This window comes from Tripterygium wilfordii, chromosome 8 (assembly GCF_013401445.1).
Source record: "Tripterygium wilfordii isolate XIE 37 chromosome 8, ASM1340144v1, whole genome shotgun sequence".
NCBI classification, from domain to species: Eukaryota; Viridiplantae; Streptophyta; class Magnoliopsida; order Celastrales; family Celastraceae; genus Tripterygium; species Tripterygium wilfordii.
This window is the reverse complement of record NC_052239.1, coordinates 12,248,257-12,369,047: the sequence shown is the minus strand read 5'-3', so window position 1 is coordinate 12,369,047 and position 120,791 is coordinate 12,248,257. Positions and strand designations below refer to the sequence as shown.

General features: G+C 36.8%; 10 protein-coding genes and 1 pseudogene across 14 annotated transcripts; 7 read left to right on the top strand and 4 right to left on the bottom strand.

Moving 5' to 3' along the window:
* The first annotated feature begins 2,110 nt into the window (after positions 1 to 2,110).
* LOC120003710 lies at positions 2,111 to 3,588 on the top strand. The gene is made up of 2 exons (XM_038852759.1): positions 2,111 to 2,224; positions 2,379 to 3,588. The coding sequence occupies exon 2, from the start codon at positions 2,408 to 2,410 to the stop codon at positions 3,299 to 3,301; it is 894 nt and encodes a 297-aa protein (XP_038708687.1). The 5' UTR covers positions 2,111 to 2,224; positions 2,379 to 2,407; the 3' UTR covers positions 3,302 to 3,588.
* Positions 3,589 to 21,912: 18,324 nt separating this feature from the next.
* On the bottom strand, positions 21,913 to 23,610 carry LOC120003668 (F-box protein SKIP23-like). The gene is made up of 3 exons (XM_038852682.1): positions 22,285 to 23,610; positions 22,170 to 22,209; positions 21,913 to 22,046 (listed from the first exon to the last, which is right to left on the bottom strand). Exons 1-3 carry the CDS (start codon positions 23,608 to 23,610, stop codon positions 21,913 to 21,915), a joined length of 1,500 nt encoding a protein of 499 aa, XP_038708610.1.
* A 9,309-nt stretch (positions 23,611 to 32,919) lies between these two features.
* LOC120003244 (protein REVEILLE 6-like) lies at positions 32,920 to 38,396 on the top strand. Of its 2 annotated transcripts, none has more exons than XM_038852135.1 (8): positions 32,920 to 33,265; positions 33,951 to 34,008; positions 34,723 to 34,846; positions 34,942 to 35,118; positions 35,211 to 35,336; positions 35,558 to 35,667; positions 36,374 to 36,433; positions 37,782 to 38,396. In XM_038852135.1, the coding sequence occupies exons 1-8, from the start codon at positions 33,021 to 33,023 to the stop codon at positions 37,884 to 37,886; spliced, it is 1,005 nt and encodes a 334-aa protein (XP_038708063.1). In that variant the 5' UTR covers positions 32,920 to 33,020; the 3' UTR covers positions 37,887 to 38,396. The 2 variants fall into 2 exon arrangements, with proteins under 2 accessions (XP_038708063.1, XP_038708062.1); XM_038852134.1 differs by having other exon boundaries at positions 34,939 to 35,118.
* Positions 38,397 to 39,240: 844 nt separating this feature from the next.
* On the bottom strand, positions 39,241 to 50,240 carry LOC120003722. 3 transcript variants are annotated; one of them, XM_038852775.1, is made up of 10 exons: positions 49,322 to 50,239; positions 49,121 to 49,219; positions 48,828 to 49,030; positions 45,995 to 46,188; positions 45,628 to 45,736; positions 45,169 to 45,482; positions 44,379 to 44,762; positions 42,560 to 42,641; positions 40,508 to 42,109; positions 39,241 to 39,559 (listed from the first exon to the last, which is right to left on the bottom strand). In XM_038852775.1, exons 1-10 carry the CDS (start codon positions 49,390 to 49,392, stop codon positions 39,399 to 39,401), a joined length of 3,219 nt encoding a protein of 1,072 aa, XP_038708703.1. In that variant the 5' UTR covers positions 49,393 to 50,239; the 3' UTR covers positions 39,241 to 39,398. The 3 variants fall into 3 exon arrangements, with proteins under 3 accessions (XP_038708703.1, XP_038708704.1, XP_038708705.1); XM_038852776.1 differs by lacking the exon at positions 42,560 to 42,641 and having other exon boundaries at positions 44,402 to 44,762; positions 49,322 to 50,240; XM_038852777.1 differs by lacking the exon at positions 44,379 to 44,762 and having other exon boundaries at positions 49,322 to 50,240.
* An 8,652-nt stretch (positions 50,241 to 58,892) lies between these two features.
* Positions 58,893 to 61,851, top strand: LOC120004378 (protein BPS1, chloroplastic-like). 2 transcript variants are annotated; one of them, XM_038853719.1, is made up of 3 exons: positions 58,893 to 59,050; positions 59,176 to 59,235; positions 60,580 to 61,851. In XM_038853719.1, exon 3 carries the CDS (start codon positions 60,593 to 60,595, stop codon positions 61,649 to 61,651), a length of 1,059 nt encoding a protein of 352 aa, XP_038709647.1. In that variant the 5' UTR covers positions 58,893 to 59,050; positions 59,176 to 59,235; positions 60,580 to 60,592; the 3' UTR covers positions 61,652 to 61,851. The 2 variants fall into 2 exon arrangements, with proteins under 2 accessions (XP_038709647.1, XP_038709646.1); XM_038853718.1 differs by lacking the exon at positions 59,176 to 59,235.
* A 2,386-nt stretch (positions 61,852 to 64,237) lies between these two features.
* LOC120004377 (mitogen-activated protein kinase homolog MMK2-like) lies at positions 64,238 to 69,957 on the top strand. The gene is made up of 7 exons (XM_038853717.1): positions 64,238 to 64,495; positions 65,644 to 65,773; positions 66,722 to 66,859; positions 67,557 to 67,889; positions 68,735 to 68,918; positions 69,245 to 69,427; positions 69,510 to 69,957. The coding sequence occupies exons 1-6, from the start codon at positions 64,329 to 64,331 to the stop codon at positions 69,409 to 69,411; spliced, it is 1,119 nt and encodes a 372-aa protein (XP_038709645.1). The 5' UTR covers positions 64,238 to 64,328; the 3' UTR covers positions 69,412 to 69,427; positions 69,510 to 69,957.
* A 45-nt stretch (positions 69,958 to 70,002) lies between these two features.
* LOC120004376 (probable polygalacturonase) lies at positions 70,003 to 73,697 on the bottom strand. Its single transcript, XM_038853715.1, has 5 exons — positions 73,511 to 73,697; positions 73,012 to 73,338; positions 71,810 to 71,930; positions 71,314 to 71,559; positions 70,003 to 70,906 (listed from the first exon to the last, which is right to left on the bottom strand). The coding sequence occupies exons 1-5, from the start codon at positions 73,523 to 73,525 to the stop codon at positions 70,197 to 70,199; spliced, it is 1,419 nt and encodes a 472-aa protein (XP_038709643.1). The 5' UTR covers positions 73,526 to 73,697; the 3' UTR covers positions 70,003 to 70,196.
* A 4,805-nt stretch (positions 73,698 to 78,502) lies between these two features.
* LOC120003667 lies at positions 78,503 to 83,067 on the top strand (annotated as a pseudogene).
* Positions 83,068 to 83,237: 170 nt separating this feature from the next.
* On the bottom strand, positions 83,238 to 86,279 carry LOC120003666 (receptor-like protein 6). Its single transcript, XM_038852681.1, has one exon. It carries the CDS (start codon positions 86,277 to 86,279, stop codon positions 83,238 to 83,240), a length of 3,042 nt encoding a protein of 1,013 aa, XP_038708609.1.
* Positions 86,280 to 90,523: 4,244 nt separating this feature from the next.
* Positions 90,524 to 91,980, top strand: LOC120004461. The gene is made up of 3 exons (XM_038853818.1): positions 90,524 to 90,835; positions 91,045 to 91,109; positions 91,289 to 91,980. Exons 1-3 carry the CDS (start codon positions 90,680 to 90,682, stop codon positions 91,836 to 91,838), a joined length of 771 nt encoding a protein of 256 aa, XP_038709746.1. The 5' UTR covers positions 90,524 to 90,679; the 3' UTR covers positions 91,839 to 91,980.
* A 15,313-nt stretch (positions 91,981 to 107,293) lies between these two features.
* Positions 107,294 to 116,015, top strand: LOC120003999. The gene is made up of 14 exons (XM_038853191.1): positions 107,294 to 107,616; positions 108,383 to 108,441; positions 108,793 to 108,901; positions 109,483 to 109,583; positions 109,845 to 109,913; positions 110,504 to 111,073; positions 111,533 to 112,068; positions 112,320 to 112,384; positions 113,213 to 113,292; positions 113,697 to 113,801; positions 114,244 to 114,383; positions 114,473 to 114,601; positions 115,341 to 115,493; positions 115,571 to 116,015. Exons 1-14 carry the CDS (start codon positions 107,433 to 107,435, stop codon positions 115,707 to 115,709), a joined length of 2,439 nt encoding a protein of 812 aa, XP_038709119.1. The 5' UTR covers positions 107,294 to 107,432; the 3' UTR covers positions 115,710 to 116,015.
* The last annotated feature ends 4,776 nt before the right edge of the window (positions 116,016 to 120,791 follow it).

Sequence of the window (120,791 nt, the reverse complement as noted above, 5' to 3'; positions counted from 1 at the left end):
GGTCCCACATGTTTAAAATCAATGGCATAAACATATATCCTTATTTTACATCCTTACATTAGATCCTTATGTGAGAATTTCTATATATATATATTGTATACTCGGTATTGAATTACATATGAATGAAAGCTACAATTGAAAACCCTACTATATGTGTTAACATGGTATCAGAGATAGGTTACATCTCCTAGGCGATTGCTTCGCACCTAATCGAAATCAACGACGGATTTTGAGAAGATGGTGGTCGTTGGCAAAAGTAGTGAACAGTCTACGACTGCCATTTTTGATGATTTGACAACCCGAATTACTCAAGTTTTGCCCAGAATCAGAAAAAGAATCTGACTCCAACCCCGACGTCTCATGATACGGTATCTACGCAACTTGGTATTAAGCTTGATGGTACTGACTATGCTTTGTGGTCTCAAATTGTTGAGATGTACATCGTCGGCAGAGATAAATTGGGTTATATTAATGGAGATCTTCCTCCACCCGCCTCAACTAATCTGACCTTTCACCGATGGCGTATTGAGAACGTTGTGGTCAAAGGATGGCTTATCAACTCTATGGATCAATCTTTGATTGGTAATTTCATACGGTTCCAAACGACTGGACAGGTATGGGATGCTATTGCTAATTGCCATGTGTAAATTAGCAAAAAAAAAAAAAATTCATGTCATCATAACAAGTGTCCACATCAACTGAAAATAGACGGTAGAGGCTTCTTTGGGTAAAAATGTAATGTATGAATGCTTCTTTTTGGGAAAAAGTTGCACAATGGCTTATTTGGCCCTTTGTGTATAGTACAAGGGCTTAAAAATAGTTTTCACTATTATTAATTTTAAAAAGTCTAAAAGTGATAATTATATAATAATCATAATAATAATTTTTTCTGTTCCGCAAGCCTGATAACATGTATTCATTTTTAAGAATACCATTCTTTGCCATCTGCGTTGGGTGTCCCAAACTTTGCGAACTGGGTTTGGTGTTATTTTTAGAGATGCGTATGGGACTGTTATGACATGTAGTACACTTGAAAGACAATCTTTATTGGACTCTACTCTGGCGGAGGCTTTTGCTGCTCTACATGCTATTAAACTAGTATGTGATTTGGGTTTTACTCATTTTATCTTGGAAGGTGATTCTTCAATTATTGTAGCGGCAATTGGTGGCGAAGAGATGTATTTTTCTGCTTGGCGCTCTGTGATTTTGGAGATTCGGAGGTTGTTTACATACTTTCATAGTTGGTCGGTTTATCATGTTGGTCGCAATACGAACTCTGCAGCACATGCCTTGGCCAAGTTCTCTTTCCATGTTCTTGGTCTACGGGTGTGGATAGAGGAAGTCCCAGGCTCTGTCTTGCATATTGTTCAAGAAGATAAACGTAAATGGGAACTCATCCAAAGGAAACCGAGAGTACCAAGTTTGACACTTTAGATAGACATTTAAGTTTTTTATCTTTGTTTTTCACTGTCACTTTCATTTGAGTTGTTCTGTAGCTTCATAGCCATGCACTATATGTTAGTCTACTTTTGCTTATAGTGTAGCTAGACAATTCCACCAAATTGGTGGCCCGAGTGCCTTTATTGACCTCCAGTTCTTTTATCCTTTGGTTTGGGGCTCTTGAATATATTCCTGGTCCATGACCTTTTCAAAAAAAAAAACATGTATTCATTTTTATAACATATAATATAATTACAAGTTTTGTAATATAATATATTATATCATATCAATTTTGAAAAGACCACTCGTGCTTTTGGGTTTTTTTTTTTTTTCGCCTTTGCTACAATTGATGCCGTGTGTCGGTGTGTGTATGTGCTGACTTGTAAACCCTAGACTGGCTTTTTTGGGAATCCAGTGCTATGTGCTTGATCATGATTATATCATAATTGGATTAAAGTTAGTTAACAGGCTGTGAAAGGAAGTTGTTAAAAGAGTTCATTTGTGTTTCTGGTTATAATAGTTGAAACGCACCGTTTTATTAAACATTAGAGTCAGCTTTGGTCAAAACGCGAGATACAATTGTTGTTTTAGTTGAGTCGGTTTAATTGATTTCAGGCGCCATTAATGGATGGTTAGGATCTGATTAGTTAAAACAATTAGTAACCAACGGTTAAGATCATTTTTGGTGTTAGATACACACAGTTCTTCCAGAGATTAGAGGGCATCGAAGATCTGTTAAGCTTTTCCTTATATTTTCTATTGCTTGTTCTTCAAGAATCCTCTGGTAATTCTTCTCTGTAATTTCCTTCCTGGTTTGCATCTGAAGTATTGATCGTTCCATCAATAAGAATCTTTTGTTTGAATTCATCTCTCCTATATTCTTCTACAATTCTAGTTACTGTTCTAGCCCTAATTGTGAGTGAGATCATAACATCCAGGTCGATCAAATTACGAAATCCAAACGAAAATGGCGAGCAGGTCTGCTTCTAAATTCAAGCGCTTCAAAGATTTGTATATTAAGATAAACATACTTAAAATCAGTGGATATTATGATAAATCATTGGAAGAAGTGACGAAGATGCTCAAGGCGTATCCCCAGGCTTCTACTCCCTATTTGCTCAAGGCTTACGTTCTGTTAGAAAAGGCAAAAGATCCTGCTGCTCTTAAGCCAGTCGCCAAAGACTCACCGCCTTCTGAGGATCTTGCTGCTCGTAAGCCGGCCGCCAAAGACGTACCGCCGTCTGAGGATCTTGCTTCTCTTAAGCTGGCCGCCAACGACATACCGCCGTCTGAGGATCTTGCTTCTCTTAAGTCGGCCACCAACGAAGGACCGCCGTCTCAGGATCTTGCTAAAGCACGGCCATCATTGCATGCCACGCCTCCGCTCTTGAAGAGAGATTTGTTTCTGGTACAGGCTGAGCAAGCCATTGAGGTGGCTATCCAATTATCGCCCTCATGCCTCGAATATGCTTTTTGCCGAGCAAGCATAAAAATGGCAAGCAACGCCTACTCAGATGTCATCCAAGAATGTGAACGGGCTCTCTCGATTATTCATCCCGTGGATGAACATGGTAAAATTGTCGATGAACTGGACGAGGCTGGTAATTTTGTCGAGAAAGAGCACTCTCTTGCTAGGCTTAACAATCTTAAAAAGGCATTGAAAGAACTCAGGAGAAAGGCTAAGGAACTTTTGGCAGGTAGGGCTGTGAGAGCTGCAGGGAGGACAGAGAGGAATGAAAGAGGTGAGAGGGGCTATGATAGCCAATTTGAGGTGGTGGGAACATCCATTGAGAATGATACAGAGCATGTCAGGGAGGGGGTGACAGGTCTTGATGATGTTGCCGGGACTTCAGGGGGCTGATGACTTTTGTGGTAAATTTCATTTGGTAAATCTCAGGCAGTCTTTTGATAGTTGCTCAGCAAAATGTATCTGGTTTTCCTAAGTTCAAATTTCTGTTGTGTTCGTGGGTATAGTTGTTTCTTTCTTTTATCAAATGTTACTTAAACTGTCATAGTTCTTTTTGAATACTGTTGAGAGGGACTTGCTTCATGCCCAAATTAAGAACTGAGTCATAGTTCCCCTATTGTCAAATGTTCTTTGTTTGTTTTGTGTTCTGGTTCTTGTTGAATACATTTTTTGTTGCGAGAGTAACAGGTTCATTACTATTGTTTCCCGTGTTTATTATGTTAGAATAACATTCAATTTCAATTGACTTCCAGTTAAAAATTTAAATTAATCCTCCAGTCAATTAGCACATTTTTCTTTTTAATTTTCAATTTCTGGATGAAAATTCAGTTATTATTAAGATTTTTGTTCAAATCATTTCAAGCACTCTGTGTCTCCATCCAGATTGCTCAACAACTGGTTGTAACTTGAAGAATAAGTTAAAGAAGCTTTTTGCTTAACTAGACATGGATTTTACTTTTGTCTATCCTGCCACTTGTAGAAGCAAATTGACAAATAACATGCGCAAATTTCAAATATCGTTTATGAAGTACACCTAGGAGCTATAGTCTACTTTCCATCTGTTCAATCCTGGTGAGCCCTTAGATCAGAGTGCCAGCATACTAATTCTTCATATTGTGTTTCAAAAAGTACTCCAAAAATTGAGTTAGCAAGAACCTTTAAAGCGACACCCGGCCCCTTCCCCCCACCATCCATCATTGACCAATGCATCAAGAATTTCATTGACACTGAAGCCATAACTTGGTGCAATTTTGTTGGAACGGATCTTATTTGATGCTTGTCAAATAATCTGTGTCAGCACCTATTCTCGGGGTTTGATATTTGACCAGGAACTTGTGAAGTCCTGCCGCATCAATAATTGTTGTAGCATGCCAAGGACCTTAAAAGCCAACCCCCACGTCAACTTGTTGCACTGCCATGACACGGGTTGTTCCATCAGTAGGTCTCCTTTACTCCTTCGAATTGTCACTATTGTTTCCCGTGTTTACTACATTAGAATGACATTCAATTTCATGTTGTGACGTCATTTTAGTATTGCATTATTCATCTGTTTCTATTTTTCCTTTTGAAAAGATGAACGTAACTTTAGCAGCAGGCCTGGGGGTTTGACTTTGAAGGCCCTCGAATCATCTGTGCTTGAGAAGTTCAAGTTCATTAAATGTCTATCAGTTTGGAAGGGAGAAAGATACGAAAACTTAAGAGGAGCAGATGAACTTTAAGTTTATAGAGTATGCCCTGTTGGCCTGACACAGTTTATGTACCGTTATACTCAACAGAGATGCTGATTTCGAAAATTACTTTGAAGACATCGCCTGTGCAAAGTTTGATGTGGTATTTGTTTTAACATGCATCTCTATTAAGATTTCTTTAAACTGATGGAGTTTTCTGCTGTCTATTTGTAGTTTCTTTTGCCTTCACCAGAGGACAAATAAATGGAGGTGTTGGTTCAATGGAGTTGCTGGAATTGGTTGTGATGGTTCTTTCAACTATCCTGTTACTTGCTAAGCAGATAATCTTCTCTCATATGATTGATGCAACGTAATGCCCTGATTTTTTTGGAATTTTCTTCTGTCGATCATATGTTGCTTATATTCGCTTCATAAGTTGATACTCACTTATAAGGTATCTGCTTTTGAATCAGATATATCATCAGGTTTAATGTTAGCCGTAACTTTCATCTTCCTTTTGCGGTGAACTTGATATTTATAGCTTCTTATCATTGGTTTTATGATCTTCATTTGATTGGTGGAGCCAGCTTTCCTGAGCAGCAAATGAGATTGATTCATTTGCTTAAAAAAATTAGATTTCAGCAGAAAGGATAGGAGGAGATGAAAAAATTATAGGGTCGGTGAGATCATTGATTTGAGTGCATATTCTTTCTCTTGTTAAGTCCTGAAGGTTTAGTCATTCTCGGGCAGACTTTTGATATTTGCTCAGCAAAATGTATCTGGTTTTCCTAAGTTCAATTTATGTTGTATTCGTGGTATGTTTGTTTCTTTCATTTATCAAATGTTACTTAAAATCGTCATAGGTCTTTTTGAATATCGTTGAGAGGGACTTGCCTCATACCCAAATTAAGAAGTGTGTGATAGTTCCCATATTGTCAGATGTTCTTTGTTTGTTTTGTGTTCTGGTTCTTTTTGAATTCAGACCATGGGCATTTTTCGTTGCGAGAATAACAGGTTCATCACCATCAATTGTTATCAGGTTGTCCTTCTGAAGATTTCTATCAGTTGAAATGCATCTGATTCTGTATGCTCACTTGGCAAATGATATCCTTGCCGTTGCTGTATCTTTGTGTGTTGTGATTATTAATGGAAGCATTTCAAATTATACTGTTACTTGGGTTCTAATTCTATGCTTGACTGAAGTTTATTTGGTTAATGATACTTGTCAGATCATATTCCTAATGTCGTAGATTGGCAGAATCTTTATTATCTCAATGTTTCAAGTGGAAGGAGCTATAGAAATTGTGAGTTTCAAGAGTATTAGAGAAGGTTGCTGTCTTCTCCACCATAAGAGCACGGTTTTAGCCCATCGGCGCAAGGCAGTTTCCGGTATTTGAATACCCCTCCCTTCACCTCCCTTGGACCTTTGTTTTTTGAGGATTCTATTACGGAAGATGCTAGAGGCAGCGGCATATGGATAACATTTTAATGAGTCTTAAGCAGTTGTGAAGCACCACTGCAAATATTGATACTCTAGTACTTATCAAAGTAAAAGAAAAAGAATAAGAGGAGTGCATTTTCTTTTCGCTTAATTTCTGTGTTTATTTTGTAATTCCATAAAATGTGATCTAGAAAAATATGCCTGCTGTCTGCAGCCTTATTCAATTGGGGTTGTGTGTCTGCTATGTTTGAGTTGAGTTCGCTCAAATCCAAATGAGTCACAACATGCCAACTTGGTGGTTACTTCAAAGATATCTGGCTAGTGTGGAGAGGAAAAGAAAAATAGATAACTTATAATGGTAGACCCTAGTTAAGTATAATATTTATCAATCAGCTGTGTTTCCTGCTCAAATCTAACATTCATTTTACCGCATCTATTGTTAGGGTCGAGACATTCATGGTCGAATATATCTAAATGAACAAGGGATCAACACTCAGGTATTGTCTTCTTTCTCTTAGTGCATATGTTCAATTACCATTTTAGTGCTGAGTAGTCATTTGTTCAGCATCCATAGCTTGATAATTACTTCTGATCCCGCTGCATCCTTCTGCAGTACAGTGAGTCGTCAAAAGATGCTCCTGCGTATGTTGAATGGTTAAGAGAAGATGACAGGTTTTCTGACATACTGTTCAGATATCTCCAGCGTTAAATGGACATGCCTTTCCAAAATTGAAGCTTCGTTATAAGCCTTCACTGGTGCAGGCAAGCTACGTTCATACCCTGTTTTAGTGTGTTACAAACTAGTCAATTTTTCCAGCTTTAGCACCCCAGTATTTTTGGCCATTACTTTGTCTGCGTAGTGTTCTTTTCTGCACTTACCTTTCTTACTCAAATTTCTTCCTTTTTTGTTTTCTGAAAGATTTCAGCTGGAATGGCTTGTTTCCTCCTTATGTTTCTTAAATGCAACTTTTCATCTGGTATTCTCCAATGGCGTAGAACAGAAACTAAAATTTACTCTATTTGATATCTTGCATTAAAACAAGTTTCTCTGTCTTAGATCATGTTTCAGTTTATGGAACTGACGCTTTTACTTATCCGTCTACTGTTTTGAAGGTTTCTGAGGTTTGTGTGTGTTAACTAATGACCTAATTTTAATGTTCCCCTCTAGTTGAAAGGAGGCATTTCACATCTTCCTTTGATTGATCCATCAATGCAAGCAACACCTCTAGCACCATCGGAATGGAGAAAAATATTGGAAGCAGTACATGAACTTGATGATACATCAAATTCAACATTCAACAAAATCTACGTCTTATTGGATGTGAGATATGGTATGTGCTTCTTTCTTATTATAAGTTGCTGCTCCCTTGTGTTTTCTCAGATTAAATCTCATGTATTATCTGCCTTTCAGTATATGTGATATTTGATTTAATGTGGCCGAAGTTGTCATTCACAAGTTCTTTTTGGTCAGAGACTGATAAGTATTGCAGTAATATTACTATATCTGCTTATTTTTCTGAGCATTTCTTAGAATGAACTCTACTTTATTCAAGGAAACTTCTATTCCTATTGTAGTTGATAGGTAAAACTTCTATTCCTATTTCAGAGACTGATTACTTTTCTTGCATTGATTTCCTGAAAAAACCTGTGCACTAGGATTTGAGAATTTCAAATGTGTGAAGATTGTAAAAAGAAACATTATACATCTTTCCACCTCAAAACTTGGTATATATTATGGGTACTATTTTGTTTTTCTGGATTTTACAACTCCATATAAATTTGTAATTAAATATTAAGGTATCCTCTGGCCCAAGAGTATTTGGTCTCGTCAACAACACTACAATCTCTGAATCTTGAGATGCTGCAATTTTAACTCTTTTTTTTTATGGCTATGAAATCTAAGATTTTCCAATTTATATGGTGTGAGTAATCTTGTATGACAAGCAACGGGGCTTTCAAAATTTATACACTTAAAAGAGAGGGGTTTCTCATTATCTTGAGAAAGAAGTGAAAGAATCTAGGTAACACAAGAGGGGGGTGAATTGTTTTACCCTTAAAAATATGTCAAATTTTAGTTTAAACTTTGCTGATTTCAGATTACTTTAAATCTTATAGAAACTTGATATTAGTGAATATAAGCTTGAGGTCTAGGTTAGTTCAAGTAGGAATCAAGTACTAGAATTAAATACAACAAGCACACACACAAATAAACAAGTAAAGAGTAGGGTAAGAGAGTGCAAACAGATTTATAGTGGTTCGGCTACGTATAGTCCTACATCCACTCCTCAAGGCTCCTCTTTGAGAGTTTGAATCCACTATGATTTGCTTGTTGAAGAGCCAAGCCTCTCTCTTTACACCAGCTGTTGTTTAAAGTGTCAACTTCACTTTACAATGGCTGTTTTGGCTTACCAAGTGACGGATCGAGTTTAACACAAGAGGGGAGGTGAATTGTGTCCCCAAATTCCAATTGGAATCCCTTTTTAAATTTAAACAAATTAATGACAATTAACACATAGCACACAAATTTGGACTCTAATGATTATCCTAATCAATATTCAATCCAATGCAAGATGTGATACAATATAGTGAATGACCAAATATCAAATAATCAAGATTTGTACAAAACAGATTTTCAATCAACAAACTGCGCACAGATTTTTCAACTCAGGTTTTACCTATCAAATGATGTCGAAATGCAACAAAATTTTATGTGCAATGTGACAACACCTTAATAAACACTATATCAAAATTTCAGATCAAAATTCAAAGTTTAAGTAAGTCTGCTAATCTCGGACAGATTAGGGTTTTGAAAATCCTGCAGTTTGAAACAAGTAGTAAATATAAACAAGTAAACAAAGAAATCAACACAGCGATTTATAGTAGTTCGGAGACCCTTCTCCTACGTCTACTACCTAGATTCACCAACCTAGGATTTTCCCAACTCCACTAAGGTGTGGTTTTAAGAGACCCACAAAACTCCTTACACCAAGGGTTTCTAAGAACTCCCTCAAACTTCAATGTTTACAATTTCCCGAACAAAGGGAATTTCTCAATGGGATTTTCAGCCAAGGTTCTCACAGGTTACCTCAAAGGTATTTGGTGTGGAACTCTCAAGATTACAGCAACACTCTCAAAGATAGGATTTTAACAACAAGAGAGGTTTTAGATTGTAAGTAAACAAAGCCGAAAGGATATAGGAACTTCCCTTTTGCAAAAGCAAGAGTAGTGAGAAGTCCTTGATTGTAGAGGCTTGTATTGGAGAAGATTGTTGTAGCAAATAGCAAGAAAGCTTGATGATTGATGAACTTGATAGCAAGAGGTTTCTCTCAAGGATAATTTTCAATTTGCTTCTCCAAGTTGTATGAAAGGGAAGATCCTCTTTTAAAGGCAATTCTCTCCTATGCTTGCAGCCATTGGATCAAACTTCAAGAGTTGATCTCTACCATCCATTGCAGCTCCTAATCTTGGTCATTGATGATTTGAGCAAACAAATCTCCACCATAGAGCATATAGACGTTGGAAGCTTGAGAGAAGTCAAGTTGTACCTTTCTTCCATAAATGTTGTCACAAGCACAACCCTTTGATCAATGTATGTCTTCAAATCTTGACCATTCAAACTCTCTTTAATTCTCAACCATGGATGTAGATTGTACTATGCCATCTTGTCCCTTCATTTTGAATCAAAGACTTCAAAAGTGATCTCTTAGTCAAGGATCTTGTTTGATTGCACCAACCTAACTTTCTTGGTAGCACATGTCTTGAGTGAAAATGTCAAGGATCTTGTTTGATTGCACCAATCCTAACTTTCTTGGTAGCACATGTCTTGAGTGAAAATGTCAAGGATCTTGTTTGATTGCACCAACCTAACTTTCTTGGTGGCACATGTCTTGAGTGAAAATGTCAAGGATCTTGTTTGATTGCACCAACCTAACTTTCTTGGTGGCACATGTCTTGAGTGAAAATGTCAAGGATCTTGTTTGATTGCACCAATCCTAACTTTCTTGGTAGCACATGTCTTGAGTGAAAATGTCAAGGATCTTGTTTGATTGCACCAACCTAACTTTCTTGGTGGCACATGTCTTGAGTGAAAATGTCAAACAAGAATATATCACTAATGATAGAGAGGACAAGGTTTGTCCCACATGTTTGAAAAGAGTTGTATCTCCATGAAGACCACAACCAATAGCCTCAATGTTGGATTCATTCAACTTGATTAAATGTCTTAGTGGAAAGTTGGCAAATATAGGATTTTTCATAGTTTCCTAGAGCTCCAAGCTCATTCTTAGAAACTGGACTTCGACCACTCTTGAACATACTGAATTCTGAGCCATATGAGACCACAATGATGATTAACCTACAAGGAAATAGGAGGTAGAACTCCCCTATTGCATGTAAGCTCAAAGAGCTTCATATAGAGCGCATAGGTTAATTACATTAGAAAAACAACCCAGAAAATTCATATTACTGCATGATAAATCATTTTATATGTATTAGAATGTCCATGTAAAATTTCATAACAATCGGAAATTGTTTGGTCACTCAACCAAGCAATTAGATTACTAATAGTGAAACCGATAAATTCTAAGTGTAAATTCAAAGTCATTTTGCAAACTCAGTGTAAATGACCTTTTCTAAATCAAATATGTTCATAGTGATGAAACTAAGATGCACACGAAATTTCATTTAAATCGGAGTTCATTTGGTTCACCACGTTCACAAAGAACACATATGCACAAAATTAGGTAAAACCTAGTTTTGGCGGAATTTAAGCATATGACCAAATATGTATGTGATACACTTAATTTCTCATGATTATAGTCCTAGAACATATATTAAACCTTCATGTGCATGTGGTTCAAGTTTCAAGTCATTTGGACCTAAGTTGGTTAAGATATGATAGTTGGAAAATTGATGCTCTAACTTAGTCCATGTATGTTTGTTTTCAAAACTTAATTTCCAGCACTATCTCAAAAATATATAGTCATTTAAATTCAATTCATATAAATCAAATATTGCTTTAATGTTTCATTATCATTTATAAATGATTTAATATCATCAAAATTAGACATATAGGACCATAGGTCCAACACCAAGTGCCAGCCTCACTTTCTTGTGATTTTGTAAGCTAATCACCAGCACTTAGACTCTTAATTGTGTGTACAAAGTGACCCTATAATGATCAAGGAGTGTACAATGAAGCTTGAGTATTTCTGAGTAAGAATGAAGGCTTGAATGCTTGAAAAAACTCTCAGAGAATTGGAATGGAGTTCTGTGTGGTTCTATGGAGTATATAGAAGCATTTATATGCACTAGAATTCCTAAACATGACCGTTGCATGGAGCTAGACCTTTTTGACTTTTAAGGCTTTGTGATCTTGAAAGATTTCAGCTCCCATTTGCAGCTATATTTCACTTCTTGTCTTCTCCATTTATTTCTTCATCTCTTCAATAATTCCAACTTCTTTTACAGCCAACTTTGACTTCTTATCTCTTTCACCTACTTCATTGCTTTTCTTTTCAACAATTGCAGCCATCTTTAACTGTTTGCAGTAACTTGAACATGTGATGTTTGTAGGTGCTAGGAAAGTCTTCATAATTTAATTTTCAGCATGCTTTGCTAGCTGCCATTTCAAATCAGTTGCTAATGTTTCTTTTCTGCACTCATTCATTGAATTTCAGCAAGCTTTGACTTTATAGGATGACAACTTGTGATATGCTAACTTGTGTAAGAGTAGCAAAGGCCAAAACAACAAGACAATTCATAGTGAAATCTGGAACCTGAAACTTAGTGACTTGTAAGCTTGATTAAAAGCTTCATGTGTTGATCTTTGTTAGCCTTGCAAATTAAAGCATTAAAGGATAGAAACAAGTTCAGAATATAATTAAGAATGCATAGCAAACATAGAACACATATTTTGATCAACATATAGAATGCACACTTCATCATTAAAACTCATATCATAACATTCTCCCCCTTTTTGATGATGACAAAATATGTATGACTTAAATCAGATTTAAGTCTTGATGTTTGTCAATGTTTCTCCCCCTTTTTGGAATAATCAAAAAGAATAATATTGAATGCTCCCCCTGAAATGATGCATGGTAGAAACTAAGATGTTTGAGTTAATCCTAGTTCATGTCTTAAGAATTTAAATCTCTCAGAATTCAAGGGCTTTGTAAAAATGTCAGCAAGTTGGTGAGTAGTGTCAATGTATTCTATGCTAACATTACCCTTTATGACATGGTCCCTAATAAAATGGTGCCTAACATCTATGTGTTTGGCTTTGGAATGATGCACAGGGTTGTTTGATAGATTGATTGAACTTGTGTTATCACACATAATTGGGATTTTTGAATATGTGAGTCCAAAATCACTTAGTTGTTGTCTTATCCATAATAGTTGACTACAACAGCCCGCTAAAGCTACATATTCTGCCTCTGTGGTTGATAGAGCCACACTGTATTGCTTTTTAGAATACCAGGAAACTAACATTCTTCCTAGAAATTGACATGTGCCAGAGGTACTTTTCCTATCAATTATGCTGCCTGCATAATCAGCATCAGAGAAACCAAACAAATCAAAGTTTGATTCTCTAGAATACCATAGTCCTAAAGTAGGGGTACCATTTAAGTATCTAAAAATTCTTTTGACAGCTTTTAGATGTGATTCCTTAGGATTTGATTGAAATCTAGCACACAAACATACACTAAACATGATATCTGGTCTACTAGCAGTTAAATATAGCAAAGATCCAATCATGGATCTATAGAGTTTTGAATTTACCTCATTGCCTTCTGAGTCTATGTCAAGTTTAGTTGTAGTTGCCATAGGAGTTGGAGAAGGTTTAGCTTTGTCCATTCCAAATTTGATCTGAAGATCCTTTATGTATTTGGTTTGATTGATGTGTGTTCCCTTAGGCGTTTGTTTCACTTGTAAGCCAAGAAAATAGGTAAGTTCACCCATCATGCTCATCTCAAACTCCCCCTGCATTCTTGCAGCAAATTCCTTGCACATACATTCATTAGTAGCTCCAAAAATCACATCATCAACATATATTTGTACTAGTAGTATATCTTGATCTTTAATCTTAATAAACAAAGTGTTATCAATTTTCCCACGGCTAAAACCACATTGAATTAAGAAGCTGGACAGCTTCTCATACCAGGCTCTAGGAGCTTGTTTTAATCCATAAAGAGCTTTATTTAATTTGAAAACATAATCTGGATGTTTCAAGTCTTCAAACCCTGGTGGTTGTTTAACATACACTTCTTCATTAATTTTTCCATTCAAGAAAGCACTTTTAACATCCATTTGAAATAATTTTATTCATTTGTAACATGCAAATGCAATTAATAGTCTTATGGCTTCCATTCTAGCTACGGGTGCATAAGTTTCACCAAAATCAATGCCTTCTTGTTGATTATAACCTTGTGCAACTAACCTGGCTTTATTCCTTGTAACTACACCACTTTCATCCATTTTATTTCTATAAATCCATCTAGTACCTATGATTGATTTATTTTCTGGTTTTGGAACTAGTTCCCATACATTACATTTTTGAAATTGATCTAATTCTTCCTGCATGGCAATAACCCAATCATTGTCATCTATAGCTTCACTTATATTCCTAGGTTCAATCTTAGAGATGAGTGCAACAAAATTGAAAACATTAAGAGATGATAACCTGGAATTTCTGGTCTGAATTCCTTCATGTACATCACCAATTATTTCTTTTGGTGAATGATATGTTGTGTACCTTGGTTTCTTTGGATCCACTACTATGGTTGGTATTGAAGTTGTGCTTTCATGAGTTTTATACTCATTTTTCTCTTCTTGTTTCTTTGTTCCAAAAATGTCAACTTCCTCTTCAGAGTCATCTTCCTTCTCTGGAGAAATTGTACCAGCTTTTTCCTTGTTTGTTAATTCTGCAATTTCTGTTACTATATCCACATTTTTCTCACAAGAAGGTGTTAGAGTAGATAATTCATCAAATTTAACATGTATTGCTTCTTCAACACATTTAGTTCTTTTATTAAACACCTTATAGGCTTTACTAACCAGTGAGTAGCCTAGAAAGATACCTAAATCAGATTTGGAATCAAATTTGTCTAGATTATCCTTGGTATTTAGAATAAAACATTTACATCCAAAAACTTTAAAATAATCAACTCTAGGAGGTCTTCAATTCCACAACTCATAAGGGGTTTTCTTAAGAATAGGTCTTATTGTTAACCTATTTGAGACATAACAAGCTGTATTTATTGCTTCAGCCCAAAAATACTTAGGTGAATTGTTTTCAAGCATCATAGTTCTTCCAATTTCTTGTAAAGTTCTATTTTTCCTTTCCACCACACCATTTTGCTGTGGTGTTCTAGAAACTGAAAAATTATGTGAAATACCTTGTTCATCACAATATTTTACAAATTCATTGTTCTCAAACTCACCTCCATGGTCACTTCTTATTCTAGATATGCAACAACTCTTTTCATTTTGCAATTTCTTTACTAGTTTTGAAAATTCAGTTAAGGCCTCATTTTTATGTGCTAAAAATAGAACCCATGTAAATCTTGTATAGTCATCAACTAGAACAAAAGCATAAGATTTTCCACCAAGACTTTTTACTCTACTAGGACCAAAAAGGTCCAAATGCAATAGTTGTAATGGCCTTGAAGTAGAAACTACATCTTTAGGTTTAAAAGAGCTTTTCACTTGCTTGCCTCTTGTGCAAGTACAGACACCATTATTGACAAAATTCAGATTTGGAACTCCTTTAACTAGCCCTCTTTTAGTCAATTTAGCTAAGGTGCTCATACCTATATGTCCAAGTCTTCTATGCCAATTTTCAATTACTAATTCAGATGCAACTAAGCATTTTACAGAACTTGCATGTAACATTTCCAAGTCAATTTTATAAACGTTACCTTTTCTGAAACCAGTTAAAGCTGTGACATTTTCAGCACTTGTTATAAGACATTTTTTCTTAGAAAAACACACATTAAGATCTCTATCTGTTAATTGACTAATACTTAATAGATTGTAAGATAAACCATCTACCAAGAGCACATTTTCAATGCAAAAAGAAGAGAGATTACCTATAGACCCTATACCTAGGATCTTACCCTTTGCATTGTCTCCAAAAGTTACATATCCTCCATCTTCTTTCTTTGTGAAGGACGAAAACAATTTTGGATTTCCAGTCATATGTCTAGAACACCCGCTGTCCAGAAACCATTCACAAGCTTTAAGGCTTGATTTTATACAAACCTGCAGAAAATTTGTGTTTATTTAGGTACCCACACTTTGTGGGGTCCTTGGTGGTTAGTATCAACAACATATGTTCCTTTAGGAACCCAAATTTGGACAATTTTTTTATTTGTAGTTCTTGACCTGAATCTGGAATTTTTAATTACTGAGCTGGTTGAGGCATTAAAATCAAATTTGCATCTTTCTAATAATGTTTCCTTCAATTTAGTAGGATTGTATCCTATCCCTGTTTTATCTAGATATGGTTTTTGCATAGATAGGATGTTATCAAGCTTGTCTGAACTAGCATAAAATTTTTTAAAAGACTCTTCTAAGCATTTGTTCTTTTCTTTTAGACATCTAAGTTCTTCTAGCAAATCTGAATTATCAGGCATAGTAATGTCCTTAAAATTTTTCAGCTCCTCTAGTTCTATATTTAAGTTGTTAAGCTTGCTTTGTAATTTACTTATTTCTTCTAGACATGCTTTCTCTTTAGCTTTCAAGCTAGTATTTTCCTTTTTCAAGTTCTTGTTTACAAAGATAAGTTTTTCATTTTGATTGCACATTTCCTGGAAAGATTTAAATAATTCATCAATAGAAATATCATCATAATCAGAGTCCAAATCAGATTCACTAACCTCTGCAGAAGAATGAGCTTCTTCCTTAGCCACTAGGCAAAAGTTTGCCCTGATATCTTCATTATCAGATTGGTCCGACTCTGAAGAATCTAGATCCCAAGTAGATTTAAGTGCTTTCTTATCTTCTTTCTTCTTATCTATGTAGTGTGCTCTTTTCCTCCTTGGACATTCATTTTTAACATGTCCTGCTTTGCCACAATTAAAGCAAACAACTTCATCAATTGTTTTACCTTTTTCATTTCTTTTGCTTCTGTTAGGAAACTTCTTCCTGTACTTCATAAATTTTTTGAAATTTTTAACCAGCAAAGCTGTATCAGCGTCACTATCATCTTCACTATATTCATGGGAACTATGTACAGCAAGTGCAGTAGTTCTTTTCTTGCTGTCCTCTTCTTCCTCTACTTCTCTATCCTTCAATTTTAGCTCATGAGTCATTAGAGAACCAATGAGTTCCTCAAGAGGTAATGTCTTTAAGTTCTTTGATTCTTGAATTGCTGTCACCTTGGCATCCCACTTTTTAGGTAGAGATCTTAGGATCTTTTGAACTTGATCTGCATCTGAAAACACTTTACCAAGAGCAGTTAAATCATTTACTAAACCAGTAAGCCTTCCATACATATCAGATATTGACTGATTGGACCTCTATTTTGAGGTTCTAATGTCCTTTAATTAGGATGTTCTAGCACTTAGTTAATGTATTTGATTGCATTTTAGCTTAATTTTACACTTACAAATGTTTCCCCTTGGTTTTGTAGGAATCGGACCTTGTTCGGGCAAGTTGGAGCACTTTTTGGGCACTTTTTGCTGTGAGGTGTCGGGACACTTCCCAAGGTGTCCGGACACTTACCGTCCGGACACCCACAGTACCCGTCCGGACACTTTCTTCACAAATTGAGACAGAGGCTCACAAAGTTGGAGGCATGAAGCTTCCGGACACCCGTCCGGACACCTACGGCGAATCTGCAATTTTCTGCACCGAAATTTCAAGGGCATTTGGGGTAAATCATGTATGTAACCAATGGGAAACAATTTTATAAGGGTAGTTAGGTATTTTCTATTGTAAAAAGAGAAGAAAACCCTAAGATTTGGTTGGCTTCCACATTATTCATTGACTTCTCCAAGAGGAAGCCACTATAGGAGTAGTGTAGATCTAGTTTCTCTCTCTAAGTTTTCTTTGTTGTTTTTGGTGATTTCTCTTGATTTTGTATAAACTCTGATTTAGATGACAATAGATTGGATGTTTATTGCAACAATCATGAGTGGGTAGTTCTCTTCTCTAGTTTCTAATCCCGAAAGGTGGATGCAAGGTTTCGATTACTTAAGGTATGCTCAAAGAATCGTAGCTTCGATTTCTCTCTTTTAATTTCGTGATAGTTGTGTGATTGGATCTATGGGAATGACATATTTGCTTGTATTCTTGGATTGTCTAGTCTAGGGATTGCATCTAATGTGTTTGATTGAGAATTGTTAAACCCATTGCATGATTTCCTTAATTAATTGAGTTTTCCATTGCATAGCTATTAATTATGTGTATTGATGATGGGGTTTTGGGTTAATTTAGGAATGTGCATGGGAGAGTTATGGTTAATTGATCTTTGAGTGTGAAACTAGGGTGTTAGCCAAGCCAAGCCCCAAGGGGGAACATTAATCCATAATATTAGGTGCTTATCCCTTTGCGTTCATCGTAGATTAAGAGACCCGATGGCCTACATGTATGAATTGAAGTCTTATATCCCAATTCTCTTTGCATATGCATGATTGATAGTATCACACAATGCATTGTGTATGGTTGTGTGTGTTTGCAATGATACCTTGAGTATGAGAACCGAGTAACCACCGGGACGGATTAGAGACTAGGTTTTTAATTAATTGTTTTAAATCCAATTTGTGCTTACTTTGATTACAAAATCGCTCATGCTACCGAGTCATTCGGCCCATTTCTTTTACTTGCTTTTATTTGATATTCATTGTGTTTATTAGTGTTAGCTAGTCATTTGCATATCATTCACTTCAAATTTGCATTGCTTCCTCGTGGATCGATACCGGACTCACCGGTTTATTACTTGACGATACCCTACACTTGGGGTAAGTACACACACACACTTTGGTGTCGGTCATTGACTCATGAGGTTCCATTTTGAACAACTCATACTTATGAACAAGAATATTTATTTTAGAGTCCTTAACTTGACTTGTCCCTTCATGCTTAACTTCTAATTTCTTCCATATATCTCTAGCTGTTACACATGTAGAAATATGATTATATTCTTGTCTACTTAGTCCACAGTGTAATATGTTTTTAGCTTTTGCATTATAGGACACTAACTTCTTGTCATTTTCACTCCATTCACTTCTAGGTTTATCAATCTCTGATTCTTCTTCACCTTTCTTGATTTGTTTTGTTGGTTTATATGGTCCATTTGCTACAATTTCCCATAACTCAATGTCATTTGATTGTAGAAAAATCTCCATTCTATTTTTCCAAAAAGCATAGTCCTTTCCTTTAAAGAATGGTGGTTTATTGATTGACATTCCAAACTCTTCAGCCATCTAATTCTCTAGAATGTTAGTTCTTATGAGAATTTAAAACCTTGCTCCGATACCAATTGAAAGAATCTAGGTAACACAAGAGGGGGGTGAATTGTTTTACCCTTAAAAATATGTCAAATTTTAGTTTAAACTTTGCTGATTTCAGATTACTCTAAATCTTATAGAAACTTGATATTAGTGAATATAAGCTTGAGGTCTAGGTTAGTTCAAGTAGGAATCAAGTACTAGAATTAAATACAACAAGCACACACACAAATAAACAAGTAAAGAGTAGGGTAAGAGAGTGCAAACAGATTTATAGTGGTTCGGCTACGTATAGTCCTACATCCACTCCTCAAGGCTCCTCCTTGAGAGTTTGAATCCACTATGATTTGCTTGTTGAAGAGCCAAGCCTCTCTCTTTACACCAGCTGTTGTTTAAAGTGCCAACTTCACTTTACAATGGCTGTTTTGGCTTACCAAGTGCCAGCCTCACTTTCTTGTGATTTTGTAAGCTAATCACCAGCACTTAGACTCTTAATTGTGTGTACAAAGTGACCCTATAATGATCAAGGAGTGTACAATGAAGCTTGAGTATTTCTGAGTAAGAATAAAGGCTTGAATGCTTGAAAAAACTCTCAGAGAATTGGAATGGAGTTCTGTGTGGTTCTATGGAGTATATAGAAGCATTTATATGCACTAGAATTCCTAAACATGACCGTTGCATGGAGCTAGACCTTTTTGACTTTTAAGGCTTTGTGATCTTGAAAGATTTCAGCTCCCATTTGCAGCTATATTTCACTTCTTGTCTTCTCCATTTATTTCTTCATCTCTTCAATAATTCCAACTTCTTTTACAGCCAACTTTGACTTCTTATCTCTTTCACCTACTTCATTGCTTTTCTTTTCAACAATTGCAGCCATCTTTAACTGTTTGCAGTAACTTGAACATGTGATGTTTGTAGGTGCTAGGAAAGTCTTCATAATTTAATTTTCAGCATGCTTTGCTAGCTGCCATTTCAAATCAGTTGCTAATGTTTCTTTTCTGCACTCATTCATTGAATTTCAGCAAGCTTTGACTTTATAGGATGACAACTTGTGATATGCTAACTTGTGTAAGAGTAGCAAAGGCCAAAACAACAAGACAATTCATAGTGAAATCTGGAACCTGAAACTTAGTGACTTGTAAGCTTGATTAAAAGCTTCATGTGTTGATCTTTGTTAGCCTTGCAAATTAAAGCATTAAAGGATAGAAACAAGTTCAGAATATAATTAAGAATGCATAGCAAACATAGAACACATATTTTGATCAACATATAGAATGCACACTTCATCATTAAAACTCATATCATAACAAGAAGATCCTCAGAAGTGGAATGAGAATTTATTTGCTAGCTGTTACTTATGTGGATCTCCAGTCTCAGAATTAAGGCATCGGAACTGTGTGAATATTGACTGCAACCTAATTTTTCTGTAAGTTCATATCTATCTCCACAGTAATTTTTTTTTATTCTTTTTGTTTTGTGAAATTAGCTTCAACAAGCAAATGCCTCATTGCCTTGGTATATGGATAAAGTTTGTTTATTAAAAAGCCAGTGCCTCAGTATAAAAGCATGTATAGTGCTGTGTCTGTCCCCCTTCCCAGGTGCTGTATTCACTGTGTGAAGGACTTCAGGGGATGTTGTCTTTGAAATGCACAACTGCCCCTCGACTTAGACCTGTTCTGCTCGGGCATCAAAGATACGAAAAATGGCATATATATCAAGATTCAAATTTGCAAACAGAATTGACAGTTTGATGCCATAAGCCATATCATATCATCCAAGATCAAAAGCAGGTATTCCTTGTGAATTCATCAGATAAATTATTTCTTTGACAATGCTAAGGATTTTATGTTAACCAAGATAATGTAATAGTTAAGGATCTTCCTAGTTAACTATGTTAATGTAATAGCTAAGGATTTTCCTTGTTAACCAAGATAATGTAATAGCTAAATGGACTACTGCAAGTAACAAAGTTCATAAATTAACTCTTTAGTTCATGCTCTCTAGAAATGAACAGGAAGTTCTTGTTCTGAATGACTAACCAGGCCAGGTTCCCTTATTGAAAAAGAAGAAATCTTTGGCAGCTTCCTAAGGACACTCCAAGAAATGGGAGAAAAGCAGAAGCTAAGGGGAAGTAATTTTGTATGGCAAAGCGCTTAGTGACTAATTAGTGTGCATCTTATCCTTGCTCCATGTTAGGCTATCATCATCACCTGCCTGGATGGTTATATCCCCACCAGAAACAGGAATACGATTATGGTAAATGCTCATTGTATTTACACTGTGGTTGCTTATGGTGTTGCATTTAGAAGGGCTTGCGGTGGTTTGAACTTTGGAGGGTCCAATTTAGTTTCAATTGTAATAATTTGGAATTCTTAACATTCTCTATAAGCATATGAGGATATCCTATCTTTTTTTTCTTGTTTTCCCTTGAAGTTCTTGGGTTTATTACTAATTTAACATTTTCTAATTAGGGTCTTCTGAGTACTTCAATTTGATCAAACTGTTACATTTTGCGTGCTAAACTCATTAATCTTGGAACAGTATATGTCGTTTTTGTTGCTGAAACTGACCAAATAATCAAATGTCAACTGTCACATTTTGCCATGTTGTTAGAGGTGTTTCATCCATGGAAAACAGAATCCCACTGCCACTGGGATTGAGTGTTACTCTATGTCTGTGTCATGAGAGATCCGTTCCAAAGAGAAAAATGAGGAAATACCTTTTATTTTTCGTTTTGGATGGGGCGTGAGGTTAACCAAGGTTGCTCTCCCGTTAGTGACTCATTCTCCTTTTACAACTGCACAAAAAAAAACGTCGAATTAATTCTTTTATGCAAGTCTCCAGTTCCAAAGTTAGCCGCTATCCATAGGAAGAGATGCACCTAAAGAAGGCGTTGTGGAGCGAGGGGCTGTTGAATGAGGGAAACGACGGCGACATTGAATCGTCAACATCACTTGTTCATCAATGGCAGGAGCTATCTTTATATGCAGGGGAAGAATGTTCCAGAAATTGGGGCTATAGATACAAATTTGTGTGAAAGAGTAGCCGAATAGGCCTCAATAATGATATACAGCATGTAGTCTTGTGCCAAAATTTATACACTAATACCTGAGAGCCCAGAAAAATAAACAAATGACGAATAGCAGTTTGGAATGAAGATAGCAAATGCACCCTTCTTTCCTGTTTTTTTTTGTCCCACAGGAGGGTATATAATTAGCACCAGTGACGATGTAAAAAGCAGGCATATTTGTTCTGATCATTTTAAACTGAATTACTAAGAAGCAAAGAAAATAAGGGAACAATCAAATGCACCCTTCTCTTTTTTCTTTTTAGTTCGATAAGGTACATCTTATTAACCAGAAAACTAGGTACTAGAGTAACATATTTGAAGTGGGTCAAGAACTGCATTACTAGACTCATATCGATATACCGCTGCATCTATCATCTTCTACTATAGAATCCTGAAAACAAAGTCCTATCTGAAACTACATCGTTGAGTGGCACCTTCATCATACTTTTCTCCGTTCTAAGTTGGGAATCCAATAATTTCAAGTGCACTGAGCATAATTGCCAAGCTAAGATAAATAACATTCCAACAAACTCAAATAAAATACAGAGTACCTAATCAATTACAATAACCGAACACTCGCAAAGAAACACAAGTACTGTTTGTCAAAATAAAACCAAAATCTAAGCACCTTGATTCATAAATACTGAAAGTTCTACAGCTTTACTAAGCTAGCAAATAAAAAAGAAAGGACAGAAGCAAAAAAAGACAATGCCTTAAACAAATTACGATGACCGAGGAATCACCCAAATAGCGGGTGGCACTATAAGCCCAGAAGAATTTGATTTGTAAAGTGGCTCCACAATTCCATCCTCCAATTTGAACACGCCCGGCTCAATATTTACAGATCTATGATCTGTATAATATATACAATTTCCTTTGTAGCCAAAGTCAAGCGGATTTGAGAGAGAAAATGATTGATTCCTACCCAAAAACACTGCATCCCCTTCAAAAGTGTCTACTTGTATCCAACTTGGCTTTGATCCACTCCTCGTATCCAGCTTATGTATTTCAAAGTAAAAGGAGCCATATGAAACACCCTGATAAAGGTTATCAAGAGTCTTATGTCCATCTTCTCCCTCAATAACAATGGGTTCTGCTAGGTTGACATGATCTTCCTCCTTACCCTGAGGTTTTGCTGCCTGCAAGATTCTAAATAATTCCCCCCTGCACTCCACTAGATACCAAAGCAGTTGTGTATAAGGGGGGAGAACACTGTTGATGAGGGCATGACTGGTGAGAGACCCATTGCCATAAATCTCAGTCAGTGTAGGTTCAGAAACAGTGAGGTCACACGCAAAAATCTCTCCTCTTGCTGATACAACGTAGAACTGTCCCTTGAAATAAATTGCATCCATATAAAATTTAGGATTTCGGTCTATATCATACCTCAAAGCTCCATCATCAATGTAGCTCCAAGCTTCATCACCCACCTTGCAAAAAGCCAGCTTCTTGTGTCCATAAATAAATAGAACAAAGCAATCCGAGGCTGTAGGAATTGTTGATAAGATTACTTTGCCAATGCACAAGTTAAACCTCGCCAACTTGCCATCTATAATAAAGCCATCTATAATAAAGCCATGTATAATAAAAGACCCAAGATTATTTAGCTCCAACATATCAATCTGAGGAAGGTCGATGCAAGTGTCGGAGAAAGGATTCAATAGGTACATGTCAATGTAATCGTCAATCATCACAACCCACCCTTGATAGGATCCAATACAAATTTCTCTGAGTGGAACACTGATTTGGGGTAAGAAATCTTGTTCTTTAGCAATGTCCTTGCCAACTGCGAAGGCAAGGTGTCTTGATTGGGAAGTAGTACCAGAGACAATTAGACAAGGAGAATCCATAGGGGCATAGCGGCTAAGGTAAGTTACTGCCACACTGGACCACGATCTGCATACACAAGCAAATCGATAATAATCTTTACCAATAATTAGTTTTTGCAGGATTACCTGTAGGGCATCCAGAGGGAGTTCAGCCCAGTCTCTCATGGCTTGATCCGGTTGTGTCCGTGAGGGGAGAAGCATAGGAAAGCTTGTAATAGACCCTGACCGACTTGGCGCCATGGAAGCTCGGTTGAAGCAGTACGAAGAAGATGAGAGGAATGAAAAAGAGGAAGAAGAATAAGTCAGGGTAGAATAGAATTTATTATTTATTTTAACCTAATTACCTAATCTGTTTACAATATCTCAGGACAAAATAAAGGGAAAAAAAAAAAAAAGAGAACATTTTTCTTAATTAAAACATTCATGCCTATTTGGTTTATTTTCTTTTCCTACTCTCCTACACTAGTTGATTTAATTTGCAGCAAAATTAGAAAATATTTGTCTTTCTATTCTAGTCGATCTAGATATATTCATAAATAAAAAGCAGGTAAAATACTAAAAACAGACTTATAATATTTATTTTTGTCTTTTTTCTCACACGTGTGGCAAATATGCTAATATTTTTCTTCTTACAAATGCAAAATTTTTTAATTTTCTATTTTAAAATTTGTGGGTTTTAAAAATATTGTGAAGAACTCTTTGGGTTTGATAGCAATAGAAATCTTGAATAGTCAAATACAAAAGCATCCAAAAGATATATAAAAAAAAAAAAAGAGCTAAAGAATCTGATACGAAAATCACGTCATCAATCATGAGACGGGTATACCTTCATATGTTTTATCGATCTTATGCCTCGCCATCTGTGTCGTGTAAAAGGTATATACGTACCCGCGTGTTGCCGTGGGCACATTTTTTTCCCCCTTTTTTTGAGATAGTTAATGGAGATTAATCTTGATTAAATGAATGACGGAAGCACTATATGTCTCTAATTTTGGTGTCCATAAACGTCCATAATCTAGGTGGCATAAGGAGAAGTGTGGGGGACCATTTAATACAAAGAGGTCCCCTACACTTCTCCTCGTGCCACCTAGATTATGGACACCAAAATTATGAACATATATCATTTTGGAATGACATATTACATTAATGATAGTTTATTTTTACTCAATTATGAAGGTATCACAAAGTATAATTTTCAATTTCTCTCAAAAGGAATTTGAAAAGGCATATTGGAAATGGATTTCATAAGGTCTTCATCTCATGTCTTAAAAAAAATTAAAAACTAACCAAATTTCTTAAAAGAACATTGAGCAGATTAAAACGTCAATAAGATGTAAATTCAGATCAGATAATTACATATTCGTTTAAGGAATCTAAAGAGTAGACTTCAACAAATAAGTTAAATTTATATCTAAATCAGATTTTCAATAAAAAAATTTTTAACTACATTAAATCATGAAGGGGGGAAAAAGTTGAAAGAATTATATGGAGTAGCAAGTTCATATCAGGTTATGCAGTCCGAGAGCAGAATTGACACCTTCAGATCCCGACGACGTTCAGTACGGCGGAGCTCCTACCTTTATTTGAAAATTCAAAGGCAGATAGGAGAGGAGGTATTGCAGTGCCCAAAATCAGAAATCCAAAAAACGAAACGATCTGGCCTAGCTTTGAAAACCCTAACCCAAGAAAAATGAATAGAAGAAGATAAACCTAAATTGGTCTCGAATCATCGTGTTCTTCCCAAGCAAAAAAATTGAATGAATATATGCATGGATCGAAGAAACTAACCTAGACTCTTATGAATCGTCATTCAATTTGCGATTCAATGCCCATAAATGAGGAGAAGAAGCGTTCCAAAGCAGGCGGGGAAGAGTCATGATCAGAAACAGTACTTTTTGTTTTAATTGGATTTGGACAATTTTACCAAGACAAACCTCAAGCGATTGAATTAGAGATGAGAAGTAGTGAGGACACCACATGGGCACCAACTAAAAAGAATAGCAATCCAGGTGTCAAGATTAGAATAACATTTGTTAGAGCCTCTATCTTATATATAGGTATAGATGCATCCAATAAACACGACATTATCTATAAAGAGGTGTTTGTAGAGTACAATTGATTTTTCGTGAATCCCAATAAACAATGATCATTTTATTTGTTAATGTGAAAAACATTACCATTTGAGCAACCATAATAGTACAATGTTATTAGGGGCCGACAACAAAATATATTGGGAGGAGTGTTTTTATTGATATGTCTGGAAATGAGAATGAAATGTTAATGTATTGATATATTTGTGTAAATTTTCTGGCTTATTTTTAGTGTAATAGAGGTGGAGTCAGTATTGATTTTTGGATAATTATAATGTGGTTTAAGTGAGACCCATATTTGGAGCCAACATGGAGGTCAATCATATTCCATACACGCAAGTTTGACTCAACAAATTAGAGACAACAAAATGTTATCATTGAAAGACTTTTTTATCCATGACCATTAAATGAAACAACATATAGCCTTTATTCCTCATTAAAACTATACTTAGACAACCACAATGGAAATTTTTTATTGGGAACAACAAAATTGATTGAGATACGTGTTTTGTTGATGTGACTGAGCAACAAAATGTATTGGAACAATGGTTTAAATTTATTGGCTTTATTTTTAGTATAAAATAGAGTTGTGACACAGTATTGATTTTTGTTTAAATGTGAGTGTGTTAGAGATGTGACCCATGTGGAGAGCAAACATGGGACATGGCAAACAACATTCCCTCATGTTGGTCAAACTTGGGCCAACAAAAGTGCACCATGAGCAATTGTAGTGGCTGAATTTTAAGGGGGCATGAATCCAATTTATTATCCCATTGTTGAGCCATGGATAAAAAATGGTTTCAATGGAGCAATTTTGTTGGCTCCATTTTAATGGGACTAGCATGGGGGAATGGCAAAAGGCCATGCCCCCATGTTTCCTCTCCAAGTAAATCTAATAACAAAACACACTCACATCTACATCAAAATTCAATATTGAGTCTCACCTCTATTATGCACAAAATGAAACCAGTAAATATATATCATTGTATCAATACATTTTGTTGGTCCAACCACATCCCGCAACACAGTCACAACAAAACTTAAATTCTCATACATTACTCATGCCTCATCAAAAAACCATCATTATGATTGTTCTCAAAAAACCATCATTGTGATTGTTCTATGGTGCACTTTGAGCCAACTAAACCAGCGAAAGTGTTCTATGAGCCCATATAAGTGCACCATTGCAAATGCTTTAGCAATAAGAATGGTTCTCTCGTCTGAAAATGGTTCTCCATTTTCTCCGGTGAGGAAGAGTTGTTGAGTTCTTTCTGTTTGAGTACTCATACAGAAAAGATCTAATCTGTAGTTCGGTAGATGGAGGACATTACAGTGAAGTGGGAAAAGTTGTCACTGACAGGGGTTGAAGAAGAAGGCTTAAATCTTTGTCTCGATGATCTTGAATATACATCGGGACAAGGGGTGCTAAGTCTTCTGGGGAGGTTGTATCATGTTCGACATATTTCCAAAGACATTCTATCAAACACGCTGAAGGAGGTATGGAAATTGAAAGTTCATCCAGTCTTCAAAGAGATGGGAGATAATCGATTCGTCATCACTTTTAATAATGATAGAGATAAGAAGAAAATCATGGAGGGTCGCCCTTGGCTGTTTGATCGGCATCTGTTTGCCATTCAAGAGATGCAGATTAATGTGCCATTACGGGAGATCCCGTTTGAATCGGAGATGTTCTGGGTACAGATTCATAATTTACCATTAGCAGCCATGTTAGAGAGGGTCGATAGACTTATTGGAAATTCGATTGGGGAATGTGTGGAGGTTGATACTCAGAAAGATGGAATCTGCTGGGGTCCTTATTTACGAGTTCGGGTATGTTTGCCATTGCTTAAACCTCTGCCCAGAGTTAAAAAGATTGCTTTACCAGATCGTGAGATTACTGTTGGGTTCTCATATGAGTATCTACCAAAATTCTGTTTCAAGTGTGGTTGTATTGTTCACGAGAAAGGTGGATGTGATGATATTTCTTCAAGCCGTCTTCATGTTAGCGATGCTGATATGGAGTATGGGAATTGGCTGAGAGCACCAGTGAACCAGAGACGCCAAACCAGTTTTAATGCTGATTATTCTCGCCGGAAGAGTGGAAGTACGGATGAAAGAAGATATCCAGTGACGGAGGATGGTCTGAGTAACGGTTCTCCACAAAATTGTGCAGCAATTCCTGAAGATAAGGAAACTGAAGAAGATGTCTCCTCATCTCCTAACAACGGAGTCTCAAAAAACGTGAATATCCCGGATTTTCAGGAGGAGATAGAATCTAATTTGAGAATTAATGGTACCCCAATCAACGTGATTAACTATGATTCTCGGCAAGTAATTGTGGGTGTAAAGTCATCGAGTGATATGGTAGTCAAGGAAAGTCATGGGCCATCAGGAATTGCCGTAACGGAGGTTGTGAAGGGGAGTCACGTGCCTTTTAAAATTGCTGAACCGGAGGTCACTAGTGTAGAATTTAAAGAGGGGTCTAAAGCACGCGTGATTGGTCAAGGTGGAGAAGCCAACATGGTCTTATCAAAGCAGAAAGTACCAAGGATTAGTTGGAAAAGAAGGGCTAGGAAATCGCAAACAACCGAGCTTGATATGGGTAGTAATGGTCTTGATTCTTCTGGTAGGAATGACAATGGCAAAAGACTGGCGATGGAAGGTGGAGGTGTGAATAAGAAAGCTAAAAATATTGAGGCGGAGGCTGGAGAACAGCCCCGCCATGCTCAATGAGTCTTATAGCTTGGAATTGTAGAGGGCTTGGGAACCTATCTACAATTCGTGAACTTAGCCTTTTGGTTAAACAAAAGTCTCCCAAGATGTGTTTCTTAATTGAAACAAAATCTCACTCGTCTAGAATTGATTCAATTAGAAATAAGCTTAATTTTAAGCATGGTTTGGCAGTTAATGCAGATGGAAGGAAAGGTGGATTGATGTTGTTATGGAAGGAGGATTTTGAATTATCGGTTGAATCATATTCAGCTCGTCATATTCATGTAGTAGTTGCTGAAAAAAATAATGTCCCGTGGCGGTTAACGTTCTTTTATGGACATCCAGAAGTGAGCCAGAGAAAACATTCTTGGGAGTTGTTACGTTTTCTGAAACATACGTCTCAAACTCCTTGGATGTGTGTGGGTGATTTCAATGCTATTACAAATCAATGTGAAAAATATGGGGGTAATGATAGGTGTGGAACACAGATACAGGAGTTTAATGACGTGTTAAGGGATTGTCAGTTGCATGATATGGGCTACAAGGGGAACATGTTCACGTGGAGTAATCGGAGGAAGGATCCATCATCTTTTATCAAGGAAAGATTGGATAGAGCTGTGGCGAATAAAGAATGGTTGGAGAGGTGGGATCAATACACGGTGCAGCATATTAATTCAGTATCTTCGGATCACAGTAGTGTATTTGTTTGTTGGGACGCTAGCCTACTTCCAAAGTGACGGCATAATAGGAATTTTAAATATGAGCAACAATGGGGTAAAACGGAACAATGTCAGAATATAGTCCAACGTTATTGGGTTAGAGCCTCTATGAGGGGAGTGCCCCAGAATGCTCTTTCCCATCTACGGTGGAATCTTAACAGATGTGGTCCAAAGCTACAACAATGGATAGTGAAGGATAAACAACGGCAGACCATAGAGACGAAGAAGTTACAGGAGACACTTGATGCGTTAGTTGAGGGGGAGAATCATGCTAACCAAGAGGATATTTCCCGGGTTCGACATCAGATAAATTGTATCAGGGAGGAAGAAGAAAGAGTGCTAAAAATTCAAAGTAAACAACATTGGCTCCAAGAAGGTGATCAAAACACCAGTTTCTTTCACAGAAGTATGAAGCAGCGGCGGAGTTTTAATTATGTTGACCAGATTATTGATAGTCAGGGTGTTTTGTGGGAGTCCGAAGGAGGTGTTAGGTTGGCATTTCAGGAGTATTTTTCTCAGTTATTTACATCTGGCATTGAGACTAGTGATTATTCATTTCTGGATCACATTTCACCAGTTGTTGATCGTGAGATGAATGAGATGCTATCCCGTCAAGTGACAAGAAGGGAGGTATGGCAGGCAGTTCAAAGTATTAGCCCGAATAAAGCCCCAGGGCCAGATGGGTTTTCTGCTGGTTTCTTTACACAACATTGGACAACCGTTGGGGAAGATGTGTTTGAGGCTGTTTCGAAGTTTTTTGAGTTCGGACTAATGGATGCAGATATGAACAAAACTTCTATTGTGTTGATTCCGAAAAAGGTTGATGCTGGAACAGTGATGGATTTTCGCCCAATAAGCTTATGTAATGTATCTTATAAGATTATATCTAAAGTCTTGGCTACCAGACTTGGAACTATCTTGCATAAGATCATTCATGGAAATCAATCAGCTTTTATAAAAGGCAGATTAATTACCGATAATGTGATCGTGGCATATGAGGCCCTGCATTCAATGAGTTTATCAGCACGAAGTAGAACAAACTATATGGCGGTGAAGCTGGATATGAGTAAAGCATACGACCGGGTGGAGTGGAGGTTCTTAAAGGAGGTTATGGTACGTATGGGCTTCTCAGATCAATGGTGTAATTGGATTATGCAGTGTATTTCTACAGTCACTTATAGAGTTTTTGTTAATGACATATCTTCTGAGGTGATTACTCCTACCAGGGGTATTCGACAAAGTGACCCTATTTCCCCTCTACTCTTTGTCATTTGTACTGAAGCTTTGAGTAAAAATCTGCATGTTGCTCACGAAAGAAATTTTTTCCGGGGTATTCCTTTCGGCAGAGGACGTATTCGTGTCTCCCACCTATTCTTTGCCGATGATAGCTTGATTTTTTGCCGAGCAAGTGACAGTGATTGGGACTGCATTCATGCAATCCTAGACATATATGGGACATTTTCAGGGCAGGTTATTAATTATAACAAGACCAGCATTTTCTTTAGTCGTTTTACTCCAGTTGACCTACGTGGGGCGCTATTGTCTAGAATTGGTGGAGTTGAGGCGCAAAGATATGATCGATATTTGGGGTTGCCGGCTATGGTAGGGAGATCCAAGCGTAAGGCGTTCAATTACCTAGTGGAGAAAATACAAAGGAAGATTACAAGTTGGTCTCACCAGAATTTATCTCAAGCAGGAAAGGAGGTCTTTGTCAAGGCAGTTCTTCAAGCTATTCCTACATATGCAATGCAACTATTCAGATTCCCGCAGAGTTTGTGTAATGATTTTGATAAGTTAATGAGGCAGGTTTGGTGGGGGAGCAATTCAATGAAAAAGTCTAAGTGTTGGCTGTCTTGGGCAAAATTGTGTACTCCAAAGAGTGAGGGAGGAATGGGGTTTAGAAATTTTGAAGCGTTTAACGAAGCCTTGCTTGCGAAACAAGGTTGGAGGATCCTTAAAAATCCTGATGCTTTGTCTAGTAAGATATTGAGAGCAAAGTATTTTCGAAATTCTGACTTTTTGAGGGTGGAGAAATGTCGGCATGCGTCCTATTTATGGTATAGTCTATTAGATGCCAGGAGCTTAGTGAAAGATGGTCTCAAATGGAGGGTGGGTAATGGTGATACAGTACAAATTTGGCAAAGTCGCTGGTTCCCCCGACCAATTTTCTTCGGATCCAAAGCGATGGAGTTAGGATTCCAACAAAATTCTTGTGTAAATTCGCTGATTGATTGGGATATAGGTTGGTGGAATTTTAATCTCATTAATCAGATATTTGATCAGGAGGAAGCACAGATGATACTGAAGCAGCCCATAGGTTCACGTTTCATTAAGGATACAATGTGCTGGTCAGGAACATCCAATGGTCATTACTCAGTTAAAAGTGGATATTACAAGTCGATGGAAATCCGAAATAGATCGTTGGCTTCTTCTTCCACGGACAGGAATGGGGACTCATTGAACATCTGGAAAGCCATTTGGTCTCTACCAGTACCTCCATCTACAAAAGTGTTTGTTTGGCGTGCGGTTCACAGCATCTTACCAACCTTATATATTCGTGTGAATCGACATATTGGTACTCAAGCTAAGTGTCCAATATGTCTTTGCTCTGATGAAACTATTTTGCATGCTTTGTGGGAGTGCCCTTCTGCTAGAGATGTCTTTTGTGCTAGTATTAAGAAACTTCAGAAATTGGTAGTTGTCCCTACTGATAATTTTAGTCAATTTTGGTGTTCGGTTATGGATGAGTTATCTTCAAGAGAACAAGCGACTCTTGCTATCACCATGAGGTTGATATGGCACCGACGAAACAAGTTCATATATGAGAATATATTCATGCATCCTAGTCAGATTGCTCACCAAGGAGTGCTTTTGGCTGATGAATTTGCTACCGCCCAGTTGCTTCATAGTCAAGGTATCTCTAATCTGCCTAGGAATGATATTAGCAATCAGAGATGGACAACACCTTCAGGAAATTATATTAAAGTTAATTGGGACGCAGCAATTGATAAACATGGGAATTGTACAGTTTGGGAGCTATTTATAGGGATGTATGTGGAGATGTAGTGGCTTGTGTTACTTTAGCAAGACAGACTGTACTTGACCCAACCCTTGCCGAGGCGATGGGGGCACTTTATGCAGTTCAGTTTGCAGGTCAACTTGGATTCCGTCGGATAATCCTTGAAGGGGATTCATCAATAGTGGTAAATGCAATCAGTGAAGGTGAAGACTTGCTATATGTGTGGGGATCAGTTGTGATGGAAACCCGTAGATTATTCTCCTCTTTTGCTCATTGGATGGTATGTCATGTTAAAAGAGAAGCCAACAATGCAGCGCATAGTTTAGCCAAATATGCTTGCTATGAGCATAATCTGAGAGTATGGATTGAAGAAGCCCCCAATGAAGTTCAGACAATAGTGATGGCAGAGAAGTTGAGGTGTGTGCCTGATGTTAATCACTAGCGAAATTCTAGTTACTACAGGTTTTGTTGGTTTGCTTTATTGCAATTAGCTTAACTTTGAATAAGTTATTTAATTTCTGATTTGTAATCCACCTGTTGGTGGCACGAGTGCCTTGTTTAGGCCTCCAGTTTGGTTGCCCAGATTTGGGCTAATGAATTCTTCCAGGTCATCTGACCTTTCAAAAAAAAAAAAAAAAAGAATGGTGTTTTGCCCAATTGGGCCAACCAAAACTTGGGAAATGTGTAAAGAAGGGTTACAATGGTACAATTTTGATGGTCCATAAAGTATATCTTTTGCAGTATTTTTAGTAGAGATAGAATGAGATGGTAGAACGAGAAAGAGATTGATAGAGGTGGTGTAAAGTGGATCCCAAATATGTGTAAAGGGGATCCCAAACATGCCAAGTAAATAGTTGCTCAAGTCCATGGTTTAGGGGGTTTTCTAGGCTGGTAAAAAGTATGCGGTATGCCTAATCGGAACAACAAAATACTGCCACGTGTGTGCGATAACGAAAGCAGGGGACTGCAGTTTCTTCCCCCCACCTCTATATAACACCACCGCCTTGCTTTCCCTCTGACTTACGCAAGCAAAACGGGAAAAACTGAAGCAATCGTAAACACTTACCAAAATTATTGAAAATCAAAAACAGTAACGTCTCGCTAGCGTTTATGGTGTCCGTCAACCCGAACCCGGTACAGGGTTTCTATTTCTTCGATCCAGTGGCCACGGCTCACTCCGGTGTTCATTCAGTGACGCCTCCGGCGACTGTTACGGCACTTGCTGAGACTACCACAACTGCGGCGTCGTATTCGGATGATGTTAATAAGAAGGTTCGGAAGCCGTATACGATTACTAAGTCTAGAGAGAGCTGGACGGAGCAGGAGCATGAGAAGTTTCTCGAAGCTCTGCAACTGTATGTCGTTTATTTTTTTTCCTGTTATGTTTTAGTCCTAAATAATTTCTGTTTGGTTGCCGAGAAAATTTAGAGGATGAAAGCGTGCGAATAAAAAACTCCAGAGTAAATCTGAGCTGTATTAGTCATTTTATTTTTAGTAGAATTAGTAGCGTACAAAACCCCCATAATAATCCGTCTTGTTAATCATCAGTGATAGGCTTGTAGCCATTTTGGTGTTGCTGATCTTTTGCTGGTATTTTAGGTATTATTACTACTTTCTGCAAAACCAAACCATCTCTCTAATACTGTTTGCTGCAATCATTTGGGACCAATTTTCTTATCTTCTGTGAATTCTTTCCACATCAGCATTGCTTAAAATTTCATAAGCTACTGCTGGCAAACTGATGCAGGTTTTCTTCATAGGAAGTTCTAGATGATGGAGGTACTTCTAGAAAAAATGGAAGATTGCTTTATAAAGTTTTTATAGTGTTTTGTTTTGAAGCAGCCATATTAAAATATCAGAGACTATACACATGCACATGCTCTGGGAACTAACACATGGATAGATGTATGTATGTATTTATGTATATTGGCATGTATGAAAATTTGACCTTTTCATTATCATATTCAATATTTTTTTACTCTTTAGTTCCTTCTTAAGTTTTGGATACTGATTAGGCTTTTTTCGTTTTATAATTTTCAGATTTGACCGTGATTGGAAGAAGATTGAGGCATTTGTCAGCTCAAAAAATGTTATTCAGGTAATTATGCTTCATGGTAAAATCTATCTGACAAATATGCTTTCCATTTTAATGCTTAAAGTGTCAGAATATGCTGAAATGAGCCTACACGGATTTTGTAATTTCCTTTTGAATTATTTGAAAAGTTTGTGATGAACGAAGTTTATCGTAACTTCTCATATTTGGTAATATCAACATTTAAGGGAGGGGTGAATTTTATGCATCAGGAATTTGTAGACCTGGAATGAAAAATGCTGTCTTTTGACTCTCTTCGACGTGTAGATTCTATAGAATGATATCAAATTTGTATTTGTTAGATTACATTCTACGTGAGTAGATGTGCATTCGCACACCCAAGTGCATATTGCATCAATGTTTTACATGGTTATTTTGATACAAAATTTTTATTATCTTAAGGATGCAACTCCGTAAGATGAGCAAATGATTCTTTTATTTGAGGCAATTCGCAGTGAAATAGAAGATCTGATATATGATAGGCATGCTTCTTGTATTAGGGCTTTAGTTTCATGATGCATAACTGCGCTGGATTGAGGGGGTCTCAGGTTCAGATTCTCGTTGATCAAATTAGAATTGTCCTTGTTCATAATATGTGAAACCCAGAAGTTTGACTACTATATTCCAGATGTTTTCAGCTTGTGTTCTTGCATGCATTGCAACAACTCAAGGTCGCAGTTTCAAACATTTTCGTACTAAGTCTGTGGGATTTCTTTGTAGATCCGTAGCCATGCACAGAAGTACTTCTTGAAGGTACAGAAGAGTGGGACAAGTGAACATGTTCCACCCCCTCGGCCAAAGAGGAAAGCAGCTCATCCGTATCCACATAAAGCTCCAAAAAATGGTTTGTTGGATTTATCTTCTTTTTTCTTCTTCCCCTTGTGCAGTCCCTGTCACACTTGATTTCAACTTACCTTGCCAATGTGAATGTTCCAGCAGCTATGGTAGTATCCCAACATAGAGGGTCATATCAATCTTCCTCTGCTATGCTTGAACCCGGTTATATGCACAGGCCAGATTCTTCAATAGTTATTGGAGATCCTGTTAAAAGTGCAGCTTTCTCTTCTTGGAGTTCTAACTCATCTTCACCAATGGTCGTCTCTCAAGGGACTAAAGGTAACTGTAAACTTCTCTTTCAACCATTTTTTTCATTTCAATTGGGGTTCTTAAGTGGCTAAAGTTTTAGTGTCATGTGTGATTTTTTCTAGATGATGTGGGATTGGGTGTGTCAACTGTTGCATACAAATGTTGTGATGGAAATAGTAGAAGCACCCCTAGGACTCACCAAAATGGTGAAGCTATTGATCATGAAGATCATGGGAAGCCCGTGAGAGGTAAGCAGTCTTTTCCAACTGTACATCTTAACTACAGGGACATCAGAACTAAATGCTCAATTCTTATAGTTACATAAAAGATAAAACTGCCATCATAGTATTATAAATGTTCTTTTATGCCAAAGCACAAGAGTGGCAGATAACATATTTTGTGATTTGTATTCTTACCATTAGTGCCCTTTCTTCATATTGACCAAGGTCTTCTTTCTTTTCAAATGCAGTTATGCCAGACTTTGCTCAAGTGTATAGCTTCATTGGCAGTGTCTTTGACCCCAATGCAAGTGGTCAATTGCAGAGGCTGAAGCAGATGGATCCAATAAATTTGGAAACAGTATGTGATTTGTGTATCCTTGTTTTTGTTTTCTGGCTAGGCCATAATGGGGATGACTATGATTCCCCAGTCCCTCATTTGTCCTTTACTGTTGAGCAAAAATATTAATGTGTGTAGAGAATCATCTGTTTCCGTTACAATCAATCCAACCTTCTTAATGTTTTTCTCTAGAAATGTGACATAGGTGTAACTATCATTCTCCTTGGAGGTGCATATGGTGGAATACTAAAAAGAGGAGGGTGATCAAAAGGACTTAGATGGAATTGATAAGGAAAACAAGGAATCTGTTGGATAAGTTGAGAATGTAATTTAGATAGGGGCGAATGGTTAAGGAAATTTTATCCTCATATGTTGAGGATTCTAACTAATTTTTTTCTTATGTATTCATAGAGCTGACCCAAAGTCGTTTAGGATAAAAGTTTGACAATGATGATGCCTTTTCAAATGATTCCTATGCCTGTCATGTGGTTGATTTGGGTTGAGAGAAACAGTAGGATTTAAAACTCTTTGGGTTCTTCAGTGTTTTTTTTATGGATTATTGGTATTCTGGTCTTCTCCTTATTTTTAACAAATTCTTGGAGGCAATTAATTAAGCCTCCTAGTCCTTGTACTTTTTGTATTCACCTTCTTGGTGCATGTATATATATATATATATATATATTGTCTTTTCTCCTACTACCCATAAACCAATTTGACTTTTCCTCAGGTGCTGCTGCTGATGAGAAATCTGTCCGTCAATTTGACAAGCTCTGACTTTGAGGATCACGTAAGTACTTTACTAAGTTTTGCAGCATCTTTCATCCATCTCTTTACTCTCTTACCCGTTTGTTTGTCAGTCTGAGGCATAATAAGTAGGGTATACATCTTATTATAATTCTGTCATGTCAAACTATCAGGACCTAATTAGGTGGCTCTAATTGAAATATTTAATCTTTTATGGTCAGAATAGTTTTACACTAACCTTTTTTTTCCTCATCTAATGGATATCCTTAATCCTTCATTCCTGAGTTGATTCATCAAACATTTATTTTTAGATGCATTAGATGTGTCATTTTGCTCAGTTGATATGAACATTGTATTCTCAGCGTGATATTTGTAGGCTCTCTGATTCTGTTAATTAGTAACTGAACATGTTTAATATTTGAAAGTTAAAATATTTATGAAAATTAAGATATTTCTTCAAGCTTTGAGTGGTTGTTTCTTCCTTTGTAATAACACTAAGAATGGGCTGCTCTCTTGGTCCTAATACTAACTATTCCAAGTTGAATGGTTTGCACAAATCACGGTAGCGTCTGTTTGGGTTATAAAAGACAACAATATGATTTTTAAGATTACCAAAACAATATGATTTTTTAAGAAAAAAGCAATGTTTTTTATTTTAGTTTAATGACATGAAGGATTGGGTTGTTTTTTGTATGGTTGTTGTAGGGTAATTTATAATTGAGAGTTGATTTTTTCGTTTCTGATTCCCGATTTCTCTTCTAAAGTAATGTTCTCAGTATATTTCCTTCGGCTTTGCTGTTGGTGATTTATTAGTTTAGCTAGACTTATCTTGGTTTCTCATAGTTATCTACAATCTACATTGACCATGGCACATAATTCAGATATGAAATTTGCAGAATTGGTTTTAGAGTACAACCCACCTGATTTTTCCCAAGTGTTACGGGGATGCCTACCCACCAAGACATTGACGTTTAGTTCTGTGTCGCAGCATGATTTTAAGAACATGTTATTCATTTTGAAATCACGGGCGAGCATGTGGCCCAGTGATAGAGTTGTAGGGGTGCGCCCTAGAGGTCACAGATGTAATTTCTAGAAATAATCTCTTCACATATTATGTGGGGATAAGGACATTCCGTCTGTTCTCGACCCCGTCAACTACATAAGTCTTGTGCACTAGAGTTGTTTATCCTTTTACCGAAGAAGGATTTGAATCTAGATTATGTTTATGCTCTGTGCAGCCTAAATTGTGTCCTGCTTAATGAGATGTGCCTACGTACTGCAATGCATTCTGATCGATTTTGAGTTTATATTTTTGTATTGGATTAAAATGATTTATGAAACTATAATGTGCGCCTCTTTAACATTTACCAACTGTTTCTAAATTGACTCAGAAAAAGCTGCTGGAATCATATGACGCTGAAGCGGAGGCTAAAACTGGTGGCCCTTTCAACAGCATCTGCATTAATAATTCAGAGAGAGCCATTCCAGCTGTCTAAGTGCTGAAGGGTGAAGGAGTTTCACGCTTCCTTTGCTCTCAGTATGTTTGTGTCTGGTCTTTTGGGTTCCCATCACTGACTTAGAACAGTTTATTACGGGATTAAGGAAACAATCTGAGACGGGTTGAGAGAGATGAACTTGGAATGTCTTTTCTGCATGTGTTTATATACATGTTATGTGGTATGCTCGGTCTTTAGTTTGTAGCTCAGCTTGGCACTAGAAATTAGTGGTGTGTGTACATATATATACACGATATGAGAGCAGTTTGTCTTTTTAAGTCTGTATCAGAGGCTATCTTGTACAGAGGTATATGAGTGTGAGTGCTTGCTGTATATAGATGCAAGAGTTCTATTATGACTTTGCATTTGGAAACAGAACGGTTAGGAATAAGGGTAATAACCTATGTATCATAGCAGGGTCTGCCCTATACCAATGTTGGTATGAGAAACTTGTAAGAACCCATTGTGGTGTAATTAGTGCATGTTCTGTTTTCGTTTTTTCTCCATTCATTTTTCACTCTATTCTGCGTTTTTTTTTTTTTTTTTGACATAGAAGTATCTCCTTGACTCTGCATTTATGCACGAGTATTAAGTTCTTTTTTTTTTTCCTTTCTAATGCACATAATCGTGTAGTTACTTCCAACGAAAAGACTCAACTCGTAATGGATCCACGTTAGAACGTGTGAAGAAGCCTCCTATAATGATAAACGGTTTGCCTTTTTATAAAGACTGGTATCTGAACCCTTAACTGGAAATCAACATACTGGCAGACTCTTGCCAATCTAAGTTTGGGTTACATTGAACTATTATGGTATCTATAGTCTATAACCTTTTTCACCCTCGAGGACCTAGTTTCACTGAGACGAAGGTGGGAATAGCACTAACCTCACCGCCTATCAAAAATGTCAACCATGGTTTTCCAAGTGCAGCGGGGAAGAACTATAAAGACTAGAGAAAGAACTCCTTCAAGAAACCTACGGGAAGATGGCAGTAAGTCCTCGATCACTTAATATCGGGAATAGACCAGACAGGCTTAGACCGGTGAATGTAACACAAACCTAATCGGACAAGTTCGTTCTTATAATATTCTAATAAGAGAGAATCCACCACAGCAAAATATTCCCTTCTCTAAGTGCTAGGTGAAGGTTCCATTCCTTGTGCTAGGTTAAGGTTAAAAGAGGGGCTCCACTCCTTTAACCCAAAATAGGGGGTTACTCAGACCACTTACGAGTTTTTTGTGTGTTTCAATCTGTATTTTTTGTTAAAGATTCAGCAAAACATGAGCCATAACTCTTTTTTTCCCTAAACCATATTTGCACTCCTTCGTCCCCGATAAATAAAATAAAAGAGAAGATACTCTTGCAGGCTTGCTATGCAATTTAGAGAGAGGAAGACCAAAAGACACCCCGAAATATAAATTTCGAACAGAACAATTGGGTACACGAGCCAAAGAGAATAATCTGGCCAAGAGACAAATACAATGCAAAATATACATAACCCCAATGATAACTTCTATCTATATCCAAAACCCATGTCAAGCTCGTGGCTATACATCCCCTGATTATGGGCAGTAGCAGCAAATGGGTGAATCTGCTTTGAGTTTGACCTGAGTTCCATCCCGATGAGTCTTTGGAGCACCTCTGGATGATTGCTTCCACCTGCGTCAGGAGGTCCTGAATATCCAATTAAAAGTTTAATGAGTCAAATGGCCTGCATGCCAACAAAGAACAATAATCACAGGACAACTATGACTACATCCAGAATGCCAGAGAAGACTGCAGTTCTAGTATCATTATGATGATGAATATTAAAATAGAGATTGTTCATCAATTGTTGAACATAAACAAAAAATACAGATTGAAAATAGTCACTCGTATAGGCTGCCCGGTTACACTTGCATGACATCTGGACATATATACAAGGACTGGGACATAACTCTACTGGTCAGGAACCCTCGAGAAACGACCCCTTGTAAATGAACAGAATCCTCTAATGGTAATAACACATTAGTGGGCCATTATTGAGTTCTTAGCTCATACCAAGCGGAGAAAGAGAAAATTTAACAGAAATTGTTTCTTAGATTAACTAAGACGACAAAAAGTTTCCAAGGCAAACGGAAATATTTACATTTCCATGATGCCAAGTTACATGTACACAAATATCTGCGTATTTGTAGGGCTAATGGTCAAACACTAACAGCCAAGTACCCTCAAGAAAGGAACACTAACAGCTAAGTACCCTCTAGAAAGGAACACTAAAAAGTGACCTGAATCCCAACTCTTATGATAGTATAATACATTAATAGCCCATTATTGAACTCTTAGATCACACCAAGCAGAGAAAGGACAAGGTTTAAGAAATTCCGTGGTGAATCCTGTCGAAGCAGACAAATGTTTAGAGGTGAGCTAGAAGAATCCCATACAGTCTGTATACGATAAAATGGATTTCAAGAATTCTATTAGAACACTAATTTGCTAGCTTTTTGCCAAGGAGGTGAGGGGTGTTAAACAAAATCCAGTGGGGGGTCGAGGGACAGTTTTAAAATAAAACAAGGAAATTAATTCTTCATGAGATTATTATGACATGAAAAGCATATAGGGAAACACTAAGTACGTATTTACCTGGTGGAGGAATTCTAATCCCACCATAGTTAGATTGCCTGTTACCAAATGGAAAACCTGGCACTCGATTATGTTCCTGCATGAATCCAGCCACTTGATTATTGCGCTGTGGAAGAACAGGTGCACCCCTAGCAAATCCTCGTAATTGAGGTGGAGGAAAATTGCCTGGCACGTTCATTTGTTGTAACATAGGATGATGATTGGTAGGGTCAAAACCAGTCAGTCCACTGCTAGCGTGATGGATAGATGGGTGAAGCACATTGGCAGGAAATTGATAATTTGCTGGAGGTGGATGATCATGACGGATGACATCATCTGGACCCATAAATTTCATCTGAGAATTGTTATTTGCAGGATGCTCAGGTGGATGGAATAGGGGTCCCACATGATTCAACTGAGGGGTATGAAGCTGTGAAGAAGATGGATGAACGTGAGGGTTGTGATAAGGAATATCATGCTCTCTAATATCATAAGGACTACGAAGAAAAGGTTGACCCTGATGACCTCCCGCAATTGATCTTTCATCCCTGAACGCAGAATGCATAGCGGCTAGTTTTTCAGCAATGTCAATTGGTGTCTCTTGGGCGGACAACAACTCAGTCTTAGCTGCGCTCCTGCCAGGCATGAAGTTTTGAAGATGCACAGGATCACTTATTGTAAGCAAGCTATCCTCTTCGGGAAGCCGAATATCAACAGATCCATCAAAGACGCCAAGTTTAGACCTTATTTCAGTTCGAAGTTGTGATGTATCCAATTCATTTCGAGGATCAAGGCCTAACAAATGCTTTTCAACCTTATCAGATTCCATTTTTTGCCTTTGATTTGATGTTAAAACTCCGAGTTCATGAATTGTAATGTTAGATCCAACTTCAGTTGTTGAAGAAATGTAGCCTTCATCTAATCCAGTAAAGGACAATCCTTGATCTTCCGAAACATCAACCCTCGCAGACCCAACAGTGCCCGTTTGGACGGAAATTGGTGCTCCAACTGACTGTAGTTCCTTCATAAAAGCTGTTCCAAAAAGTGTTTCAAGTGTCAAAGGTTTCCTGGAATTGGAGACACTTTCAGAATTTGCCTTTTCCAAATTGCTGAGTGCACTACCAAGGCTTGCTGCTTCAATGTTTTGAAGTTCCTCTGATGATTCGGTGCCCAGAGTTGGAGATGGTGCAGTATCCTTCAGACCTGTACTCTTCTGCAAAAGCGAAAGGAGGTGCTGGGATGCATGATCATCAATGTTAGATTTTTGAACTTCAGTTTTCGCACTGGGAACATTGGAGCTCTGCAAAGGTGGAGGTAAAGTTGAACCATTCTCAGTAACTTCTGAGAGAATTGACTGCTCAAGGTCCTCACATGTAAGGACAGCTGGAACTGCCTCTGGCTTATTTATTGGGTAAAGATGCTCTGAGTTTTCAATATTGGGAGACTTTAAAATCGAAGTTGTATGAGTGCTAGCAATTTCAGATATATGAAAGGGAAGCTTTGCGGTGATGTTCTCAGTAGATTTCACATCTAAACCATGGGATCCATGTTTCTCAACACCAACAATCAATGAGAGCAAGTCATTCGGCCTGCCAGAAGAGACATCATCAACTGGCCTCTTTTCTGCAATAATGAGAAAAGTAAAAGAATTATAGCTTGAAAACAAGAAATTAGGTTGCAATCACGTAATTGTTAAGATTAGTTACTTTGTCGTTCAACCTAATAAGTTAACTTGTTGGTTTGTGGAATTTCACATCATTTATATCATATTTTAACACTCCCCCCTCACGTGTGGGCTGGACAACTCCGACGGCCCAACATGCGCACAACAGACAAGACCCAACATTAGGGACTCTCACAAAGGCCCAAACTTGGGGCAACAACAAATGGGGGTTTAAATTGCAGAAACTGAGGTATGAACCCAAGACTTCCTACTCTGATACCATATTAAGATTAGTTACTTTGTCATTCAATCCAATAAGTTAACTTGTTGGTTTGGGGGCATTTCACATCATTTATACCATAATCTAAGAGTAATCATTTAAGCACACCAACAAGTTGATCGCAAACTACCTTCTTCGAGAAACCACTGGGCGAATTTTGATGAACGAAAAGTACCAAGGCTCAAGTTATCATCCGCTTTACCATCATTTTGCTGGATGAGCAACAAAAAGTTATTACACGAATTTAGGCACTTCATGCTAAGAAGGAAGTCATAATGTATTATACTTTCAGAAAGGCATACAAAACAAAAGGTACGAGAACCACTAGTCGAGCCCATACTGGTCAACCACAAGGGATGGAGGGGCCAATAAATTTTGTATGACCAGATACTGCATTCCAACAAATTCATCTGGTAAACTCATCTACAAATCTTACTACCGCCTAATTTTATGCTGAGACTGAGCATGTAATGCAGATGGCTGATATCATTAATCAGTCAAAAGGTTTTTCTCATGTTCAAATGGCACAACTATATCATGATGCATCATATACTAGTCACAGCATAATTTCACATATTTCTTTCTTCTTTCTTAACTTATTTTAGCAGGGGAAGGGCAGTGGACAGAGCCATCACCTGAATAAACAGAGGGGGACTCATGGAAGCTTTTTTTGTTTGGGGGGGGGGGGGGGGGGGGGGTTCTCCAAGGTTGAGTCACGATGGACCCACCTTGCGAGGTAAACAACAGATACTTGTTATGAGATGAGTTTTGATGATGAAGTGTTCACTCCATATATTGAACAAAATATGTATGCGTACTACACTACTACCATGTCATCATTGCTATGTATTCTTGATTATATTCTGAAATTATTCCTATCCTTTAAATCTTTAATTTCTAGAATCTAGACCAACAAAGATCAAGACATGAAGCTTTTAATCAAGCTTACAAGTCACTGAAAGTTTTAGGTTTAAACTCCCAGGATTCACTATGAATTTTCTTCTTGTTTTGGCCCTTGCTAATCTAACACAAGCTAGCATATCACAAGTTGTCATCTTATAAAGATTAGCTTGCTGAAATTCAGTGAACCAGTGAAATGCAAAGGCATAAAAGAAAGATTAGCAGCTGAGTTGGAATGAAAGCCAGCAAAGCAAGCTAAATTATCACTCAAAGGCAAGGCATCATCAAGTTGCTACAAAAAGTCAGAGATAGCTGCAAAAGAATTAAATGAGATGACAAAAGTTGCAGAAATAATTGAAAAGAAAAATGAAGAAGATAAAAGCTAAAGGCAGCTGCAAATAGAAGTAAATGGGAGCTGAAATATGTCAAATCACAAAGATCTACAAGTCAAATAGGCACAGCTTTTCGCAACGGCTATGTTTGGAAGTTTTAGTGGATATATATGCTTCTACAAGCTTCACAAAAAACACAGATTGGCTCTTCAACAAGCCAATCATAGTGGATTCGAACTCTCAAGGAGGAGCCTTGAGGAGTGGATGCAGGCCTGAATTTGGCTGGACCACTATAAATTTGTTTGCACACACTCTTACCCTACTCTTTACTAGTTTACCTTATTTATGCTTGTGTTTAATTTTATTACTTAGCTGCCTCTTTGCTTCTTTAACTAACATAGATTCTAAACTTACAACAACTAGCACTAAGTTTTAAAGTCGATTAAGAAATCTGAAACCAGTAGCATCAAACTTGAATTTGACACTTTTTTAAGGCTAAGACAATTCAATTCCCCCCTCCCTCTTGTATTCACCTAGATCCTTACAATACTAACAACCCAAGTTGCCAATGGTGATTCAAGCCACGATCTCCGATATCACAGTAGGTCTCAGAGCGTCTTAACTTATCACTGGGATACCCTTGTTCATGGGTTACTCGTGGGTGCTTATAATTGACAAGTAGAGAGTTGAGAATTTAAGCCAAGAACAAGCAATCACCTCAGTGAAGCCGGAAGACCCACCCTCATTCAATGCCGAGGCACCCCCGAGAAGCTGGTCCAGAATCGAGTGATTCATATTGGAATTATGAACATCTGTACTTGTTATCTCCTCAGCATCAATTCCCATCCGACTACTACCCTCTGAACCTTCAAAAGCTTCAGAAAGATTCGAAGTTACAAATAATTGACCATCCACACTCATTTTCTTATTTGAGATGTCTACCGCTGATGATAAGACAATATTTTTTTCACTTTCCAGTTGCTGCGCACTTAAACCAATTCGTTTTAAAGGTAGTATATCCTCTTGATTGTGAGAAGTTTCATTTGACAGACGAGTGCTTTTGGCAGACTGAAGACCACCCTCGAAATCAGGATTGTGAACCTTGTAGAAGCAGCAGATACAAAAGGAATTAACAAGGAAAAGCAGCAAATGACAACTGAGAAGTCTTAAACATTGTTTTTCATATACAAGTTAGCTATTAAACTACAAGTTCAAATATATGACTAAGTTCTCCGATCCTTCCCTATTTCTTTGAGTAGATCCTTCCCTATTTTTTTGAATCGTAGATCCATCCGTTAAAAAAATCCAATATTATATATATATTAACAAATTATTATATCTGAATACACAAATTCCACTCTTAAGTCAATATATATACCTTTTTACTATCATCAAGAGGCTTGATATCTACTTACCAATATAACAAAAAAAAAAAGAAATTTTCTTGACAAAACAACCTTCTAACGCATAAAAATCAGAATATATATGATTATAAATTTATAATTACCTCAAATAAGTGTGAATGAAGTTGAGATTTGTTTGCAATATTCTTTTCCGACATTGAGCTTGCAAACCCTGGTGGCACAAGTGGTCTGGATACAAGAGTTCGAGAGGGAAAAGAAGGCTTATCTGAATCAGAATTTGATGCTGCAAGCTTCACGAGTTCATCTGATTCATTTTTTCTATTCATATGCCCCTTATCATCCTTGGGATTGTCTAACAATGTTGTGATATCAAACTCATCTTTAGGCTTGTTAGGATTCATCTTCTGCTTCTCTTGGAATTCCTTCTGTTGTTCCTTCCTCATCAAATCAAAGGAAGCTTCAAAAGAAGTCATCAAATATTACAGTGAGATATTATTGACAGTAAAATCCTCACCAAACCTAAGGACGAGATTAAGAGGTTGGCAGACACCTAAATACGCTTATTAACTCTCACAGACAATTTCATAGATGATATACATTACCTCTTCTCTTTTTTTCCTCTTCGGCTTTATCGTCACTTGTAAGCTCCAAAGAACCAAATGTTTCATCGTTGAGTGCATCATTATTGTTCTTCCGAGAGAAAGGCGCTGCCTGAAACATCCAGAGTAATATTCTTCTAATATTTTCCTTTTCAAGATGCAAACATTTACAGAAGTCCAGAACCACAAGCATCAATCATATCATCATTAGAATCATAAGCCTTTCTAACGGTAGGGAAACATCTTCCCTTTTTAAGATTAAAGCATTAATATTTGGTACGGGCCCCAGGGTGTTGCGTAGCATTTAAAAGCAGATTAGCAAAATTGTTCATAAACAATATTGAACATCCAAGAGAGAGAATGTGTTTACCTTATACGGTCGAGGTGGATGATATGGCTCGTTACACTTATTCAGTTGGTAGTGATCATTCGCACGATACTTGGGCGCCGCTGCCCCTCCAGCATATCCAGGTGGTCTTGGAAAAGATCCACTTCCAAGAAGTCCATCGTGCTCAGGAACTTGCCATGGATGACGAGATTGGTTGCTATAACGCCTTCCAGAATCTGTGTAACCAACATGTCAGAATCCATTGCCTACATTATGAATTATAAGATACTTCACAAACCCGTGGCCAAGTAACATTCAAGAAGATGGAATATCAATTTTTATTGCCGCAAAACTAAGCATTGCCCAAATAGATAGCATAACCATTTATCTTATTGCTTCCAAGATACATAAAAGCTCTACAAACACCAAGATGATAAAATAGAGAACCCAACAGTCAATTAGAAGATAGAAGGAAAATGGCAGAATACTAAGACTAAATAATACTGCAAACCTAATAATGTAGTACATAAATCTCGCAGGAATCCAAAGATATTTGCCCAAAATCAGATCAACTAAAAAGTACCAACCCGCAACTCATCAAATCTTAAATTCATTTTTTTCACGATACAAGAGGCTGGTGTGTGCAACCTATAGGACACAAGTTCAATTCTTGAAAACAACCTCTCCACATATTATGTGGGGGTAAGGTTTGTGTATATCATGTCTATCCCTAAACAAGTCCACTACGGAAGCCCAAGGGTCACAAGTTCAATTTCTGAAAATAGTCTCTCCACCTAGGAAGCACGGATATGGGACACGACACCGGCAATCCGACACAAGAATTTCAAAATTTTCATGACACAGACACGACAAGGACACGCATACATATATATATACACATACATGCCCTTAGTCTTCTTTAAAAGCTTAAATGAAATAGAGAACTTGAAAAATGGAGAGAAAATGAAGAAATAATATCAAATACATCCTTTTCTTCTTTGGTAAATTTACCAAGGGTTATAGTCATAGTGATCCCCTCCTATTCAGGTTCGAAAAGACCTGGTTCTAAAAGATCTCTCCCTACCCATCCTATATCGAATCTGTCCATCCTCCCAACAACTTCTAACTTTGATTTTAGTAAAGAAATTACTTCCTCTTACGAGTAAGCCTATAACCCCCATATCATATTAGGGCTCAAACTTTGGGTTTTGAAGGTAGAAAAGGTGTCCTCCAAAAAGTGTCCAGCTGTGTCAATTTTTTTGTTTTGTAAAAATTAATAGGACACGGCCCGGACACATGTCAAAGCCGTGTCCAAATGAGTGTCAGTGTCCGACACCGGGACAGCGCCATGTTAGAAGTGTCCGTGCTTCCTAACTCTCCACATATTATGTGGGGATAAGATTTACGTACATCCTGCCTGTCACTAACCCCGCCTATACAGGGGCCTTGTGCTATACGGGGGCCTTGTGCACAGGAGTTATTTAGATTTTTTACAAGATGCTGAAATCAATGACGTTCCAACAACTATAATGTTGCTTTACATCTAACTTCAATTTTTCCGATAAAGTTGTGAAGATGTATGTAAAAATTCTCCCAAAACTTCAACTTTAACATACCATCCTTTATAAAATCAAACAAAGGAGTACCATTTGTTCTTGTAGACCACTTCAGCTTGGACGAATTTTACATAATTTTCTTTATAAAACAAACTAAAAGGTTCCATGTGTTCATTATACGAAGGCGAAAAATTGCACCTTCAAATTCCTGTAGGTTGGTTAACCACGTTACGATAAAGTGGATTGAATATTTGATTCCATCTCAGTCGGCGGCTTGATTTTTTCCACAGGAATACTCGCTAAGAATTTACAAAGTTCTCGCATCTATGAAAAATTGACAACAAAACAAATCTCCATCTTGCCACATCATGTACATAACTGCTAGTCCATTAAAAAGCAGTCGCAAGAATGCTCCATTAATAACAGCATAGCTGGGCTGACAATGTGACGGATTAGGACAGGTTTAGCCAACCTTGGCTCTGACCTATTAAAGACTACACCCCATCTTTGCCCCCATTCCATGAGAAAAAAGTTATTTCATACCTACCTACACTTTTTTGATAAGGATAGCTCCCTACTTAAATCACTATTACCCACTCCTCAACTTGCCTGTTGAATTCCTATATATATATGATGAATTCTATTGTCAGCTATTGGACGATAATAAGATATATATCCATCATGTTGTCTTGCTAATTATACAATCATATAAAAACATGCATATATAAACAAAAAGATCATATATTCATAAGGGGGTCCCTGAATGGGTTTTCCTCCTACCTTCATTTACCCAACCAAGTTGGGTATATTTAAAGGATTTCCTTGTTTGTTCACCAATCTTTGTAGCTCACTTCCATGATCTTACTTTGAAATTCAAGCTCATGACGTCCAATTCTGTTTCGTCACCCCCCCCCCCCCCCGGGTAAACAATCAAAAAGACTCAACTAATACCTGATCGTTGCTGCATGCATTTGTTGAAGACTATCATGCCTACTTTTGGTACTGTTAAACAATAATAATTAGAGTAACCAAGCCCATCCACTAAAAGATTCCAGATGCCATAGGGATAAATTAGTATTCAGCACAAGGAATGGCAATTGGACATATTTAGAACTATGAAATTCTAGCAGAAAGTGTTCTTGGCACTAAGATGAACCCTAAAGCCAGTTTCAAATGTGGTTTTCCAGTCAAAAACCCTAACAACTCATAAAAATGAGGATATGACTTAAGTTAACAGATATATATATAGAGGCACAAACAATTTGTCAGGAAAAGAGTAGACTCAAATTTTCAGGTTACAAACTTCTCTTAGAACTTACCTGAATCACGATCAGATTGTGAATCACTATCTTTATCGCTTTTCCCGGAAGAACGACTATCCCACCTTCCAGTGATATTTCGAGAATAACTACTTGTCTCCCCTCTAGTAGGTGGGGAAGAACCATACTCAGTACGCTTGAAGCCATGCAATGGCAAACTGCCAGAACTCCTTAGCAGACCTTGGGAAGCATCCTCGAATTCACTTTCATAGAAAGAACTATGATGTTGAGATCCATACATAGGCAAGCAAATAACTGGAATTTCATGATTCCTGTAAATATGAACATCTTACCATAGAATTGATGGATTGAATCCCCTAGGTAATTTCTTGCAGACATCCAATTCACTGAGAGATAACAGAAAATCTCTTGTATACGAGATCCTAACATTCCTAGAACATTAAAAGATTTTAGTCCTTAATAGGTCACTAAAATAGTAGAGAGGGATTGAACTAACAAGGAAATAAATAAAAAGGCTAGAACAAAAATCCTACTTTTGTGATTGGATATCGTCCCAATCAGTAGGATGATCTGGAAGACGTTGGTCTTCATTTTCCACGCTCATTCTGCAGAATTTTAATGGAGAGCAGCCACAAAGAACAAATACAGTGTTCTTTCAATCACAAAAAGCACGAATTATCAGATTAAAGTTCCAGAGGCAAAACTACGAGCCCGTGACCATTAAGTTACAACCAGATGTTGCATCTCCATTCCAGTTAACTCAAAAACGCTTATCCCCACCAAAATTTGTCACAAAAAAATGTTCATTCATTACCATTCCACGCCTCAAACCAGTAAAGTGCAGGTGATGAAATCAGAAAATAAGGTGCAATAAAGGAGTAACTACTTCTTAAGCATCACCCACTAATGGGTGTCAAGTCTAAGCGAATTCAAAACCTTCGCTAGAAAAAAAAAAAAAAAAACAGATGATTGTGGAGCTATTTCATTCTCTGATCCAGCTCAGTCTATATACTAAAAGCCACCGCAGAAAGTGATTCAACCTAGACTATTCGCAGCTAAATTCCCTCAAATCCCAGCAACCAATCACACACAGCCCAATTTCGCTAGCAATCAAAGTCGAATCACGGATGTATTTACTGAAAGTAGAACTTGAATCTGAAATTGTACGACATCTTATAAATATAGCTCTCAAAATCAGAGTAAAATGAAAGCTCAGTAAAAGACCGAATAACAAGGATCCTAGGGTTTGGAGCTAATTTAAAGAACTCCAAAAACCTAGGGTTCTGGGTGAAAGAGGAATCAGCCGGGATCGAATGATTAGAATATCCAAAGAGAGACAATTAGAGAAGGAACAAAGCGAAACGCAAAATAGGTTTCGATCTATATACGATTCCCGATCGTTTGAAATGGGAGAGTTCGTGTTTTCATGAGAGAGATTGTCTGTTGCATTGCAGGATGACGTTTTCTACTTTTCTTCGTATTCAAAAACAAAACGGTACAGTTTTAAATATACATCTAATTTATTAAAATATGTATGTATTTCATAACATGTAGATACAATATTAATCACAAATATAAGATTAGAAGTATGTGGTCATCTATTTTAATACATGTATTTGTTTTTTTTTTAAATACCATAGAGAATTACGTTTGTGATTGGAATCGAACATTGGGCACATATATGTCTAACCCAACTGATTATCAACCAAGTCAACTCTCGTTGGTTGCATATATTTGTTCTTAATAAAGCTACATTACACTATTAATCACACACGCCATTAAATTATTAGGGGCAATTATGAGGAAGCACAAAATTTAGAAGTCATGTTAAAATGATTAGGGGCAATTATCATCTATTGAAAATATTATCACAATGCAATCAATTTTTGTACCATAATCCATGGGTTTTTTAAACATGTAATTTAAACATTGTTTTAGGCAGAGTATGACACTTGGTTGAAGGCTCTAGTGATGTCAAAACGACATATCGGCTCTTATGTTGCGCCTCTCCGTCGAAATCCATCCACTTTTGGTATACTAGCGGATTCAAAAGGAGTTAATCGGTTGGCAGACGGTTCACCAAACCATCTGTAAACTGTCTCGCATTTACTAACAATGGATGACATTGAATCCAATGCGTCTAATGTCCATCCCATGAATGTTGGAGATCTAGCAGTTATTGTTGATTTAATTGCCCCTACTAAGGAGGATGTCCCAAATTTACTACACCGGTTGACGATTATCCAAGTTGACACTTCACTTGATCTCCAACAACAAATCGCCCCATCTACTTTTATGAATACCGATTGTGATCCTGGACTTGCCACAACATTCTCGTCTTCACATCTGGTTGATTTGGTGTCAAAAATTATACCACGTACCTTCGATTAATGACAATGGTCGCAAAACTAGTTTGAAGTGTCGAGCATGCGATGGCAACCAGCCAATCTCTTCAGTGGACGTTTCTCTGGGTGGCAATCCTGCATGTAAGCGCCTCGGGGATGTGCATGAGTATGAAGTGAATGTATCTAACAAGAATCAAAAATTTGAAAGAGGCGAAGGCTGGGTCACAACCCTGTCGCGAATTATGAGTATCTTATCTTGGAATTGTAGGGGGCTTGAGAACCAACTTACGATTCATGAACTCAACCATTTGGTTAAATTAAAGTCCCCAACTATTTGTTTCTTAATTGAGACATAATTGCATTCTCATCAACTAGACACTATTCATAATAAGTTACGGTTTCAACATGGGTTGGTGATTGATGCGATTGGGAGGAGTGGTGTACTTATGTTGCTATAGAAGGATTCTATTGTCCTCACTTTGGAATCATACTCCACTAGACATATTAATTTGCTTGTCCAGGACAGTGTCACATCTATTCTATGGTAATTGACATGTTCATATGGTCACCCCAAAAGTTTCCAAGCGGCCTCAATTGTGGAGATTACTTCGTCATCTTGCTGAGAACTCACATTTGCCTTGACTTTGTGTGGACGATTGCAACTCAATTTCAAACATATTAGAAAAACATGGTGGTAGTGACAACAGCTGGGTTCAAATATCTATCATTGATAAAGCTCTAGCGGATTACGGTTTGCATAATCTTGGGTACCAAGAAAATAAATTTACACAGAGTAATGAAAGACAGGACTCTGCTTCTTTTGTAAAAGAATGGCTTCATAGAGCATTAGGCACTCTCGAATGGAAGGACGAATGGAATCTTACAGTTGCGCCGCGCAAGAGGAAGCTGAAAAGATACCACTTTGATACAAAGGGGAAGTTGCAAAGATAAGCGTTATCTTTTGGGGTGGGACGGATTTCTACACCTCTTGTGATGATGTTTTCATTTTGTTGTTGCGCTACTCAAGTATATTTGCAGTTGCACTTCCTATCATTTCCATGAATCTTGCTCCCTACTTGTAGTTTAATGTTATCAACAGTGCTACATTTCGTAGACAGCAAGCCCACTGAAGTTTTTTAAAATGAACCAACTTTTTTCTATGAATGGGAAACTTGGAAGGAACATAACTTATGTATTAAGCAAAAATGGAGATGTTTGGTGTCGAGTTTTTCACTCTAATTACATTTTGTGACTTGTCATAATAGTTGGAGGGAGTGCGGAGATCAAAGTATGAAGTTGCAATAGTTTTCGAGAGATTTGGAATTTTACAATTCCTTAGAATCTACAATTCTAATCTAAAAGTGAGTAATAATCTGACAAAATTAAAAAATAGCATGACACATTTTGAATTTAAAAAGTTGAGAAGATTTGAATGATGCGGCATGTGTGTTTATACTATTAGATTGAAATTGTAGACCTTAGAGAATGGTAGAGTCCTTAAATTCATTGGAGATAGTGGAGAGATTTGGAGAGGTAAAAAATGTTGGGAAAAAAACCTTGAGTGAGAAAATGATTTTCCATTTGAAAGATGTGTTTTTTTGTGAAAAGTTACAACTGTTAAAGTTTCATTTCTTCAAAAGAGTTGTATTGTTTCATTTGAAATGAAAAGACGTGATTATTGGTACGGATGCAACTCTTCATTTTAAAAGACTTGTCTCTTACAAGGTGCCTCTTGTGAAGAGTCACCACAGACTCTATAAATAGAAAGTTCATTCAAGAATTTGATAAGGTATTAGAGATAAATCAATCATTCATTCACTTTAGTCAAGTACATTTTACATACGAGAGAGTAAAATCATTTTGGTTCCATAGAGGCATAAGAAGTGCGACTTTCTTTCTTGTGTGAGAAATCATTTTATCCTATGAGATTTTTATCCGATCACCAGAAGTAATAGTGGGGGACAAATCAGTCTTAAGGAAACAACAAATCAGTCTTAAGGAAACAGTATTCAATGCTGGACTTGATCAACATTTATACAATTATTATTACTGCAAATAGGTTCTGTTTCTATTCAATTATTGTTCACTTTTTTCACCACTTGTGCTCCTATTTTGTATTTGTCCTAAATATGTGTAAGTATAGACTATTGCTAACTTGGAAACAACAAAAGAAAACACATGATTCTTCATCATTAACTACATTACTATTGAATAATGATAAGCAAAATACTAGTTTTTCACAGAGAATGATAATCATGGGTATTAGGCACTATTAAATTGTAAAAGAAGCTTATTTTGTTTGAAAATTTCCCGTAAAATGGAAAATTTTGAATATTGAAAAGTGATCAAATTGGAAATGAACTCCAGCTTAGTTGGTACTGCATTTCCATACCTAGACATTAAGTCTAAGATTCGAATATTTGATTCCCTGCTTATCCAATGTATAAAAAAAGTGACCAAATTCAAACACCCGAAAATTTACACGTAACAAATACGTTGTTTTCCGCATAAAAAGAAAAGAAAAGAAACCACTCTTTTCCTATTAAAACCTTATGATCATAGACAACTGGAGAGTGGAGGAAAATAAAGATAATAACACATTCATTTTCTTTCCATTTAATTTCAAATATTTCCATCATTCATTCATTATATAGATGTGTCCAATGTTTCTGTTTGATTTAATCACCATTTGTTTGAGAGTTCCTAACTCTCATAATTCATTCAAAATTTCTTCAAAGAAATTGCACTGAAAATGAGAAAAGAAGGGCCATGCTTTTATTGTGGGATTGAATGTAAGTTTTTCTTTTGATATAAATAATTTGCAGGCTTTCATTTGTGAAATCAATTGCTAGATTTATGTGATCTTATATATACATGATCATAGTCAACATGTTTTACCTAATTTTTTTTCATAGTTTTGTATTTTGTTTGGGAAAAGTTTCATAAAACTTTTCTGATCTACTAGTGTTTCATTTTACTTGTCTTCCAGTGTTTACTTTCACGTAAAATTATTGTTTTTTCAATCATCTATTTCAAAATTTTAATGTAATATAAATATTTTGAAATTATATTTCTTACTCTCAAATAATTGAAAATTTTATACTCTTAAAATTAACTAAATTGAATACAATATTTAGTACTCCAAAAGGTTCTAACTTCTAAGTTAGATTCTACTAGGAGCAATTCCCTTGTGACCATGTGTTGAGTTTTGGCCCAACTTACATGTTGTTAGGTGAGAAATTTATGTACGTGCGGGTCTGATAGCCTGATTTTTTGTTAGTATTGAATCTCCATCGAACAAACTTTTATGAAGTTGTTCTCGGTTTAAAAAAACTATATATGCAAGAATCAAGGTTATAAAAAATAAAAAATAAATAAAAAAACCTCTTGCTCCCCTAAAGTTTTTTTCTTTTGCAAGAACACATAAAATTATAGTAGTGACTTGATTACTTTTAATTATTTCACAAATTTATGATGAAGTAATTGAATCTAACAAATTGTATAAATAAATGCCCTGTATTGTATAAAATGGTACAAGTATCTATAATGAACCAAGATGAGTCGTTCTAATATTTCCTTACATAGTTACATTGTAGCATGCATGTCTACACAATTAGGAAAATTATCTGACCTTTGATCTAAATTCAAATGAATATATTAAATATTTTGCCATACTTTTCAGAATTATATTATGTGTTTCTCAAACTTATATATGTCTGTGTATTTAATTTTTTTAAAATTATATTTTCATTTGGTATTCATTCATGTATTAACAGTTTAATTTACTTATTAACCTTTTTTCTTTTATTTTTTTTCTATTGAATGATTAATTTGCCTTTAATTTCCCATAATCATAGTTATTGCATGAACCTATTTATTTTATGTAGTTTCCAGATTTATTTATTTTCGAGATAATCCCAGTACGTTTGGTTCGCTTCACTCTCCTCAAATATATTTTTTTCCAGATTATTTACATGACGTAAGAATTTAGAAATTTTAAAATTAAATTGTTACATATTAGTACATTTACTTTTCTTCGAGATAATCTCTGTATGTTTGGTTCGCTCACGCTCCTCAAATATATTTTTTCTAGATTATTTACAAGACGTAAAAAATAAGAAAATTTAAATTAAATTGATGCATGTTAGTAGATTTATTTTTCTTCGAGATAATCCCAATACATTTGGTTCGCTCCATTCTCCTCAAATATATAATTTTTTTTCAGATTATTTACATGACGTAAGAAATAAGAAATTTAAAATTAAATTGATGCATGTTAGTATATTTATTTTTACAGCAACTCGATTGTGGCGAAATGGACCACTAGAAATGCCAGTATTGTGCAATTCTTGTGGATTAAGGTACAGAACTAAAGGAACTCTTGCAAATTATGTCCCTAAACATGCAGAAGGGTCGCTGAGAACGTATTCCTCCCAAGCAGCTTCGAGTGAAGACATTGAAGAAGAAGAAGAGAACATAACTAGCACTCCAATGGGACTCGATGGCACCCAAGACAACCAAAATGACGTCTCAGGTTAGTCATTTTACTCTTAATAATTTTTTGTGGTTTTGGTCTTCTTTAGTACAGTCAATTGAATAATTCTTTTACTGTAGCATGAGAGACTCGCTTAATCAATTGGCGATACTCTAGTTAGTTATCTCTCAAACTTAGGGTGTACAACGCCCGAGGTCGAGAGTTTGAAATGACTAGCTGAGATATTTTCTTATGATATCGTAGTTTAGTGGGCTTGTCCCACTTCCGGATCCTTTTCCGCATGCATGGGTTTCGGTCTGGTCTTATATGTCACCAATATGTGGTACGGGCTGTTTTGATGGCCTGAGATTTACGCTCACACAGCTGTCCAAAGGACATGCTGAATTGGGTGATTTCTCGATTAACAAAAACAATGAGAGACTCGCATGCTCGGGGATTATCAAATGGGGAGCTCCTATGTAGTCGGATGTTGGATGTCTGGTTCGTTCAAAATAAAGTTGAAAATTTTTAATTTTTAAATTATGAAAATTTTAATTATTTTTGTAAAATAAATTTTAATTATTTTTTCAAAGACGAAATAACTACTTTCTTTTTTTATTAAAATACCGTTGAGAGATATGTTTCTCATTGGAATCGAACATTGGACACACATATGTCTAACCCAATTGACTGCCAACCAAGTCACCTCTCGTGATACGAAATAACTAATTAGATTGCTTGCATTGTGGGGTTTGATTAGTGAAGCATTGATTAGTAGTATGTTTTTTTTTTATTTATCATTTCTCTAATCAAGTCATATACTTTATGCTTTTGTAGATATTGAACCTAAACAAATTTACATAAACCCACCAAGCATTCCAACAAAGAAGAGGTCGCCTAATCTGACAGCAATTCAAAAACTCCACAGAGACCTTCTTCAAGTAATGAGAAAGGATCCATCAATTGTATCTGAATATGAAGAAGATGTGCTCATCTATGATCCCAACAAACAATCATCCAATGAAATTGGTCTTGGAGTCATTCTTTTGAAACCATTTGTTTCGTCCCAAGAACCACATCAACAACCTCAAGCTGGATCCTCATCAAAGTAATTAGACAATAAGTAGTAGTGGTTTGACCAACGAGCGGTGACTCGGTTGGTAATCGGCTGAGTTGGGCAGCGACAAAATTCTCTCAATATGAATTTAGGTCTCAAAGTTGTCTTAATTTTAGACATTTGTGCCGTTTTATGGTCTGTTTATTTATTTTTGGATGAACCAAATAATATTCATCATTAAAATTTAGCTGTTGATGACTGGGAGTTTTATTGACTGTTTGGTTAGTTTGGAGGAATCCCTACCCATAGACACTATGAATTACCTCTTGATCGCAGTATGGGAAGTGTGGAACTATCGTAACAGGAATATCCATAAAGCCAAGGGCGAACTGTCGAAAACTTGGGGAAGAGAAGAACCCAAAGCCGAGTTATGATGCACGCTGGGTTCTCCCTCCCTAGGATGAATTTTTTTGTATACGTTGATGCTGGTCGTGACCATGATGATACTGCCAAATTTGTGGTAGGATGTGTCGCCCGAGATCATGATGGAAGATTATTTGCTGCATCAGCAACTTCAGTGGGTCTTCTTCATTCTATTGAGAGTGTGGAATTATATGTCATCATCTGCCATTGGCTCAGTTGTTTAACCTTTAAAGTACATTGCATTTTTCAAATGCTTCTATTACAATTCCACTACAGGAGTCTTGTGTGCAGGTATTGTTTACCTTTATACATGCGAACATGTGGTCCAATTGTAGAGTTAGAGTATTGACAATCTTGCCCCATTTTTAAAGTCCATCTCATTTGCTGGTGTCTAAGTGTTATAGAGATTTGGTTCAGTGATATCTTAGTGTGGTTGATGACAGTTTTTAGGGAATTATATCAGGAATATTCCAGGGGAGATTTTTTGGGTACTTTGTGGCTGTTGTTACTCATAACATAATTGCCTCCTAGAAATAGTTTATGTGAATGTTCATTTCTGAGGTGGTTAGGTGGGGTTTCTCATTTTTGTTGGCCGGTGGGGAGGGGCTACCGTGTATGGGTGCAGAATCTATGTAGCGCATGAGATGTGGGCTGTTACCAGACCTTTCACCCCATGATTGTGATATCTTTCTTATTTGCATTTGGGAGATCTAGCGCCAAGATATAAATAATAGAAGTTTTTACCACTTGCTTCACCTTAATTGCTGCATGTAAGAGTTCAAAGCATACTGGTATGTTTGAAGGAGAATTTGGTGGATACTTGTGCTAGTTAAATTGTTGCCAATTATAATACATTTTGTAGTTTGGGGGACTGAAAATCAAGGATTTAGGTCTTAAATGTGTGATTATGATCCTAGTGATACTTATCTGTAGTCTAGGAATCATTATAATCATTTTTATCCTGTAACATATATAAATTGCAATAAGTTTTGAATTTCTCACTATATACAATTACTTTGATCTGGAGCTTTGTTGCTTGGACGCTTCACTTCAATCCAGTATTTTAGTTGCTATGGGCTGACACTGGGAGATTAGTGATTAGTATGCTATGGCTGTTGGACACTCCAAGTAGTTATGATTGATGCGCATGCAGCCATGCACCAAACAATTCGTGCGTGCCACCCCAATAACTGCATCTAAGAAACTAACATATATCTGAAACAGTTGCTTTGTTCTGAAATTGTGATGGCAAGAAAAAGAATACGGGATGGGGATGGGATGGAGGAGAAAAAAGGTTTTGCAAATTTCTTGCATTTAACTACTGCATGATGTAGCAATGACCAATTAGCCGACCTTGTTTGCAGCATACTGTAGAAATTGCTTGCGTTTGTCAAGCAATTTCTAGTATATGCTATTACACCCGCATTTTGAGATAGTATTTGAGACAGTATTGGTCTTTTTCCCTAAACTACCCTATATTTTTTATTGAACATCCTAAATTAGCCGCTTCTTATTCCTCTTCTAGTCTTCACTTCTCTTTTAATTATTTATTATTAAATTATTTACAAAGAAATTAATTATTCATTATTCGTTATTTGATAAGTTATTTAAATAATTTTATTTCGTTGGATACTTTTCCGGCACAAGATGACAAAATAGCAGCCGGGTTTCTGAAACTTCGTCCGGCGCCATCTGTCCATCCATCCGTTTGATCACATCAACCTCGTGATCTGGAATGATCCTTAACAGTCGTTTTTCCTACCAACTATAGTCCACTAATATAATATCAATCCACTTGTCAAGTTCCGTCACGAACAATTGTAACAGGCAGGTGACTCTCTATTCCTTCGCAAAATCTTCACCCCGACACACACCACCTCAGGTCTGCAATTTCAAGGAAGCTCGATACCATTTGTTCAACGCCTTATTCGTAACTTCTCGATCGGCTGCCGTGCTGATTCAGGTACGATTATCTGCACTTGTCTTTTCTTTCTTACAGCGAAACCTTTTGTTTTTAAAGACTGTTGTTTCCTCTAAGCGGCTAGGTTAGGGTTTTAATCTTCTGTTTGGATATTCTTACGACTATAGGTTAGGTTTCTTATTCAAGTTTGGTTAGTCGCTGGTTTAGGCCAAGGATCTAGCGTTCAGGTAGGCTATATTGTAAAATTCTTTTACTGTGATTTTTATGGTGTTTGGATGGTTAATTTGCTGTTGTTTCTGTTTTCATTTCTTATGCGTTATGTGTAATTTTCATGCGTCTATACCTAAATTTGCTACTTGGATGATAATTTGGTTCTTGAAAATTTGATATCAGTTGGAAGTTGAGATGAGAATGTTAGATCCATAAAATTCTGCTTTGCATCCGAAGGATTAGGCTTTGGTTATGCTATATTCCAGATCTTTTTGTTTCGTTATTTTTAGCTGTGGAAAAATGAGATGAGAATGTTGGATTTCCTTCTATATTGTGATGGAAAGTGGAATTTGATCGAGTTTTTGGTCACATCTCTTTGTTTAGTGGTGGTCTTTGTTTTGACGATTTGCCTGCTTTCCTGTTTTTGTTTCAATTCCCAACTTTATGGTGTGCAAATTTATGTTTTGTATAGTTCTGTTTTTCATTCAATTCCCATCCTTATGATTTGAAATCTTTCTGTCTCAGATGCAGGCAGCCTCATATCTGATTTTTCTTGATGAATAGTTATTTCCAGTCTAAGAAACCATTGTTTATGTTAAACTTACAATTGTTGCCATTGGAACATAGGAAGATGAAAATTAATTATTATCCCCAACTGCGACAGCTTTGTGCACGGGAGTTGTTCACCTTTTACCTATTGATAATTGAACTTTTTATTTTTGTGTGCTTGACACTAAATTACACTGTAATGAAATGAAATTGTTATAGGTGGAAATCCATGTTTTGAGGTCGCTTAGTAAATTGCTTTTTGTGAAAATTTTTCCTACCTTGTTTCTTTTATGAGAAGCTAATCATGGGTAGAATAAGCTCCCATCAACTGTTGTTTTCGAACTTCTGTCTCATGTAGCTACTCTATGGTTTCTTACTGGTGTGAAGTTTAAGGCTTAAATAAAGGTCGGGAATGTTGATTTTAGACCTGAAAAAGTAGGATGCATTGAATTGGGTTCTTGTGTGTGTAGGAGAGAATTTTTTGAGTGAGATCATACCTTTTTTTTTTTTTTGGTGGTAGACTGGATGTGTATGTAAGATTGTCCTTAGTTTTCATAACTGAGTTTTGTCATCTCAACTTCTTGCATCATAAGGTTATCTAGTGACATATTTGGTGATGTTTGTTGAGAAAAAAATTTCAGTGACGTCATAACAATTCTTTGATGTTACATGGTCCACTAGAAATATTACTTTGTTGTGTGGATTTAGATTTTTGCTGAGATTGCACAACTGATTTTTGTTGTCTCAACTTCTTGTATAATAAGATTATCCATGATTTGTTTGCTGATTTTTGTTATTATTATCTTTTGCAGTAAATACATCAAAATGAGTCGTCTACAGGATCCACACCGTCCTTTCTTCCCCTTTGGAAATCCTTTCAAAATGATATCGCCCAAGGGGTCCCAATTGTCTTCAAGGCTTAAATCATTACTGGATGCCTTTGAAGAAACCTTGGCAGAGAGGTTGAGAAAGCTCAACCCGAAAGACAAAAGTGATGTTCTCAGCTTGTCATGGATGAAGTTTGCAGTGGAGTCCCTTTGTGAGACTCATAATGACGTAAAAACTCTCATAACTGATCTTGAACTCCCTGTGAGTGATTGGGATGAGAAATGGAGAGATATGTACTTGGACATTAGTGTGAAATTGCTTGACATTTGCATTGCTTTCAGCTCTGAGCTTACACGTCTTAATCAAGGCCATCTCTTACTGAAGTGGGTCTTGCATAATTTGAAATCAAACACTTCAGAGCAGCTTGTACGAGCACGATCTTCACTTGATAGCTGGAGACAGCTCATAAGATCAAAGAACCCGAGAGTTGACAACTGTGGGACTATCTTAGATGATCTTGTAGTTTCTCTTGATCTGCCCAAGGCTAAAAATTCTGACAAAGGAAAGGTTCTGATGCGTGCTATGTATGGATTTAAAGCTGCGACTGTGTTTCTATGTAGCATCTTTGCTGCAGCATTCTCCGGTTCCGTGAACAAATTGTTAGATTTGAATGTGCCTGACACTTTCTCATGGGCACACACATTTAGAGATTTGCAGATGAATGTAAATGGAGAAATTAGAAGTATACTTTCCAGTGGAACAGGTACAGTTTTGAAGGAATTGGATGCGGTTGATGTGATCGTGAAGAAATTGTATCCCTGGATCCAAGATGGGGTGGCCCATGGTGAGATAGAGGTATTTCAAAATTCCATGTCAGAATTAGAAAGGGCTGCTGGTAAGCTTTCACTGGGGCTGGATGTTCTCATAATGGAAGTAGATAGCTTTTTCAAAATAGTTTTAACTGGGCGTGATGCATTGCTTTGTAACTTAAGAGCGGCTGGTACTTTCTCTGAACCAATGTTAGCGAGTAATGTAGAACACCAGGCCGTAAGATAATTATGTACACAGGTGGTATATGCATGAAGTCTTTTATTGATTGTTGGTGTGTAATCGTCTTTGTATGGCTTATTGGATTTGGTGGTGTGAGAAGTTTGTCTTGTTATAGTAATATATCAATGTTGTGTGCCATGTTGTACTTTATAATGGAAAAATATGTAAATTGCTTTTATTATTTGTGCAAATGTTTGGTTACCTCATTTTTCTCTAGCATTTAAGTCCTATCACCACTCATATAAGTTCCCTCTTTTTGTAAGAACGAACTGTAATTCTGCACTTTCATGATTTCTTCTTGCATTGAACTGAACGTGAAGAGACTTTGATATGATCAAATATTCTGAGGTTTCTTGTGCTGAGTGGAGGTTCTTGTCAGTTGGGGGATGTTTTCATGCATAAACCTGAATTTGAATGTTATGCCTAATCATGTTTATTCTTTAGTGCTAGATGCTATATTGCTATGGGATGAATTCTCTCCTCAAACTCAGTTGTTCCAAGAGGAGTTTCTTCTCTCCGAGTTGACAGTTCCCATGGTGAGCAGGAACGTATCTTCTTTAATAGTGATTCATTTCATTAGCCTTGAGCTTGAGCTTTTGAGAAGTGTTTGCTAAGCTTAAGTTAACCACAAGAGCAGCTCGAGGCTAGGGACGCACAGTTCAATATTATTAAGTATCTCTCTGAACTTTGTTGCGAAAATTTTCAGCTATATGTAGTATAGTTACATATTTGATTGACGATTATCCTGGCTTACATGAACTTTAATTGGTTTTGCATGAGTTGGTTCTTGTCTCATTATCTAAAGGTGATGCCTTTCTGAATACGGAATGAAGTGGATAAGAAATCTTGACCGGCCAAATTTCCGAAGGTAGACAAGATTATTGTCGAGAAGTTGTAATTTTCCAAGTGGTTGATTTCTTCCACTTCGGTCATTGCTTTCTGTCAACGTTGTCAAAACCTGTATCTTATATAAGATCGATGGAAGGCTGACAAGATTGAATCGTAAAATCGTAAGATGTAAGATCGTAAAATCAGATCGTAGATCGGACAATAAAATCGTAAGATCATAAAATCAGATTGTAAGATAGAACAATAAGATCGTAGAGTAAAATTGTAAGATTGTAAAATCAGATTATAAGATCATACAATCTAGATCGTGATTTTCACAACTATGCCTTTTGCACTAGGTCTAGGTGGGATTTTGGTTGAATTGGATCTGAGAGTTGCATGTGATTGGGAACTGTACATTGTATTTGTGAGACAGACGACTTTTTGTAGGACTTTTCAAAGATAGTGTCCTTTACTTCATGCCCTTTCCGTCTTTAGGAGGGAAGTTGTGTGTGAATGCAATTGCCTTTGTTTAGGCCCGATCTGCAAAGTCAAAGGTCGAGTTTTGAAGTCAACAAATTGGCGAGCATATCCCATGTTTGAATTTACTTTGTTTAGGTTGAGATTTATGTTGACCAAAAACCACATGGTTCTTGATTATGAAGAAAAGTTGTTGATCATGAATTTTGTTTGTCTTTTTTTTAATGATGCTTGACATTTCTAAAATATGACTTTCATTTTACGCTTGATGTGAAAGATTGAATGTTAAATGAGTGCTACATGCATCGGGACCCTAATACAACTACGGTGTCGCATTCGGACCCTTATGAGTTTCCATGAATACCCTACTTATTAAATTCCGACACTTGACTGTTTGCCTTGAAGTTGCCAGGTTGTTTTCAATTTTGAGGAAGGTGACATCCTCAATATGAAGATTCAGTGTTAGGTAGTATATCACCATATATATGAACTAGACTGGATTTGTAGACTTTATGGCAAGTTGTGGACTTGGAAAAAAAAAACAAACTGTTGTCCTGTGTTCAGTAGGCTCCATGACCATGAAAAGTGAATTCTTCAAAGAAATTTTAAATACTTAAAGAAAAAAAATTATTTGTATCAAACTGTCAATTAATTATAGTGTTAAATTATGTGAAGGCACGGGTCTACTTCTTGGCAGGGCGTGTAGAGTAGTATAACATTGCTATCCAATGTATAATTTAATCCTCGTATAAGTTGATGTATAATTTAATCATATCCGGTGTTTGGAAATAATATGATATTAGACTTGTATAGTATACGATTTGTGATCATATATGTCTAGATTATTCCCAATTAAAGTGAGAGTGAGGGTCTTTTTTATCATTTGACATGTTATTGTTTATATTAAGTACTCCGTATAAAATAAAAAAGAGTTGAATGTGTATTAATATTATAGGGCTAACATCATATAAGAACCATATTTGCATAAAATTATACTATCCGAAATATTTTAAAAGTCGTCCAAACCCCCCAATAACTTCTTTAAAAGATTATTTTATACTATACAAAGTATTATCATCTCCTTCCAATGTAATCTTAATTTGAAATTGGCTTGACACTAAATGAGTGGTCCGCGCTGTGTGCACAGGGTGATAAAATTGTGTGTGGAAGAAAAGGAAAAGTAGCTACATAGTCGTATTCTCTGTTCACGGAAAGCCCAGTTTTTCCAGTTGAAAAGTCGACACACGTCACCCATAAAAAGAAATGTAGACAGACTTTACTACACCTACCAACGCCCCCCCCCCCTAAAAAACTTTAGCCTCTTTCCAGTTTCCATCGGTTTGGCCGAATTCATCGACCCCTCGTCGGAGCAGAGATGTCAGTAGAATCTAGTACTGGTTCGGGAGACCACAACATCAGAGGAGTACCTACACATGGTGGACGATACGTTCAGTATAATGTGTACGGTAACCTATTTGAAGTCTCTAGAAAGTATGTCCCTCCCCTCCGCCCCGTTGGGAGAGGTGCATATGGTATTGTTTGGTAAGTTTTCTTGTTCGCTACTGATTTTTCTTGATGGCTGATGTAGATAATTACTATCTGTTGTTCAGCCAGTCCTTGTTGATCTTGGAGTCTTTTGAGTTTCTTTTACCGCTGGTTAGGGTTTGTAGCTAGCTGTCTCTTATGGAAGATTATGTTGAGTTGGTGCCTTGATTTGGTCGTCTTTTTGGTTTATAGACGATATTGGTGATTTGTATTGGTCTCTTGATTGAAGTTTGATATTACTGAGGTGGATTCTTCCTGTTCTGAAATCTAGTTATCAGTGAAGTTATGCCGGGTTGATTGAATGCTTTTCAAATTTTGTAGAATGATGGCTCTTCATCCATACATACTACATATTACTATAATTGGAATTCATTTAATTTTTTTAATGATCAAGTTATCAAAATTGCATTTCTCTATATCTATGAATTTCAATCTTCTAGGATGTTTGTGAGTATGGTCATAAGGTCATTCTGGCAAGCCTTAACGACCTGTACCTTCAAACTTGGAAATGGGGGAAAGTTTGTAATCTCTCCATTTCATGCATTTACATCTTGGTTTTGGTTCTCAATGTTGCAGTTAACCTTTCATTGTGATATTTGTAACTATTGGACTTGTATCATAGAGTATGTCTGCCTATGAGCTGTTCAAGTAGCCAAGTATTAAAAGTGCATTTGGTATTTTGGTTACCGAGTGCATTTCAGAATGGATGCTATTGGTACGAGCAGAACATATGGAACCTTGCTGCTAATTTATTAGTGTTTCTGGGAAAACTACAGCACTATTCTTCTCTCGCCTGAGTGATTTGATGTTTCCCTCTTTTGGCTTTCCTACGTTCTTGAGTATCCTTATTTCCCTATGGAATGGCCAGGGTTGATCTGGTTTTTCATGGATGTTTCTGTGCTTAGGTGGTAGAGATTGGCAAGCTCATTATTGACTTGAGTATTTTTATTCAATATAGACAATCTATGGTTTCATGCAATTATTTGGGTTCTCTAGATTTGTTGAATTGTGATATATCTGCTGATTTATATGGTTTCATCTAAGCTGAAGTAAAATGATTACACGTTCTGTTTATTTAGCTCAATCCCTCTTTGACATCAGCAACGTGGAGGAAAATGTGATTTAAATTTTTTTTTTTCTTTCAGTGCTGCTATAAATTCAGAGACAAGGGATGAGGTTGCCATCAAGAAGATTGGCAATGCATTTGACAACCGAATAGATGCAAAAAGGACCTTACGAGAGATTAAGCTTCTTCAACACATGGATCATGAAAATGTATGTTTCCTTACCTTTCTTATTCTCATGATGTCTTTTTTTGACAAGTTTGTAAGTATTCTGCAGTTTATCTGATTGAAATGACTCAGGCTGCATTTGAAACTGGAATTCATGAAAAGAAAGAATATATTTTTCATTTCTATGCTATGCTTTTTCTTTAAGCCTTTAATTTGTTCCTGTTGCTCTTATTTTCATATTTATTACTTTTCATCTTTAAACTATGGAGCACAGTGAAATATTATTGCAGCATTACATCTACTGTACAAGCAGCATCTATATAGAATTTTCATAACTGAAACATTATATTCGCAAGTTTCTTTTGGGAAGTTCACAATAGATTTTACTCCAAAAACCATCAGTTATCTTCTTCTTCTTTTTTCCACTAGAAAATATGAAATAAATTGGTCCTTCTGTTATCAATTTGATAAGACAGAATTTGGTGTTTGCTTTATTATAAGTTAATCATGACCATGGTTTTTGTTTATGGTTTTGCATGACATGGTTCCCTGGGACATTTGGGTTCAATTATGTCTAATAAATTGTTGAATTGAATAGAATCCTAGGAATCAGGGTGATTTATGAAATTATTTGCCCCGGCTTAGTTGGTTGTTGCCAGATTTATTTGGTTTAGTAATTTTCTTTTCAATTCCCATCTTATCTCTTTGTGTGAGCGCTGCCCTGGGAATTTAGCATTTGCCAAATGAGCAATAGCAGCTAAGGTTTTGACTGGAAATTTGTCTGTATATTGCTATCATCATTCATGAGAACGTGACTTTGTGACAGTTGTAAATATATGTTGATCCTTAGTATTTTATCATGTGCTTCATATTTTCATTAAAACTTACTCTTTCTGATTTTCCTAATATATTTTCTGTCGGATATTATTCTAATGAGTGTATAATATTCCTATGTTTAGTTTTATTTTAATGCTTCTTTTATTGTTCGCAGGTTATAGCTATCAAAGACATTATTCGACCTCCGCAAAGGGAGAATTTTAATGATGTCTACATTGTCTATGAATTAATGGACACCGATCTTCATCAAATAATACGTTCGAGTCAAACATTGGCAGATGATCATTGTCGGGTTAGCATCATTTTTGCTCTTAGCTTAGTCGTGTGGTAGGAATAGGATTTATGTTTATCATGTCAATGCAGTTATCTGTAAGCCCATTTTGAAACATATTTACTTTTCATTTCTTTTGTTCTTCCAGGATTTTCTTTTACAAGATTTTGTGAATTGTAAGATCCATAATTGAAACCTAAAGATTTGAGACATAGTGATATGCTATTACAATATGATAGTTCTTCACAGGTTTCTGATTTTTTTTCACAAGTTTCCTTTTTTTCTCCCCTAGAAAGGGTCCCTTGGATTAACCAAGTCTTATTGATGATAACTAAAGAACCTCTTGAAATTAGAGGACAAGGTTTTATATTCCAATTAATTGGGATTGGCTTCACATATTTTCTCTTCTTGCTTGATAGGCAGTCACATGTTTTGTCAAATTAAAAGATAACATGATAAGGATAAAAAGTTCATGGATAACTTTGCTTTGATGTTCATCTCTGTCATTTATTTGGTTTTGCATATTTTCTTTGTTAAGATCTAATCTCCATTACATTGGAGTTCCTTTTAAGATTTAGCATTCTGCTTCTATTTTATAATTTTCCATATTTGGGTCTTTAGCAGGGACATACTGATGAATGCAATTAAACATGTTTTTGTTCTGGTTTTTCACGTTACAAGATCAATTTTTACTGATGCTTAAAATGCTGCTTTGTAGTATTTTCTGTATCAATTGTTACGAGGGCTCAAATATGTACATTCGGCGAATGTTCTGCATCGTGATTTAAAGCCTAGCAATTTGTTCTTGAATGCTAATTGTGACCTTAAGATTGGAGACTTTGGCCTCGCTAGGACAACGTCAGAAACAGATTTCATGACCGAATATGTTGTTACTCGCTGGTACCGAGCTCCAGAATTGCTGCTAAATTGTTCGGAGTACACTGGGGCAATTGATATATGGTCAGTGGGTTGCATACTTGGTGAAATCATGACAAGAGAACCCTTATTTCCTGGGAAAGATTACGTTCATCAGCTGAGACTTATCACAGAGGTATGGATCTTGATCTCACTTAGTATATGCTGTGGGGTATCATTAGTTTGGTGCTCAACATTAGGAACATATCCTCATTGCTTGTGATGGATTCCCAAATTCTTCCACTCATTTCTACAGTCAAATGATCTGTTACTTAGAGTGTGTTCCTTGCTTTAGGGCTTTGGCTGCCTTTGTTTTGTCCTTCACCACAGGAGTCAAAGAGGTTTTCGAAATTTTCTTCACATGCCTTCCCTTTACCTTGAAAAAGCAAAATGACTATTTTCCTTCATGTTGGATAGCCGGAGGATAGGAGCACAGGCATAACTCTGGATATGTGGGATCATTGGTGGGATTTGTGAATTAGTTTAAATGATATGAGATGCTCATTAGGGATTTCTTTTTAGTTTTCATTATATATTATTAGTACTAAGGAAGGGGGAGAGCAATGAGGGAATAAAATCCGACTCCATAGCACTCCTTTTTACTCCTTTTATATTTTATGTGCTAAGGAAGTGATGCTTATGGTGTTTTCTCTCCTTGATTAGAATTGTAATTCTATGTCAAGTTGGTGATGAGCTTTGTAGCCTAATATCATTTACCATCGTCCATCGATTGGGTCCATCTAAGGTTTTCGCTTCCGTATGTCAATATATAGTCCAGGAAACATATATTAAGTACGCATATATGAGTTTTTCATTGCTCTATGCTATTAGTGCCACTAACATTGTGGTTCTTGACTGTGTGCATGTGGAAGGTGCAAATTATAGGAGGCTTGTTCAAATGTGGAACTGCTTATTTTCTTCTTAAAACTGGGGTGATTGTGGAGTATGATAACGTGTGCATCTTTTCCTTTCTTTGAAAAGCTCATAGGTTCACCTGATGACTCTAGCCTTGGTTTTCTACGAAGTGATAATGCCCGGAGATACGTTAGACAGCTTCCTCAATACCCAAGGCAAAGATTTGACTCTAGATTTCCAAATATGTCTCCTGGTGCTATTGATTTGCTGCAGAAGATGCTTGTATTTGATCCTAACAGGCGCATGACAGGTACGATGAGTCACAATACTGTTCCATTTTGTTGTACCAACCTCTTGATTTCAGCATTGGGTAACATATTAATCCATGTATGTCAAAAAGCAATAGGTGTGTGCCCATTAGTAATATTTTCCCAAATGATATTTAAGTTTTTGGATTAAATTGTATAAGCATGTGGAATTGGGGGACGGCATGCACGATTGTACGTTCCATGAATTGATTGCATAATCTCAAGTGACATTTAATTTTGTTCAATTGTCATAATTTTGGGATAAATGTTATCGGTGGGCCATTTTTGTTGATGATACAAGTTGTTTCTAATTTCCTGTTGTTTGCAGTTGATGAGGCACTGTGCCATCCATACTTGGCTCCTCTTCATGATATGAATGAGGAGCCTGTTTGCCCAAGGCCTTTCAGCTTTGATTTTGAGCAGCCATCATTTACCGAGGAAGATATCAAGGAACTCATCTGGAGGGAATCCGTAAAATTCAATCCAGATCCCTGAGGATTATATGGAGTTGGTGAGTCGGTGCTGGCTTTATCCTTTGGTTTTAGTCCTATGAAGTAGGCACCAAGGTTGCTGATTTGAACTGATTGCTGCAGGTACCTTTTAACTTGACAAGGAGTGCAGAGTTTTCTGTGCATTCTTGGATTGGGGATTATACATGATTGTCAGACCCAACGCGTTCTTTTCTCTATCTGAAAGAAAATATGTATGCTTTGACTAGTTAGGTGTTTGTCCATCATCTTCTCTTATAATTTGTTTGACGTGAGACGGCCAAAATCTGTATATATGGCTTTGTTAGGTAATCCTTAGAAGAGGTCATTTGCGTTACTTTATTAAGATTCATTTAGGTGAAGGTTCTACTATGACTGCATTGTAAAAAAATGGAATAAACATTTGGATTCTGCAACTGCTAGCAGCATGAGCTGAGTTCTCAAGAGACCTATGCCAGGTCAAGAGATTTGCCCATCTCAATTAGCAGGACAATTGGACTATTATGTTGCATAACCTAGTACCAAAATCCATGAATGGGGAAACCTTGTGTAAGAAGTCTTGTTTCTCTTCCCTTACCCCCCATTTCTAGTTAATCTGTTTATACATTTTGTGATCTATTTCTTTTCTTAGCCTTGTTTCAAAACTGCATAGTTATTGGCATTGATACAGATTAGCGAAACCCGCGTACTGCAGTTTTCAAGTTTCAAACAGGTGGAGGAGACACTTACTGAACTTACAATATTAGTCTACGGGTGGGATTATCCTAAAAGGCTCGTCCTGGACAAGAGGTTTCACATGTATTTCATTGAGGAAGAGCACTTCTGAAGCTCTACCATGTCAATTGGCAACTTTTCGGCCGGGAAATTGCAGGATTTGAGGTTCTCTGGTTCTTGATCAGGCAGCAAGTCACATGGCCGAGGAGTGACACTACTTGTGATCCCCTCAACATCAGTGCAAGTCCATGGCACTTTCTTGGCCTTAACAGCCATTCCAATAGTCACGTTCGATATACATATTTCCTTAAACGGATCACCAGCAATACCCTCCAATCTAGCAGCCATTGTGACATTATCAGCCACCATGTTTCTGTAATTAATCCCTTGGATCACTGGCAATGCATTTGGGTCGTAGTTTTTATCTGCATGAGACCCATAATTCCCAGTCATCCAAAACACCCATTTCATTGTGTGCATTGTCATTCTCTCCACATATATGTCCTTCACATACCCTCCTCTCCCTCTAGCTGTCTTGATCCTGATCCCTGATTCTGTATGGACGGCTGTGATGTCTTCCGCTCTGACGTCTTCTATACCGCCTGACATCTCGCTTCCCAATGCGATGGTGGCACTGTATGGGGAAATGCATGTGAGCCGTCTGATGATTAGTTGTCTTGTTGGCATTCCAAATGCGATGCCGTATTCGTCCCAACCGCTTTTAACTGCCACACAATCATCTCCAGAGACTATGTAACAGTCTTCTATTCTGGTATTTGTGCAAGAATCTAAACCCAAAAGAAGAAGATATTGTTAATTAACATTGTTCGTATCAGAAACTCACATCTTAAACAACCAATTATATTATCGGTTTTGAGATTCCAATTCCCGTGGATACATCTGATTATCCTCACGAGTTTGTTCCTCTTAAGTCCAACACACTAGCCCTAGGAAAATTCGGTTTTGAGATTCCAATTCCCGTGGATACATCTAATTATCCTCACGAGTTTGTTCCTCTTAAGTCCAACACACTAGCCCTAGGAAAATGCATAGTTGATTATTTAAAGGTGGGCCTAGTCATATATACCCATCAGAAGACTTGTGTCTTACCGATGTGGTATTATATGTTCTTAGCAGTTGGTTTAACAATTAAGAAAAAAGAAATAGTGAGATGGGTTAAAAACAAAAAACAAACCTGGATTGATACCATCAGTGTTTGGAGATGAGATTGGAGCTAGGATTGTAATGCCTTGCACAATAATGTTACTGCTATAAACAGGGTGTATATTCCATGATGGGGAGTTTAGGAGCGTCAGATTGGATATCTGAATGGTATTGGAGTACATGAACTCGATCAGGTAAGGTCGGGTGTATTTGAGCTTGCCCTTGTGGAATTTCTGCCACCAGAGTTCACCCTGACCATCAATGGTGCCGTTGTCCCCTGAAATTCAAAATTCAATTGTACCAACACCCTTTAATATTACAAAAATGCTAAGAATTCAAGTAATTTTTTTTTTCAACTATCCCAAATGTTGATATGAACACAAATGATCCCTGTGAAACTATGGGCCGCACATGAAATCGTGTGCGTCCATCTCATTGAGAAAAAAAATAATGGGATTCGTAAGACGGGTTTTAATATTATTTGCAAGAAACTTTGGTAATGAGATAAAAGAAGTTGATGGGTTTACCTGTGACAATGACATCAGTGAGATTTGTACCAAATATGAGACTGGTATACCTTCCAGCAGCTGCGTCCCTTCCACGGCCGTACGATGGTAAAGGTTTTATTACAGGCCATTCATTCTGATCCTGCATCAAAAATAAGAAGGTGAGGATCTACTGCATGCCACCACACATCGCTGTTCACAAAGTCTTAAAGGACTATGTTAAGCAGTTAAGGTTAGGTCCAGGAAAGGTTAGTTGGGGGACTTCCTAAGTTCAAGGTTAGGTCCTAGAAAGGTGAGTTCGGTGGATATTGTTAAACCACACCCATCCAAATCCCCCGTTGAAAATATGAGTGTGTGAGAGTGGTTTTATGAGCAAGTTGGATGACCCAACTCATAAATTGAAGTTTTTACGTAGCAATGAGTCACTTATTCACTTGGTGTGCAAAAGCCCATTTTAGGCATATGTAACGTGGATTCTCCATATTGGAAAATTGATGGGGAATGTATGGACTTGTGTGTGGGTGGGAGTGTTGGAACACACACCGACTTAAGTCCCACATCGAAAATATGAGTGTGTGAGTGATTTTACAAGTAAATCGGATGGACCCAACTCACAAGTTTAAGCTTTTGAGTAACAATTGACAACTCATCCACTTGTGGGCAAAAGTTCATTTGAGGCCTTTGTAACGTGGATTCCCCAACCCCAGGTCCTAAAGGTTCAGCAGATATATCATTTAACCACCCAAGAGACTAAATTCGTTCAATTTTTCACTCTGTAATTTTCACGATATTTAGGGAGGGTTTGGTTATCCCAAAATGTGAAGCTTTAACAAGCGGTAATAGTTCTTGGTAAGAGAACACAAATTGCGACAAACAACTTTTTTGAGGAATTTTTTTTTATAAATACTCTGGCTTCTATACTTCTTGAGCGAAAGACACAAATAACTCGGGTATTTGGATCGTCCTAGTCTCTCCAAAGACTCTAGAAGTTGAAGGTAATTAATTCGGAGAGTCGAATTTGACTCCCCAAACTGAAAGATTCATCCCTACCCAACTCGTCCACTCTTGAATAGTTATATTTAATTGTGAAAGTTAAACAATAAGAACATCACAATCACAATTGCAACTATATCCTGTTTTGTTAATTGGTGATAGTGTGCAATGAGTAACAACAAAGAAAAGAAACTGAAAAGTTAGAGAAAAGGGAAGAAAAAAAAGGAAACCTGGGAAGCAAGAAGAACAGCATCCTTGTGGAGAAAAAGAGTGAAGTGGCTGGTGAGGCTGAAGCTTCCTGCCAACCATTTTCCAGCAGGAACAAACAGCAGAGCTCCTCCCTCTGTCTCATACTGACTCAAGTGATTGATTGCGTCCTGAAATGCCTTTGTATTCGACGTCGTCCCGTCCCCAACTCCTCCAAAATCCGTTATTGATGCACTGTGAGCTCTGCAGTTTATTCCTGTGTATTCAAGTGATTCCAAAATCCTGGCTTTTCTGCTATCAACTGATCCACTCAGACTAAGTAATGCCACCGCTACCAGTAGTGAAACCATCTTAATGAAACAAAAAATTTGTGGAAAATAATTAGTACCCATTACTGGAAAATGATGAACAAGCTTAAAAAGGACTAAATTAATGCTCCAAAATTGAAGATTTTTGGGAGGTGGAAACAAAAGACAGAATCAGAGAATGCTGAGACTTAAGGCAAGCTCTCATTAGACTTACCCATGAAAACTCCATTGTGTGCAGGAGGAAGCCTAGGTATGTGAATTTGTTATATGCTACTTGTGTTTAGATAAGTGCAGTATTTATATAGCTAGCTAGAGTAGCAAATCCCACTGTTGGAATTGGATTGGTATTGGGTATTCTTGCTACTCTTGGAAGTGAAGCAATGCATTACTTTTCTCTCTTTTTTTTAATGAAAACAATTGGAACACATTTTAATCTTGTTATCCCATATTTCTTAATCGATCTTCACTTTGGTCGATACCACCAACAAAACAACGAGTCATTGGTTGAGATGCAACACTCCCTCACAGAAATGAAAATGTGATATATGTTAGTTTTATACAAAAGAGCAAAAGTTGGGAATAAAAACAAAAAAGCGTGATCCCGTGAATTTATATATGTATGTATGTATGTATCTGTGACTGACAGTGACAGTGACAGTGTGAGCTCGTGAGTGGAGAATTTTTTGGATTGTGGTGGTTGTTTTTAGGTTTGGTTCGGTTGAGAGAGTAGTTAGTGGGAGCCCACTACTTCCGACTTTAGCATCTCGTGAGGCCTCTCCTTTTCAGTTCCACCATTGCCGCCCCACTTCACGGGTGGAACTCGATCACTCACATATTATTTTATTCAATTTTTTTTAATATTATTTCCACAACCACTCCGTGACCTGCGGCAACAGAGGAAATTTTCGCTTTCGTGGTTTAGGCGGAAGGCCTCTGCACTCTGTTTTTCGAAAAAGTTGGGGTGGAGTGTTATGAGCTTAGACCTAAAAAAACATAAAGTCAACACAAAGTCAATGAGAGTGGGGTGTGTTTAGTAAATATTGGGATGAGACTAAAGTTTTCCTAACGTAAACCATTCAGCGTGACTGAAGGGTTCGGTCTGCTCTCGTGCTATCCCTTTGGGCTAGAAGCCTAGAACACATAGCCCATTGGGCCTTTTTTGAGAAGACACGGGCCGGATTGTTCCACAACAAAGTGACAAACAGCCCAGAAATCCACAGTGATGTTTTTACTTTTTAGGCTTGAGCCACGTCTCCATACTCTCCATTTATTTTTATCAATCAGCCAAGTACTCAATGTTATTAGCAAACCCACGCTTGCGTGAGCTTATACCAAAAATGGCTTTAGTGACAAGCGACATTAGAGGTGTAAAGTGGGAGCCCAAAAGAGATCCGTCCGTCAACAGTTAGCTGCCAAGAGCTGAGCGAGTCCTGTCTTTTTGAAAGAAAAACGGAAAGAAATGTGATCTTGCAAATGTTATAACCTGTTACCACAATGGATAAAATCAAGGTCCTAACCACATTTGTGATGTTTATTCATGTGAAGAAAAATATTGAAGGTACGCACACGTTGAGTTGAGGAGGTTATTCCTCTGTACGTATGAGATGATGAGGACAAAACGAGATGTTGGGGACAAAACGGTTCCAATCGATGGGCAGTTCCAACTTCTCCAAGGTAGCGGTTCGGACAACAGTTATTGCAGGAAGTTATCTCAACTGGTGCAACCACACTCAACTTGTGTAACTGTACTTAACCTCTGACGCACTAACTTCTTGAATAAAATATTAGACATCTCATGGATTAGGCAAGTTGCCGAACCACGTATATCCTTGTGTCTTTGTTATTAATTTATTATTTCCTTTTTTCTACATTAATTTTACCTTCGCTCTAAAAATTGTATCGACAATTGGCGCCATCTGTGGGAAGTGAATAGTTTCTATGAAGCAACATGTCTTAAGTTTTGAAAGGATCTAGACGGAAAGAATTACCTTATCCTGATGATGTTGAGGTCCAGAGGAGTCAAGAGGTAGGGAGACAGAAGTAGCGCTTGGTTAGCGTAATCCAAAGTGTTGCCTAGGAAGGTGAGGATTTTAATCCCAAACATGTTTGAGAGCGAGAAAGCAAGAGTACTGGAAGGTCCCGCAGAAGAAGAGACCCGACCCCATAAAGAAGAAGGCGCACTCCATTCCCAAGGAGCGCATGATACAGATCACAAATGCTGCCAAGGACAAGGCACCGAAGCTATTTCCAAGATAGGCAGAGAGTTTATTTGAAGAAAGATGCTGGGGAAGCCCTATAGATTGCTCAGAAAGAGGCTAAGCGAACTCTCAAAAAGATTACCTCTACCCCATTTGTACGAGCTTTGAGTCTGGAAGATCCTCCGAACAAATTCTCCCCTCCAACTTTTGGAATATACGACGGAAAGACGAATCTTGTTGTGCACATATCGACTTACTCCCACAAGATAGCTTTGTTGGAGTTAGGAAGACAATGGATCAATGCACGATCAAGTTTTTGAGTCAAAAAATACTTACCCTCAGCACCTTTGGACTTGACAACATGGTAGCAGCAAAGAACGTTAATGACTGAGAGTATTTTCCTTACAAAAGTGTTCAACTGAAGCACAACCCCAAGAATCCAATAAGAATTCAGAGCCAACTCAGAGAGATTAAATTCAGTATAGGAAAAAAACTCCTGAAGGAAAGGTTCGAATGGGACGCGGATCTTGGACTCAATTAACATGAACACTGAAACCTTAATGTACATGGGGAAAAGGTTTCTCTCATTATCATATGGAACCAGGATTTCGAAGGGGGGGAAATCTCACACTTTTTCTTGAAGGCGATTAAATTATCAGAAGAAGAAATCGAGTCATTGAGGTTCCCCATAACAAAACCTACAAATCAAGAAAGGCACGAGTCAATTCAAAAAGGATTGAAGGTGTTCCTTCGAGCACTGAAGGACAATTTAGATAAATCCCAAACAGAGTTCCCAGGGCTTACGACTCCGACATTCCCACTTTAATAAAGAACGTCAAAGTATCAAGATTAGTGGCCAAAATAACGGGCTATTCATTGAGAAATGGGTTCAGTCATACCGACTGTTGGTGCAAATTCGTAAATGTACGAATCACTCAAGTAATAAAGAGTGAATATGGAGTATCGTCCCACAAGGATATGTTGGCAATTCAAATTAATATCAATCAAATTTAAGTTATGCTAGATGGAGAATCGAAGATTGAGTTTGATTGTAAACTAACACTAAGAAAAGTAATTAAAAGCAATTAACAAATAAATCAAGCAGACAAGGTACTAGAGTACCTAATATCACCACCACCTATCCTATCGAATTCTCTTGATTTGTTAATCCTTAATTCCCTATTCAATCATTGACAATCGGTTTTCCTATCCTCTTCGGTGCTCCATGTCTAGTTACACCAAAGTGTCATCATCCTTAACCCTTTCAGCTTAAAAAGACAAAGACTCATTAAGATTTATGGACTAACCGTATAGCGATTGTATAGGTCATACCCCTATATTCTTATGGTTCATGCAACCTATGCCATCTATGGTGAGAAGCAACCCTAGGTATCTCCTTCCGATCTCAACCTAGGCAACAAATCATTCGGATGATGATCAAGCACCCAAAGGCATTAAAAACAACCATAGAATATCAACAAGAAAAAGGAATCTAGAATCACAAAGCAAGTTCATTCAATATTCAAGGTGGAGCTTCATTAGAGCCCTAGTTAGAGGATTGAATTCCTCAAAGAGTGCAAATATATCATATAATCAAGAATAACAGTCATTGTCACAAAGATTAGAGAAAGAAATCAAGAAATCCCCTGAAATCCCCTTCTCCTCCAAGCTCCAAAACTGCCTCCTCTTGTTCTCCTAAGCCCTAGCCTCCAAGGATTCTTCCCAAATGGGAGACAATGAGATAAAACCCTATTTTCTACCCCTTTTATACCTCTCCAAACCCCTATGTAGTTTCTCTAACAAGTTGGGGTCGTTTTGGCTCGAACCCACTTGAATTTGAGACTTTTTTGAGAAATTTGTTGTGTTGTGAATGGTAACTCCGATCGATCGGAAATTGCTACTATCTTCAAACCTTCAACGTTGATTAAGGAGGTTCGACCGATCGGAAATCAATTTTGATCGATCGGAATTTGCATGTCTTCAAAATGACTAATTCCAACTAGATTTCGCTCCCTTTCTTCAATGCATGCCTCAAACACCTGAAATGTGTACAAATAGAATACTTAGGAAATATCAATCCTCAATTCACTCAAAATGACAAGAAAATGCATGTAAAGGGGCAACTAATATATGTATATTCTAGGCATAACACTGACCCATGATCTCCTCATGATTTCCTAAAATCATGGAAGGACTTGACTAACTTGTCTTGGTAAAATGGGTCTTGATTTTTAGTTTAGTTGGACAATGATCTTAGGTTCAGACAATATACAAATATGAAACGAGTACGAAATCGAAGAACGAAACACAAATCAAGTCGAGATGATTTCACCTCCTAGGCCTCCTTGGTAAGACATTAACAAACACATTGTTAACGTAACAGCGAATCAAGAAAAGAGGAAACTCTCTCTCTCAGATGATACAGAAATTGCCGTGCATGGAAAAGGAAAAGAAGCTAATTTTGAAGTTTATAGAGATGACAAAAGAAGAAAGTAGAAAAACTAAGAAAAACCTCCTTTTTTTTCCTTCCAAGCCGAGATTGCCCCCTTAATAAAGGACCTCAAAGAGAGAAATGGGTTCAGTTACATACTAACCCATGATCTCCTCATGATTTCCTAAAACCATGGAAGGACTTGACTAACCTAACTTGGTGAAATGGGCCATGATCTTTCTACTTAGCTTTGTATTTTCTAGTGAAAAGGAGAACTTAAATGATGGCAATACATGAAATTTCAATTTGTATTTCTACTTACCTTCACATTATCAAGCATGAGCTCTTTCTTCTCTTTCTCAACACCTCGTCAAGATGCTTTCGATACAGGTGTAATAAACATATTGCTTATTATCACCCCCTGCTGCGACACAAATTTGGGATGCTTATCTCCTACTGGTCGGTGATTGTCATCGAATTCTATCACAAACTTTTCTCCTGATGGCATGGTTGTAACTTTTTGCCCACTTATCCGTCCATGATTTCCTGTCTTGACAGGCTGACATTACCTGCATAAATGAAATATAAATCAAAAGAGCTTGCTCTAGTATCATGTGGAGAAGATTGCTCTGAATGCGATGACGGTGATGACAATGTGTCATCAACTTGTCTTGATGCCGCGACATCATGCCTGAAAAATTTTGATGATTCCACTCAATATTCAATAGTTGATATTTTTACTATGCAAAATAAGAGTGCATGGATGCAATTCAGGTAATAATCACTGTACAAATGCAGCATTTGCTAGATAAATCGTGCGTGTCATATTCAAATAGGTAGCGACAGTCCATTAGAATCCAGCGGCTTTGAATATTCAGGTGCCCTTTTGAAGTAAAAACCTTCAGTCAATATCATTCATATGCACATGAAATTTTTTCGATTAAACCTTGTAATAGCACAAACAGACACAGACAGGCCAAACCAATAAATCAAAGCAGAGTTGTTACCCAAAATAAAGGTAGCTGAAACACAATTGTGTGTGGATCCCCCCTTACCTCATTCACCCCACTTAACTCTCTCTCCAACAATTCATGCAATGTGAAGCTTCTCCTTACTCCTTAATCATTCTCATTTAACTCTCTAAAATATGAATTCAAGCAAATCCTGAATTAGAAATCAAGTCGATATGGTAATTAGAAGAGCAATATGGGTTTTGGCTATCGTGGTGTTTATGGGGAGTATTATGATATGGATCATGTCTCCCACTCAAACATATATATAGGCATGTTTGTTTGCTTAGTATGCGTGAATATATTCAAAAACCCAATTATTGGGAAGAACAACTAGAGGCCAATATAGGCACACGGTATTGGCCTCGGGCCACTCAAAAGGTGGAATAAAGTCTTACAAAAATACAAGAGATCATCAAGGCAAATATAAAATAACACTACATAATGCTCATAGTGTCCTAGATGAATTAGTGATCCAGAGAACTGTGATCTCTTTGGAATTGTATCCAATGATGCTTTTATGTCTGGACAATCTCCATGACTAAAGAGGGAGCTTCTTCTGTCCATACGCGTAAATCCTGTATTTGGAAAGCATATTTTGCTAATGCATGAGCCACAGAGCATTACGGGGTATGTAATGAACCGACCAACTCAAAAAATACTGCAACATTCTTCGTGTTTCTAGGACGACTAGACGGCATGCAGAATAACCCAGCTCCCCTCCATTAAGTGTTGCTACAACAATAGATGAATCCCCTTCCAATGTAAGGTGAGTAAATCTCATATCTCCAGTGAGTTTGATTGCATGTAAAGTAGACATAGCCTCAACCAAAGTTGGTTCCACTAGAGATTGATGATCAAGGGAACTACATGCCAAAACATCCTCACAAGCATTTCGAAATAAGGCCAACTCCACCTATTTTGGATCTCAAGGTTTGGATATATTTTACTTCTTTCTCTTTAATTGCCTTTCATTTCAAATTCTATTTGAGGTCGGCTACATGAATTCATAAGAGAATTCAAATCGGTGAGAATACATTATGTTGATTTGCAGGTGCAGCGCTTTTGATTAACACATTCCCAATCCTCTTCATTTGTGTACCAGTACTAGGCTGTGTCTACCTCCATCTCAAGAGAAAGAAATTAAATCATCACAATTTGGACAGGTTAATTTTTACTTAGTTCTTTATTATTATTAATTGTTATTATGCTTTTGAGTAGAAAAAATTACTTATATCCAATCCAGTTACTTATTTTGAGTTATACACTTTCCTCTATTTTAAATAAAAAGTAATTTTAGGTTATCAGTTTTTTAATACCCTTCCAATCATATACCGATTTTAACATCACATCAAATATTTTAATGTTTTTCAACATAATATTAATGAAAAGAAATAAGTAAAGTTGATTTTAGAACAACAAGGGAGAGAAGGGAGAGAAATAATATTAAAAAAATTGTAAAGTTGATTTTAAGTAAACAAGAAGAAATTTAGGTTATGAAAAAGTGAAAATTAGAAATAAGTAAGGGTTTTGGTAATCCATTGGAAGCTACAAAACTGAAAAAGTATTACCTCAAATTTGTTTTTACGTATTAGACGTGCTCTTAGTAATTACAGTGGGGGGCAGTATTCAAAAAAAAAAAAACGGTGGGGGCAAGGTATCTCTATTGGGCCAGTGGAGGAGGCCCATGTTGGTGAAAGGCCCATTAGAGATTGTTTCAGGGGTAGAACTAGCATTCTTTCTCATGTTCATGGCACTCTTGGTTTGGTATCTATCAACATCTTTGCACAACAACTTTGAAGCCAATCACTCCACAATCAGCAGCAAAGAGAGGACAGAAAGTGTAAGAAAAATCAATTTTAAGATTCAATGGCAAATTCAATGATCAAATATATATATATAAGCACAACAATTCTCACATCTGAACCAAAAGTGTGAACAAACTTTCAGAACTTGTTTTTCAACCACACATACGACGGATCCCACAGAAAAATTGTAGCCCCAACTTTTGTTGTGGTTTATTATAATTATTGAATTTTGTGTTGACAAATTTAGATTACACTTTTGGTTTAAATTTGAGAAAAATCTTATAAGTATATAAGAATTCTCTTGTACAGACATCACAAGTTATATTAACTTATGCATCTCAATCTCACCATTACGTCTTAGGCAAGTGAAGTTGTCAATGGCAGCATTAGTGGCAGGTTTGGCTGGGAACATTTGTCTTGCATTTCTCTGCTACCCAGTGAAACGTGGATCATCTGTGCTGCCACTATTTTGTTTAACGTCTGAGGCAAGCACTAAGTACCATATATGGGCTGGTTAAACAGTCATGGCTCTCTTCACTTTTCATGGAGTTTGCTTCATTATCGACTGGCCTCTTATTAATCAAATTTCAGAGGTAATATTACTAGGACAATGCTAGGGACCCCCAAAAATCCCCCAAATCTATGTGGCATTAAAATAATCATTGATTAAAAACACACATGTAGGGTCCACTTCACATCCAACACTCCACATTAAATAGGGGTCTTTTGGGGGTCACTTTTTGGGGGTCTCAAGCATTGTCCATATTACTACTACTACTCATCATTAGTCTTCTTAATTACTATGCTAGTTATACCCTAAATCTTTGTTGGGGACCTAAGTCCATGTGGGTATTTTGGCGGTTGATAATTGTTTCGGGTAGACCACATGGGCCTCAATCTATTGTTGAGGGACGAGTGTTTGGTGTGCCCGTTGAAGTAAATAGAATCCACAATTTGGGCCTCAAGGAGGGCCCACGTCGGTGACACCCCCTCTAAGCTCATAGTTGACAAATATCGAAAATGATAGGGATCCCAGCAATTGATGATCTCAGTTATCACAACTGCTGAGTTGTATGCACTTTGTGTACATCATGTGGGACATACGAAGTCCACGAATTCACTTCAATTATATGCATCTAACTCAGCAGTTGGGAGAACGAGAATCTCAATTGCTTAGATCTTTATCATTACTTGACAAAGATTATCCCCAATTAACAGTTGCACCTTGGGTGTTTGATGGAGTTCATAAACTAGCCTATACGTTCCATCCCAAATGCCTAAAGTAAGTTAGTGTAAAAGTTAACTTAAAATAATGAACCTCAGTTTGTTGGAGAGGCTATCCGCTCTTTATTCCCTTTTTATAATTAATATAGTACCTTATAAGCTAGATTAAAATTATACAATTAGCAAACACCTAACAATTTATTTTATAACATATAAGGTAGCCGATTTTAAATAACTTATAAGCTAGCGATAGATAAACTCCATCAAATGGAGCCTCTATCTTCGAGGATTGGATTTTTCATGGGATTGCCTAACATGCGTATTTTGTGGACTAGTATACAGGCCAAATGGGTTAACCAACTGTACATCCAAAGATAATGGCTGCAGCTGCGGGCCGTATTGTACACACAAGAAAAAAAAATTCAAATAAAAGAAAAGAACAAACACAATGGATTGAAAGGATTCAAGGACTGGAATTCGATAGGAGACACAGTGAATTTGTTATGTATGTCATGAAACTCCCATACACTTTTTGAAAATCTGAAAATAGTGTTTATGTTAATGTTGTAATGCAGATGACAAGATGGGCAAAAACTAATATATCACACGCAGCAAGGGAGCTACCGATGTGGGCGACGACATTCCCTCGTATTAGACGAAAAATGTTTGAAGTCTTCTTCTACACCCATTACCTCTACATTGTCTGTGTCATTTTCTTCATATTTCATGTTGGCATCTCTTATGCCTGCATGATGCTTCCCAGGTCGTTTTACCTCTTCTTGATCGATTATTACCTTAGATTCTTACGTACAGTCGCAACAAAGAGTTCGATTAGTCTCTGCTCGACTATTGCCTTCTGCAACCGTAGAGCGAATGAGCACAACAACACGTATAATGGTTTTGCATTCCTCCTTTTATTCGATCTCTTGATGTTTGATCACGAGAAGTAAATGAAAGACTTTGGTTTGTCTGTTGTTTTGTTTTGGCGGAGAGAGAAGAGAGACATGGATGATGGACTTAATTAGCTTCTTCATTTGTTGTTGTAGAATGGTAGGACAGAAGATATTGCTGATATTTTAAAGGACAAACATATAACTTAATATTCCAACATGGTAATGTTGAGAGTACCAACCAGCTAGCAACTCTTATTATTAAAAAATGCACACAGGAAAGCTAGATTCAAAGTTGAAAATGCAGTACTGGTATTTATAAAAGGAGTAATATGACCAAGTAGAGAACATCTGAATTGCCACGGGAAATTTAAAACTCTCTACCTTCCCCTTACCTGCCTTCCCCTTGCCTGCCTTCCCCTTATCTGCCCTCTTCTTTTTCGTTGCCTCCGACTAAAGGTTTCCACAAACCATTCATGTTTCCATGTGGTGAACCTGCGTCCAAATATAACTCCAACCGCCAGTCCACTTCCATATCCTATAGCAATTATCATCCATTGAATATATACTGAAGAACCGTCTGAGTTCTTGTGATCATCTTCATTAGTTTGAGCCAATGGCGTTGATTCCCCTACATTTCCACACGTCTTTGACAGCGGCTGCCCACACAATCCCAAGTTTTCCTCGAATGAACTGTTGTCGAATGTGTCAAACTGCTGTCCTTGTGGTATATGACCTGAGAGATTATTATGAGAGACATTGAAGAATGAAAGGAACGTCAACTGTGCCAGCTGAGGCGGAATCTCTCCTAAGAGCATATTGTTTGACAGATCTAATGATTCAAGATCCGTCAAGTTCCCTATGAGTGATGGGATGCGACCTGAGAGGTGGTTATTGGAAAGGTTCAGTGATAGCAGTTTCTTTAAAGCCGTGATGGATTCCGGAATCTCTCCTTCAAATTTGTTGCTTGAAAGATCAATGGCTGCAAAGGTATTTGGAATCTTTGGATATACCACATTTAGACCTTTATCATTCAATGCCAATTGAAGGTCAAAATAATAGTAAAAGGTAAAATAATCAGAGCTGAACAAAGTTATACTTGTCTCCATGTATGACAACTCTTTCTCTTCAAATGCTCTCATACCATTCCATGTTTGGAAATATTCAGAAGGAAGGATACCAGTAAAATGGTTATTAGAGAGATCAATGATGTGCAACATGGAAAAATCAACATTTGATGCAGGCCTTCCAATTTCACCAAAAAGTTCGTTAGATCGCAAGATTAGGACTCGCAGATTAGGCAAAGCTCCTAGCCAAGATGGGAATGTATCGCGAATATGATTGTCGCCCAGATTTAGAATCCATAACATCGTATGATTTGCCAATGACATTGGTATTCTTCCCTGGAATTCATTATGGCTTAAGTCTATTATCTTCAAATTACTCCCATTTACAGAGGCTAATTCAGGAATGCTGCCATGGAAGTAGTTGTATTTGAGGTTTAGCACGGTCATACTATTCCCCAAGTTGAACAAACATTGCGGAACTGTGCCATTCAAATGGTTAAAAGCCAGATCTAAGATAAACAGATTAAGCAGTTTGCAAAACCCGATCGGGATTTCTCCAGTGAAACTGTTGTTTGAGACATAATAGTCAATAACTGAGGGTGGTGGTGTAGGGAGCGGTCCTTGCAGCTGGTTATACACCATTGATATGTGTTCTAGATTGGAAAGGCTTGAGATGGGTGGAGAGCCGTCAAAACCAGTCAAGTTATTGTAACCAAGTGCCATATACCATATGGTTTCTCTACCGATGTTCCATAACCAACTTGGAATCTTGCCATGGATGTTGTTGTGTTCAAGATCCAAATATGCCATTTTGTGTTGGTAACGAAGGAAGTTTGGGAACTCCCTCAAGCTGCATGAAGCGAGTGCCAGATTCCTCCACTTTGGGAGAGTAGCATTTGGACTGGTTTCATTCAGCAATGAGAAATTGTTATATGACAAACCGAGATCCACCAGATTTTTCAGGGAAAAAAAGAGGTCAAAGTTTATAATTCCTATCAACTGATTACTTTCCAAAGATAGTTGTTCAAGATTGACTAGCTTCGAAATCGAATCTGGAATCGGACCTTGCAATTCATTACTTTCAAGGCTTAAGGCAGTTAATCGAGTGAGGTTTGCAAGCCAATGAGGAATTTGACCACTTAAGTAGGTAGATTGAAGGTTAAGAGCATCAAGTCGACTAAGGTTTGCAAGAACAAGCGGGATTTCACCATTAATACTGCATCCTCCAATGCCCAAAAGAGTGAGCTTGGTTTTCTCACCGAGCCAAGACAACGACCCACAAGTCAAATTATTGTTTGAAAGTGTCAAATTGGTAAGCTCTGTAAGGTTGGCAAATGAAGAAGGGATTTGGCCAAAGAAGTTGTTTTGTTTGAGTCTTAGTATGGAGAGATTGGTAAGATTACCAAGTGAAGATGGAAGTAGTCCTTCAAAATTGCATTCGGCTAAATTTAACGTAGTCAAAGAATGAAGGTTTCCTATTGAAGCAGGTATCTGTCCTGAGAAATTTGTGCTCTCAAGCCATAATATCTTAAGAGGTGAGCTCCAGTGAAACTCAGGAAGATAACCAAGAAGGTTTTCGTTCATCCCCATACTGAGATCCTGCACGTTTGGCAGTTGAAAAACTCTATTTGGAAATCTACCAACAAGTCCACAATTTCCGAGATGGAGAGACGTCAATGCAGAAAGGTTTGCCATGTTGTCAGGGACAGCAGAAGATATGTCTACATTATCAAGATAGAGTTCCTCAATATGAGTTAAATTTTGAACTAACCTCTCCAGGCCTGGCCCTTTAAGCCCCAGCAATCTTCCGCTGACTTCATCCACACCTCCAGTCAGATCAAGCGAAGTCAATCTTGTTAAGTGTGAGATTTCTGATGGAATTTGGCCGTGGAATCCTGATGAGGAGAGGTTGAGGTACGTCAGTCGTGAAAGATATTGAAATTCAGGAGGAATTCGAGAGCGGTTGAAGTCGTTGTCCGCGAGGTTAAGCCTCTGTAGGTGAACAAGGTTGAAGAGGCTGCTATTGGAGTTGATTGAGCCATACAGCCAGCTACTACTGAGGTCAAGGCCAATGACATAGCCGGTGTTCTCGTCACACTCAACACCATCCCACAAGCAACAGTCTCCATTAATCCCTCTATGTTGATTCCATGACATCACCTTTGAGTAAGCAGAAGGATCAAATGAAGCTGACCTATCGAGGACAAAGGTTTGGTTGAACTGCAGCAACGCAAAGCTCTCGTCGCTGTGACATTGTGGTGGCGTGGAAATTGAAGCGTGCATTGGAAGAAACGAGGATGCTAAGAAAAGCAAGGCTAGAAATCCTAAGGGATATTTTTGTAATGAAGAAGCCATGGTTATGGTCAGATGAAAAAGAAATGAGTACCAAGAAGCCATTTATAAGCACCGCCAAGCAAACGCCTTAAAATTGCAAGTCAATGGCGTATTGCACATTTTCATATCATCAAACAAATCCAGCTAGCTCAACTGCTCAAGGATTCTCCGATGGCACTATTTTTATTTTTATTTTTGATTGATTATAATTAACTTTAGCAGCCCTCTTACATCACATTCATTTGAATCTTCTAGACTTTTTTTTTTTTTTAAAATAGTATGGAGAAATATGTTTTTCATTGGAATCGAACTTTAAGTACACATATGTCTAACCCAGCCGATTGCCAACCGAGACTCTTCTAGACTTCCAAATAAAAGAATTGACTATTATTCTAGACTAACACAGACTTCCTCACTTAATAATATTAACAATCTCCTTCATAGTTTGCAAGTCATAGAAAATGTATGACAAAAATTTGGAAGATTTTCAAAATGCACTGTTGAGCAACAAAGCTTTGATCTTAATCTATAGCTGCACAACTTGGAGCGTTGATCAACTGATACAGGTAAGTCAAAGTCATGCTATCATGACTTTTGAGCCTTTCCTATATTAGTAGAAATTGTAATTTTACTATAAATTTAGAGAATCTGTTAAGAGTTTGATGGAGATGACCTTAGGCCTAGTTTGATAAATAATTTTTAAGGTAGCAAATATGTTAACAGAAATGGTGATAGCAAAAATGTTGGACAATTTTAATAGCAAATATATTGCTTGAATGCTTAGTAATGTATGGTTAAACTTTTACAACACATTTATGTTGTGTAACATTTTGTGACAAATTACGTGTAGGGAAATTATGTAATTTAATTGTATTACATACAAAACAATAGTCAAATAAATAAAAAAAACAATTTATAAAATAAACCTAAATAATTAAAATAATTATAAATGTCTTAAGATATCCTTCCACCACACGTCCGGAAATGATTGTTTGACAAACTCAAAGCATTTATGCCTGATGGTAGCATAAAAGATGGTTAAAATGCTCTACCTTTAGTCTCCCATTTCATGATTGCTAGTGCCTAGTGGACCCAATTATTCAAAACAAAAAAATAGTAAATCGAATTCAAATACCCAGCAAACACATTTCCAACTTCTTTAGTCAAAATCTGGTGCAGTGAATAACATGGATGCAGAGAATTCAAAATGCTTTCCATGTCAACTTCACAAACTTTTATTAGAATTTTAAACCCAATACACATCAATAACATTATTCGCTTTGAGTTGTTTAGTTCTCGTGGAGACATCGGGCCTACACGGCTTTTTCTTCCTAGAAAATCACTCATCTCAATAGTATTTTTGCATTTTAACTGCAGAGTTACTATAGAATATTATTCACTGAGAAAACGAGTTTTTGATGGTTAGGAAGTAGAATTATTTATATATATGTTAACAACTTTCTAATGGCTTACTCTGATAAGTGCTTTTTATTTTAAAAAATTATTTTTTTCTTTCTGTTTCTCGGAATCTCCCCCTCCGATGTCTGCAACTAGGCCATAGTCCATCTTTATTGTTACTTCTATTTTACAGTTAAAAAGCATCAACCTAGTTATCATCAATGAATTTATTGTTCTTCTTCTTTGGAAAAATTGACAACATGACCACCACGAAACTACCTTTCTTGTGACAATAATAGTGGAGCTGGTTTTGGAGCTGATGAAGGCACCCATTCATGTCATGGAGTAGTTCACTTCTCAAATCTTCTGAATCTCAAGTATATATACAGATCGAGCTTTGATCATCAGACATCCAATTGTGTCTTTAAATATCAATTTGACTTCAAACATACTCGGATATTGATTACACGTCTGAGTACCCGTATGCAAAAACAGTATCATTGTAATATGATCATAGGTCAAGTGATTGATCTTGACCTTAGTTGTAGTCGGCTTCAAGGCACCATATCTTCTAACTACTGTCTCTTCTCCTGAGTTTGGTCGATTCGACAACTTAGATCAAAGCCAAGTCTCGACCTTATGGTTACAAGATTAATGGAAAAGTTACTAAGTTAGAGAGTGCTCGCGTGAGGAAAAGGGCAAAAACAAAATGGAAGACATGGGAGTTTCAGAAGAAAAGGACAAAATTAAAACTGGACTTGAAAGGAAATAAGAAATTTTGAGCATCTATATGTTCAACAGTATAAATGGTATTTCGAGCCTCAAAAACACAGTCTAAGCCAGGCCTGTGTAATTGGGCCCGATTTTCAATTTTCGATCTGATGCTAGGCCCGCCGGACTAGACCCTCATCATGTCTCCTAATGTAAGGATTTTTAGTTAATCGACCGGAAGCCCATATAGTGATCTCTAGATTCTCTATCAATCCCGACCCTCCAGAAACCATCACTTCCCTAATAATTAGAAGAATTAAGAACCCTTGGATGTCTGCTCTCATTGCTTAGTATTCGGCAATGTTAAGAGGTCGTGTTTTCTTTGAAATACTGTAGAAAATATATTTACAGTTGAAATCAAACATTGAGCATATATATGTTTAATCCAGTCAATTACCAACCGAATCATCTCTTGCTGATTAGTATTCGTGAATGTTAAAAGGTCGTGTTTTCTTTGTAATAAATTAGGGTTTGTTTAGAATAAAATGGATGTTAATTTTTTTTCCCCATGGCATGTTGAGTGCATTCCATTCTATTTGTGTATGCGGCACAAACATAGGAACAATACATTTGATCATCGAGAAACTAAATTTAGGGAAATAAAAAGTTAAACTAATCTGGAAAATGCAGAATATGCACTTTCTATCAGCCTTAATATAGGGTTTAAGAAATTTAAAAAATAAAAAAACACTACAAGAACTCTGGTAAGATTAGCACAGCAGAAAAAGAAAAGAGAAGTTTTTGGCATGACAGCATTCTGTTAAAAGCTAGAAATTAAAATAGACCAAAAATATGCAGTAAGGGTGTCGTGTATAAACATATCTTGAACGAGTTGGGTGATAACTTATTTGTTGAATCTCTCTAAGACCAAATTGTATGAACTCGGGAGGTTCTAAGTTCCATTTTTACTGGGAGCAATATTCTTGTGGCCAGGCGTTGAGTTTCTGCTCAACTTATCATATTATCAGGTGAAAAATTTATGTACGTGAAGCCTGAAGACTCGAGTTTATGTCAATATCAGATATCCAAAACATAAAAACTGGCATAATATCGTTGTCAATTAAAAAAAGAAACTTGAACATCATTTGTACTTTGTAGTGGAACAAACAACGAACAGATAAAAACAGAGTGCTTCATCCTTTTGTTCTTGTATTAATTAATGTTGTGCACACAATAAATAATAATTACAACGCAAATCATTAACTCCAATTCAGGATATTTTGTGAGTTTAGATTTCCACCAACCCCAATAACCCCACCCAGATAAAGAAAACCAGTTAATAACTTTGGCGTTAACAACACAAATCTGGTAAAAAAAAGAAAACAAACAAACACTTCAGTAGTGGGTCCCCACATCATTGTTGATATTTTGCAAACTTAATTCACAAAATAATAGATTAAATATTTTCATGCACTAATTGTTTGTTAACAATTGCATGAAAATAATAAATAAAAAAAAACAGATAAGACATTGCCCATTTTTGTTCACAATTTTACTTTTGTGCCCCTAAAATGGTTTTACCCCTTCTTGACCAATATTAGAAATAACTGCAACCTTAACTTCTTTTTTTTTCTAAACAGAGGAGGGTGATTCAAATTCTGATCATCAGGATGATACACTCGATTCTTATCACTCCAACCGTAAAATACGAGACCCCCAATTTATAACCCTGATGTCTCTTAGGCGCGAAATTGCGCGTGTAATACACTCTTCTCATCCTTTTATTAGGTATTTGATCTCTGAGTTAATTACTTTCCTTTTCCTTTACAATCCCAAATTTTCATGCGTTGTAATTTTTGTCTGATTTAGTTCACCAGAAAACTCAAAATTAGCTGGCTAATGAAAATGAATGATGTGAACTGCAGAAAGACAGTAAACCACAAAACCCTTTTCACCCTCTCTTCATATCATATATTGTTTTTAGACAGGTGTGCAATAGCAGCAGCTTTCTTTAGCTCTCCCAATATGGTAGATTTTGACAAAATATAAGGGCAAAATCGTCAATTGAGACCACGAATTCTAGAAAAATGAAGAAAAAAATATATAATTATCGAGGTCTGCGTGAGATCTGCAATAACAATAGAGAGAGAGGCAGCTCTCCTTCTCTTTCTCTGTAAGGTTTTTTAACAGATAAAAAACAAATTGGATCTATATATATATATATATATATAGATATACACAGAAGCACACACCACCTACTCCTCCCTCCCTCTCTCGCTCGCTCGCTCGCTCTCTCTGTCTTTGAATCAAATATGCGAATCCGAAAGAACGCGAAGCTCTCGACAATACTGCAGTTCTCGGCGGCACCGGAGTGGAGGCTACAGACGCACGTGTGCCAGCTGAACCAATCGCCATGGGATGTGATTAACTTCTCCGACGAGACTTATCCAGCTCCCTCTCTCAATCAGGTAACTTCTCTCCCTCTTTTTGCTTCACTATCTCTTAGATCTGCCAAAACCCTCTCTCCATTTCTCCTGCATTTTTTTCCTCCTAGGGTTTTTATCTCCACATTGAAACCCTAATTTTTTTATTGATTTCGACGTGTATTCGCCTCCAAATACCCGATTAAGTTAATACTTGTCTGTCATTTCTCCGTATTCCGTTGCCTTCGAACCAGTTGGGAGGAAATGATAGCTTCGCTTTGGATACGAGCTTGAGGGATTCTGCTGGTGTTGTGGAGAGGTAATACGCTATTATTCTTTAATACCAATTGTTGTTATCGATTCTTTCTTCTCTTATCAAACATTAGGGTTTTTCGATATCATACGATATGTTAATTGCTCAAATTCGAGCTAGAAATGGAGATTTCATGGTCTGTATCTGTTTGTTAATTAAAGAGTTGCATATATCACAATACGCAGCGTGGAGTCGATGATGGATTGTGAAGACTACGAGGCTATGGAAATGAAAACCAACGAGGATAATGGAGGAGAAGAAAACAAGCTGGAAGGGACGAAAAACAAGAAGAAGAAATTCTGCAAGGGATTGAACAACAAAACCAGCTGTGTTTCCACCAAGAGAGGAGCTGCGATGGCGGAGCGCCGAACCCGACCTGGGCGAGCGAAGAAGGGATCCTCTTGCAACTCATCGAATCCCTATGAATTTTACTATTATTCTGGATTTGGGCCTTCCTGGGGGAAGAGAAGAGCTGATAGAATTAATGGAGGTGGTGGGGAAACCAAAATTAAGAGCAAGTTTTCCAAGTCAAGAGATGTGGAGGCCGACATTATTCAAAACACAACAGCACCGCCATTATCTCTAGTTGATCGCATTGAAGAAGTTGATTTCGTGGAGGAGGAAGATGATTACGAAGAAGATGACGACGATGAGCAGCAGAGATGCAGCAGCAATGGAGGGAAAAAGCGTGTTCGAAAGCTTGTTAAGGCTCGATCTTTGAAATCTCTTATGTGAAGGGAAATAGAAAGTTCTTGTAGATTAAAATAAATAAAAAAAACCTAGATTTTATTTTTAATTTATATTAATTTACATGTTTTATGTGTCTGAATGAATATTGCCCGATTTTGGATTTCAATTTTTTAGGGTTTTCGATCTTTTCTGAAATTTTGTTGCACGAGATTCTGTGTTGCTGTGGGTGACAATAGTTCTTCTTTATCCTAAAAATGACGGACAGTGGGAGGTACTCTAAGGTGTGATTCGGATAGACAGATATATATACACACAGATATATAATTATATATGTGTATATATATATATAGGTATAATTGGTCAACTACTTGAAAGTATAGGGGTAAGAATGTCATTTCAGGTCAAGCGTCATGCATAATAAAGTATTAATAATAATATGTGCAAATTTGAAAGTCTAAAGAGAAGTGACGGATTCTTGACCTGGATTTATAATGTTGGGCTTGTTTGGGAATGCTGTGAGGTGTTGCGAGGTGTGGTGTGGTGCTGTGAGTTATAAAACTGTGGTGTTGTGAGGTGAGTTGAAACGCAAAAAGCTGTTTGGCGCATAATTTTTAAAACTGTGGCGTGGTGTGGTGCGGTGCTGTGAGGTGCGTTTGACGTATCAAAATTACGCTTATATTAGATGACTAATAATATTAATATAAAATCACTCAAGGTTTATCTTGTACATTAATCTAAAATACAATAATTGACCTAATTTGATTACGTAGGACAAGTCAACATATATTGTAAGTGTTTAGGAGTGTGGTGAGGTGTGGTGAGGTGCTGTGAGGTAAAAAGCTGTGGTGCTGTGAGGTGAGTTAGAACGTAAAAGCTGTTTGGTGTGTCACAAAAAACTGTGGTGCTGTGAGGTGTGTTGCAACTGAACACAGTCGCAACACACTGCCAAACTCATACGTTATTATATATCCTACATCTTGTTCTGTAGATACTGGAGTGGATTGTACTCATGGAACTAGAAATATTCTGGATTTTATTTATATAACTAGAAATAGAGCATATATATAGGCACATTTTGGTAAAGCAGATTAAAAGTAATAGATATACTAGTAGAAATGATAATAACAGAAATATCAGACAATTTTAGTAGCAGATATACTGCATATATATTTCTTATTTTCCAGTGTATATATTTCTGAAAGAAATAAAAAAAATAGAAACCTTTAATCAGAAATGATAGGGATCCCAGTCCCCAGTGACTGACATGTCACTCTCTGATTCAATCATCAAATTTTGTAGACCCCTACACTTGGAAAAGGATTTGCTAAAATGATTCCAACAATTTCACATGATCTGCACTATTGAATGCATTGGGTGTAGTGTTGTTAAATCAATGCATTGTTGCATTGAATGGTGGAGATCAAGTGAAATTGCTGGAATAATTCCAACCCCCTATCCCCCTACACTTACATCAATCAAGGGACTAAATAAGTTGCTGAAATGATTGAGATCCCTAACATTTTTGTTAATTAATTTCCACAACATCAACTCTGTAGTAGTTAATTTCAAATATAATTAGACAAGCAACAGGTGTGCAGCTTGAATTGGAAGCTAATTCAAATAGCGAACTTTAATTAAATTTTGTATAATTTGTAACAAGAGTACAAGAAATTTTTAAGTAAGCCTTTTTTTGTTGTTTTTTTTTTTTTTATGTCCACAATTATTTATTGTTAATCTAAGGGAATACAATTACAATCTGATAATGAAAAAGGGACAAAAATGGATGGCTCTTAATTTGATAACACATAAAGTCATAAACGACCTGAAATGCCTTTATGTGACGTAATTATATAAAAAAAAAAACAACCAGGAAAAAATCGCAATTACAAGTTCTTGCTTTGCATTGAACATGTGATACCGCATAGGTAATATAACTAACCAAAGCGTAACAAAGCTGCCCATGTGAGTAAATTTGAACAAATTTAAAAATTTGAATATTCGACTTAAAACTTTTGAAAAATAAATGACATGAGCGTAGCCGTCGTAGACGTCGACTGTCCAAGGAGGGTGATTTGATGAGTATTCCACATCGAAAAAATAGGGCTACCAACTCTAGTTTATAAGGATCCAAGGCACCCTCACCTGGTAAGCCGGTTTTCTGGGTTGTAGTTCTACCTTGGGCCTTATGGGCCGGTGTGGGTTTTCCATCATTGGTGCTTTCATTGAGAGAGTCGCGTTTGTGGAGAGGGCTGCCGTATGAAGGGCAAGCGGAGCCGCCAGGCGAGCGTAGCCGCCGTGGACGTCGGCTGTCCAAGGGGATGGTTTGATGAGTATTCCACATCGAAAAATAGGGCTACCAACTCTAGTTTATAAGGATCCAAGGCACCCTCACCTGGTAAGCCGATTTTCTGGGATGTAGTTCTACCTTGGGCCTTATGAGTCGGGGTGGGTATTCATCATAGAACTACAACCCAGAAAACTGGCTTACCAGGTGAGGGTGCCTTGAATCCTTATAAACTAGAGTTGGTAGCCTTATTTTTTTGATGTGGGATACTCATCAAACCACCCCCCTTGGACAGTCGACGTCCACGACGGCTACGCTCGCCCTTCAGACAGCAGCCCTTTCCTGGACGGCAGCCCTCTCCGCAAACGTGACTCTCTCAATGAAAGCACCAATGATAGATACCCACCCCGGCCCATAAGGCCCAAGATAGAACTACAACCCAGAAAACCGGCTTACCAGGTGAGGGTGTCTTGGATCCTTATAAACCAGAGTTGGTAGCCCTATCTTTTCGATGTGGGATACTCATCATTCTACCTTGGACCTTATGGGCCGGTGTGGGTTTTCTATCAAGCGTTACAAGGGTCGGCCCAAGCCCAAAACCACTAAAGGTAGAACTCTGTGGACACCAGCCGGCGCAGGGCACCACAATTATAAAAAAAGATATTTATACTATATGTACTTTATAGTTTACATATATAACAAAACATGTTGCTTTACTTTCTTGACCTGGTGGTTATGCACCGGTTGATTCACCTTAGACACAGGACTTCAAGTCTCAAGCCAAGCATTACTATTTCATTTTTTTTAATTTTGTCTATAATCTAATTGTCTTTCTTTATTTCAAATCCTAGCTGCAAGTAGGGATGACAATCCGACCTGCGGGGACTTGACCAGAAATTTCGGGTTGGGGACTCAAAATTACGGGTACGGGTACGAGTCAGGGCCACCCAAAATAATTGTTGTCGGGATGGGTAGGGTATGGTAATGTCATACCCAACCCTGAACCCGACCCGAACTTAATACTTTAATAAATAAATATATATTTACATAGACGATAATTCTCTTATGCGGACATTCTCAATTTATATTAACTAACGCATCCGAATCTCACCATTGATTTGAAACATATGGGACCCAAAGTAGTGGGCCCTACTTATCATTTCACTCTTGAAAACACTTAAAAAGTGGAGTGCGTAAATTATTAAGTTGTGGACATCCGTATAAGACAATTTTTGTTTACATAGATATATCATATATAATATATTGTACATATATATAAGAATATTAATTTGTATTTAGTATACTTATCTTCTTATATTTTTCATAATGAAAAATATGATATGCTCTCCTAGTCCATATTATATATAATTATAAATTATAAATTTTTTGTTAAAACATTTGATCAATAACTCAAATATATTTTTTACTAAAGCATTTTATCATTATAAATTTATAATCATATAAATCCTAAACCCTACTTCCTAAACCCTAAACCCTACTTCCCTACTTCTTAAACCCTACCCTAACTAAATAACAAAACCAAAAATTTTTTTGTAATTTGGATTATTATAATCATATACGCAAACGCTAAATTCTAAAGCCTATGTAGTCATAAACCCTAAGTAAACCCTATACATTATATAGTATAAATAGTTAAATACTTTATACTATGATGTATATATTAGTATAATTTCTTTTTAAAGTTTATGACAATATTCAAACATACTAGTTTGATAATCTCGACACTCTAATTCTCTAAATACTAGTTTAAATATAAAAAATTGAGCTCTCCTCGTTAGGTCTGGGTCGGGGTTAGGTATCCCCATCCCCGTCAGGGTCGGGGATGGGGATCCTCGAATCTCAAGGGGCGGGGATGGGGACAGGGATGGGGGCGGGGATGGGGATGGCATACCCGCCCCATTGCCATCCCTAGCTGCAAGACAATGTTTACCCGAGTTCAAGTCTCAAGCCAAGCATTCATAGTAAATTTTTTTATTATTTTGTCTATAATCTAATTGTCTTTCTTTATTTCAAATCCTAGTTGCAAGACAAGACAAATGTTTAAGTTCCTCAACCGCCTCACCAAACAGCTTAATTTAGAGGGCGATGCCGCCCTCAAAGAAACTTTTTCTTAAGCGGTTAGGGCGTTTGGCTTGTGTCCCACACCAAAAAACTACAGAATTATTTTTTTTATTTTTTGCATGGGTCCCACGATTTTATATTAAATTTAGACTTAAATTGAGTGTGAATGAGACGCAGTTTTGTTTTTTATATATTAAATATTGTATATTTATATTTAAATTATATTTAGACTTAGTAAAAATATATTATATGTAGAATTAATAAATTAATTGCAAATGAATAAATTCATAGATTTATTTGTTAATAAATTATCCCTAAATTATATTAGACTTAATAAATTAAATTTATAATTATAAATATTATAATAGAATTAAATAAATAAATACAAAATATATTATAATTAAAATTTAAAAAATACAAACAAAATATATTTTACACAACTTAACCGCTAACAACAGTTAACAGCTTTACTTTCATAAGTTGTGAGGTGTATAGTAAAACTATTAATTGTTGTCAGCGGTTAAATTGTGTAAGATATATATATATATATATATATATATATTTCAATATTTTAATTATTTTATTTCAATATAAATATTAATTATTATAATTATAAATGAATAAATACAAATTATAAATAACTAAATTAATTAATTAATTTAATATTTCTATTATAATTACTTTAGTTTAGTATTTAAATAAGTTTGTAATTTAATATATACTACGTCATCAATTTAATATTTAAATAATGTTTATATTAATAAAAAATGTTAAGATATAAGAATTATTAATTGTAAAGTAGATGGGACCCAGTAAAATATAATATGGTCCCACCACTGTTTCAAAAATCTTAACAGCAAAGTATGTGGGCCCAAATAAAAAAATTAAAAACAAAAAAACAAAAGGGCTAATGCCTTGGAAAAAGCTCCGATTCAGAGCCTTTTTCCAGGAGGACGTTACCGCCCCGTTTTGTGGGCGATAACGCCCAGCGTTACCCCGTGTTTGGTGGGACATTTGGGAAAAGCATTACCGCTAGCTGTATCGCTTTGCCCAAACACCCCACCAAACAAACCCCACATATTAACAGAAGCTTATTTTGTCTATAATCTAATCGTCTTTCTTTATTTCAAGTCTTGGTTGCAAGACAAATGTTTAAGTTCCCCAACCCCCTCTTCCTTATTGAAAATCTTTAAAAAAGTGATAGAAAATCCTAACATGGAGAATTTAAACTTGTGTTTACATATTAACAAAAGTTGATAGGTAATTGATAGGTAGGTTATGAGAGCATAAGACAGACTCAGATCATGCATTACAGATGTCACTTGCAATCTTGCATATTAGTTCAAAATTGTGAAAGCTGGTAAATATTATTTTTATTTCCACGTCACATGCTATTGATAGACTAATAAACAATTTTCTTCCACTTACATAATTCATGATTTTGATAGCTAGGGAGATCTAGTTCCAAGATTCACAATTTAAGTACGATTCCTATAAATTATATGGGGCACTAACATGACGTGATATTGGGACTTTCCGAATTGATGTAGTTGCGATTTTTTTTTTCTTTTTTGCATTAGGCACCAATATATCGTGTCACTTTGGGCATCAAAATAATTAGGGTCGGCCCTAAGTGCTACTACTCCCGAGTGAACTCACCGAAAACACAGTCCACAGGACTCACTGGTTGCATTATCGACTAATAATCAACCGACCCAACCTAGTCCCAGCCCTGGTGTATGGAATCAACAATAGAAATTACTTCAAGTTTTGTATCATTTTCTTTAAGATAATATTTGCCCATATTATATTTGGAGGTAATATAGTTTTTGGTCACTGAAAAATATGACCCAATTCATCTCGGTTACTGAATTTTCAAATGTTCGAACTTGGGAACCCAAAGTTAAAAAATGTTCCAATATGCACACATAGGTAGATTTCTTAGCTTGATTTTTTATGCTACATCAGCAAGTTTACTGTCCGAATAGTGAAAAATCTGCCCATGTGTGCAAATTGGAACAATTTTCTGCTTTCAATTATTAAGTTGGAACATTTAAAAATTTAGTGACCAAATTGAACTAGGTCATTTTTTTTAGCGACCAAAAGTTACATTATCCCCTTATATTTGGTATAGGGTAAAATGAATAGACACCCCTGAGTTTTAACTCTTTTTCTTTTTCTAACTGGCCCCTCATTTTTTTTTTCTTTTTCATGAATAAAGTGTTTCTCAACTCCAAAACTCTCTTCTAGAATCCCAAATCCATATATCTTCTTCAACATTGCTTCTTCTCTTTGCTGACGTTGATTTTCTATTTGGTAGATTGATTTGTGGAAATGAGACTTAGTTAAAATTATTTTGTGCGCATGAGATATCCTAATGATGGCCTGTTTCTTGTCATTTGCACGAGGTACAAAGTTTGATTTTCTTTTCCCACAAATAATCGGTAAGATAACCCAACTTATCAAAAATAATCGTTTCCTAGCCTCTCTTATAAAAACATAAGAGAAACATTAATTAGTTTGTTAAGAGATCTAGACAAAAGGGGTTTGAAAGTGAAAATTTTGAATTTCGTCTCAAATGGGTGTGGAAGGTCAAATTCGGGGACTAGTTGTAGAGAGAGAGATTTTGAGAGGAAGACTCTAAAACCCGGCTTAAGTCGGTAGGATCACAAATATCTATAGTGCAAGTAATTTGGTGGTGCTGGGCAAGCTATTGAGTAGCGAAGAAATTAAGTTTCTTGTCTCACTTTGCCCAAGGGAAGATATGAAGTGCAATATATAACTTCTTAACTAGTAAGTAACAAGCACTTTTCTTGGGCTCAAACTAGTAGTTGCTGATGATGGGACTGAGAAGACAAAGCCGTGCGAGCCATTATGTATTGGCCCAAAGCGTACAAAGTGTTATTAGTATGGATGGCCAAGCTCTTACATATGATATTGGAGCTGAAGCCCAAGTATTTAAGGTGTGGGCACCCACGGGCATCTGTGGGCCGCACGAGGACGTGGGCTCTTATGGGGGAGTCTGTAACACCCAACTCGAGTGAACGGGGCCATATGCAGTGGAAGCGTGGAGGTGTTGGGCAAGCTATTGAGTGGCGAAGGGATTAAGTCTCTTGTCTCAATCACCCAGGGGAAGATGTGAAGTATAGTATATAATAGGTCAAACTTCATAACTAGTAACAATCACTTTTCATGAGTCTACACTAGTATGGACTGGTATTGGGTCTGGAAAGACAAAGCTGTGCGCGCCAATATAGACTGGTCCAAAATAGACAAAGTGTTACTAGTGCGGATGGACGCGCTATTACAAAGATAGTGATTTTGAGTGTATTATCTTGCCAAAAAAATCCCTAAATTTGTATGATGGAGAACCCTAATTTTTCTTTCTATTTACTTCGTTTTGTTTTCATTTTCCTTTTTTTTAAAAAAAAATTGTTGCCAACTCATATGCCATGTTATCTTCAATTCTAATAAGAGAAAAAAACACGTTATGAAAATGTGCCACAACCACATTATGGGTCCGTCTGAGAGTGTGTAGTGTTTTGACCTCCTTCAATGAGATGAGTTGTGGTGATAAAAAGTATTTGGCGCATCATTAAAAATAATGTGGCAAGGTGAGGGTACAATTGAATATTTTTCATTGATATCAATCAACTTTTGATGAATTTATTTTTGTAAAAATATAAATGAAATAATAAAATTGATTGAGTGTAAAATTGGAAAAATCTTGTGTTTTGACGTTGAAAATACAATCAATCGTGTTGTATCAGGAGTAGAAGCAGCTTCAGCTTCGAACTCAACGCAGTGATACCATAACATTCAGCTTCGAAAAATGCAGTGAATCGCGTTGTCCGAATGCAACTTATATTTAGAGACTAATTTAACCGAACTTGAAAGTAGGGCACGTTTGTCGAAAAAGAGAAGTACAAAGGGTTGCTATGTTTTTTGGGGCAAAATAGAGGGGCCCATTTGTGAAGTTATCCTGCAGGGAATTGAAAATTTGGATCCAATGGCCCATAACAAACATTGTCGATTTGGCCTTCACTTGATGTTAATTTTGTAATGGTAAAGAGATTATGATTTGCACTAATTGTCCATACTAGTTAGTTTAAAGAATCACAAGTAGCTCATATGACATTCACGTGTGTGCTATCTCATAGAGGTCTCGAGTTCGAGCCTCTCTCATCCCCTTCCCCTGTATTCAAAAAAAAGAGTAACTTTAATAATGAGGACATATTAATCTTATAGTCATATAGTTCTCATCTACAATAAGACAATTCTATTCCTGTATATATTCTACAAATGCGTCTTTTTTTGAAACAAATAATAGCCTCAAATTGTGAGAAGACAGATTCTAGGTAACATTATGATTCTTGTGCACACATATTTATCAACAATAAACATTGATTTGAAAAGAAATCAAAACATTTCTAATCACATCCTTTAGTCATATTAAAATGCAAATAACAATACCATACAAATGAAACGCACAAATCACAAATCTCTATACAATGAGAGAAGTCCAATCCACATAATCGGAAATTCGGAATCTCATCCCAGACAGAGAAAACTGTATACTGTGAAAAATAATTCCATAACGATAAAACCCAGCATAATACTAAAGTAAAAAAGGGTGCAGAAGACTTGGTAGTTGCTGAAAAAGAGTTTCACTTCAGCACACAGAAACAGAGAAGCGTCGAGATTATAAAATGTTATAAGCTTGAATGTCTCTTTTAGGTAGCAATTTTAAGGATGTTTGTCAAAGTTTGTTTCTTTTTCTAAATAGCATCCTCTGTATAATTAAATATCAAAATAACACTTGGTGGTTGTTTTTATTGAAATAACACTTGATGTTCTTGCAAATAGCGTCATTAGTGATTTTTTACAAATAACGTTGTTGTGAACAAAGAAGAGAAGGAAAAAAAAAGGGAAAAAAGAGAGGCAATGGTAGAGAGCGTACAAAAGAAGAGACAATTGCTCTTCGTGGAAAGGAATCGATCTTAGGTTTGATCCCATATCCGTTCAAACAAAAATGCAAATAGTCAGAGCCCTTTTGTTTTAAAAAAGTAATTAACTTTTGGCTTAGAAGGATTTCAAATGAAAATCTTGTCGAATGAGTGTCACAAAATTTTAATTATGGATTTTTCTTATATTAAATCTAATTTTCTGGTAGGTATTATATTGTATTGGTTTATACCTAACTGTTTTTTTTTTTTTTTAAAATATGAGACAACTTGAAATAATGTGATATTGATATTAACGTTTAATTTATACTACTTGATTCTATATTGGCCTTACGAGAACTGAGAACCGACTCGTATCTCAGGGTGCTAAATGGTTGGTGTATTGACCCGTGTCATAGAGGGTTAGAATGTTAGCGTCATTACTACGAAAATAAAAATACCACCACCATCACTATTGTTTTTTAATTATTATTTAGTACATTCGTTATTATATTTAATGTAATATTCCATTATTATATCATATGTGCCCAAGGTTGCACATATCATATGTGCCCAAATAAGAAGCATTAATGATGGAACCATGTTGACGTGGAATAACCATGCTTGTAAAATGGTTGAGATTGATGGCAAGAAAATCCAGATATATGAAAAAGTGGTGATGACATGACGGAGGAGAGGCATATTTCAAACCTGTGAAAAACCTTATTTCACTTGGGGCTCTTGATTCGGGGTAAGTTTACTGAGATTGATGGAGTCTTCAAGATAGTCTGTGGCTCTTTGATTGTTATGAAAGGCATCATGCAATGTAATTTATATACTCTTTTGGGCTCTACAGTTACAGGCAGTGTAGCATCAACGAGCTGTGGAGGTTCATCATATTGCACTAGACTTTGACACATATGCCTTGGGCACATGTTAGAAAATAAGTTATCACTACTTGGAAAGCAGTGATTGTTGAAGGATATGAAAAGGCCTAGCATGGATTTTTGCGAGTATTGTGTTTATGAGAAGTAGTGCAGGGTCAAGTTTGTCACAAGCAAGCACAAGAGTAGAGGCGTGTTGGATCTTGTGCATTCAAATGTATGGGGGCTTGCAAAAGTCACTTTCAAAGATGGCTTGTGTTACGTTGTCTCATTCATTGAAGATTACTCGAGGTAATCTAGGGTATACGTTATCAAGTCAAAGAATGAAGTGTTTGAGACGTTTAAAAAATATAGAGTAATGGTTGAGAACAAAACGGTAAGGAAGAGTACACTTATGATACTTTTGTGAAGTTCTGTGATCAGGAGGGCATTGCTCGGCATTGGACAGTTAAAAAGAAACCACAATAAAATGGATTTGGTGAGAGATTGAATAAAATATTGCTTGAGAAGACAAGGTGTATGCGCTCCAATGCTGGATTAGGTAGAGAATTGTGGGCGGATCATTACCACTCCGTACTACTTGGTGAATCGGTCTCCACATTCTAACTTAGATTGTATGACTCCTTATGAGGTTTCTTTTGGGGATCATGCATATTATAGTAGGTTGAGTGTATTTGGGTGCACCATTTACTATAATATCAAGAAAAACAAGTTGCATGCTAGAGCAAAAAAAGCCATTTTTAAAGGGTATGCAAAGGGGGTCAAAGGCTATCATTTATGGTCTATCGTGAGAACAAGTTTATCATTAACAGAGATGTTACCTTTTATGAGACTTTAATGTTAGCTTTGCACAAAGCTAATATGCCTGGTAATGACCTCGAATCTCAGGTGATTGAGATTGAAGGGTTTGTTGGCAGTACATATCAGAATCAGGTTTAAGAAGATCCTCACATGGATAATGATGAGTTTGCACGTGCTGAGGGTGAGCAACTGATTGATACAAAAGGACACGAGCAAACATGTTCTTTGATTTTCACTAGGCCAAAAAGAACATGCAAATCAATTCAGAAGTTTGGGACAAACAAACCTTTAAAGCATTATAGGCAGGAAAATTTGGTTGCATATGCACTCTTGATGGAGGATGATGAGTGAGTTAGCTATAAATAGGCTATCTGTGATTTAGCTAGTGAGAGTTGGATGATTGGTATGCAAAAAGAGATGAAATCACTACGGAAGAATCATACTTGGGATGCAAGTGGGTGTACAAAAAGCAGAAAGCTTTTTCTGAGTCTAGTAGTACAACGTTTAAGAGCTAGACTAATGGCTAAAGGTTTTGCACAAAAAGAAGGGGTGGATTATAATGAGATTTTCTCACCATTAGTGAACACACAGTTCTCTTTATGCTTTATTGAGTTTGGTAGCTCATTTTGATTTTGAGATTGAACAACTTGATGTGAAGACATTCTTTTTTTATGAGGACTATGAGGAGAATATCTATATGCATCAATTGGAGGGGTTCAAGGTTGACGAAATGTGGGTTCGTTTGAAGTTACTATATGTGTTAAAGCAATTGCTTAGGTAGTGGTACAAACTATTTGACTCTTTCATGCTAGTTCATGAGTTTATCCAAAGTGAGTATGATTGTTGTGTTTACTTTCAGAAACTTTATGGTGGATGATATATTTATCTTTTGTTGTATGTGGATGATATGCTTGTTTCTTGTAAAAGTATGATGGAGATAGATACATTGAAATCTTGACTTGGTAATGAGTTTGAAATGAAAGATTTGGGCGCTACTAAGAAAAAATTGAGTAGGGAGAATAGAAGTGAGGGAAAGAACCACAGTTTTTCTTGTGTCAGAATGAGTATCTTAAGAGAGTTATATCTCATTTTGGTACGGAGGGTGCAAAGCCAATGGTCACTCCTTTGGCTCCTTACTTTCGGCTCTTTAGGAAGTTATCTCTTACTACAGTTGAGGACAAGGAATACATCTCACTTGTTCCCTATGCTAGGTAGTACGCAATTTTATATATGTCATGGTGTGTACACGTCCAACTATTACATAATCCGTTAGTGTGGCGAGTAGGTATATGGCAAATCTTAGGAAAACTAAGAAGTTGTGAAGTGGGTTCTTAGATACTTGAAGGAAACCTTGAATAAAAGTTTGGTCTTTAGTGCATATTCATGTCAGGTTAAGGAGTTTGCTGACTCTAATTATGCAAGTGATCCAGACAGGCGGAGGTTGACTACTAATTATGTGTTTCAGATATATGGTGCTCTAGTTAGTTGGCCCTCATTGCTACAGGCTACAATTGCACTTTTTACCATGGAGGCTAAGTATAGGAGGATAGTGGTAAAAATTGTGAAGGAAGCTTTGTGACTTTGGAGTTTACTAAGAGGACTTTGGTGTTAAGCATGGTAGTGTTGAGCTACATTGTGATAGTAAAAATCTGATCGAACTGGCTAAAAATAAGGTGTATAATACCCGCAGGAAGCATATTGATATCGGGTACTATTTTGTGCGAGATATTTTGATAATATTTTCTTGGTGTAGGTGCACACAAATGATCAACATGCATACATGTTGGCCAAAGTAGTTGTCGGAAGAAAGTTTGAGCATTGCTTGGACTTGCTTTGAGTTTCTTTTATTTGATTAGATTCGCCCCTGAGAGCATGGCCCTTCGGGGCTGTTTGGGTTGTGGAGTTGATTTTGTAGATGGAGAGGTTTGTTGATTCAGTTGATGGTTGGTTTGACTGTGTTCTGGGGAATATTTGTTTGTCGACTCATTTTTTGGTTTTAACAACTTGCCCAAATGAAGAATTGTGAGCTAAAGCTGATGTTTGCATATGATTGTCCGGACAAGGTGGAGGTTATGTTCAGACAATAGTTGGCACTTCACTCCCGTGGGGCCTTCCTGGAGCAGGCACTAGAGGACAGAGCACTTGTTGTCTGGATAGCAGCACAAACAGGTCATATAAGTTGTTTTTATAGAACCATTCTCTTATAACTTGAAATCTTTGTTTTGAGGGTTTCTTTCTAGGGTTTTAGAAAGAGACCTAGAGAGCTTTGTGAGGTCAATCTTGAGTGAACAAAAGTGATATTTCTTGTTAGATTCTTAAGAGGTGTGATCAAAGCTTGGTTAAGCAAACTTAAAGGTTGTCCAAGAGTTCATATTATTCATATAGTGGAATACTCTCGCAACTTCATTTAGGTTGTTCATACTTTGTGCGTGTTCTGCCCCTAGAGATGATGATCATCTTGGTATCGTCAGATTGGCCGTAGATGAAGTGAGGGAAGGTCAAAGACACCTTGACGGATTCACCAATGTGGACAAATATAAACTTTCTTTTTATGATAGTCTTATTGCTGATTATATCCACATTTTCAAGATAATCTTATTACAAAAAAAATGTTAAATTTGTGTAATAAAATTGATGAACATTATATGCACCCCAAATTTAACTAAGTACACCTCAATCTTAATATACCTCAATTAAAAACATAACATTTCGTGGTACACTTTTTTTAAAAATATTTTGGAGCAAAACACAAAATGCACCATTGACAGTAGGCAGCGAAGAATCCTTTGTCTGCCATCAGAGGATTCTTTGCCGGTGGAGAAGCCAGTTCACCATTGAAAGTAGACAGCAAAGGGTAGGGGTGTCTTGCCTTGAGATCGGGATGTACGTCGTTGTCTTTTGGCCATGGAGGAAGAGAAATATGGTCAGAGCCCACACCAGCAAGATACAAATGCAAGGATTTTGTCTTTGTTCAAGAAATTAAACCATGATACTTCTGTATCAGACGTTTCTAGAAGAGAGGATTTTGTCTTTTGCCCCCCTCGTTTCTTGTAAGCCATTGAAGAGAGGTTTTTTCTCTTCCTTGATTAATAAAAGTCCGGGCTAAGCCCTTTTCTTAAAAAAAATAGAGAGAAGAAGAACCAAGAAGAAAACAGAAGCTCATTCTCATCAGGAATCTAAGGAACTTGAAAATTTGAACTAGGCTGTTGCTAATGAAGAAAAATCAACCCATTTGCTTATGCTTATGGCATGCAATTCCCACCTGACCAACAAGGTGGTTTTGGAGGCTACACCAAACATGGCTATGGATGTGGTCCCAAATGACGAAGAAGATGAAAAGCTCAAGAGGACCAAGATCGACCATTCATTACAGATCATTTGGAGGCAGTAGGTTATGGAGGTTTTAGAGGTAGAAGATGAATAGAGAAGGAGAATTTTGGGGTTATGTCATAGGGAAATGGGGTGTTTTAAGATTGAGCATTTTAATGAGATTTTGAAGTGTACTTAATAAAACATGGAATGCATATAGTGCTCATCAATAAAATTACAAGACAAACTGAACAGAACTTCTTATTACATTAAATATCTGATTGAAATTGAAAGAATTACACGTCAATATTTGTTCACCTAAAAAACAAAAAAATTAAGATAGGATACAGTGTGTTGGCAGTGTTGCTCACATCAATGAAATAGTAAATGTGAAATAAATAATAATATTGTCATATAAAATTCAGTCATATTAAAAGCAACAATATTATAACTTATCTAGTGTATCAGAAACCTAACCATTTCTGGTATAAAAGAACATATATATAAATAGTTCTAGTCGTTTGGCACTAAAATTTTCGAATCTATGAGGTTTCATAGCCTATTTTTATCTAAGCAGAAGAATCACCTATATTTATTGTGTATCCTATTTGAGGTATTGAAATAAAACTCTACCAAACATTTAAGAGTTGATTAGTACTTCCAAGTAGATGTGACCAAGTAAGATAAATTCCTCTTGAACACAATATCTTGCATTTTATTATCATACATAAACATGACATGCATATAGAATCAACTCCTAACTTAATGAAGAAAGTTTTCCCTATTTAAAGGTCGTGAGTTCGATCCCTAAATTCATATATGAGATTATCATGTGTTTATCTAGTTATTGTGTGAGCCCTACGCCTGTATTTCATCAAATGCCTTTTGCGTGGTGTCAAATAAAGTGTTTGAAGAATGTACCTCTCAAGCACTCTAAACTTAACAAAAAATTTTATTTTTTATTTTTGTCTTAAAAAAAGTAGATGAAGTTTATAGCAAGAATAAAATTTTTTGTTAGCCAAAAATGCACAAATAGAATAAATTTCCTCTAAAATGGTTGAAGTTTCTACTAAACATTATTACAGAATTAAAGTGCTTTTTTTTTTACTTAATAATGCTATAATTTTTGAAGCGAAATTGACGTATGTCGGTAAGTTGACTGTGGTGTCGTGTGTGCTCATAAATTTCAGCAGCCCAGCTTCACAGCTTGATTCACAGAAGTCAAGCAAAATTAAGAGTCTTTGTTTAAACTTTAAACAATAAAAGAATGTCTCATACGCTTCATACCCTTTTGCAGACATTCCTCTACGGTTTTTTTCTAGAATAACCAAAAGAAATGGCAGACAATCGGATTCTGGGCTCTTCTCCTTTTCCGATCCTCTGTCTTTGGGTCATCTTTTCATGTTTCTTTGGCAGCTGTTGTTCACTTGACGAGTTGGGTCTCTACAATACTTTCACTATTTCGAGCTTTAGATACCCTGAAACCAAGCTCAAGCCTTTTGATTCGCGTTATATCAGAGGTATCATTATTTTTAGCATCTTGTCAATCAATCTAGTGTTCTGATTAGTTTCTATTTGATGACAGAGTGTATTGATTGATGGGTAGTGATCAAGATTTCAAATTTTTTATGTGGAAGATATGATGTCTGTTTATGTAATTGGGATAGCGATGGTTGTTTCTTGCAGTTTATTTTAAGGTTCTTATCCTACGTTTTGTGAATTCTATTTTATTGGAGATTTGGGGGAAGCTTGATAGATTGTTGTCAGTGGTTGTGGATGCTATATTTTGCTAATTCCTTGAAAGTTTGAAAGTAATGGTTATGGTATTACGTTGAGTTGTATCACAATCAGACTGACTGAGAGCAAAATGAGCTGAATACTTCCCATTTTCCAACTTCAGCTTTTAAGTTTTATAGAAGATTGAGTGATAAGATTGGGTCAAATTTGAAGCTTCTCTTGTAACTATTTCAGTTGACGACGTCCTTAGAAGTTAGCTGATTCCAGTTATTTGTTCTCTGATTTCATCCATATTTTAACTGTAAATTCCTTCATAGCTCGTTATTAGTTACTGTGTGCCTTTCTACAAATCTCATTTTAGCTAATTATGAACTGCCCATGGTTTATTCGTACATGAATAAAGAACTTGATTGTTCGATCAACATGTAGAAACTGTTCTTTATGGGCTGCTTTAATGTATTATTATTGGTGCCATCTCTAGTATGATTTTGTATTCAATATGATTAGTCTTTGAAGCTCTAAGCAATCTGATGGTTTGTTTTTTTCCAGTTGATTTGCCACCATGGTTCTCTTGGATGTCTATTACAGTGGAGTCAGATGTTGATCTCGTAAGTATTGATAATCTTGGTTTAAGATACCTTTTTTTTAATGGAGTCTTGGTTTAAGACGCACCACACATTTTCAAGACATGACACTTCTAATGGCTAAACCCTAATATTTGTTTCTTTTTCTAACAAGTAACAAGCTAATGTTTCTAAATTGCATTTGCGTTAATGCCTTTTTGATGGATATCACGGAGTAAGGAATGCATTTATCTATTAGCTAAGTCCCCTATTTGACAGGGCATCAGAGCTAGGCTTCAAAAGTTGACTGTGGGAAATTACTTGGCATTCCTTATCTGGTTTTATTCATTGTGACTCTTCTGCTCCTCCATTGCTAATGGCTTAAATTGTTTTCAGGATGCTAGCAGTACAATAGGGGTTCCTAAAAGCTCACTGCCGATAATCTGCTTCAGAAACGGCAGCCCCCCATTGCCAGATATCTCAAGAAATTCTCTAAAAGGATTAGGTAAAAGAGCGAGAGAGAGAGATACACTTAAATAGCTTTAAAACCCGTCAATCTTTTATTTAGTTTGTCAAAGTTCAATTATGCTTTGCTGCTTCACTCCTCGAAGGGTTTCAGTTTTGTAAACCTTCATTGCATCAAGCATAAACCTTTTAAGTATTAAGTACACGGAATCGGTATTCAACAATAAATAATTTTATTAATTACTCTTGTACCAAACTCTTCGCATGCGGGGTGCGGGGTAAAGCTATGTGCCTTTTGCTCTTCCCCAATCTCACCTCCACTACGAGAGCTTTGTGTATGGAAGTTCAAGTTGTTTACTGTCTCCTTGGACCAAACTGTATAGGCATTTCAGTTTTTGGTGTCCAAAAATACCTAAGATTCTGCCATCTAAGTTTTTTGTTTCCAATGATACATCCTGAATATTGTTGAACACACTTAGGTTGCAGAGTCTGCTTAGATATCAACTTACCTTTTTTTTTTTCTGCTGTCAGTAGTGAGTAATTCATAATTTTTGTTTCATGTTGTCTTTGTTTTCTGACGGCAAACCATGATTGAGCGCACTTCTTCCATTGCAATGTTAGGTTCCCTCTCTAATGTGTCTTTTGAAGGAATTCATGGGCTTGACACTATGGAATGCTATCCAATGCAGAAAACTATATCGTTGAATTTAGCAAATGACCAGGTGTGTGTTTTAAGTTAACAAGTTACTAATTTAATTTTTATTTGTCAAATTCAGTAGTATTTAATCTTAGTTTGTATGTTCTGTATAACAGTCTGCTTATACTTTTTCTCTTTTGGTGTTGGTAAGCTTGTTTTTGTGTTTACACATAATTAACATCATGAGTCCTTTCTTTTCTTTTCTGCTTTTCTGTGTAAATTTTCAGTCTATTTGCCAACAGTTAATTGAGTATTAGAGAGTTCAACTTATGTTGTTCTTGAGCAGATCTCTCCAGGAGTTTGGTATCTTGGGCTTTTCAATGGCATTGGGCCTACAAGAACACAATCAAAAATGGTATAGCGCAATCCATTACTGCTAGATTTTTTTTTATTTTTTTTTTCAAATAATTCTCATGTGGTATAGTTACTCATTGATTTCTGATTTGTATACTTATCTAATTAGAAGAAACCTAGTTATTCACTTATCCTACATTCCCTTAATAGATACTCTTGTACATGAACAGTACGCAGAGTAACTAGTAAAGAAGCTGGAGACAAATAGAAAATTACAATTGAAGAGAACCACTTCGGAATTTGGGTACTTACTAATTACTTGAGTTTGTTTGTGAGTAGGAGAGACTGCCACTTATAAAAGATTCTGGAGACAGTTTCTGCAAACTTCTGCTATACTTGTGTTCCAAGCAGTAGAAAAACCAAGAAAGTGCTCAGATTTTATTTTGCATGCCGTGTACTCATCCCTGTTATAGTATTTGCAGTTTGTGCCGCTTCAATAATTATTGCACATTGTGGCTTTCTTTACAGATTGATCGCTTTACTCTAAGTTTCTTTGTTCATGTCGATTAATTGCTCTTTGCATTAATTCTAGACATTTAAGAATACAGCTATTACCTGAAGATTGAAACCTTGTTAATCCTCTATTTGTAGATTAATAGAGGTAAAGCATACTCCTTCAGTGCTAATATCAGTGTGCAAGGATGTGCAACCTCGACAACATGGGGCCAGTACTGCAATCGGACAGTTGAGCCACTTTCATGTTTTCTATCTGACAGCTATGATCTTACAGAATCCCTCTCTGATGGTAATACCTACAACCAGAAGTGCGGAAATTCTTATGAAATTATGTGCCACAGAGAGAGTGAACCAAAAGTGTACTTCTTTGAGGTAGTGGGAATATCAGAACAATTAAACATTATGGCAATGAATGTCACTGGGAGTTCTGATAAAATAAATTTAATGTGTTTTGCTCGGCTTGGTGCAATGGCTTCAGCAACAAAGCATGATTATTCTGGTGATATAAGTAAAGCCCCTTTAATTATTCACTCACCGAAGGTTGGCCGCTGGTATTTAACTATTATTCCTGCTAATCTTTCAAAAGAACCTGGAGGAAATGATAATACCAGTTTAGGAATTTGCTATTCCATGCTATGGCAAGTTGTTGAATGTCCCGTGGGAAAGGCTGGCTCTAATTGTACCTGGGACAGATACACACTTCAGGTGGAACTCTCTCTCTCTCTCTCTTAATTTGAAAGGGGCATGCAGATATGGTTTATGTTACACTGTATTTTGATATGTAAAATCAAAGGCATCATCCAGTCAGTCTTCATCGTCTGATTATTTGCTTACGGTGGTGACTCTCATATTTGTGTGGACTTTTTTTATCTGAAGATAAATACGGTACATGACTAGTTTTAGAAACGTGCTGGAAGAGTAGGAAGAGGATTTTGTAGATGTTTTACTCATTCCATATAATAATAACTTAAGAGTACAACTCTTAAAGGTCTTCCCCTTGAGAGCAGTACATGCAATATGCAATAAAACTGTTGTTGCTAGGTACTGATTTCATTCTAGTTTTCAATTTCTAAACGTCATATAAAACAATTTTGTTTTGTTGATGCTTGAGGGAATTTTTGTTTTAAATCATCTAAGTGACATGGTGAAAATGGTTGTGCGCAGACAGTTCTCAGGCGAGATTCAACTCCTTTTGAGTCCTATTATTTGCCAGTCAGTGAAAAAGTCTCCTTCGATTCTGCTAATTTCCCAGTTGAGCCCCTTTCAAGCAACTCCTCATACAGTGGAGAATCAAATAATACCTGGACGTACTTTATCTTAAATGTTCCTCGCGGTGCAGCTGGAGTAAATATCCATGTCCAAATTATCTCCGATGCAAAGATAAATTATGAAATATATACTCGATTTGGTGGATTACCATCTCCTGATAGCTGGGACTATTATTATGCAAACGGGACAAGAAGCAGTGATGGTTCCATATTTTTTTTGAACGATAATTCAAGTGAAAGTAAGTTTAATTTCTATATTCTAGATGTTAGAGAAGGAACGTGGGGTTTTGGATTAAGGCATCTCAACACCTCCGATATCACTGCAAATGATCAGACTACCATGTCTATCTCGCTTGAAAGATGCCCAAAACGGTGCTCCTCTCACGGGCAATGTAGGTTGGCTTATGAAGCCAGTGGATTAACGTCGTACAGGTTTTGTATTCAGCTTCCTGAATTTTCTTTCCCTTTTCATGCTATCATATTATTTTTTCTTAAAAACCACTTATAGATAGTTTCCTTTCAACATTTAGAAGTCTCTATAGGAGTTCTATGTGTGGTGGATTGGTACATAGAATTTCATTAGTGATGCATTACCTGGAAGTGTTTTAGTTGGCATATACCAAATTCCTACATGTAAAAAGTTATGGCAATGCTTTCTCAGACTTCTGTTACTGTGTCCTCAGCTATTGCGCCTGTGATCGTAACCATGGAGGCTTTGACTGTAGCGTTGAAATTGTGTCACATAAAGGTGAGAATGTTTCAACTCTCGTGGAACTTGTTAAGGTAAAAAAAGAAGGTAAACAACTCCAGTGCACAAGACTCCATGGTGGGTGGGGTCGGGGATAGGCAGGATATACTCAGACCTTACTTCCACATAATATGTGAAGAGGTTATTCCCAGGAATTGAACCCGTGACCTATAGGTTGCACCCCCGCAACCCATGGAACTTTTTAAGCTTTTAAAAAATTTGGTGACTTGTTAGTGGTTTTGAACATTCTTTCCATTATTGGTTTATATCTCGTTTAAGCCGTAGGCTGCTTTTTTCTTTGGATGGAAATTCTGTGGAAAGTCATCTAACTTATGATTTGGAGCCAGCTTGTTTGAAAACATTATCTGTCCGACAAAGAGAGCTGCTGAAATTTCATGTTTCTTTTCTGCCATAATTGAAGTGTTATAAAAATTTATTTCTGACATTTCTTAGTCGTGTCTTATAAATGTGGTTTTTATAATTCTGAAAATAGTTATACAGAGTGGTTTTCCAGTTTCCTGTATAGCTAACAAGTTTATGAGAGTCTTCTCAAGAAAAAAAAAAGAGTTTATGAGAGCATGTATGTATTAATTAAAAGGCAAAAAGCTAGACGAGAAATCAGATGGGGGAAAAATGATTGTCTTGTCAGTTCTGTAGCAGTTGAGTCCGTGAGTCAAAAAAGATAGAGAATGTGCTTTGCACCGGTTCTTTTTGAATTAGTTTCCAAATTATTGTAATGTATCGGGGAAAATTGTTATTACTGCATCATTAAATTCATCAATTGGCAGTGTACTATGGGGTTGTTTACCTAATCTGTTTGAAATGTAGGACACTTATGGCAGTCAATTTCCCTCATCGCATCAAATGCGGCAGCTGTACTTCCCGCTTTTTGGGCACTTCGGCAGAAGGTAATTGTCTAGTTAATTTCTGACTGGATTGATGAAGAATTAAAACTTCTACGTGTGAAAATAGATGATTTTCCAAGTGGTTATGAGAAGCCTCTCCTGGTATTTTCAATAGTGCCATTGATCTTCTTTAAGGTTATGATGGTGGGCACTCCCTTACTCATTCAGTGTTTCAGCATTGAAGCGCCATCATACATTACCTATCCTTGTATTTGAGGGCTTTTCTCCGTTTAATGAATCTCAAGGAGATCAAAGATGTAAGGGGACAAGTAGTGTTCGTATTGAATACCTCAGTTGTGACAGGATGAAAATGTTGGAATTGGGCTGTACTAATTGGCGAATACAAACTTTTAGACCACTATTATTATTTTCCTATCACCACCAGGACCATTACTTTCTATATGCAGGCATTTGCAGAATGGGTGCTCTTTACGTCTAGTGGAATTTCCAGTGGCTTGTATCATGCCTGTGATGTCGGCACCTGGTGTGCATTACCCTTCAGTGTCTTGCAGGTATAAGTTTCTTTCCTTCCCAGTGGGATGGAAAACCTAAGTCTTCTAAGAAGAAAAGCTTTTAAGGTTACCAACACAACCATGCCATTGTAAAATTGAGTGCATAGTAGGACCTTTCAACAATAAATGCACGACAAACTGCCTTGATGTTTTATTAAGACACTTCTTAGATATTCTTGCTTGAGGATGAGTAACTACTAAAGAATGATAGCCGATTTTATCAAAAATGTGGCGTAGGGAGGAGCATTCTGCATTCTTCATCATGAAAAATGCAATTGAATTTTTGTGACTCCATTACTTAAAATCTCTCTCTCTCTCTCTTAAGTATACTGTTCTGCCCTCGCCACCACCCCCTTTTTTTCTGGTGGTTGGAAGAGCCAGCAAGAAAACTTAAATTGGTAGTTTGAGACGATAATAATTATTCATTTGGAATATGTTTCAGTTCATGGACTTTTGGCTCTCTTTCATGGCGGTGGTGAGCACTTTTATTTACTTGACTACTATTGATGAAGCCATGAAAAGGACAATGCACACAGTTGTGGCTATCCTTACAGCACTTATGGCCATAACTAAGGCTACCAGGTATTTAGAACCAGTTGATACTGCTCAGGCAACTTTCCCTTTAGGGTTCTATACTAGGTCATTAATCTTTTAACAATGTGAACTTCCAGGTCATCCAATATTATCCTCGTCATAGCAATTGGAGCACTAGGACTTCTCATCGGATTACTGATGGAACTCTCCACCAAGTATAGGTCTTTTTCCACTTCAGTGGGGTTCTGTTTAAATATTCTTGACAGGTAAGTTTTTTTCTTTTCTGTATGGATTTTAAAGTTTACTTCTAATTATTTGTTTGATTTGAGCATGGAATAAGACTAGGAATTATGATAAATGTGTACAATTAAAATTCATGTGAAATTTATGCTACTAAAGGTAAAGGTAAACAAGTCCCGCGCACAAGGCTCCCCTAGTGCACGTGGTTGAGGACATGTAGGATGTATGTAGTCCTTACCCCTCACATAGTATGTGAAGATGTTTCTAGAAATTGAATCTGTGAGATCTAGGTTGCACCCATGCAACTTTACCATTAGGCCAAATGTTCGCCTTTACTATCTAGGAATTGGCGCTGCCATTAAAATTAAAATTCAAACATGTAGATACACATGTTGCCAATATCTACCTAGGGTATGCGGAGGTAACTATTCTTATTTTTGATCCAATAGCCTGACATGGTTGAGCTGATGATTTCAACATTTAGATTCAAAATGGTTGGTTGCATTTACCTAAGACTATTTCAGAATGTCATGAATATGAGCTGAAATATAGGTGAAGCTCAATTTTGGGTTATGGTGTAAAAAGACAAGCATCTAAATATATCTTTTCTTTTCTTTGATTGTATCCATTAGCACCTGCTTACACAGGATTGTAAGGAAGATATATCTGTGAATAAACCTGAAAACAATGTGTGTCGACAACAATGAATAACATCATTCAGTTTTCCCTTCTAAGAAAGTCGAGTACTATATATTTTGATTGCAGATGGCAAACAATTAAACGATGGCTGCATAATTTACTCAAGACATTGCTGAGACGATTTCGCTGGGGTTTTATAATAGCAGGTTTTACTACATTAGCCATGGCTGCAATTAGCTGGACGCTGGAGTCTAGTGAAAGCTACTGGATATGGCACAGGTACATACAAAATACTCTCTCGCCCCCTCTCAAACACACAAGTCTCTCTGATATTTGGTTTTTGAAATCCTTTTCAGTCTTTGGCACGTCACTATATACACATCATCGTTTTTCTTCCTCTGCTCAAAAGCCATTGTTGTAGAGGGTGAGAATGAAAGACGCTCAGATGGAAATTATGCATTGACTCGGCAGGATTCATTTTCTAGAGGTGTGTGAATAAGATGAGGGAATTTTGCACACAACTTTTAGTTTTCAATAGATAGCGTCGTTATAGCAAAATAAGATGTTGTGGCTCCATGAAGCAAAGCCATTTTGTAAATTATCATTTTGCACATAAAAGCCATAAGAGTGTAGGAGTATAGAACTCTGGAAGATAGAATTGTCAATGTAGAAGAGCATTGAGAGAAGCAAGGTGGGATGCGAGAATGAAGCTGTCAACTGTATTACAGATTGGACGAGCGTCGTCTCATTGTAATTTAAATCCTCTTATAAAATCCTTATGGAATTTTTGTTAGATGACCATCTAGTGAGCAGTCGCGGGGATGGGGAAGTTTTGTGCTTCAAAGCCGTTGTTGGATGCACAAGATTATGGAGATGTGAATTCGAAAATACATTTACGCTTTTGATTACTGGTTCCGTCTTCTTTCTTGGATGGTGCTGCTTTGATCCGCTCATCAGATCACGAGGTTCAAAATCCGAACAGATTGGGAAGACTTCCTCAGGGTACCTGAGATTCTTCAGCTCCAGGGCGTCGAAACTGCCATCCTTGAACTTGTAAAAGATGACATAACGATTCTCTTCCATTAACACAACATCAGCTGCGCGTTGTAGTATGATGCATGATGAGAAGAAGCCGTCAGTTCCTATTCATCTTCTCTCCCATTGTCTTCTTTCTGTTCTCGTAGCTGTCGATATCCCATAACTCTAGGTACTCATCAAATTAAGCCAAGCCTGACTGGATCCGCAACAAGCTTGGTTTCTGGGAAATACTTGGTCCGTTCTAGCAAGCGAACATCGTTCGTCTCTTCATCGACATTTTATGACAATATTATGTTTTCAATCGTTAGCTATTAAACGATTCCGCCAACATTTTCCAACGTTTCATTATAAGGCAGCCTTAAATATTCCAATTGCTTCCTTCCATTACCAAGTCTCTAAATCGAAAATCTCGCATCCTAGTCTATAAGACTCCATATCTGTCAGGATTGATCAATAAATTTGGAGTCGATTCGGATCGTGTGTGGAGGCGAGTTCTGTTGCTGGAATCAAGTTTATGGAGCTACCATCTGGATGAGGTTATATCCATCCAAACAACTCAAGTGCGTGAAGTGACAAAAGGGTCTTATTGGATATCTGGATCGAGTAAGTTTGAAGAATCGTCTGGACGGGGTTAATTGTCCATCCGAAACGATTGATGGGACTACTATTTTTCTATAAATATGAGATTTGTTTTCTAGGACTATAACCTAATTCCTAGGATTTTGTTTATCTAAAAAGGGTTAGAGACGACCAGACTTGATGGGAGAGAGCAAGGTAGGGAAAACTTTTTGATATATCTCTTGGTGTAATTGGATTTTAGGGGTGAGAGATTTCAAGATGTAGAGTCTTAAAGAGTATGAGCTCAAGTGGGGGCTTATGATAATCTGTTCTTGGGTATTTTTGGGTTTCTTGGGTAGAGATATCACTAAGAATATGGTTGTACAAATTTGTCATATAGTGAAAATTTATTGTTATATCTAACAAAGACTATGGTTTTTCTCTGGTTTTAGAGTTTTTAACGTAAATTTTTGTGTTGTGATTGTATTGTTATTGTCCCATTCAATAACACGTTTTTGCATCAACGCAAAGCAATACACCTTAACTTAAAGAAGCCTCAATTTTGACTTGTCCCGGTAAGAAATCTTCTAGCCTTTTCATCGTATCCAAACCCGCAATGTCGATCAACACAAAAGTGGAAGAATACCCGTTGATAAAATAATTAATTAGTTTATCCAAAAAAAATTAATTAGATATTATAAACTCAATTTATGGGAAGAGTTAGACTCTGATTGGGACAAGAGATCTACAGATTTTGGCACTTGGGATAACAGTGTTTGAGTTGTTGATGATATGTGTTCAAATGTGCATGAACTTCATGTCAGTTCAAAGATTTTGATATGAGATTACACCAAATCCGATTTGTCACCAAACGAGTCATATGCAATTTGAAAACACAAAACTGTTAGTTGGAGGTTGCCTTCCAAGAAAATGACTTAAAATTTAACTTTTGCCAAATGAGAAAAACAATAAATAGAAGACTAACACTAAAACTAAAACTAAAACTTTATAAGTTTGAAATCCTTTGAACGAAGCTAGCAGACATCTTCTCCAGAAACCCCACTCTCCAAACTTCCATGATCATACTCCCTCTCATTGGTATGATTTCCAGTGAAGTCTCGACAGAATTGTCCTTTGAGTTACTACAAGATATTTTTTCCAGGACAATGACCCAACGTGCTTTCAGTTTATACCAGTCATTTTTGAAGGTTTCCACCTTAAAGCATGGCTATACTATTACTGGTTCTCTTCATCTCCCCCAGTTTCCTTTCCTGAATCTTTTCCGGTTTAAGGACTACTATTATTTCCCAACACCAATGATGATTTCTCTCCATTATATGCTACAGCTATATCATATAGCTTTCCAGCTTTCTCCTCACACTCTTAAGGTTTATCTTAACCTTTGTCGTACCCATTATCCATATTTCCCTCTTAGACCAGAAAGGACAAACCTCTCCATCTGCCTCTACTGGTTCATGAGTCCCCCAGCAATGGGATGATTTTCTTAATCAATACCAACATGGATTTCTCAGAATGGTTTTCTACCGGCCTCTTGTTTTGGAACAGGATCCTCACTTCACAGGCTTTCTTGCACAATATCATCCTGTCTACTATGTTTTGGATTATGACACCTGGCCTGTTGATGTCACTAGTCCAGATGTGTCTGATGTCACAACTGATGTTCACTACTGTCGAGATCACAATTATATGAATATGTTCAAACCACGGATGTGTGAATTCAATGGGTATCGTCCTTCACAGATCCCCGAAGCTGTTTGGCGTCACCCTTATGTTGGTGAATTTGCGGATGAAATTGAATCATATTTGTTTGATTAGATTGAGACATTTGATGCTGGCTCAGACTGGAAGATAAGAAGAATACAAGAACAGAGATGGCCTCCATAAAGGCACTTTCCTTAAAGACTGATAGTCTTGTCGTCTTATGAATATTGTAAAATAAGGTGTGAGTGATAAGCTCTATGTATGATATGTGACAACAAATAAGGTACAGTTGACTAGGGTTAGTTGTCCCCTGGTTAGTCTGTGGGGAAGAGGTTAGAATATTGACAGACCTAGTGGTGTCATCGATACCCTTTCTTCTAGTATCTGGCTGAGAGGAAATGGGGTGTTTTTGGTTTAAGAATAGTTACGAATTTACTATTGTGTGTGTATTTTGTGAGTGTCTTAAACCAATTAATTAAACATGCGCTATCAACAAAAATTGAATCAAATATTATCAACATTTCAGGCATTATCTACTATCATTTTTTACCAACATACATTGTGTACAAAATATATATATTATTAAAATCATCTATCAAATAGACCCCAAGTGTCCCCGAGAGTTTGAGCCGCTAATTCAGACCCCCCAATATGATGGTGTGAGCAGTTAATGCATGTGACAATTAATTCGTACTTGAAAGTTGAAATTCATGGCTTAATCTAAGTGAGTCTCACTAAGACAATGAAACTGGTAACTGGATCCCATTTTTTGTTCATGTTTGATGTTTTGCTCCACTTTTTGGTCAATGTCCTTATCTAATAAGTTTTCCGACACTTTGAAAGGGGCCCATTTGGCACAACAGTACCGCTAGCAGCCATACCGGTGTCAAACAGTTCATTAAAGCTAGCGGTACCACTGCCAAATTTGAAGCTTATTGTGTTTGGTGAAGCGGTTTGTAGAGCAGGACCACCTCATCAAACACCATAAATTTGAGGGTGGTACAACCCACAAAACGGATGGTATCGCCCTCAAACAAAAAGCTCCAATTAGGAGCCTTTTGTTGAACGGTTTTGATTTTGGGGTTTTTTTTTTAATTTTTATGTTTTGTGGGTCCCAAAACTTAGTATTAAATATTATATATTGATATTAAATATTGATAAATTAATAATTACATTTATACATTAATAATAAATTAGTAATTATACTTATAAATTGATAATTATACTTATAAATTAATAATTATGCTTATTAAATGAATATTTAAATATTAAATTAAAGTAATTATAATTTTTACATGATAAATTATACTTATAAATAAATTAATAGTAATACAAACAAATATATTTTACACAACTTAATCGTTAACAACAGTTAACAGTTTTACCAAACACGTTAAAGCTTATTTCAGAACTTTAAGCTCAGCTTTTTTTTCATAGCTTAACAGCTAGCGTTGAAAATCAACACAACCGTTCTGCCAAACACACACTATCTCACATCGAACTTTGCGGGAGGAGGCAAGAGGGTTCTTTGGCGTCAGAAGTGATAGGGATCCCAATAAAAAGCATCTCAGTCATCTTAATAGTGGATGTGTCACTCTTTGATTCAATCACAATGATTTGTGGACCCCTACACTTACATCAATTAAGGGACAAAATCCACTATTGGAATAACTGTGATGATTTTTACTGGGATCCCTAACTTTTTTTCTTTGGCGCAGCCAACAAGCTCTCATGGGAACTCCGGCTTCAATTTCCATATCTTGATTGATGCAAAATCAAGCTCCGAATTTACATAAAAATAATTATAAACCCAAATCAAATAGATTCACTTCTTAGCCAGACTGAAAAGCTTGGGAGTTGGGGCTGCCATTGTCAATTTCATCTGTGACGGTCTTCTTCTTCTTGAAGCTTTCATGATGTTCAACCCTTGTTGGTGTTTCTTTTGGGTCTCACATGTTACTCTGTAGTAGAAGCTTTTCGCTTGATGAATTTGGTTATGACAAGTGTGTCAATGTTGATTTGGTTACTCTGTAGTAGAGCTTTTATGATGTTCAACCCTTGTTGTTTTGAAAACCGGATCGGTTATCCAACTGAAAAAATCTTTGTTTCACGATTCAATATGATAAATTATTATATATTAAAAATATTTCATATTTTATAATACTCACAATATGTAAAGAAATTTTTATAAAATATTATATAAGTGTTACTTTAATCAAAAAAAATCTCATAGCTTGGTTTAATGAATAAGAGGTCATG

Coding starts and splice junctions, on each gene's coding strand:
- LOC120003710 (XM_038852759.1), top strand. CDS start 2,408: ATGGCGAGCAGGTCTGCTTCTAAATTCAAGCGCTTCAAAGATTTGTAT.
- LOC120003668 (XM_038852682.1), bottom strand. CDS start 23,610: ATGGCGCCAAGTCGGTCAGGGTCTATTACAAGCTTTCCTATGCTTCTC. Junction 22,210..22,284: donor TAGTGCCACCCGCTATTTGG/GTGATTCCTCGG, acceptor TTTATTTGCTAG/CTTAGTAAAGCTGTAGAACT. Junction 22,047..22,169: donor TTCAGTATTTATGAATCAAG/GTGCTTAGATTT, acceptor TATTTATCTTAG/CTTGGCAATTATGCTCAGTG.
- LOC120003244 (XM_038852134.1), top strand. CDS start 33,021: ATGGTGTCCGTCAACCCGAACCCGGTACAGGGTTTCTATTTCTTCGAT. Junction 35,119..35,210: donor CGTCTCTCAAGGGACTAAAG/GTAACTGTAAAC, acceptor GATTTTTTCTAG/ATGATGTGGGATTGGGTGTG. Junction 35,337..35,557: donor TCATGGGAAGCCCGTGAGAG/GTAAGCAGTCTT, acceptor TTTCAAATGCAG/TTATGCCAGACTTTGCTCAA.
- LOC120003722 (XM_038852775.1), bottom strand. CDS start 49,392: ATGAGCGTGGAAAATGAAGACCAACGTCTTCCAGATCATCCTACTGAT. Junction 49,220..49,321: donor GACGATATCCAATCACAAAA/GTAGGATTTTTG, acceptor TTAATGTTCTAG/GAATGTTAGGATCTCGTATA. Junction 42,110..42,559: donor CCAGTGGTTTCTCGAAGAAG/GTAGTTTGCGAT, acceptor TCATTATTGCAG/AAAAGAGGCCAGTTGATGAT.
- LOC120004378 (XM_038853718.1), top strand. CDS start 60,593: ATGAGTCGTCTACAGGATCCACACCGTCCTTTCTTCCCCTTTGGAAAT.
- LOC120004377 (XM_038853717.1), top strand. CDS start 64,329: ATGTCAGTAGAATCTAGTACTGGTTCGGGAGACCACAACATCAGAGGA. Junction 64,496..65,643: donor GGTGCATATGGTATTGTTTG/GTAAGTTTTCTT, acceptor TTTTTCTTTCAG/TGCTGCTATAAATTCAGAGA. Junction 68,919..69,244: donor TCCTAACAGGCGCATGACAG/GTACGATGAGTC, acceptor TGTTGTTTGCAG/TTGATGAGGCACTGTGCCAT.
- LOC120004376 (XM_038853715.1), bottom strand. Junction 71,931..73,011: donor CTGTTCTTCTTGCTTCCCAG/GTTTCCTTTTTT, acceptor TTTTTGATGCAG/GATCAGAATGAATGGCCTGT. Junction 70,907..71,313: donor CACTGATGGTATCAATCCAG/GTTTGTTTTTTG, acceptor TTTTGGGTTTAG/ATTCTTGCACAAATACCAGA.
- LOC120003666 (XM_038852681.1), bottom strand. CDS start 86,279: ATGGCTTCTTCATTACAAAAATATCCCTTAGGATTTCTAGCCTTGCTT.
- LOC120004461 (XM_038853818.1), top strand. CDS start 90,680: ATGCGAATCCGAAAGAACGCGAAGCTCTCGACAATACTGCAGTTCTCG. Junction 90,836..91,044: donor CAGCTCCCTCTCTCAATCAG/GTAACTTCTCTC, acceptor CCTTCGAACCAG/TTGGGAGGAAATGATAGCTT. Junction 91,110..91,288: donor TCTGCTGGTGTTGTGGAGAG/GTAATACGCTAT, acceptor CACAATACGCAG/CGTGGAGTCGATGATGGATT.
- LOC120003999 (XM_038853191.1), top strand. CDS start 107,433: ATGGCAGACAATCGGATTCTGGGCTCTTCTCCTTTTCCGATCCTCTGT. Junction 109,914..110,503: donor CAAGAACACAATCAAAAATG/GTATAGCGCAAT, acceptor CTCTATTTGTAG/ATTAATAGAGGTAAAGCATA. Junction 115,494..115,570: donor AGCTACTGGATATGGCACAG/GTACATACAAAA, acceptor AATCCTTTTCAG/TCTTTGGCACGTCACTATAT.